This window comes from Bos indicus, chromosome 16 (assembly GCF_029378745.1).
Source record: "Bos indicus isolate NIAB-ARS_2022 breed Sahiwal x Tharparkar chromosome 16, NIAB-ARS_B.indTharparkar_mat_pri_1.0, whole genome shotgun sequence".
NCBI classification, from domain to species: Eukaryota; Metazoa; Chordata; class Mammalia; order Artiodactyla; family Bovidae; genus Bos; species Bos indicus.
In genome coordinates this window covers 59,760,779-59,904,957 of record NC_091775.1, presented here as the reverse complement: position 1 = coordinate 59,904,957, position 144,179 = coordinate 59,760,779, and the positions used below count along the sequence as shown (strand labels likewise).

At 40.5% G+C, this 144,179-nt stretch overlaps 1 non-coding gene across 1 annotated transcript; it reads right to left on the bottom strand.

Moving 5' to 3' along the window:
- Window positions 1-143,593: 143,593 nt before the first annotated feature.
- On the bottom strand, window positions 143,594-143,666 carry TRNAG-CCC (transfer RNA glycine (anticodon CCC)). Its single transcript has one exon. It is a non-coding gene; the product is annotated as a tRNA-Gly (tRNA).
- Window positions 143,667-144,179: the final 513 nt, after the last annotated feature.

Here is a 144,179-nt window from a genome sequence, read left to right as displayed (position 1 = left end):
AGATGATAAGGGAAGGGGAAGACCATGTACTCTCTCCTTTAATGTAACAATCTGTATGGGCTAAGTTCTGTCATGGTAACAAACTCCCCAAGGTCTTAGGAGCTAAACACAATCTAAGAAAAACCTCTCAAGTTACTAGTTCATCCTAGTTGGTAGGCAGGCTCTGGTCATCACTGCTGACATAGAAGCTACCATTTGAATGGTGCCAGCCACTGTGTTAGGGAGGAAGAAGAGCTCTGGAAGGTCTCACACTGACCATTTGCTATTCTGGCTGAGAATGACTCACGGTCTATAACTAGTCATATGGTCCTATCTTAACAAAAGGGTCAGGATGTGCAGCTCTACTGTGTGCCCCAAAGGGAAAAGAACCAGAAAATTCCACTGACAGCACTAGTCACCACCATGTTGGTCTCCATGGAATGTCGTCCAGTGGGTCTCTCTCTCCACTCACATATCCCCAGTCTCCTGCTCTCATAGGCAGTTGGGAGGTAGGGGTGGCACACAGGCGGATGAGGCCATGGCTAAGGCAGGCTGATTCTTATTCCACCTATTGTCATATACACATTTATGGGCATATGAATGACACCTGCTATAGCAAGTAAAGTTCAAGACTACTTGTAGGGATGGAAAACCTTGGGTTTGTAGATTCACCCCAACACAGGGCTATTTGAATACAGCCCCTCTGTTATACATTATAGTTATTTGAAGAACATTGTATGAAAAACTATGTGGCAGAGACTAAATGGATGAGCTTCAGTGTAGACAAGATCTGGTTTATACACGTTAAGACCCAGGTACGTTCCATATGCTTCCCTGGTGGCTCAGTGGTAAAGAATCCACCTGCCAATGCAGGAGACACGGGTTCAATCCCTGGGTCAGGAAGATCCTCTGGAGAAGGAAATGGCAACTCACTTCAGTGTTCTTGCCTGGGAAATCCCATGGACAAAAGAACCTGGCAATTTCAGTTCATGGGGTCACAGAGAGTCAGACATGATTTAGTGACATGTTATTTAGTCGGACATGACTAAATAACAAAATGTTCCATATAAGCTAAGAGTCGATGTGAATCCAAGGGCTGTGTTAGAACGATAAAACTTGGTGAAATGGTAGTTTAAGAAAGCTGAAATTCTTTATACTTTACAAACACCTGACTGGTAAATAGTATGATTGCAGTGTCTAGACTTGTGACAGGGATTTCTATTGAGAAAAGTGGATAAGAGCAAAAGGTAGCAAGCAACGACTGAAAAATCCTTAAGCCTTTCAAAGTTTTACCACCTGAACATGGTGCTTTTGCAGCTTTTAATTTGTTGTTGTTAACATAGAGCCATTATGTCACTTCTCCCTGCCAGGCATCTCCTTATCTTTTGATATCTTTGTTCCAGGATGTTTTCTGTGTAAAAAATGGGCCCATTTCTTGAATCTCCCCAAACCAGTGTAGCCCACAGTCATTTCTCCCCTGTTTGAACCACTGCCATCAGACTCACTGCCACACAGCTGTTCCTTCTCTGAGCCCCAGTGGCTGAACTGGGTGGTAATTCGAGAGCAGGGGCGCACACTGTGGTTGAAACCCTACCTTATAAGGACCTCACTGATGTTAGAACAAGTGAAGGACAAAAGAGGCTCTATTAGAGGTGTTTGGGAGGTAACAGGATTGTGTGAAGGACCGTTGTTCTGCTCTCTTAGGCATATTTTTACTATAAATGAGACATTTCAGTAACATTTTCATTTTTGGTTGTAGAGGGAGAATGATATGTTGAATTTGGAATCTGGGTCTTAGACACATGGATTTCAGCTTCTGGGCTGCACAAGTCAGCTCGGGAAAGATAGGTGTGGGGGAGGAGAAACTGAACAAGCCTTAATCCCTTCCAATTCCTACATTACAGTGTTTCAGCAAATATTTTGCAAAAGGATTTTCTGGATGAACTTCAAACTGAAAGAGGTTCACTTTTGTGGCTCAGAGAGCTGTGCAAATGATTCTTTTTTCTTTAAAGGAAATGAACATTGTTTCAAGCTGACATTTAAACCTCTATTCTCTTACTAGTCTGTCACATTGCTTCATATGTTTTGGTCAGACACACTTCCCAGAAGAAAAGGATATTTATAGGATTGTAGGAATGTGGAGTCCTGGTTTTTGTCATTTTCTGCTTATATAAAAATTCTAATAATAGGGCTCAGAAGCCTCACCAGCTTCTGCCTCTCTTATGGATTTGGTAGCTCCCATGGAAATAGCAATTTAAAGGATGAATAGAGTTTCAATAAGAATAACTCTACCTAGAGATCTTTTCAACTCTGTCTCCTCTTTTTGCCTGGAGTCTGAGACACTAAACCCAAGGGTTGTTTGAAAGAGTTTTGGATTTTTATTCCATTCTATTGCTCACAAAAATACATTGGCTTTTTTCAGGCTACATTGAGAAATTTTCAGGCTACATAGCCAGATTAAAAAAAAAAACTTTATTATTCTTATTGTTGTTTAAAAAATATTTTTGGCTGTGTCATGTGGAATCTTAGTTCCCTGACTAGGGACTGAACCACTGCCCCTGCATTGGAAATGCAAGAGTCTTAACCAGTGGACCACCAGGCAAGGCCCATAACCAGAGTTTTGGATCTGGTTGAAGAAGATCCAATATGAAGAAGTGCAGTCTTCATAATAAGGAGTCCTTTAGTGTACCTGTTATAATCTCAGGAGTCTAACTCAGTAGTCAGCAGACTACAGACTGTGGACTACATCAGCCCACCAACTTTTGGTGAATAAACCAGGAACATAGCCCTACTTGTTCTTTACATACTGCCTTCAGTTGCCTTCTTGCTATAATGGCAGAGTTGGATAGTTGCAACAGAAAATATTTTGGCTCAGAATCTTCAGGAGGAGACTGCTGAATTAATTATTCTCCTGACTTCATGAGTGTTATTACATGAGTCTGAGAAGGCCCCTCTTAGGTTTTACTTTATCCCCATCTCCAACCTCCATTCCCTTCTTTCCCAGAGGCAATTATCTCCCTTTAAAATGTGTATCATTCTGTTTAAGCATGTTCTTAGAAACTGTTTTTGTTTTGTGTGCATGTAGTCTTGGTTTTTGAAAAGCATGTATATTTTGTACTCTCATTTTATTTATGACTTTTCCACTATGCTGTAAGATCTCTTCTTGTTGGCGCGTGTATATGTATCTGTTGCCTCTAGCACACAGTGCGTATCTGCCGCATTTAACTTACTCCCTGACCCAGTGATGGACGACCAGGTTCAGGCCACTGTGCACAGCCTACTAGGTTGGCACCTGCACAACTCCACAGCTGCCACTGACATACCCTGCAAGTAGTTTACAGTGAACATCTTGAACATACCCTTTGGACCTGTGTGAAAATTCCTTTTAGCTATATAATCTAGGAACAGATTTGCCAGCTCATAAGGTATGTGCGCTTCGTTTTGTAAGTAATGCAAGACTGTTTCCCCTGAAAATACCACTGGTCTCTATTCCCCCCAGCAATATGAAGGAAGTCCAGTATACATGTATTCTCTGCCCCAATACCTGGCATCATCCAGTTTTCTAATGTTTGTCAGTCTAATTGGTATAGAGTGAAATCTCAGTGTTGTTTTAATTTGCCTGCTTCTGACTACTGATGAGGTGGAGTATCTCTTGATATGCTTCTCAGGTTTTTGATTTCCTCTTTTACAAATTGTCTGTTTATATTAGTTGCCCATTTTTCTAATGGAGATGCTCTCTTCTTGAATTTACTTTGCAGCTCTACTTTCTAGATATTAGTTCCTTAGAGTTTTAAGTATTGAGCATGTCTGTCTTCTAGCTTAGTTCCTGATGTCATTCAGTGCATGTGTTGCTATTTGGCAGAAACAAACACAATATTGTAAAGCAATTATCCTCCAATTAAAAATAAATAAATTTAAAAAAGAAATAATTTTGTTGCCATATAATTCATTGAGTTATTGTTTTAGGATTCAGACTTGGAAAGTTTATTTAGACAGTTCTATACTCTTACAGACCACCTGACCGGCCTCTTGAGAAACCTGTATGCAGGTCAGGAAGCAACAGTTAGAACTGGACATGGAACAACAGACTGGTTCCAAATAGGAAAAGGAGTACGTCCAGGCTGTATATTGTCACCTTGCTTATTTAACTTATATGCAGAGTACATCATGAGAAATTCTGGGCTGGAAGAAGCACAAGCTGGAATCAAGATTGCCAGGAAAAATATCAATAACCTCAGATATGCAGATGACATCACCCTTATGGCAGAAAGTGAAGAGGAATTCAAAAGCCTCTTGATGAAAGTGAAAGAGGAGAGGGAAAAAGTTGGCTTAAAGCTCAACATTCAGAAAACTAAGATCATGGCATCTGATCCCATCACTTCATGGGAAATAGATGGGGAAACAGTGGAAACAGTGGCTATTTTTTTGGGCTCCAAAATCACTGCAGATGGTGATTCCAGCCATGAAATTAAAAGACGCTTACTCTTTGGAAGGAAAGTTATGACCAATCTAGATGGCATATTGAAAAGCAGAGACATTACTTTGCCAACAAAGGTCCATCTAGTCAAGGCTGTGGTTTTTCCAGTAGCCATGTATGGATGTGAGAGTTGGACTGTGAAGAAAGCTGAGAGCCAAAGAATTGATGCTTTTGAACTGTGGTGTTGGAGAAGACTCTTGAGAGTCCCTTGGACTGCAAGGAGATCCAACCAGTCCATTCTAAAGGAGATCAGTCCTGGGTGTTCTTTGGAAGGACTGATGCTAAAGCTGAAACTCCAATACTTTGGCCACCTCATGCGAAGAGTTGACTCATTGGAAAAGACCCTGATGCTGGGAGGGATTGAGGGCAGGAGGAGAAGGGGACGACAGAGGCTGAGATGGCTGGATGGCATCACTGACTCGATGGACGTGAGTCTGAGTGAACTCCGGGAGTTGGTGATGGACAGGGAGGCCTGGCATGCTGCGATTCATGGGGTCGCAAAGAGTCGGACACGACTGAGTGACTGAACTGAACTGATACTCTTACATCATGAAACATTCTTCTGTATTTCTTCTATGTGATATTAATTAGGGATTCCATTTTATTTCTCTCTAGCAAATCAATTTCAGCCAAATGACTAATTCTTTCTTCACTGATTTATAGAACTATTTTAGTGTGTATAATGGCTTCCCCGGTGCCTCAGCAGTAAAGAATCTGCCTGCACGCAGGACACGTGGGTTTGATTCCTGGGAGATCCCCTGGAGAAGGAAATGGCAACCCACTTCAGTGTTCTTGCCTGGGAGATCCCATGCAGAGAGGAGCCTGGTGGACTACAGTCCATGGGGTCACAAAAGAGTTGGATACAACTTGGCAACTAAATAACAAAACATGGTCCTATGATGTCACAGATCTCTGAGTTTTCTCTTCAGTTCCTTGGTCTATTTACCTGTTTTTATTTTAATGCCAGAGTTATTAAAAAACTGTCATCTTACAATGATATTTTGCAGGACAAGTCCTTTCTATTTAGTCTTCTCTTTTAACAACAACTTGCACATTAATAGAGACAGTTTTCTTTATACATGTTGTTGTTCAGTTGCCAAGTTGTGTCTGACTTTTCATGACCCCATGGACTGCAGCATGCCAGGCTTCCCTGTCCCTCACCATCTCCAGGAGTTTGCCCAAGTTCATGTCCATTGAATCGGTGATGCCATCCAACACCTCATCCTCTGTCTCCCTATTCTTCTTCTACCTTCAACGTTTCCCAGCATCAGGGTCTTTTCCACTGATTCAGCTGTTCACATCAGGTGGCCAAAGTGTTGGAACTTCAGCATCAGTCCTTCCAAAGAGTATTCAGGGTTGATTTCCTTTAAGCTTAACTGGTTTGATCTCCTTGATTTCCAAGGCACTCTCAGTGTTGTCTCCAGCACCACAGTTCGAAAGCATCAATTCTGCACCGCACAGTCAAAGGCTTTAGTGTAGTCAATGAAACAGAGGTGGATGTTTTTCTGGCATTCCCTTGCTTTCTCTATGATCCAGTGAATTTTGGCAATTATCTCTGGTTCCTCTGCTTTTTCTAAACCCAGCTTGAACATCTGAGTTCTCAGTTCATGTAACGCTGCAGCCTAGCTTGGACAATTTTGAGCATAACCTTACTGGCATGGGAGATTAGTGCAGTTATTTGGTGGTTTGAACATTCTTTAGTATTGTCCTTCTTAGAAATTAGGGTATGTTTATTATGTTTCATGGAAATTTGAGTTAAGGTTTTATTTTGATTGCTTTAATTTAAATATTAATTTGGAAGTAATCCACATTTTAGGCTATTAAATCATCCTATCCAAGAGCATGGGATCTCTTCACTTATTTATTACATGCACATTATCCTCCTGTATGTCCTTTATTTGTATTTTATGTTATTTTTATAGAGGTCTTGTATGCTTAAAGCTCAACATTCAGAAAACTAAGATCATGGCATCTGGTCCCATCACTTCATGGGAAGTAGGTGGGGAAACAGTGGAAACAGTGTCAGACTTTATTTTTGGGGGGCTCCAAAATCTCTGCAGATGGTGATTGCAGCCATGAAATTAAAAGGCGCTTACTCCTTGGAAGAAAAGTTATGACCAACCTAGACAGCATATTCAAAAGCAGAGACATTATTTTGCCAAGAAAGGTCTGTCTAGTCAAGGCTATGGTTTTTTCAGTAGTCATGTATGGATGTGAGAGTTGGACTGTGAAGAAAGCTGAGCACCGAGGAATTGATGCTTTTCAACTGTGGTGTTGGAGAAGACTCTTGAGAGTCTCTTGGACTCCAACCAGTCCATTCTAAAGGAGACCAGTCCTGGGATTTCTTTGGAAGAACTGATGCTAAAGCTAAAAGTTTAGTACTTTGGCCACCTCATGGGAAGAGTTGACTCATTGGAAAAGACTCTGATGCTGGGAGGGTTTGGGGGCAGGAGAAGGGGACGACAGAGGATGAGATGGCTGGATGGCATCACTGACTTGATGGACATGAGTTTGAGTGAATTCCGGGAGTTGGTGATGGACAGGGAGGCCTGGCGTGCTGCGATTCATGGGGTCGCAAAGAGTCGGACACGACTGAGCGACTGAACTGAACTGCACTGTATACTTTCAGTGATGTTGACTTTTACTTTGTTGCTGTTGATATTGCAATCAGTATTTTTCACTCTTTAAAATGACATTTTCAGTTGGGTTATACTAGTCTAGGGACAGTGACTTTTGTAGGTTGATCTAGTATCTGGCAGCTGTTGATTGTGCTGATTTTTCTAGGTAGATTATCACATTTACGTAGAAGACAATTTACCATCTTCCAATCTTTACACCTATTATTTTCTTTCACTTTTTTTTTGCAACATTGACCTCTTATACTAAGTTAAATTAGTAGAGATGATAGAATACAGCACCATAGGAGTAATACCTTATCAACTGCTTTTTCTGAATCAATAGATATTATTATACAATTATTGTTCATTGATATTTTATAATTTATATATAGCTATATATACACTATGCTAAGTCACTTTAGTCGTGTCTGACTCTGTGTGACCCCATAGACGGCAGCCCACCAGGCTCTCCCGTCCCTGGGATTCTCCAGGCAAGAACACTGGAGTGGGTTGCCATTTCCTTCTCCAATGCATGAAAGTGAAAAGTGAAAGTGAAGTCGCTCAGTCGTGTCTGACTCTTAGCGACCCCATGGACTGTAGCCTACCAGGCTCCTCCGTCCATGGGATTTTCCAGGCAAGAATACTGGAGTGGGGTGCCATTGCCTTCTCCAATAGCTATATATATTTAACTACAATATAGTGGATTTACAATGTTAGTTTCAGGTATACAGCAGAGTAATTCAGTTATACATATCTATGTATTTTCAGATTCTTTTCATTACAAGTTATTATAAGTTGTTATAGGATATTGAATGTAGTTCCCTGTGCTAATCAGTAGGTTCTTGTTATTTATCTATTTTTATATAGTAGTGCGCATCTGTTAACTCAAACTCCTAGTTTATTTCCCCCTTTCCCCTTTGATAACCGTAATCTATGTCTGTGAGTCTATTTTATAAATAAGTTCATTTGCATCATTTTTAAAGATTCCACAAATAAGTAATACCATGTGATAATTGTGTTTCTCAGTCTGGCTTACTTTGCTTAGTATGGTAATTTCTGGGTCCATCCATGTTGCTGTACCTGTCATTATTTCATTCTTTTTTATGGCTGAGTAGTATTCTATTGTGTGTGTGTATATATAATACACTATATATATATATATATATATATATACACACACACACACACACACACACACACACACACACACACACACAAACACCACATCCTCTATGTCTTGGCGCTTGTAAATAGTGCTGCTATGAACATTGGGGTGCATGTATCTTTTTGAATTAGAGCTTTGGCATTTCCAGATACATGCCCTGGAGCGAGATTGCAAGATCATATGGTAACTCTATGCTTAGTTTTTAAGGGAACCTCCTTATTGTTGTTCTGTATTTTTCTTCATTTTGATCATGATAAATTATGTTGTTAGATTTTTGATGCATCCCTGGTTAATTTCACTTGAGCTTGATACACATAAATCATTGTTGATTCTGCTAGCTTCTATTTTATTTTGTATCTTTGTATTGAAATTTATAAGTGAAATGACTCTAGAATTGTCTTTGCTTATGTTTATCTAGTTTCAGAATCAAAATTACATTTTCTCATAAGATGAGCTAGGTGAAGTTTCCCTCTTTTGCTATTTTTTAGAAGCAGTGCTTAAAACTGGAATTCATCATCCCTTGAGAATTTTATAGAACTCTTCCATAAACTATCATGCTAGTTTTGGGATAGGAAAGTCATTGAATTTCTTTTATAGCTCTTAACTGGTTTCTTTAAGGTCCCCAAATCTTGTTGCTATAATTTTGACAGTTACAAATTTTTAGTCTTCTATTCATTTCATCAGTGTTTTCAAATATACTCACCAACAGCTGTTTCTTAATGTCTTCCTTCCTTACTCCCATCCATCCATCCTAATTTCATGAGGAGGGCATGCAACTTTCCTCTTTTTTCCCCTTGATCAGTATTGCAAGAGATTTATATTTTATTTTCCTTATGAGACAAGAAAATTGTCTTTCGAATGTGGTAATCTTTTGTTGTGTGTGTTCTCTATTTCTTTGATTTTTGCCCTATTATTATTTCCTTCGTTTTCATTTCCTTGGGTTTGCTCTAAGGCTCTTTCCCCAACTTATTTAGTTACATGCTTAGCTAATTTACTTCTAACTTTTCTTATTTCCTGATCATTTATTTAAACCTATAAATTTTTCTCTAAGCATGACCTTACTAGTGTCCTGCAGAATTTGACAAGTGGTATTTAAATTATCATTCAGTCCTGAATATTTCTAAATTTCCTTTACCACTTCCTGCTTAACTGAATAATTATTTGATAAAATGTGACTTCATGTATATAAAAATGTAAGTTATCCTTTTGCAGATAATTTCTGTTTCATTGTTGTTGAAGTCTGATATTGTTCTTCAGTAATATATTGAGATTACTTTAATGATCCGACACGTGGCCTATTTTTGTAACCAGGGTGTGATAAAAGCTATATTCTTTATTTATTGTTCCCATATATATTCTGTATATACTTAGTGTGTTCTCAGTTGCTAAGTTGTGTCTGACTCTTTGTGATCCCAGAGGCTGTAGCCCTCCAGGCTTCTCTGTGCATGGGATTTCCCGGGCAAGAATTTTTTTCTATCCCTGACTCTTCCCTCTAATAACACACAATACATCAGCATGCTCTTATGTTCTTATCTTTGTCTCCCTACCTTCTTGGCTGTTAATTAGGATTGACAACAGGTTTCTGTGATGTGTAAATATCCATCACAATTCAAGACACAAAATAAGTATCTGATGACATTGTTCCTTTTTCTCCTTTAAAGGAAGTTTGTTTCTTTTAAAAGAAAAAGTTTGTCTACTGTCATCCCCAAACTAATGTCATTAACAGAAAGTTTTTCTGCTAAAATAATCAGTATCAATTGATTCATTTATTGAACTCCTATAAGGTGTTATAGCACATAAAAAAGAAAATGACACATGTACATCTGAAGAAAAGTACCTCTATGCTGTTATTTAACTGTGACAGATAAAGAAGTTTGTGGCAGTCTATATGAATTGGATTGGGGCTTCCCAGGTGGTAACAGTGGTTAAAGAACCCATCTGCCAAGGCAGGAGAGGTAAGAGACACAGGTTCAATCCCTGGGTTGGGAAGATCCCCTGGAGGAGGGTATGGCAACACACTCCAGTATTCTTGCCTGGGAAATCCCATGGGCAGAGGAAACTGGTGGGCTACAGTCCATGGGGTCTCAAAGAGTCGGACACAGCTAAGTGACAGCATGCAGATGACTTGATATATGTAAAGTATGGGTATGAAGACATAGAAGACACAGACCGAGCTTTAATTCCTCTTTCTCTTGTCCATAGGGTCTTCCTTTGCTTACTCAACAACGGTCAGATAGAAATCTTTAAAATCCCTCATCATGACATCTAATTATGGTTGAGATTTAAAATCAAGTGACTGCTATCTATTTTAATAAATACATTTTCTGTGAAAGATGTCTAAGATAAGTTTATTCTTGTAGCCTCAGGATCCTGATAGATACAGGGATTATACACCACATATTGGGTTTTATAACTCAGACTCTTCTGGGATTTTTAACACAGGTTGGAACTGTCACTCATACTCAGTGGAGTAGCTCTCTGGAGTTTTTTAGTAACAAGGTGCTAATTTAGTAATAGCCCTGAGCATTTGTGAATATTCTGTTATAGATATTTTATAAGCATTAACCATTTAATCCTTTACAACTGGAAAGGTCGATGCATAATCCCAATAATTCACTTGGGGAAACTGAGGATCTTCAATAACTCACCAAAGTCAGGTAACTAGCACAGGACAGAGCTGGGGTTTGAACTTGTCTGTGCTGACTCTGGTGCTTTTCTTCCTTCCACTGTACCGCAGCTGCTCCAATATGACTTCAAACTGGAAAACTCCATACACACGTCTGAATCTCTTTCTTGTATTTCAACCTATTGTAAGGGGCTCACTTACACACCTTAACAAGCACACACATACATGGTTAAAAAGGATCAGCACCCATCAAAATCATTTCACTTGTGATCCGAAATCCTATTGAAACGCTGATCTCCTGAGAGAGGTAATGCTGGAGGGTTATGGCATTTCTTGGTTTCTTGATTACAGTAATTTGGCCTATATTTCCTTATTTGTTTTTCTTTCCCTAGTGCTCAGGTAGAGGACGGGGCTGGGGGTAGGAGCTAGGCAGGGGAGGCAGGTCTGGCTTTACTTTTATTGGCTCTGAGGACCATGAAAAGCTTAAGGGGAGCAGGCTTCCTTGCTAAAGTTTGTTCCCAGCACTGCCTCTCGGGAGGTGGTGGGTGGGATGCAGGGAGGCCTGGGTTTGGACAGCCTTGATGGGCAAGGAGAAGATGCTGGGGCAAATGATGAGAGAGGCCTCTCTGTTTCTGTTTATTATGAATAATTTCAAAAAGGTAAAGGCAAGAGACTGAGACTATAATGGTGAAAAGGAGATAGCACAGCCCGGAGCCCAGGCTCAGCTTCCCAGGGCGTCTTCATCTGTCCCAGGGAGGCTGGTGCCTGCTGTCACTGACTCTTGCTCCTGAAGCCAATCTCTCTCTTAGGAGGCTCCGAATCTCCCAAGAACCAAGGAGTGCAGTACATATTCCTGAAAGTCACAGTGACAGGTGGGAATGTAGCCAAATGCCCCACACCATCCATTTATCATTTCATGTAACGGGCTGCTGCTGTGCAAGGTTCCTGTGGGCCAACTCTTGCAGCCAGTTCCTTAGTATCCCCTCCTTCTTCAGGAAGCTGACAGTTTTACCTTGACCGACCTTGGGGTGGGGTTGTGAACAGTTTCCGAGAAGTGGATCAACTGTGTCAGAGACTCTGCCTAGTGTTTTATTTTGTGCTACACATACAGAATAAACTCATTTCATTTCCACGATAACTCTTTACTGAACGTTAGATATAATTTTCCCTATTTTACAAGAACTGAGGTCTAGGAAGTTAAGTGAGTTCCCTAAGACTCCTCAGGATGAGTAAGTAGTAAGAGTGGGATTCAAACTCATCTTTGGCTCCTTGTCTTCTTTCTGGTGACATGGATCTCTCTCAGCTGTGCTGTTCACCCCATTGAGAGGACAGCCCCTCCCTAGCCCTTTAGAAATGTGAACAATAATGATAATGATGAACAAGGATGGTGATCATCCCAGCAAGAATGAATAAACCTTCCATTGAAAGCTCTTGGAATTTGTTTGAATTTCCTCTTGTCAGAGTTATAGAAATTAATGAGCTGCTAGATCTGGACCTGGTGTGCCTTGATAAAAGGACTTATTTTTAGTGCTTTAGCATTTAAAAGGATCTGTTATAATTTCATGCTTATAATAACACTAAATAAGGGCCTGTATTTGTCTAGCATAATTGGAAGAAGCAAAGGAAAGGGGAAACAGTTACTTCCAAACAAATGGCATGACTGCTTCTTGCGAGAAATTGGAAGACAGAGAAACCCCCCAATGAAACAAACACCCGGGCTTTAATTATCCTCCATGGAGAGCATTTCCCACAGACCAGAGATGGCCTTTAGGAACACAAAGTCCCACCCAGCTAGGCTGGGAGTGTGTGGGTGGCTATGGGGGTTAGAAGGCGGGGCAGGGTTGTTTCAGTTAAGGAGTGATGCTGTCCATGAACAGCTTACTTGAGTTGCTTTAGGACCAGAGAGAAGGCACAGGAGTGCCGGTCCTTCCCTTTTTTTGACTGTCTCGGGGATGATTTATTGACCTGTCCTTTTGTCTTTAACCTCACTGTCTTTGAGGCCTCTGAGAACACGGTGGCTGAAATAAAGAAGGATGAGAGAGGGTTAAAGCCTAGGATGTAGTAAATGGACTACTCTCCCAGACTTCCAGATCAGCCCAGGGTCACTAAGTCTCATCCCTCCCTTGCTCTCTGCCCGGAACCCTTTTGTTGAGCACCCTCCTTACACGCAGCACCTGGGGCCCCGCCCCTCTCATGGCCACACCCCTTTCGTGGCCACACCCTCTCCCCATAATCTGCACCCAGTCCTTCATCTGCCAGTCTCTTTCTCCCACAGTAAAATTTTTTGCTCTCTTTGTGCATTTGCATTTCTGCTGACTGCTAAGATCAGTTTAATTTCATGGGTGTCATTTCCTTCAAGAAATCTCTCTCTGAGCAGCAGCCCATCGAATCCCCGATAAAACATATTTTCCTACGGTAATGATTTTATGGGCCCATAAGTCATGAATTTATTATGATCTCAGCTCCTGCTGCTGATTGCTGTAAAATGCAAAGTAATTAACAGCGAGCGGTAGCAGTTATTCCCACCTGGTAACGTGTTCCTTCGTTCACTGATGGGTTTGATTAAAGTAATGACTAAAGAGTAAAGCCCCGCTGTAAAATATTAGCATGATTAATACTGTATCCTAAATAAGAAACAAAACTAACGGGCACGGTCGGAGAAATTAAAAAAAAATGTATACACATAATCCTTCCTCTTCCACCCTCTCCCCCTCCCTTAAGCAATTGTTCTGGCTCATTTAGGGTAAGTCTTGCTTCCATTAAATAATGTATGGCTTCCAAGGCTAGGGGCTGGCTAACAGAGCATGTTGCACACTTTCCATAACATCTTAAGTGCTGGTGTTAATTTTTTCCCCTTTCCTCTTTGATGTGCAGAATGGAGATTAGATGGCAATGTACTTCGGACTACAGCCTAGATATCAGTGACAGGGTCCCTTTCATTTCTGTGTGGGGAATGGGTCTTCATGGGCCATCTGGGACAAGAGCAAAAGGAGCTTTGGTGACTTTGCTTCTCTCGTTGACTAGCTGGAGCCTGGAGAAAGCTCTGTGGGAGTTCAGGGAAAGTATTACTCGGGCGATCCCCAACCAGAGAGCTACAACTGAAGCTGATGACCTTCAACTTTACCTTTCGTAATGTTAGAAAAAACCTGTAGTGTTGGACTGTTCTGTGGAGAAACATATATGCCTCCTCGGTGCCTGAACACTTCATTGTCCTTATTCGTGGTGCTATAAAGAGGTACAACTTTCTTGAAGCCTCACTTTTCCTGAAGATGGAGTTGGAGGCCCTCTTCACTGTGGGGTTGGAGGCAGTTCTGTGTGTGGAACTCCAGAGCATCTATACCTCTCAACTCTGAGGAGAACTGCTGCTACTGCTAAGTCACTTCAGTCGTGTCCGACTCTGTGTGATCCCATAGACGGCAGCCCACCAGGCTCTCCTGTCCCTGGGGAGTTCTTGCCTGGGATTCTCCAGGCAAGAACACTGGAGTGGGTTGCCATTTCCTTCTTCAATGCATGAAAGTGAAAAGTGAAAGTGAAGTCGCTCAATGGTGTCCGACTCGTAGCGACCCCATGGACGCCCACCAGGCTCCTCCATCCATGGGAGTTTCCAGGCAAGAGTACTGGAGTGGGGTGCCATTGCCTTCTCTGCAACCAGGCACAGCCCTCCTGAAGTGGCTGTAGGCAGGTAGAGGTTGACCGGGGGCTGAGGGTGAGCTGGAGGAGATGGCCTGCTGAGAGAGGTCTTGGAGAAAGGGGAGAGATATGCTTTTGTCTTCCTCCAGTTGCTCTGAAATTAATTTCACACCTACCTCTGTGGGCTGGGGGAGAGAGAGACAGAGAAATATAGGAATATGTGTGCAGTAGGAGGACTCTCAAGCATTTGACCCAGGAAAAATTTAGGAGCGTCTTTCTTATGAGAGAATTGCTTGGCCAAGTGTTGAAAGACGGTCTATGGGAAGACAAGAGCCCACTTCTTTAACTCTTTGTGTGTGCATGCTAAGTCTCTTCAGTTGTGTCCAATTCTTTGCCTCCCCTATGGACTGTAGCCTGCCAGACTCCTCTGTCCATGGGGATTCTCCAGGCAAGAATACTGGAGTGGGTTGTCATGCCCTCCTCCAGGGGCTCTTCCCAACCCAGGGATCGAACCCATGTCTCTTATGTCTCCTCCATTGGCAGGTGGGTTCTTTACCACCTGGGAAGTCCCTGGATGCCTATTATATGCCAGCCACGGGACTATAGTCTCTGTCATTAAGAAACTCCCAGGTTAAAAACTCAACTAAGAGAGAAGATGATAAAGAAAACCTCATGGGCAAAAGCATGAGTAAAAGAAGAAATGGGGACCTTGGGACTCTTGGTCTTCATTGCCTTGTGTGTCTGAGGGGCTGGAGAGAGAAAGCCACACTGCTAGGTAGGAGACAGAGGTGGATGACATAGGTGGTCCACTTCGTGAATTTGGAAGGGAAAAGACCGTCTTTTATGGGAGCGGTGGGCATCCTTTTTCTGACCCATAGCCACAGACAGCATGGAGAATAGTGCCATCAGTTTACACCTCTCCTTGATTTAGGGAACTTTCTTGGTGGTTCAGATGGTAAAGAATCTGCCCCCAAAACAGGAGACCTGGTTTTCATCCCTGGGTCAGGAAGATCCCCTGGAGAAAGAAATGGCAGCCCATTCCAGTATTCTTGCCCGTGAAATCCCTTGGACAGAAGAGCCTGGAGGGCTACAGTCCATGGGGTCGCATAGAGTCGGACACAACTGAGTGACTTTCACTTCAGTTCGATCCTTGGTTTAGAAGAGCTCAAAGCACTTCAAAGTACAAGATCCTTGTTGGGGGAGAAGTGAAGGACAGATGTAAGTGGAGGCTTCTTAATGATTTGGGGCCCTAATTCTGAAGAAGGAAATGATTTGTTCAAAGCTGCTCTTAGTAAGGGGCTGGTGTGAGATCAGACCCCATGTCTTCCCCATTAACAAGTCATGCCTATTTGCTTAATGGATTATGCTTCAGATGCCAGGTTTCTGGAGGCCATGCTGACAGGCCACCCAACTGGGTTTGAGCAAACTACAAACAATGGCAATTTGCACAGCTCTGTTGTGAGTCCCTGGAATAATATCACATGGGCTGCCTGGGAAAGAATCTGACAGAAAGGCATCAGGTGGTTTTTTTTTTTTTTTTTTCTTTTTTTTTCCTGTACTAAAAACGACAGCTGCTTCCAAAGTGCAAGGTATTTTCCTAATCAAGGATGAAGCTGTGATGAGGTGAGGTTGGGGGTTAGGTGAGAGTAAATCGATCTCTAAAAATACTTTTTCCTCTTCTCTTCCCTTCTTAACAAATTAGGGAGAAACCCCTTGTTGCATGATATTTCAGAAATAATACAATAGACATGTGCCTTTCTGCCTTTACTCCTGGAGCCCTTGCTTCTCAGGGGTAAAGGAAGGAAGAGTTATGGGGATCGAGGTGCTGGCAACCAGGAAGATAAACGCAAAGCCCTCCCTCTCTCCACCGCTGAGCAGGTCAAAAAATGATTGCGTTGGGTGTGAAGGATTTATGTCTGCCGTGAGTCAGTCAGAGTGTCGGGGTAAATCAAGGCTGACATTTTTAGCATCTGGGGAAAAAAAAGCAATTGCATTTTATGTCTACATTTTGCTCAGCTAATCAAGGTGCGGAAGAGACAGTCTGCCTGGGGAAGCTTTTCCACTTTTTATTATTTAGGTAGGGTTTGGTTCGCCCCATAGAAACACGGAGCAAATCTATAAAGGCCTCAGTTTAGAGTCAGGAAGAAAGGAAAAGGCCCTCCCTGTCACATTTGATTTGGAGAGAGAAGTTGGCAAAATGTATCAACAGCTGAGGAAGGGGATTTGGGGAGGAGCTGGACATGGGGGGTTTCTGAGCAATCTTATGAACAAAGAAGTGAAGAGTCATCTTTGCAAAGAGTTTTTCTCTCACTGAGTCTCCAACAGGACCTAGGATATACTAGAACTTTTAGAAAACAACTAGCTTGATGTTTTTAACTAAATTAGCCAGCTGCTAATTGACCGTTTGTTAGTCCTTGAGCTGAAGCAACCAGCGAAATAACTAAGTAGATGAGATGGAGCTGTTAAAGCAGCTGATGTATATTGACATGGTTCAAAATCAAGCCACAGTTAATGTGTGCAAGGGGAAAAGAAAAGCGAACAAATTCACTAGTCATATTTCTTTTTAGCTTTCTGTTTTCAAGGCTAATTATTGGTTTATCTAAGTGCTTTGCCTTCATAAATGAGAATGTATTTGGATTTCAAAAATCTTCTATTTTGCACCAGGGACTAGATTCAGCAAATAGACTTTCATATGTTAGTGGATAGTAATCATGATAGCTAACTTTTCTTGAGAGGGAGAGGATTTCTTATTAAATCACCAATGCCTCAGGAGAGGGTTGCAATCTCTGTTTTACAGAAGGGGAAACTGAAGCTTAGAGAGGTTGACTCCTATATTTGAGGTTGTATCTGGCTCTTCCTAGCTGGTAATAACTAAAAAGTTCTTTGAACAAAGACAATTCTGCCTCCACAACCCTCATGCCTAACTTCTCTGTGGGCTGCATCAGAGTTGATCTCAGCAGAGATGCACAGTTACACTAATAATGTTAGAATCAAGAGCTTTTATGAAAACACACTTCATTAATAACTAGATTTTCCTTTTCATGGCCCTGAAAAAACTTGGGAACCAGCCACAGGTCCTGAAAGTGTGAGATGATGATGGTAATAGCTAAAATGTGTTACTTACGTGGGCTTCCCTGGTAGATAAGTGGTAAAGAATCTGCCAATGCGGGGGATGTGGGTTCAGTCCTTGGGCTGGGAAAATCCCCTGGAAAAGGAAATGGCAACCCATCCTGGTATTCTTGTCTGGAAATCCTTATGGACAGAGGGGCCTGATGGGCTACAGTCCATAGGGTCGCAAATAATCAAACATGACTTAGCAACTGAACAACAACAAATTGCTGACTTGTCATATGCCAGACACCATGTTAAGCTCCTTATACTTACTTACTCACAGTATCCATAGTCCTAAAAAATGAGCCAGTTAGGAACCCAAGCTTCAGATGAAGAAATGGAGGGCCCAAGAAATTCAGAAAATTTCCATGCTTTTAACTAAGAAGCCAGGATAAGAAGCCAAGAAAATGAGATGGTGTCAGAGCCCAGTACTGCTAGTAATGGCTTGGTCAGGCCAGGACGTGTTTGGGTGGGACAAGAGTATTGTAATAGTTTATTCATTACCTTCCTTCTTGTGTATATGTGTCCTCAAATGATTACTTTGTGGTGTCTGATTTAAGAGACTTCCAAGTTTTCTTACAAGCAATTAATACTCTTGGGACTTCTCTTGTGGCTCTTGTGGTAAAGAATCTGTCAGCAATGTGGGAGACCAGGGTTTGACCATTGGGTCAGGAAGATCATCTGGAGAAGGGAATGGCTACCTGCTCCAGTACACTGAGTTTTCTTGCAAACAATTAAAGCTCTTCCTCTATTAGCACATATTTAGTTTAGAAAGAAAGGGTCAATAAAACTGGAAGAAAAATAAGGAAAAAAAGTTGCCAACAAAAAGACAAAGAAGAAAATACTTGTCCATCCTAAAGGAAATCAGTCCTGAATATTCACTGGAAGGACTGATGCTGAAGCTGAAATCCAGTACTTTGGCCACCTGATCTGAAGAGCTGACTCATTTGAAAAGACCCGGATGCTGGTAAAGATTGAATGTGGAAAGAGAAGGGGACGACAAAGGATGAGATGGTTGGATGGCATCACCGACTCAACGGACATGAGTTTGAGGAAGCTCTGGGAGTTGGTGATGGACAGGGCGAACTGGCATGCTGCAGTCCATGGGGTCGCAAAGAGTAGGACACGACTGAGTGACTGAACTGAACTGAAGAATCTTTTATCTGAGATTTCAAGCACTGCTTCCCTTCTTAGGGCCCTAGGACCCCTCCCTAGATGTCCTAGAAGGGGGTACAGGGACCTTAAAGTTATCTTCAGTATATCAAAAAGTCAAACTAAAATTGATTTACAGATAATAAGGCATCTTAGTGTAAGTCAAACAGCACGTTCATGGAGTTATATTTGCTCAGTGAGGTAATGCTGATTACTGCATACTGATTGTTCTTTGATGAATAAAGATAGGGGAATATTCTTTAATAAATGCCATCAATTAGACAAAAAATATATTAAAAAATAAGAAACCTCATAAGGAAAAGAATAAAAGGTCTTTGGTGACAGAAAGCCTAGAAGCCCCTGATACGAAGAAGGTTATTTTTTCTTTTTGTTCTTTGTGGCTCGACTATTTGTTGGAAATGCTAGCAAAATAGTTTTCAAAGCCCAATGAGATAATTTATGTAAAGTGTTATGCAAATACTAGCTTTTTTGTTATTAATATTAACAGTAATAGTCATGATAATGATCTTGCTGTGGAGCAGGTGAAATCGCATCAAGAACCTTAATTTTAAAACTTTTCCTCAGTAGAGATTTGTTCTCTTCTGCACCAAACCTTGTGTTAGTGTAGGTGTACCCTGTATGGTGTGTGCTCCCGCGTGTGTCCACTGCATGTGTCACACTGTATGTGCATGTGCGGTGTGTACAAACACACATGCCATGGTTTTGTGAAAATACCGTAGCCCCCACCCGCTGTGTCTCGTTGAGCAGCTGCACATTACACAATTCTTTGCTCAGAAAACTTATTTGAAAGGGTGATGAAGCATTTGGGTTGTGCTGTGGGTTTTCACTCCCCAATTTTTGCCATTAATTAGACAAACCTCCCCACCAAATCCTCCTAAGGAGGCTGAAGGGTCTGGGAGAAGCTGGACCTGAGTATCTGGCCATCTTTATCTTGGGCCTGTGCCTCTGAACACAAGGTGGTTTGAATGTCACAATGAGGCTGTGAAATCGGTGTCTCAGGTACGCGTCCAACACATACCACTATGGACTTGACTTAATGCTTCCTTTTTAACTAGTTGTTTTGATGCGCTGTGGAGACAGTGTGAGTCACACTATTAATTGGGCAGAGATTAGCACATAATCAAATCATATCTGCTTAAAAAAATAGTCAGAGCCCTCTTTATTAAAATGGAATAAAGTGTAAATTGATCTATAGCAATTTGACTCTGCACTCCTGGTTAAGAAAAGGCTATTGAGTGGAATGAGATCGGTACCTACTCTAATCTTTGTTATCAATCTCTTGTTGGTCTGTCTCTGGACTTCTTTCATCTTACTTCAGAGAAAGCCTTGATAGTCTCCACATGGCTCTCTGAGGTTCAGTCTGTCCACACCTTCTCTGCCTGCCTCATCAGCTCCTTCTACTGCTGCCTCACTCCAGCTCCAATTGAGGCTCATATTTACCATCAGCAGGCAAAGGTGCCTCCTGAACACCCCAGTTTACTCTGCATGTCCACTTACTCTAGATCTCTCCTCTGCTTCTCTCTGTTTAAATTTAATTGTTAATTCTTGGCCACTCTGTGTGGGATCTTCGTTCCCAGACCAGGGATCAGGCCTGCATTGGAAGCAGGAAGTCTTAACCACTGGACCACCAGGGAAGTCCTTGCTTATCTCTTTGCATGAAGTTAGCTGTCCTCTTGATCTGGCGTGGGTACTACTGGTCTCTTTCCAGTATCTGAAGCCATAGGCCATCCCTCCCCATCACCTGCGTGCACACACGAGCAGGTGTGTTCTAACCTGTGAGGGCCCGCTTACCAAGCATTGTTGTTTCTTTTTTGTTCTTAAGCTCATTATTTATTACTCATCTTTACATAGACTAGGCCTCTTCAACGTCATTTTTCACAGTGTACCAAAGACTTTGCCAGGGACTTAATTCCACCCCCCGCCCCATCTTATTATTTCTATTATTTAGATTGACCAGTGTGGTCAAAGACAGTGTGTAGTGGTTTCTCACAAAGAGGAAGCGCTACCATGGTCTCCAGGGGCTACAGGTTCACTGGGTTAGGCATTGAGTTAATAGGGGATATGAGTTGATTTGAATTACTATTTTTCTTCACAGCAATCTCGGCAGCTTTAGGGAGCTGGAACATGGAATAAAATGGTGGCTGAAAAGACATTCCAAGTGACCACTGCTATCCACTTCACAGCATGGCAAAAGTGGGAAGGTTTTAGGCTTTTGAGTGTGACATGTATGCAAATCCCAACTCCTGTTATTTTGCCTATGTGACCTCTCAGTCTCAGTTTCCTAACCCATAAACTAGGAATGATGGTACCTTCCTCACAGGTGGTTGTTAGGGAAAAAATGAGACGATATATTTAAAACAGATCACAGAACACACTATAGGTCCACAAATGTCATGGGCTAAAGTACATTATCAGAGAGGTGGATATCCTTGAAGTGAAAGTGTTACTTTTACTCTCAGTCATGTCCAACTCTTTTTGACCCCATGAACTGTAGCCTACCAATTTCCTCTGTCCATGGAATTCTCCAGGCAAGAATACTGGAGTGGGTAGCCATTCCTTTCTCCAGGGGATCTTCCCAACCCAGGGATCAAACCTGGGTCTCCCGCATTGCAGGCAGATTCTTTACTGTCTGAACCACCGGGGAAGCCCCTGGGGGCAATGTAAAACTTAAATTATTAACACAGCCATTCCTCAAATGAATTCTGAACACTGAAAATAAATGAGCATAGAACTGCCAGAGATGAAGTTCCTAAGGAAAACATATCCTTTACTGCAAGCTGAGCCCTGCACTTCCTGGGATGCTTGGGGTATGTTGCCCGTTTGGTGGCAGGGAGGCAGAAGACGATGAGCTGTCTCAGCTCAGTTCTCAGCCTTAGGGCAGTGCCTTGGGTGGTAAAAAGATGCAACTCAAATCTTTAGAAATTGAGAGAAGGAACAGGAGAGAAGTCTCTACAAAGAACTGAGAGTCAGAAAGAGACTTAGGAGAGCCCCAGCAGGGTTACTTAAGAGAAAATCGGGTGCCAAGGTCTGAAGGTTGAAACATGGAGGGAAAAGGATGCAGACTTTGAGATGCTAGAAGAAAGATTCAAAATACCTGTACAAATTAGAATTCTGTTTGGATTTTGGTCTAAATCAATAAGGTAATATGGATACATGAAGATTCTTGAAATTCCAATGCCAGTTACAGAGGTATAGTGGTGTGTGTGTGTGTGTGTTTATATGCATGTGCACATACATGCAAAGGATGATCATCCTCCTCATAACAAACACTGGTTCCTTCAGGTGTGCCCTGGGTCCCATTTCTTTCTTGCTTCCATCTTCAGGTTTTTGGTTTTTTCCTCTCTCCAGCATCATCAGTTTTTCCTTTTCTTACTGCATTGTATGTATTTTCCAAGGTAAATCAAAATGAAGTCCTCTTTTGATTGCTTATTTTCTCTAACCAAAGCCTCAATTCTCTGCTATCCTTTAAGATCAGATTTCTTCTAAAAGTTGTTAAATTGTGTTTTAATTATGTCCATTCATTCTTCAGTTCCCTCCTCTATCCTGAAGGTGGCTCAAGGCACTGCCAGCTTATTCATTGTGCCATCCAAGGGTCAGCTTTTCAGTCTTCATCTTCATCAGTCTCCTAGCCACCTTATCCAGGGCTGGTCACACTCTTCTTGGCATAGTTCTCTCCTTCCTTCCATGACATGTTTCCTGGTTGTCCTTTCCCCCTCTAGTTCCTCCCTTCAGTATAGGCTCTCTGAGTGTGGTTATGCTCTAAGGCTTGGTTTTCCCTCTTCTCTCCATGTACTTATTTCCTATGTGATCTCTTCTATCCTTATAGCCCTAAATTTCCTCTATATGCTAATGAGATAAATAAATAAAAATATATTTATGTCTCCAGGCCAAAAATCTATTCTGAGACTCAGACTCATATATCTACCTGGCTACCTGACATCTCTACCTGGATGTCTCAGTTCAGTTCAGTCCCTCAGTTGTGTCCAACTCTTTGCAACCCCATGGACTGCAGCACGCCAGGCCTCCCTGTCCATTACCAACTCCCAGAGTTTACTCAAACTCATGTCCATTGAGTTGGTGATACCATCCAACCATCTCATCCTCTGTTGTTGCCTTCTCCTCCCACCTTCAATCTTTCCCAGCATCAGGGTCTTTTCAAATGAGTCAGCTCTCCACATCAGGTGGCCAAAGTATTGGAGTTTCAGCTTCAGCATCAGACCTTCCAATGAATATTCAGGACTGATTTCCTTTAGGATGGACTGGTTGGATCTCCTTGCAGTCCAAGGGACTCTCAAGAGTCTTATCCAACACCACAGTTCAAAAGCATCAATTCTTCAGCACTCAGCTTTCTTTATAGTCCAACTCTCACATACATACATGACTACTGGAAAAACCATAGCTTTGACTAGACAGACCTTTGTTGGCAAAGTAGTGTCTCGGCTTTTTAATATGCTGTCTAGGTTGGTCATAGCTTTTCTTCCAAGTAACAAGCGTCTTTTAATTTCATGGCTGCAGTCACCATCTGCAGTGATTTTGGAGCCCCCCAAAATAAAGTCTGTCACTGTTTCCACTGTTTCCCCATATCTCACAGACATCTCAAAAGAAAGATGTGAAAAATGGAATTTTGCATTTTCCTTGCACACCTGTTCCCTTTTTAGAATATCCTCTCCCCATAAATGATGCCACCATCAGTGTAATTGTTCAAGCCTACAGCCCTCAAATTATGAATAGGTACTGCCGTATCTATTGCATTCATTTGTTCAGTTAGCATTTACAGTTGATTCTCATTATTTGAGGCAGTTATGTGCTATGAAGTTGCTGAGAATACCAGTATAGTGAATGCTGAACCATTGCTCCTAGGGAGATTACAGGCTTAGGTTCCTCTAAGCATCTGGTCAAGCATTTTTGCCAACTGCTGAATACATTCCATGTGTGTTTCTGTTCACAGACAACTTCTTTTATGTATATTGTTGATTTGTCAACACTGTACTCACGGCCAACAGCACCATCACTCTTGCCTGAATGAAGTTTATCTGACACACGTATTTTCTCCATAAGGTATATGACAGCCTTCTTGCACTGAGGAACACTAGAACGCACTTGAGCAATATACTTGGGGACCATATTAAGCTCAAAAGTGCCAACAAAAAGCACACAAATGCAAGAAAGTGGCATAGAGTAGACAAGGAAAAAGATACCTCTGTACAGCATGAGAGCTGGAACAAGAGGGTGGAGCATTGCTTTATGGGCCATCAGCTAGGAACACACGCGTCAGGCAAATCAAAATTTTCACCTGTCTACAAATGTCTGTGAATGAGGGCAAAAGTGCCCCAAGTATCAATTTGGGCGTTTCATTTAGACAGTAGATGAATTTGCACATGTGGAATCTGTAAATAATGGAGTCCAGTATATTAATATTTATGTACTAGATGTACTATGATGTACTAGATGCTATGTTTTTGAAGATAGACTGCTAAGACCAAAACACGCATGGTCTCTTCCATGGAAGGTATTCATTCTGACTCTGGAGTATGTATTTTGAACCCATCTGCTTTTCTCCACTCCCTCCCTCAACTACTCTAGTTCTTACCACTGATATTTCTCATTTGGGCCATTACTTATTAAGTAACCTCCTTCAGTTTTGCCTCTTCCAATCCCTTCTCCCAGCATGACCAGAGTCGTCCTTTCAAACATGAATTATGCCACTGTTTGCATTTTATCCATTAATGACTTCCTACTCACCTATCTACTGAGGCAGCAGTCTAGCTTAGCTCTACAGTCTCATCTCGAACCATAGCCTCCCTTTACTCATGTTCCCACCACACTGACATCCTTTCGGATACTGTGTGGCCAGGTTCTTCCCTGCCTCTGAGATTCTGTCCATATCTTTCTCTGTCTGTGCCCAGATCACTCAGCACACTTTGGTTCATCCTCAGGTCGAATACTAACTCTCTCCTCGAAGAAAAACCTTCCTTGAACATAAGGTCTGCCTTGTTATTCTCCATACAGATATACCTTATATTTTTTTAAACTCCTTGTAACATATTTATATTTTTCTTTCTTACTAGTTTACTGCGTCATCCCTACTAAACTAATTCCATGAGTTCATATACTATCTTTGCTCTGCTTAGTACTCATTCCTTGTATCTAGCACAGTGCCTGATTATATTAATCACATAATCAGTATTATGAATGAATGAATTTAATGAATTACTAAATGAATAGCTTAGAGTGTCAAAGGACCACTGTATATAGGCTTGTACCAGCTGAGGTAGAGAAGCTCTGGTATTGTCTTCATCCAAATTTCTCTTGCTATTTCCAGTCCTCCTAGGCAGCTATATTCTATATTCTAATTCCTTACTTTGGATTTATAATTCAGCATTTTGTTAGCTCCAGTAGTCCATCCTCTAATAAGCAGAACCAGATATTTGCCATAGCAGCCTACCTTCTTGGAGCAGGTTCCCAGTGCTCACTGTATCACCATGGTCCTAGAGAGGATTCCTGGTGCTCTCCTAGACAATCAGTGCTGCTGTGGTCCTTGCATACTCACCAATGTATCTGGTTTACATTAGGTCCTCTCACAGGTGAGCAAGAGCTGTCAAGGTGACCAAATCTTCTGAACCATCACCTGAATCTAAACTGCCCTGTTGATCATCTGTGACCTTAAAATACTGTGAATTGCACAAAGGAGAACTGATGCCAAAGGTCAGAAATTTCAGAAAGTCCTCTTTGGACCCAATATAAGGAAGAACTTCTAAAGTTGGCTGATTGAGTAGGTAGTGAGCACTCAGTCCTTCAAGGTGCGGAATGAGGATGATTGTATCTGATGAGTCAATAATCTTAGAGACTTCAGATTCTGGTCTGTGGACCACCCATGCCAGAATCATCTGTGGATGGTTGCAGGGCAGTGGGGTTGAGTAGTGTCCGGGACAAGTTGCACATCCACGCATGGTGGCCCTGGTATGTTTGTTAATAATCATTTTCTGGACTCAACCCCAAACTTTGACATAGGTGCTCTGCAGGATGAAACATGGAGAGATCTCTGAAGCTTGAGCATTCTGGCCTAGATAGTCTCTAAGGCTATCTCCCACCTTCAGATTGTGGCCTTGTAATCTCATGTATTCAACATCCATTCAACAACTGTTGATGGAAAGCTTCTGAGTGTCGGTCACGGTTCTTGGCTTTAGATATTGTGATGATTAACTTTCTGTGTCAACCTGGTTAGGCTATGGTACCTAGTTATTTAATTAAACACTTATCTAGATGTTCCTGTGGATGTATTTTGTAGATGTGGTTAACATCTATAATCAGTTTAAGTAAAGATAATGTAGGTGGGCCTCATCTAATCAGTTAAAATCTTTAATTGCAAAATAGCCTTTTTGCAGAAGAAATTCTGCTTCAAGGCTAAAGACAAGAGACCAAAGACTTCAAGACAAAACCCTTGCTTGAGCGTCCAGTCTGCTGGTCTGCCTTACAGATTGTGGACTTTCCAGGCCTCACAACTGCATTGGCCAGTACCTTAAAATAAATCTCTCAAATATATGTCAGTTCAGTTTAGTCATTCAGTCGTGTCCGACTCTTTGTGACCCCATGAATCGTAGCTCGCCAGGCCTCCCTGTCCATCACCATCTCCCAGAGTTCACGCAAACTCACATCCATCGAGTCAGTGATGCCATCCAGCCATCTCATCCTCTGTCATCCCTTTCTCTTCCTGCCCCCAGTCCCTCCCAGCATCAAAGTCTTTTCCAATGAGTCAACTCTTCACATGAGGTGGCCAAAGTACTGGAGTTTCACCTTTAGCATCATTCCTTCCAAAGAACACCCAGGGCTGATCTCCTTCAGAGTGGAGTGGTTGGCTCTCCTTGCAGTCCAAGGGACTCTCAAGAGTCTTCTCCAACACCACAGTTCAAAAGCATTAAATATGTGTAGGGCTGGCCAAACTGTTTATTCGTTTTGTTCCATAAGATGGCTCTAGTAGTGCTTAGTTGTCTTTAACTTCATTCAAAACCATTTTGTTAGACTGTATTGTGACAGCTGTCCTATCAGCTTGCATTTTAAAAACCTTATCAAAGTTGGTGAAGTTTTGTGTAGCATTTTAATGAAGATGGAAGAAAAAAGTGACATTTTTAGCATTTATTACTTCAAGAAAGGTAAAATGCAACTGAAATGCCAAAAAAAAAAAAAAAACATGTGTAGTATATGGAGAATGTGCTGTGACTGATAGAATGTGTCAAAAAGTAGTTTGCAAAGTTTTGTGCTGGAGATTTCTTGCTGGATGTTGCTACAATGTTTGGGTAGACCAGTTGAAGTTGATAGTGATCAAATTGAGACATTAAGTGAGAACAATAAATCGTTAAACCTCTCGGGAGATAGCTGACATACTCAAAATATCCAAGTCAAGTACTGACAATCATTTGCACCAGCTGGGTTATATTCCTCACTTCATGTTTGGGTTCCACATCAGTCAGTCGTGTCTGACTCTTTGTGACCCCATGGACTGCAGCACACCAGGCCTCCCTGTCCATCACCAACTCCCGGGTTCCACATAAGTTAAGCTAAAAAAACCTTCTTGACCTTATTTCTACATATGATTATCTACTTAAATATAGTGAAAATGTTCCATTTAAAACAACTTAGGATGGGGAATGAAAAGCGAATACTGTACAATAATGTGGAATGGAAGAGATTGTGGGGCAAGCAACATAAAGCACCAGCAACCATGCCAAAGGCTGTTCTTCATCCAAAGAACGTGATATTGTGTATATGGTGGATTGGAAGGGAGTCGTCTATTATGAGCTCCTTTTGGAAAACCAAATGATTAATTCCAACAAGTATTGCTCCCAGTTAGACCAACTAAAAGCAGCACTTGACAAACATTCGGAAGATGCATAATCTTCCATCAGAATACTGCAAGACCACATTTTTCTTTCACCAGGCAAAAACTGTTGCAGTTTGGAAAAAAAAAAAAAAAAAAACAAACCCAAAAAACTGTTACAACTTGACTGGAAAGTTCTGATTCATCCTATGTATTCACCAGACACTGCACCTTCAAATTTCCATTTATTTAAATATTTATAAAATTCTCTTAATGGAAAAATATTTCAGTTCCCTAGAAGACTATAAAAAGCACCGGTAAGAGACTGTAAAAAGTACCTTTTGCTCAAAAAGATAAAGTTAGGGGAAGATGGAGTTATGCAGTTGCCTGAAAGGTGGCAGAAGGCAGTGGAACAAAATGGTAAATATGTTGTTCAATAAAGTTCTTGGTTAAAATATAAAATATATCTTTTAATTTTTACTTAAGACCCAAAGGAACTTTTTGGTTAACCCAAAACTTCACAATAAAAATGTATCTTCTTTCTATCTTTTTCTCTCTCTTTCTCTCTCTCTGTCTGCTTGATCCAGACATAGAGCAAAGAATGAAACAAAATCTTTTATCTCATCAAGCTTAAATATTAGGTTCCACAGAGGACTATTATGTTTTCAGTGGTTTAAAATTTATTTAAACTTCTTTATGAATCAGGATTTATGGAGAAGGAAATGGCAACCCACTCCAGTACTCTTGCCTGGAAAATCCCATGGATGGAGGAGCCTGGTAGGCTACCGTCCATGGGGTGGTGAAGAGTCGGACACGACCGAGTGACTTCACTTTCACTTTTCACTTTCATGCATTGGAGAAGGAAATGGCAATCCACTCCAGTGTTCTTGCCTGGAGAATCCCAGGGACGGGGGAGCCTGGTGGGCTGCCGTCTATTGGGTCGCACAGAGTTGGACATTACTGAAGTGACTTAGCAACAGCAGCAGCATGACTCAGCATATGGTCTATTTTGATAAACTTACCCCATGCTTGCAAAGACTATGTATTGTGATGTATTATGCAGCTGTAAGGTCAAGGAGGTTGAATGTCTGGTTTACATCATCTATGTCTCTCCTGATTTTTTGTCTAAGAGTTTTATTAATTGTTGAGAGATGTGTGTTAAACTCTCCTCTATGTAGTGGAATTGTCTATTTCTCCTTTAATTCTATACATTTTTGGGTTTTGTGTTTTGTAGCTCTGCTATTAGGCACATGCCACATTGATGATTGTGAAATCTTTTTGATGATACAAACAAATCACTCCATTTGTTATTTTGAAATGTCCTTTATCTTTAATGTTACTTTTTGTCTTGAAATCTATTTTATCACATACTAAAATAGCCACTCTGGACTTCTTTTTACTATTTGCTTGTATATTTTTTCCATCCATTTACTTTCAACCTATCTATAATATTTATTTCTGTTTCAAGTGGAGTCTCTTATAGACAGCATGTAGTTGAGTGTTGACTATTTTAATTATTCTTTCAATTTCTGACTTATATTGAAAGATTTAGTCCATTAAATTTAATGTAATTATTAATATTGTTTGGATTTGGGTCTGCCTTTTATTATTTGTCCTTTTCTACACTGTTTTTTATTCCTTTGTTTTAAGTTTTAGAATTCCATATTAACTTATCTACTAAACTCCATTTTAAGAACATTTTTTGTAGTGGTTCTAGGAACTATAATGTAAATTCTTAACTTTTCACAATTAAGTAAGAATTATTATTTTACCAATTCAAGTAAAGTGTGGAAAATTTGCAACAGTGTGGGTGCATTTACCTCCCACTACCATGCCTTTATGCTATAGTTGTCATATGTATTAAATCTATATAAACCCTAAAAGGCTGTGTTATAGTTATATGTCTGTATATTGTTTTTTAATTAAGAGGAAAATAGTATTTTATATATATATATATATATATATATATATAAATCAGTTCAGTTCAGTCACTCAGTCATGTCTGACTCTTTGGCACCCATGAATCGCAGCACACCAGGCCTCCCTGTCCATCACCAACTCCTGGAGTTCACTCAGACTCACGTCCATCGAGTCGGTGATGCCATCCAGCCATCTCAGCCTCTGTCGTCCCCTTCTCCTTCTGCCCTCAATCCCTCCCAGCATCAGAGTCTTTTCCAATGAGTCAACTCTTTGCATGAGGTGGCCAAAGTACTGGAGTTTCAGCTTTAGCATCATTCCTTCCAAAGAAATCCCAGGGCTGATCTCCTTCAGAATGGACTGGTTGGATCTCCTTGCAGTCCAAGGTTCTCTCAAGAGTCTTCTCCAACACCACAGTTCAAAAGCATCAATTCTTTGGTGCTCAGCTTTCTTCACAGTCCAACTCTCACATCCATACACGACCACTGGAAAAACCATAGGCTTGACTAGACGGACCTTTGGCAAAGTAATGTCTTTGCTTTTCAATATGCTATCTAGGTTGGTCATAACTTTTCTTCCAAGGAGTAAGCGTCTTTTAATTTCATGGCTGCAGTCACCATCTGCAGTGATTTTGAAGCCTCCAAAAATAAAGTCTGACACTGTTTCCCCATCTATTTCCCATGAAGGGATGGGACCGGATGCCATGATCTTCGTTTTCTGAATGTTGAGCTTTAAGCCAACTTTTTCACTCTCCTCTTTCACTTTCATCAAGAGGCTTTTGAGTTCCTCTTCACTTTCTGCCATAAGGGAGATGTCATCTGCATATCTGAGGTTATTGATATTTCTCCTGGCAATCTATATATATATTTGCTATTTCCAGTGTTGTTTATTCCCTCCTAAGGATCTATCTGTTATTACTTTAGACCAAAGAGTCTCCTTTACAATGTGTTATAGTGTAAATTTGCTGGTGATGAATCCTCATTAAAAAATAAAATCAGAAAATGCCTTAATTTTTGCCTCATTCTTGAAGTATAATTTTGCTCACCATGAAAGTCTAGGTTAACAGGCTTTCTTTTGGCACTCTAAAAATATTGTTTCATTATCTTTTGACTTTAAAGTTTTCAATAGGAAAGCTATGTAATTCTTATTTTTTGTTCTTTATGTAATATATTGTTTCTCTCTGTCTGCTTTCAAGGTTTTGCATTGGTTTTTACCATGTGATTTTGATATACATAGACATGGTTTTCTTTATAATTATTTTACTTAGGGTCTTGAGATTCTTAAATCTGTTTGTCATCAAATCTGGGTAAAATTTGGTCAGTATTTCTTCAAACATCATCTTTTGCCACACTATCTTACCCTTCTTACTCTGGCAATCCAATTATGTCCAATTATACATTAGATGTTCTGATGTTTTCCTCAGCTCTAATTTTTTATTGTTTCCCCCATACTCTTCAGATTAGATAATTTCTATTGCTCTATCTTCATGTTTCCTTTTCTCTGTAATCTCATTCTACTGTTAAACCCATTCTGTGAATTTTTAGATTTGAGAATCTGTTTTTTACCTGGTCCCAAATTTAAAATTAAAAAAAAAATTTCTCTGCTGAGATTTCCCTTCTCTTGTTCTTTGTGAGCATAGTTTACTTTATAACATTGAACATAGTTATAAAGCTCCTTAAAAATCCTTCTCTGAAATGGAATCCTTCTATTCTGTTGATGGTAATGTGAATTGGTGCAGCCACTATGGAAAACAGTATGGACTTTCATTAAAAAAACTAAAAGTAGGATTACTGTATGATCCAGTAACCCCATTCCTGGACATATAAATGGAAAAGATGAAATTTCTAATTTGAAGATACAGGTACCCCAATGTTCATAGCAGCACTATTTCTAATAGCCAAGGCATAGAAGTAACGTAAATGTCCACTGAAGATGAATGGATAAAGATGTGCTATCAGGGTGTGTGTGTGTGTGTGTGTGTGTGTGTGTGTGTACACATCATGAACTATTACTCAGCCATAAACAAGAGTGAAATAATGCCATTGCAGCAACATAGATGAACCTAGAGATGATCATATTAAGTGAACTAATCAAAGAAAATATATACTATACTATATGTGGAATCTAAAAAAAAAATGATACAAATGAATTCATTTACAAAAAAGAAACACACTCACAGATTTAGAAAATGAATTTATGGTTACCAAAGGGGAAAGGGGTGAGGAAGGATAAATTAGGAGTTTGGTATTAGCAGATACAAACTACTGTTAGAAAATGAATAAACAAGAAGGACCTATTGTTTGAAATGGAAAAGAATCCAAAAAAGAATATATATATATATATATATATATATATATATATATATATATATATGTTTGAATATGAAAAAGAATTCATGATATACACACACACATGTATCTGAGTCACTTTGCTATACACCAGAAAGTAACACAACATTGTAAATAAAATGTACGTCAACAAAAATAAATAAAATCCTTCTCTGCCAATACCAACATCTGTGCCAACGTGTTAATCTCTGATAACAACTTTTCTTGCTTTTCAAATTTTCATGGTCCCTAGAACATCAAATAATTTTTATTTTACCCTCAACATTGTGGCTTTTTTGTTGTGGACTCTCCAGATTCAGTTATATACCTCTTAAGAATGTTGACTTTTGTTTTGCCAGGCAATTAATTTGGCTGGATTTAAACTGAAAATTCTGTCTGTTGGCCAATTGTCAAGTCCAGTTTTTAACCTTAGCCGAACTGCTTTTGAGTCTGTCTGGTACTGCATAATTCTTTGGTGAGCCAGAGATTTTGGTAAGGTAGAGTGTCTGTACAAGATTTGGCACTCCATCTTTCTGGCCATTTTCTTTCTGAGATTCCCTCTTTCCAGTGGCTTTAGTTGCACCAAACTCTGTCTTCTGAGTCTTCAGACCAGAAACATTGTTTTTATGTTTTGATTGGTTTAAACTACCTTATATAATTCTGGCTCTTCTTCTTCTTTTTTTTTTTTTTTTAAATTATTGGAGTATAGTTGATTTGCAGTGTTGTGTTAGTTTCAGTCATCAGATCAGTCACTCAGTCGTGTCCGGCTCTTTGCGATCCCATGAATTGCAGCACACCAGGCCTCCCTGTCCATCACCAACTCCCAGAGTTCACTGAGACTCACGTCCATCGAGTCAGTGATGCCATCCAGCCATCTCATCCTCTGTCGTCCCCTTCTCCTCTTGCCCCCAATCCCTCCCAGCATCAGAGTCTTTTCCAATGAGTCAGCTCTTCACATGAGGTGGCCAAAGTACTGGAGTTTCAGCTTTAGCATCATTCCTTCCAAAGAACACCCAGGGCTGATCTCCTTCAGAATGGACTGGTTGGATCTCCTTGCAGTCCAAGGGACTCTCAAGAGTCTTCTCCAACACCACAGTTCAAAAGCATCAATTCTTCAGTGCTCAGCCTTCTTCACAGTCCAATTCTCACATTCATACATGACCACAGGAAAAACCATAGCCTTGACTAGATGGACCTTTGTTGGCAAAGTAATGTCTCTGCTTTTCAATATGCTATCTAGGTTGGTCATAACTTTCCTTCTAAGGAGTAAGTGGCTTTTAATTTCATGGCTGCAGTCACCATCTGCAGTGATTTTGGAGCCCAAGAAAATAGTCTGCCACTGTTTCCACTGTTTCCCCATCTATTTCCCATAAAGTGATGGGACCAGATGCCATGATCTTCGTTTTCTGAATGTTGAGCTTTAAGCCAACTTTTTCACTCCCCACTTTCACTTTCATCAAGAGGCTTTTTAGTTCCTCTTCATTTTCTGCCATAAGGGTGGTGTCAGTCATATAGCATGGTGATTTGGTTTTTTATATATATATATATATATATATATATTTGGTTGTATATATATATATGCACATGTGTGTGTGTATAGAAACACACATATACATATATATTCTTTTTCAGATTCTTTTCCTTTATAGTTTATTACAAGATATTAAGTATTATTCCCTGTGCTATACAGTAGGCCCTTGTTGGTTATCTGGTTTATAATAGTAGTGTGTATATGTTAATCCCAAAAGTCCTAATTTATCCCTCCCTCTGCCCTTTTCCCTTTGGTAACTATAAGTTTGTTTTCTATGTCTGTGGGTCTATTTTTGTTTCATAAATAAGTCATTTGTATAATTTTGCTTAGATTCCACATATAAGTAATATCATATGTTGCCTTTGTCTGGCTTATTTCACCTAGTACGATAATGTCTAGGTTCATCATGTTGTTGCAAATATTTCACTCTTTTTTATGTCTGAGTAATATTCCATTATATGTATGTACCACATCTTCTTGACTATTGTAAATATGTGCTGTAATGAATACTGGAATGCAAGTATTTTTCTGGATTATATTTTCTCTGGCTATATCTAGTTCATTTTTAAAGTTGTAAAAAAGGGAAACTCATTTCATGTAACTTCCTTCTTCAAAGTCTTGTTGTCCCTCTGAATCTGACTAGTCTAGTCTTCAGGTTATTATTATTTTTTTTTCTTTTTGGATTTTATCCAGAGTTTATAGTTGTTATCTGAGGGAAACTTGGTGTGATTGGCGCATAATGTTACCTGGCCATAGTGGAAGTAACACTGAAAATTACCTTGACTTTTGGACAGACATATCTCCGTGCCCTTGTGAAGTGTGTGCCTCTTAGAACAGATGGAAACAAAGAATGGAGCCAAAGTTATGGTGGGTCCATCTCAGAAGAACATCTTAGAGGCATTGTCTAGTAACACGTTGCTGACCTTGGTGTCAGATATTTAATGTAAATTAATGAAGAGGGAAGCATCTCTGCCATCTCTGTGTGGTAGTAGTTGAGGTTAGAAGAAAGAAAATGCTTGGGCTTGGTAGACAGAGTGACAAGGATCAACTCTGCATACAACTCACATGGTTTGTGACAGTGGGTCCAAGTTACCTAAAATTCCTCATTGGAAAAATAGATGTAATGATTCCTATCCTGCCCAGTTGGTTGTGTAGGTTCAACAGGATAAAGTGCTCAGGGGCCCACTGACAAGGTCCTCAAACCGTTTCCTCCTCTTTGAACTTTGGGAAATGGCCTGCCTTTGCCTTGAAGTACACGTCTCCTCGTGATCTTGGGGAGAATTGAAATTAGGTCTGCCTCCCAGGTATATATATACAAGGGATAGCAGGATTTCACTGGGTTCTAGAATGAATTTTTTTTTTTTAATTGTGCTGCTTTTAACTGTGTCTGACTCTTTGTGACCCCATGGACTGTAGCCCACAAGGCTCCCCTGTCGTTGGGATTTTGCAGGTAAGAATACTAGAATGGTTGCCATTTCCTCCTCCAGGGGATCTTCTTGATTCAGAGATAGAACCCACACCTCCCAGATCTCCTGCACTGGCAGGCGGATTCTTTACTACATTACAGAGAACCATACAGAAGATAAGCATTGTCTTTGAAGTCAGCGATCTGGTTTGAATCCCAGCTTTGTCAGTTCCACCCAATGTAATTTGGGCCAATTGATCTCTCTGAGCCTCAGTTGTTTAAAACATTCTTCATGGAGTTTTATGAAGGTTGTATGAGAGCACATACATAAGGCTCCTATATCATCCATCAGGGCCTTGTGCAGAGGAAGTATTCAGTAGATGTTAGTTATTGTCGTTATCACTGTTGTTTTCTAAAAATGGGGGCCAATGTAAAACCATTGGCTTATTTATTTATTTATCTTTGGCTGCACTGGGTCTTCATTGATGTGTGTGGGTTTCTCTAGCTTTGGTGAGTAGGGGCTACTCTCGAGTTGTGGTGTGTACAATTCTCATTGCCATAGATTTTCTTGTTGCAGAGCTTGGGCTCTAGGGAGTGCAGGCTTCCATAGTTGTGGCACACGGGCTCAGTAGTTGCAACTCCTGGGCCCTAGAGCACAGGCTCAGTAGTCGTGGCTCATGGGCTTAGATGCCGCAGAGCATCTCCCTGAACTAGGGATTGAACTCTGTCTCCTGCACTGGCAGGTGAATTCTTAACCACTGGAACACCAGGGAAGTCCAATTACTGGTTTTTAAAACTGGAAAAGAGTCACTGGGAAGAAAGAGGAGCCAAAGAGGGTAGTGGGTAAGTGCTGGAGCAAGTCTATTAAATATTTTTTATAAGCGGGGAGTGTGTTTTGACAGTTGGAGAAGGAAACGGCAACCCACTCCAGTATTCATGCCTGGAAAATCCCATGGACCGAGGAGTCTGGTGGGCTACAATCCATGGGGTCGCAAAGAGTCGGATATGACTGAGCGACTTCTGTGTGTGTGTGTGTGTGTGTATGTGTTTTGACAGTAAGGCTAAACTTCCCATGGGGAAAGATTAACATGGGAAAACTGGAGTTTTGCCCTTGGAACAAGTCAGGCCCACTGTGGGCCTCTGCCTCGAGGACTAAAGATGAGATTAAATATTTAATGTTCATTTGTAATTAGGTCCTTAGGGGTCCTATGGAGCGTTTCACTGACACAGACATTTTTATCTATTTACATTTCCAGTTGTATGGGTAAAAGCATTGATCTTACAGTCCAATGTACCTGTGTGGAATGATAGTTTATGAGCAAAATCATAGCTCAGTTATCCAGCATTTGCAGATTTAAGGGGTGGAGGGTGGCCATAGAATCCTAGAGGATCGGATTGTAGCCCTCACCTAGGACTGGGGTTGAAGGACGCAGAGCATATTTTCAGGTTGTTGAGGAAGTGGATAGCATGTGGAAGCAGAAGTCATCCACCTTATCTTGAACTCTATAAAACTCTCATTTGGATGAGCATCCCTCTAACTGCTCAATTACTATTTGCCATAGATCTCCTGTTTGCTTTCCAATACTGCAACTTCACATCATTCTCCACAATGTTCCTTAGATCTGCACCTAAATGCATATTCAGATTTACTGTTTCCTGAATTGTTTTGGTAAGAGAAACAGGAGTGGGGTCAGAAGAGTAAGATCACATCTAGAGGAGGAACCAACCCTGAGAGCTGGAGGAGACATTCAGAGGGCCAGGACGGCTCTGCATCCTCAGCAGGAGGAGCAAGGGACAGAGGCAGTGGTAGGTGAGCCCAGCGCAGCCTCCAGGGCCTGTGAGTGGGAGGAACCAGCCTTCAGCTGCCCCATCTTCCTAAGCAAGGGGAGTCACTGGCAAATATCAAGCCTGAAGGTAACAAGCTGGACTCATTAGCCTCAGTCAAATCACATGATTTGCTGATTTATTTGACTTATTTTAAAATATGTCTCCAGCTCTAGGGCCTCTGGATCTACTCCAAACCACTACCTGACATTTAATGGAAATCAGAGATTCTCTTTTCAAGGATACCAGGTCAGAAGGTTGGTCCTTAGGGGTCAAAGGGAGGAGAGGTCCTATGGTCCTTCAGATTGGAAATTGGGGATCAAACCATGAACTTACTGTGAGTCCTTGGGGAAAATTCCCTTTTCATGTCATGCCTCAGCTTTTCCGTTTTGTAATATTCTTCTTGGCACCCACCTGCTTGCAGATGAGGATGGGTGCAGGGTTTCTGGAAGATACCTGACCTCCCTACCTCCCTCCCTTTCTCCAGGTAACCAAGTTGGTAATAGAAAACTTTGGTCCCCACTCTGGGCTTTTGTCCCCTCTTATGTTTCCTGTCTTATCAAAGCGCCTCACCATTCCCTTAGTGAAAGCATCTTCTGAGGTCCCATCTCTCCCTTCTGGACCTCTGTCCTCAGTCACTCATTTACTCTTGTCAAGTCTACCTCATGTATATTTCTAAAATATATCTACTTCTCCAAAACTCTACGGCCATTCACTTGGTTCATACTAGAGTCATTTCTTGCTTCGGTGACAATAATCTTAATTCTTTCCCTTATTTCCAACCTTGTTCCCTGTACCCCTTACTCTCTCAACCCGAATGATCTTCTGAAATGTGAACTGCATCCTGTTGGTTCCTGCTTAAAACCTTTGAGTGGTACCCTGCTGTTGCCAGGTTAAGATCCCAACACTTTGGATTTTCAAAAAATTTTATCTTACATTGGACAACACATGCTTTATTGTGTTGGTTTCTTTCATACATCAGCATGAATTGGCTGTAGCTATACATGTGTCCCCTCCCTCTTGAACATCTTTCCTACCTCCTACCCCAACCCACCCCTCTAGGTTGTCACCGAGCACCAGGTTGAGCTCCCTGTGTTATACGCCAACTTTCCTCTATCTATTTTACATATCCACAGCTGGGAATTGTTTTTGCTTTGGCTCCATCCCTTCATTCTTTATGGAGTTATTTCTCCACTGATCTCCCGTAGCATATTGGGCCCCTACTGACCTGGGGAGTTCCCCTTTCAGTATCCTATCATTTTGCCTTTTCATACTGTTCATGGGGTTCTCAAGGTAAGAATACTGGTTTGCCATTCTCTTCTCCAGTGGACCACATTCTGTCAGATCTCTCCACCATGACCCGCCCATCATGGGTTGCCCCACGGGCATGGCTTAGTTTCATTGAGTTAAACAAGGCTGTGGTCCTAGTGTGATTAGATTGACTAGTTTTCTGTGAGTATGGTTTCAGTGTGTCTGCCCTCTGATGCCCTCTTGCAACACCTACCATCTTACTTGGGTTTCTCTTACCTTGGGCGTGGGGTATCTCTTCACGGCTGCTCCAGCAAAGTGCAGCTGCTGCTCCTTACCTTGGATGAGGGGTATCTCCTCACCGCCGCCCTTCCTGATCTTCAGCATGTGATAGCTCCTCTAGGCCCTCCTGTGCCCGCGCAGCCATGGCTCCTTGGACCTGGGGTTGGTCCTCCCGGCCGCAGCCCCTGGCCTCGGACACTGGGTATCTCCTCTAGGCTGCCCCCACTGACCTCGGACGCGGGGTAGCTCCTCTCAGCCGTTCCTGCGCCGTCATAGTCTGGCACTCTTGGCCGCTGTCCCTGACCTTGGATGCAGGGTAACTCCTCTTGGCCACCACCCTTCGGGCATGGGGTCCTCCCGGCTTCTGCCCCTGACCTCGGACGTGGGGTAGCTCCTCTCGGCCGCACTTAGCACGCTGGTCGCAGCATCCTGGAATGTGAAGTCAAGTGGCCCTTAGAAAACATCACTACGAACAAAGCTAGTGGAGGTGATAGAATTCCAGTTGAGCTATTCCAAATCCTGAAAGATGATGCTGTGAAAGTGCTGCAATATGCCAGCAAATTTGGAAAACTCAGCAGTGGACACAGGACTGGAAAAGGTCAGTTTTCATTCCAATCCCAAAGAAAGGCAATGCCAAAGAATGCTCAAACTACCACACAATTGCACTCATCTCACACGCTAGTAAAGTGATGCTTAAAATTCTCCAAGCCAGGCTTCAGCAATATGTGAACCGTGAACTTCCTGATGTTCAAGCTGGTTTTAGAAAAGGCAGAAGCACCAGAGATCAAATTGCCAACATCCGCTGGATCATGGAAAAAGCAAGAGAGTTCCAGAAAAACATCTATTTCTGCTTTATTGACTATGTCAAAGCCTTTGACTGTGTGGATCACAATAAACTGTGGAAAATTCTGAAAGAGATGGGAATACCAGACCTGCCTCTGATCTGCCTCTTGAGAAATTTGTATGCAGGTCAGGAAGCAACAGTTAGAACTGGACACGGAACAACAGACTGGTTCCAAACAGGAAAAGGAGTATGTCAGGCTGTATATTGTCACCCTGTTTATTTAACTTATATGCAGAGTACATCATGAGAAACGCTGGACTGGAGGAAACACAAGCTGGAATCAAGATTGCTGGGAGAAACATCAATAACCTCAGATATGCAGATGACACCACCCTTATGGCAGAAAGTGAAGAAGAACTCAAAAGCCTCTTGATGAAAGTGAAAGTAGAGAGTGAAAAAGTTGGCTTAAAGCTCAGCATTCAGAAAATGAAGATCATGGCATCCGGTCCCATCACTTCATGGGAAATAGATGGGGAAACAGTGGAAACAGTGTCAGACTTTATTTTTGGGGGCTCCAAAATCACTGCAGATGGTGACTGCAGCCATGAAATTAAAAGCCGCTTACTCCTTGGAAGAAAAGTTATGTCCAACCTAGATAGCATATTCAAAAGCAGAGATGTTACTTTGCCAACAAAGGTCCGTCTAGTCAAGGCTATGGTTTTTCCTGTGGCCATGTATGGATGTGAGGGTTGGACTGTGAAGAAGCTGAGCGCCTGAGAATTGATGCTTTTGAACTGTGGTGTTGGAGAAGACTCTTGAGAGTCCCTTGGACTGCAAGGAGATCCAACCAGTCCATTCTGAAGGAGATCAGCCCTGGGATTTCTTTAGAAGGAATGATGCTAAAGCTGAAACTCCAGTACTTTGGCCACCTCATGCAAAGAACTGACTCATTGGAAAAGACTCTGATGCTGGGAGGGATTGGGGGCAGGAGGATAAGGGGACGACAGAGGATGAGATGGCTGGATGGCATCACTGACTCGATGGACATGAGTCTCAGTGAACTCCGGGAGTTGGTGATGGACAGGGAGGCCTGGCATGCTGAGATTCATGGGGTCGCAAAGAGTTGGACACGACTGAGCGACTGATCTGATCTGATCTGATCTGATCTTACATATGGCAAGGCACATGTTTCAGTGCTCTTCTCTCAATTTGTCCCACTGTCTCCTGCCTCATTGCAAACACTTTGGATTTTAAAATCCCGAAGCGTTGGACCAGTCTCTGTTGATGCCCCTTTCTTGTTTCTTGATGTTCCCTCTGCCTCTGGGTACTCAACTCCTCTATCTCTCCCACTCCATTTTCCTTACTCTGCAGTTTCCCTTGTCTTACAGGTTTTACTTTTGGTATGACCTCCTCAGGGATGTCTTCCTTGAACTTTCAAAGCCTGGACACAGTGCCCCTCTCATGTGTGTTTATATCCTATGCTCCTCCTCTCATATAGCCCTTTATCATTACAGCAAGTTCTTTTGACTCATCTGAATTCTTCAACAAACCATGAGCCCTGTGAAGGCTGGGCCACACCAGCCTGGATTCACCTGCATATGTCCACCTCCTAACACCTGCCTGCCTCAGAACATATTTGTTAAATGAATAAATAGAAAGAGTTACTCAAATGTAAGTTCTGTTTTTTTGAGTGGAGGAAATTTGTTATTCATTTAAAGAAGAACCATGTAAGGACATTTTTATTCCAAAAGGTCATTGACCTTTCTCCAACACCTTGTGTACTTTTACAGGGATAGGAAGGAGATGAGATTGGTCATTTACCCCTGCAAATGTTGTCTGGAAGGTCTTCCTTGTAAGATTGGCTGCTAATTTGTGAGGGTCCAACCTTGCAGGCAGAAAATGGCTTTCAAGAAAATTCAAAGTCTTACAACTCTTCACTTGCTTATCTGGTAGGCCCAAGAGGAGAGAGTGTAGAAGAAATGGGCCCTCAGTGGGCAAGGTGACCTTTTAATGTCTCTGGGCCACTGAGTTCAGAAAGAGTCTGGCTGATCCTGCTTGCCCTGACAATAATGCACAGGGAGTGAGTGTTGAGCCTCAGAAGAAGCCAGCAGCTTGGTTCCCTCTGTTTCTGGATGATGAGGCTGGGCCCTCGGGCTTCTGACAGGCTGCCAGCATGGGTCTCATCCACAGTGTTTGATTGCTGCCCTGCTGCTGGGAGAACAGAAAACAGTGGCATGTCAGCATGGAGGAGAGGCCCACTGGGAAGACAGGATTGGAACAGAAATCGTTTTATTCTGTCACCTGATTTAAAATCAAGGGGACATGGTGAGATCACAGGAACTAGACTAAAGGAAATATCTCTGCCTCTGTTGTGTACTAGAGAGCTGGTATAACTGTGGCAACAATATTTTGGGTTTTTAATAGACCTTTCTTCCCTAGGGTGTGGGGTGCTTTATTGTCTATCAACAGACTTTGAGTTGAATGCGTTCTCCTAGGACCTCAGTTCTGATGACTGTAGCACTCATTTTTTAAGAATTATTACTATGGTGCCTGAAATATGAGTTGGGAAGTCATCTGTATTGATATGAACAGAGGGCTAGATAGGGGTGTGTGTGTGTGTGTGTGTTTTAAATTACACCATTAAATATTAGATGAAATAGGAGGGTGAGCAATGAATAGATGGGAGCTAAAGAGGAAACAATTTTGCACAAATCATTACAATTCAGTTGTGGCATTGCTTGCAAATCAACGCCAGATCAGGCTTCAAAAAAAGGGAATAATTAGGAGAGGAAGTTTCTCTTTTATGCACAAAGACACATTTCTTTTCAGAAGAAAATCTTCCCTTGTTCTTGAAAGCCATCACCAATCAGTAAATATGAAACATGTAAAATAGTTTCATATGAGGCCATCAAAATGACTGAACCTTTGTTTCTTGGTTCTTGGCACTGACGAAATTGTCTCTACTTTGTGGTTGTTCAGTTGCTAAGTCACATCTGACTGTTTGCAACTCCACAAACTGCAGCACGACAGGCTTCCCTGTCCTTCACTATCTTCCAGAGTTTGCTCAAACTCATGTCCATTGAGTCCGTGTTGTTATCCAACCATCTCATCCTCTGTTGTCCCCTTCTTCTCTTTCCCTCAATCTTTCTCAGCATCAGGGTCTTTACCAATGGGTCTGTATCCCCATCAGGTGACCAAAGTATTGGAGCTTCAGCATCAGTTCTTCCAATGAACATTCAGGATTGATTTCCTTTAGGATTGACTGGTTGTTCTCCTTGCAGTCCAAGGGACTCAAGAGTCTTCTTCAGCACCACAGTTAGAAAACATTAGTTTTTGGCACTCAACCTTCTTTATGGTCCAACTCTCATGTCTATACATGACTGCTCAAAAAATCATAGCTTTGACTATATGGACCTTTGTCAGCAAAGTGAGGTCTCTGCTTTTTAATACACTGTCTAGGTTTGTCATAGCTTTCCTTCTAAGGAGCAAATGTCTTTTAATTTCATGGCTACAGTCACTGACTGCAGTGATTTTGGAGCCCAAGAAAAATTCTATCACTGTTTCCACTTTTTCCCCATCTATTTGCCATGAAGTGATGGGACCAGATGCCATGATCTTTGTTTTTTGAATGTTGAGTTTTAAGCCAGCTTTTTCACGCTCCTCTTTCACCCTCATCAAGAGGCTCTTTAGTTCCTCTTTGCTTTCTGCCATAAGGGTGGTGTTATCAGCATCCTGAGGCTGTCCATATTTCTCCTGGGAATCTTGATTCCAGCTTGTGATTCACCCAACCTAGCATTTCATATGATATATTCTTCATATAAGTTAAATAAGCAGGGTGACAATATACAGCCTTGACATATTACTTTCCCAATTTTGAACCAGTCTGTTGTTCCATGTCTGGTTCTAATTATTGCCTCTTGACCTGCATACAGGTTTCTCAGGAGACAGGTAAGGTGGTCTGGCATTCCCATATCTTTAAGAATTTTCCACAGTTTGTTGCTATCCACAGCAACAAAGGTCCGTCTAGTCAAGGCTATGGTTTTTTCAGTGGTCATGTGTGGATGTGAGAGTTGGACTATAAAGGAAGCTGAGCGCAGAAGAATTGATGCTTTTGAACTGTGGTGTTGGAGAAGACTCTTGAGAGTCCCTTGGACTGCAAGGAGATCCAACCAGTCCATTCTAAAGGAGATCAGTCCTGGGTGTTCATTGGAGGGACTGATGTTGAAGCTGAAACTCCAATACTTTGGCCACCTGATGTGGAGAGCTGACTCATTTGAAAAGACCCTTATGCTGGGAAAGATTGAGGGCAGGAGGAGAAGGGGACAACAGAGGATGAGATGGTTGGATGGCATCAACAACACAATAGACATGAGTTTGGGTGGACTCCGGAAGTTGGTGAGGGACAGGGAGGCCTGGTGTACTGCGGTTCATGGGGTTGCAAAGAGTTGGACATAACTGAGCGACTGAATTGAACAGTCAAAGGTTTTTGCATATTCAGTGAAGGAGAAGTAAACATTTTTCTGGAATTCTCTTGCCTTTCCTATGATTCAACGGATGTTGGCAATTTGATCTCTGATCCCTCTGCCTTTTCTAAATCCAGCCTGTACATCTTAAAATTCTCAGTTCTCATATTGTTGAAGCCTAGCTTGAAGGATTTTGAGCATTACCTTGCTAGCATGTGAAATGAACACAACTGTAGAGTAGTTTGAATATTCTTTTGCATTGTCCTTGTTTGGGCTTAGAATGAAAACTGATCTTTTTTTTTTTTTAATTTTAATAACTGACATGTTCAGTGCAGCATTTTAACAGCATCATCTTTTAGGATTTGAAATAGCTCAACTGGAATTCCATCACCTCCACTAGCTTTATTCATAGAAATGCTTCCTAAGGCCCACTTGACTTCACACTCCAGGATGTCTGGCTCTAGGTGAGTGACAACACCATCGTGGTTATCCGGGTTGTTAGGACCTTTTTTGTACAGCTCTTTTGTGTATTCTTGCCACTGCTGCTTAATCTCTTATGCTTCTGTTAGGTCCTCACTATTTCTGTCCTTTATTCACCAGGGAAGTCCTTGTCTCTACTTAGACTTCTGTATCTAGTGTGATTACAAGTAGTGGGAACCAAGGTAGAAAAAAAGGCAATAAGAATTCATAATGTTTCAGTGAAACTGTTTACTGTAGAAAACAGAAAACAATTAATGAAACAGTAAACCTAAATATATATTTATATGCAGAGCTAAGGAACATCCTTGAGAATGACTAAGTTGTAATACTGGAAGGCACATAGGTGATCTCCTTGATTGAGGAGAGAGAGAGCTGGGAGTACAGGGAGGCCAATGTGATTAGATTTTGCAGGACAGTGTTTTAAGGAGAGACTTGCATAGAGCACTTTGGAGATCTGCTTTGTGGAGCACTTTGGAGAATCTCTTTGTGTCTTCAGGTATTAATAGATACTGGTCAGCACATACTTTTAAGGAAACTACCTGAAGCTTAGAGAAGAATAACTTAAGAGGATTGGAGGGGACAGTATCCAAAACTCACACAAACTGGAAATATATTCAGCTCCCAATAGAGTGGAAAATCTCATAAGTCATGGGATATCAGTAAGAGAAGTCTGAAGGGTCCTGCTCCAGTAGTGGGTTGAAATTAGCACTAAACTAAGCACTGCTCTGGTTCTACCTAGCAAAATTTTATATATATATATATATATATATATATATATATATATACACACACACACACACATATATATATATACACACACATATACATATATACATATACACACACACATAAAAGACCAGAAAGAATCAAACTGTCTCCAAGTAAATCAATGGTGAAGCAGAACAAAACTCAAGAATATTAATAGAAGTACAACAATATCTAGCACCCAATAAGATAAAAACCGTAACTCTAGCACTCAATAAGAAATTAAACAGGTCTGCAAAGAAGAAAAGGTGATTTATAATCAGAAAAATCAGTCAAAACCAACTGAGAAATGGTATAGATGACAAAATTATTAGATAATACATTCTATATGCTCAAGCTAGAGACAAGATTGAGTGTATTAAGGATTGTATAATGGAAAATATAAAAAGAACTTCTAGAGATAAAAACCACAATTTCTGAGATTAAAAATACACTAATGGCAAATTAGATAATGCAAAAGAAAAGGTTACTGAACATGAAAAGACAGAGTAGAAACTATCCAAAATGAAACAGAAAAAAAAGACTGGAAAAAGTAATGGACAGAGCATCCATTAATGTGGTATACTTCCAATATCCTGGGATACACGTAATTGGAGTCTTTAAAAAGAGAACAAATCACCAAATAATCTGAAGGCTTAATGGCCAAAGTCTGTAAAACTTTGATGAAAACTATACACTCGTAATTCCAAGGCTCAACAAAAGCCCAATAAATGTCAAGAAAAATATACCAAAGCAGATTATAATCAAATTGTTCATAAATAAGTGATAAAAAGAAAAATCCTAACAGCAGCCAGAGAAAAAGATACCTTATGTGTAGGAACAAAGTTAAAAATGATAATAGATTTCTTACTAAGCAATACAAGAGGAAAGGCAAGCAGCATTTAAAGAACTGATGGAAAACAACTGTCAACTTATAATTTTATACCCAGAAAAAAAGTTTTAAAAGCTAATGTTAAATAAAGATTGGTCAGATATACTTAAACTGAAAAAACTGGCTACCAACATATTCTTATTACATTGAAGAAATTCTTCAGGCACAAGGGAAATGATACGATGGAAATGTGGATCTACACATAGGACTGAGGAGTATTGGACAAGGTCAATATGTGAATAAATGTAAGACTTTAAAAATTGTTTTAATTTATTTAAAAGAAAATGATTATTTAGAGCAAAAATAACAACGTTTGTTGGACTTTATACCATAAAGCAAAATGTATGACAATATTATAAAGACTAGGATAAAAATGAAATGTGGTTGTTAAGTTCCTTTACTATAGGTGAAGTGATATAATATTACTTGAAGATAAATGGTGATAAGTTAGAGATATATTTTACATGAACCTTAGAGTCACCACTGAAATAATACTGCAAATAATTCTAGCAATTATAGAAATCCAACAAGGCAGATTATATGAAATCATAAGGGATGCTCAACTAATCTCAAAGTAGGGGTGATGGATATTGTCTTGTTTGTATAAGGTACAAACAAGGCAAGATATATCAAATTATAGATTTTAATAAGTGCATTTTATGATAGTTTTATCCTAATAAAACTGTTAAAAAAGATAAGATGAATTTAATTACTTAATATATCTATAAATATTTATTTTTAAGTAATAAAGTATTACATAGTTCAGATGAAAGTTCTAGAAACAGCTACACCTACGTGATTTGGTGAGAGTAAATTAGAATTATAGAAGTTGTGGCATTTGCAAGAGTGAGAAAGTATCTTTGTTGTTTAGTTGCTCAGTTTTATCCTACTCTTTGTGACCCCATGGACTGTAGCACTAAAGTTCCCCTGTATATGGGATTTCCCAGACAAGAATACTGGAGTGGGTTGCCATTTCCTTCTCCCGGTGATGTCCCCAACCCAGGGATTGAATTGGATCAATCTCCCTGCATTGCAGACAGGTTCTTACCACTGTGCTACCAGAGAAGGCCTTCTAATTCTAGTTGTGGTTGTTAGGTTCTTTAACTATATATGATGTGGTATAATATTACTTGAAGATAGATGGTGATAAGTTAGAGATATATATTACATTAACCTTAGAAACCATCTAATTCTCCTTCCCTATTTCACTTATATAGAAATGAAGGTTGAGATACATAATATGAATTACTCCAACATATCACCAGTCATCCAGGATGAGAGTGAACAATAATAATAAGAAGAAAGAAGCCAGTCCTTCCTCAGTTTGTTTTCCTTTGACACTCCCCAGGTGTAGATCTCCATGGATTATAGGCAAAAGTGTATCATCCACCATTGTGTCCCAGGAGAGGGAGAGGACAGTGTTTTGACTAAAATGTTAGCAACTCAAGCTAAGAGTGGAACAGGACTAGAGCTCCTGGGACTAGCAACTGCTGCATTATATAGTTAAAGCCAGAAAAGCTGCCTTGTTAGTAGTAATCATGATCTTCTGGAATTCTTTAAGTAAGCAGTGGCTTCAAAGACCTAGGGTATTAAACTTCAAAAAAAAAAAAAAAAAGCACATTTAGAGAATTAATCTAATAAGTATGATGCAGAGGGAAGGAGGAAGAAGTATTAAAGTCTATAACTAGATGGCATTTTGAACATCTGAATAGACACTGTAATTAAAGCATAGTGGATTACAATTGCTTTGGAAAAGAAGATTGGAGATTGCTTGCTCTTTGCAAAGTGGATTTACAAAGGGTGGCTTAAAAACCTGTGAGCAAAGAAAAATCTGACTTGGAAAGGAAAGGGACAGGAGGGAATCAAATGAGGGTGTGCAACTCAAGTTAGGGCAGCCAAAGAGCAGGGTGAATTAATGTGAGCAAATGAGAATGAGAAAGGCTTTTCTGAATAACCAAGAAAAAAATGGAGGCAAGGGAAAAGAGAGGCTGGCTGATGAAGATGATTATAAGATTAAAAAGGACTTTGAAGGTTGCTGAGGTACCCCTACATTCCCCCTCATCCCCTCTGCCAACTCCGCTTTAGTAAGAGGAATGAAAATAAACTTGGACAATTAAAAGACAATGAGGACTCCCCTAAGGAAGCATTTGATAAAAAGCAGGGAAGGAAACATGTTACAACTTTAGCCTTCCATTTGGAAAGCGCCCTGCTAATCAAAACTGGAAGGCAGTTCAGGATGGAGCTCACCTTTAGAGAGTTTTTGGTGTTTGTGTAGAATTGAAATAAACTGAGAAAAATATCAACCTTTGGAAAAACTAGGAACATCTTTGTAACGTCTGCCAAACCTGATGTCAGTGTTTACAGAATAGTGGAATTGATTTGGACATTAAAAAAAAAAAAACTATAAACTTCTGAAGAATAAATGTTACTGTAGTTGTCAAATGGGACTTCCCTGGTGGCTCAGAGGGCAAAGTGTCTGCCTGCAATGCAGGAGACCTGGGTTTGATCCCTGGGTCAGGAAGATCCCCTGGAGAAGGAAATGGCAACCCACTCCAGTACTCTTGCCTGGAAATTCCCATGGACAGAGAAGCCTGATAGACTACAGTAATAGCCCATGTGTTTAGGTATTTAAATTAAGCAGGTCATGCTTTAACTCTTTTAATCAAAATTACAAAGGCATGGACTATACGGTGTGAAAAGGAGAAAATAAAGTGCTCAAAACCCCCTTTTCTAATAGAGCTGTGGAAATAAGTCCTGGTTGTCAATTTCTAGGCTTAGGGCTTTAACGAATTTGAACAATAAGCCCAAATCTTTCTCCACATGTTGAAACAATAGACATCTACCTGCTTCACTTGATATCAGGAAATCTATGAATCCTGTTCACTTGATGCGCTTGTCCTTTACATATCCCAGGAGTTTGGGATTCTCCAGGTATCGCCGTCATTGGATGAAAACATCCTTTCAGGCTAAACACAGTTATCTTACCTGGAGGAGGTAAAAATGCATTGTCCTTCAATACTACTTAATAGAGGGATTGATTTGGACTGATTATCTTAAAAAATAACCAAGATATAAAGGTTTAATGAAATAATAAGAGCTAACACTTATTGAGTGCCAGTTTCCATGCTACTTATTCACATAAGATTATCTCATTAATCTTCTGGCCAATCCCTTGAAAAAGGTACAATATATTAATAATCCCACTTTGCTGATAAGAAAACAAAGGCACCAAGAGATTTAGATAGTTGCCCAGGATCAAAGAGCTCATGAAGCGTGGAGCTACTGTTTAGAAGGGTGCAGGGGACAGGGTGCTATAGAGAAGAGAAGGGGGACTTGTCAATAGCAAGGGGATCCAAAAACCCCTTATCCCCCCACTTCTTATAAGAAGCATCCTCTGACTTTTTCACACTTTGGTTGATATCTTTATGCTCCCATTTTATGATTAGATTGTGTATACCTCAAATTCTGTGATTTTATAGTTGCATTAGAGAGTAGGGTCCTAGGAGGAAATATTAAGGATGTGTGAATATTGATGGGAGATGGGGAGAAAATTGAGAAAGCAATACAAGAGGGAATGCAAGTGAAACAATGGGAAAAACTGTGAAGTTCAGAGCAGCTCAAGGGCTTCTCTTGGTGGCCTCACTTCCTTACCCATTCTGGCAGTGAATTTTCTACTGCTAAGTGAAATCCTTTCTCAGAAACACAGGAAAGATCCTGTTATCACACACGTTTGCCTGAACCACACTAATGTATCATCTCCAAATCTCTGTGCATTTGTAAACCTTTTACCTTGCTGGGGCTCAGGGAGAAAGCAGATTGTGGATATCTGTGAAGTGGTCGCTCAGTTGTGTCAGACTCTTTGCGACCCCATGGACTGTAGCCTACCAGGCTCGTCTGTCCATGGGACTTTCCAGGCAACAGTACTGGAATGGATTGCCATTTCCTTCTCCAGGGGATCTTCCTGACCCAGGGATCGAACCCGGGTCTCCGGCATTGTAGACAGATGCTTTACCGTCTGAGCCACCAGGGAACAGAAGTTGTGGATATCTGTGTGAGGGCTGCAAATAGGTTGTGTGACCAAGACTGGGGACTAGGGATGGGGGCTATCAGTGAGTCAGGCATGAAGAGGAGGCTTGAAGGGTAGCCTGGAGGCTCATGTCCTCACTGCTTTTAGTAGCTTAGCCAGAAGCTGATGAGCTGAATTAGTTCCCTGGGAGGACTGATTGATAGCAGCAGCTGATCCCTTTAGTCCTAAAGTTCTTGTCAGGCAGTCAGCTAGATGTTCCTCAGCGCCCCTGCCTCTTCTACTTCGTATACAGTTTTTAATAGTTTGACTTTTTTAATTTAAATTTTAAAATTTGCATCCTCCTTAAAATTTTTTTTAATTAGAGTATAGTTGATTTACAATGGTGTGTTAGTTTCAGATGTACAACAAAGTGAATCAATTATATATATATACACACACATATATATATATAATATATATATTCCCTGGTGGCTCAGATGGTAAAGGGTCTGCCTGCAATGTGGGAGACCCAGGTTCAATCCCTGGGGCTGGGAAGATCCTCTGTAGAAGGACATGGCAACCCACTCCAGTATGGTTGCCTGGAAACCTCCACAGTCGGAGGAACAAGGTAGGCTACGGTCCATGAGGACACAAAGAGTCAGACATGACCAAGCGACTTCACTTTCTTCTTTTTAGATTCTTACCCATATAGGGCATTAGGTAGTATTGAGTAGAGGTCCCTGTGCTGTGCAGTATGTTCTTGTTGCGTGCCAAGTTGCTTCAGTCATGTCCGACTCTTTGTGACTCTGTGGACTGCAGCCTATCAGGCTCCTCTGTCCATGGGATTCTCCAGGCAAGAATGCTGGAGTGGGTTGCTGTGCCCTTCTCCAGGGGATCTTCCTGATCCAGGGATGGAACCTGCATTGGTTATGTCTAACCTCCATTGACAGGTGGGTTCTTTACCACTAGCACTGCCTTGGAAGCCCATGTTCTTATTAGTTAGCTATTTTTCTTTGGCTGTGCTACATGGCAAGTGGGTTCTTAATTCTCTGATCAGAGATGGCACCCATGCTCCCTGCAGTGGAAGTTCAGAGTGTTAAGCACTGGACCACCAAGGACATCCCTATTTTATATTTAGTTATATATATATACACATATACATGTCAATCCCAATCTCCAAATTTATCCCTCCCCACTTATCCTTGGTAATCGTATTTGTTTTCTACATCTATGACTATACCTCTTTTATATTATGTAAATAAATTCATTTATACATTTTTTCGATTACACATATAAGTGATATCATGTATTTGTCTTTCTGTGTCTGACTTACTTCACTCAGTATGACAATCTCCAAGTCCATCTATGTTGCTGCAAATGGCATTATTTTGCTCTTTTTTATGACTAAGTAATATTCCATTGAATATATGTACCACATCTTCTTTTTAAAAATTTTTTTTTAATATTTAATTTTTTAATCTTGGATGGCAAGGCTTTTATAAGAAGATACAGTGGAAACAATTTAAAATTGAGTACAATTTATTTTTCAATTCTGTACAATAAAAATGTCATACACAAAGCAAGAATCCAAATTGTGTTCAGGAAATAATATTTTCTTTTTTTTTTCTTTTTTAACTTTACAATATTGTATTCATTTTGCCATATATCAACATGAATCTGCCAAAGGTATACACATGTTCCCCATCCTGAACCCTCCTCCCTCCCCATACCATCCCTCTGGGTCGTCACAGTGCACCAGCCCCAAGCATCCAGTATCATGCATCGAACCTGGACTGGCGACTCGTTTCATATATGATATTATACATGTTTCAATGCCGTTCTCCCAAATCATCCCACCCTCTCCCTCTCCCACAGAGTTCAAAAGGCTGTTCTATACATCAGTGTCTCTTTTGCTGTCTCGTATACAGGGTTTTTGTTACCATCTTTCTAAATTCCATATATATGCGTTAGTACACTGTATTGGTGTTTTTCTTTCTGGCTTACTTCACTCTGTATAATAGGCTCCAGTTTCATCCACCTCATTAGAACTGATTCAAATGTATTCTTTTTAATGGCTGAGTAATACTCCATTGTGTATATGTACCACGGCTTTCTTATCCATTCATCTGCTGATGGACATCTAGGTTGCTTCCATGTCCTGGCTATTATAAACAGTGCTGCGACGAACAGTGGGGTACACGTGTCTCTTTCCCTTCTGGTTTCCTCAGTGTGTATGCCCAGGAGTGGGATTGCTGGGTCATAAGGCAGTTCTATTTCCATTTTTTTAGGAATCTCCACACTGTTCTCCATAGTGGCTGTACTAGTTTGCATTCCCACCAACAGTGTAAGAGGGTTCCCTTTTCTCCACACCCTCTCCAGGATTTATTGCTTGTAGACTTTTGGATCGCAGCCATTCTGACTGGCATGAAATGGTACCTCATAGTGGTTTTGATTTGCATTTCTCTGATAATGAGTGATGTTGAGCATCTTTTCATGTGTGTGTTAGCCATCTGTATGTCTTCTTTGGAGAAATGTCTATTTAGTTCTTTGGCCCATTTTTTGATTGGGTCATTTATTTTTCTGGAGTTGAGCTCTAGGAGTTGCTTGTGTATTTTTGAGATTAGTTGTTTGTCAGTTGCTTCATTTGCTATTATTTTCTCCCATTCTGAAGGCTGTCTTTTCACCTTGCTTATAGTTTCCTTTGTTGTGCAGAAGCTTTTAAGTTTAATTAGGTCACATTTGTTTATTTTTGCTTTTATTTCCAATATTCTGGGAGGTGGGTCATAGAGGATCCTGCTGTGATGTACGTCAGAGAGCGTTTTGCCTATGTTCTCCTCTAGGAGTTTTATAGTTTCTGGTCTTCCATTTAGATCTTTAATCCATTTTGAGTTTATTTTTGTGTATGTTGTTAGAAAGTGTTCTAGTTTCATTCTTTTACAAGTGGTTGACCAGTTTTCCCAGCACCACTTGTTAAAGAGATTGTCTTTTCTCCATTGTCTATTCTTGCCTCCTTTCTCAAAGATAAGGGGTGTCCATAGGTGCGTGGATTTATCTCTGGGCTTTCTATTTTGTTCCATTGATCTATATTTCTGTCTTTGTGCCAGTACCATACTGTCTTGATGAATGTGGCTTTGTAGTAGAGCCTGAAGTCAGGCAGGTTGATTCTTCCAGTTCCATTCTTCTTTCTCAAGATTGCCTTGGCTATTCAAGGTTTTTTGTATTTCCATACAAATTGTGAAATTATTTGTTCTAGCTCTGTGAAGAATACCATTGGTAGCTTGATAGGGATTGCATTGAATCTATAAATTGCTTTGGGTAGTATACTCATTTTCACTATATTGATTCTTCCAATCCATGAACATGGTATATTTCTCCATCTATTAGTGTCCTCTTTGATTTCTTTCACCAGTGTTTTATAGTTTTCTATATATAGGTCTTTAGTTTCTTTAGGTAGATATATTCCTAAGTATTTTATTCTTTTTGTTGCAATGGTGAATGGAATTGTTTTCTCAATTTCTCTTTCTAATTTCTCATTAGCTCGGGGGTTGTGTAACTAGTTAGCATGCCAGAGACTCGTTCATTATTGGAATTAACCAGACAAATCACTCCATCAACTAAGAACGGCCATGCACCACCACCCATGGAATCATGTACCACATCTTCTTTATCCATTCCTCTTTTGAAGAACATTTAGGCTGCTTACATGTCCTAGCTATTGTAAATAGTGTTGCCATGAACATTGGGGAGCATTTATCTTTTTATTAACTTTTTCTTTTTTATTGGTGTATAATTGCTTTACAATGTTGTTTTAGTTTCTGCTATATAACAAAGTGAGTCAGGTATATGTATACATATCTGAGCTGTCTGTACTATATAGCAGCTTCCCATTAGCTATCTATTTTACACATGGTAGTGCAGCAGCAGCAGCAGTGTATATATGTCAGTCTTACTCCATGGAAGGACTGATGCTGAAGTTCCAATACTTTGGCCACCTGATGTAAACAGCCAACTCATTAGAAAGGACCCTGATGCTGGGAAAGATTGAAGGCAAAAGGAGAAGGCGGCAGACGATGAGATGGTTAGATAGCACCACCAACTCAGTAAACATGAATCTGAACAAATTCTGGGAGATAGTGAAGAACTGGAAAGCCTGATGTCCTGCAGTCCATGGAATTGCAAAGAGTCAGACATGGCTTAGTGACTGAACAACAACAAATATTTCAATCTTACTTTCCCAGTTTGTTCCACTCTCCCCTTCCCCTGCTGTGCCCACATGTCTGTTCTCTACATCTGCATCTCTATTCCTGCCCTACAGATAGGTTCATCTGTACCATTTCTCTAGATTTAACATTTATGCATTAATATATCATATTTGTTTTTCTCTTTATGACTTCACTCTGTATGATAGACTCTAGTTCCATCCACCTCACTGCAAATGATCCCATTTAGCTCCTTTTATGTCTGAGTAATATTTCATTGTTTATATGTACCATGTCTTTATCCATTAACCCGTCGACAGACATTCAGGTTGCTTCCATATCCTGGTAATTGTAAATAGCACTGCAATGAACATTGGGGTACATGTGTCTTTTTGAATTATGGTTTTCTCAGGGTTTATGCCCAGTAGTGAGATTTCTGGGTCATATGGTGTTCTATTTTTACTTTTTAAAGGAATCTCCATAATGTGCATGCATGCTCAGTCATGTCTGACTCCTTGTGACCCCATGGACTGTAGCCTGCCAGGCTCTTCTATCCATGGGATTATCTGGGCAAGAATACTTTAGTTGGTTGCTATTCCCTTGTCCAGGGGGATCTTTCTGACCCAGGGATTGAACCCATGTCTCCTGAATTGGCAGGCAAATTCTTTACCACTTAGCCATCTGGGAAGCCCACTGTTCTCCATAAAGGCTGTACCAATTTACATTCCCACCAACAGTGTAAAGATGATTCCTTTTTCTCCAAATTCTCTCTAGTATTTATTGTTTGTAGATTTTTTGATAGCCATTCTGACTGGTGTGAGGTGATAGCTCATTGTCATTTTGATTTGCATTTCTCTAATAATTAATGATGTTGAGCATCTTTTCATGTGCCTTTTGGCCATTTGTATGTCTTGGAAGAAATGTCTATTTAGATCTTTCCATTTTTGATTGGGTTGTTTGTTTGATATTGAGCTGTATGAGCTGTTTGTATATTTTGAAGGTGAATCTCTCATTGGTTGCTTCGTTTGCAAATATTTTCTCCCATTCTGAGAATCATCTTTTCATCTTGTTTATGGTTTCCTTTTTCCTTTACTGTGCAAAAGCTTTTCAGTTTAGTTAGGTCCCATTTATTTATTTTGTTTTTATTTTCATTACTCTGGTTCAGTTCAGTTCAGTCACTCAGTCATGTCCAGCTCTTTGCAACCACATGGACTGCAGCATGCCAGGCCTTCCTGTCCACCACCAACTCCCAGAGTTTACTCAAACTCATGTCCATTGAGTTGGTGATGCCATTCTGCCATCTCATCCTCTGTCATCTCCTTCTCCTCCCGCCTTCAATCTTGCCCAGCATCAGGGTCTTTTCATTACTCTAGGAGGTGGGTCAAAAAAGATCTTGCTGTGATTTATGTCAAAGAGTATTTTGCCTATGTTGTCCTCTAAAAGTTTTATAGTCTCTGGCTTACATGTAAGCCTTTAATCCAGTATGAGCGTATTTTTGTGTATGGTGTTAGGGAGTGTTCTAATTTCATTCTTTTATATGTAGCTATCCAGTTTTCCCAACACCACATAATGAGGAGACTGGCTTTTCCCCATTGTATGTTCTTGCCTCCTTTGTCATAGATTGGGTGACCATGGGTTTATCTCTGGGCTTCCTATCCTGTTTCATTTATCTGCATTTCCATTTTTGTGTCAGTATAATACTGTTTTGATTACTTTGTAGCTTTGTAATATAGTCTGAATTTAGGGAGCCTGATTCCTGCACTTCTAATTCTTTTTCAAAATTGTTCTGGCTATTTGAGGTCTTTTGTGTTTTCATATAAATTATAAATTTTTTTATTTTAATTCTTTGAAAAGATACCATTGGTAATTTAATAGGAATTGCATTGAATCTGTAGATTTCTCTGAATAGTATGTTCATTTTCACAGTAATCAATAATACTGATTAGTCCAATCCAAGAACATGGTATATCTCTTCATCTGTTTGTGCTATTTTTGATTTTTATCAGTGTCTTATAGTTTTCTGAGTACAGATATTTTGCCTCCTTAGGTAGGTTTATTCCTATATATTATATATATACACACACACAGACATATATGTGTGTGTGTGTGTGTGTGTGTATATATATATATATATATATATATATATATATATATTTCCCGCCCCCCCATGGTAAATAGGGTTGTTCCTTAATTTCTTTCTTTGTTAGTATATGGGAAAGCAAGAGATTTCTGTGTGTTAATTTTGTATCCTGAAACTTTGAGCTCTAGTAGTTTTCTGGTAGCATCTTTAGTGTTTTCTACATATCATATTATGTCATCTGCAAACCATGACAGTTTTCTTTTCCAGTTTGTATTCTTTTTATTTCATTTTCTTCTCTGATTGGTATGGCTAGAGCTTCCAAAACTATTTTGAATAATAATGGCAAATGTGAGCATTCTTGTTATGTTCCTGATCTTAGAGGAAATGCTTTCAGTTTTTCACTATTGAGAATGATGTTTGCTATGAGTTTGTCTTCAGTTCAGTTCAGTCACTCAGTCGTGTCTGACTCTTTGTCACCCCATGAATCACAGCACGCCAGGCCTCCCTGTCCATCACCAACTCCCGGAGTTCACTCAGACTCATGTCCATCGAGTCAGTGATGCCATCCAGCCATCTCATCCTCTGTCGTCCCCTTCTCCTCCTGCCCCCAATCCCTCCCAGCATCAGAGTCTTTTCCAATGAGTCAACTCTTTGCATGAGGTGGCCAAAGTACTGGAGTTTCAGCTTTAGCATCATTCCTTCCAAAGAAATCCCAGGACCAATCTCCTTCAGAATGGACTGGTTGGATCTCCTTGCAGTCCAAGGGACTCTCAAGAGTCTTCTCCAACACCACAGTTCAAAAGCATCAATTCTCAGGCACTCAGCCTTCACAGTCCAACTCTCACATCCATACATGACCACAGGAAAAACCATAGCCTTGACTAGATGAACCTTTGTTGGCAAAGTAATGTCTCTGCTTTTGAGTATGCTATCTAGATTGGTCATAACTTTCCTTCTGAGCAGTAAGCGTCTTTTAATTTCATGGCTGCAGTCACCATCTGCAGTGATTTTGGAGCCCAGAAAAATAAAGTCTGACATTTTCCCCACTGTTTCCCCATCTATTTCTCAGGAAGTGATGGGACTGGATGCCATGATCTTCATTTTCTAAATGTTGAGCTTTAAGCCAACTTTTTCACTCTCCACTTTCACCTTCATCAAGAGGCTTCATCAAGAGTTCTTCTTCACTTTCAGCCATAAGGGTGGTGTCATCTGCATATCTGAGGTTATTGATATTTCTCCCAGCAATCTTGATTCCAGCTTGTGTTTCTTCCAGTCCAGCGTTTCTCATGATGTACTCTGCATATAAGTTAAATAAGCAGGGTGACAATATACAGCCTTGACGTACTCCTTTTCCTATTTGGAACCAGTCTGTTGTTCCATGTCCAGTTCTAACTGTTGCTTCCTGACCTGCATACAGATTTCTCAAGAGGCAGGTCAGGTGGTCTGGGATTCCCATCTCTTTCAGAATTTTCCACAGTTTACTGTGATCCACACAGTCAAAGGCTTTGGCATAGTCAATAAAGCAGAAATAGATGTTTTTCTGGAACTCTCTTGCTTTTTCCATGATCCAGCGGATGTTGGCAATTTGATCTCTGGTTCCCCTGCCTTTTCTAAAACCAGCTTGAACATCAGGAAGTTCACGGTTCACATATTGCTGAAGCCTGGCTTGGAGAACTTTCAGCATTACTTTATTAGCATGTGAGTTTGTCTTATATGGCCTTTATTATGTTGAAGTAGGTTCTTTTTATGTTCTCTTTCTGAAGAAATTTTATCATACACTTGATCATGGTGTATGATCTTTTTAATGTGTTGTTGGATTTTGTTTGCTAGTATTTTGTGTAGGATTTTTGCCTCTATGTTGATGTTGGCTTGTGATTTTCTTTTTAAAAATATCTTTGCTTTTGGTATCTGGGTGATAGTTGCCTAAAGAATGAGCTTGGGAGTGTTCCTTCCTCTTCAAGTTTTTGGAAGGATAGGTGTTAGTTCTTCTCTAAATATTTCTAGAATGTGCCTATGAAGCCATCTAGTCCTAGATTTCTGTTTGTTGGAAGATTCTTAATCACAGTTTCAATTTCATTACTTGTGATTGGTCTATTCATATTTTCTGTTTCTTCTTTGCTCAGTCTTGGAAGTTTGTACCTTTCCAAGAATTTGTCTATTTTATTGTCATATAATTGCTTTTCAGATCAGTCGCTCAGTCGTGTCCGACTCTTTGTGACCCCATGAATCGCAGCACGCCAGGCCTCCCTGTCCATCACCAACTCCCAGAGTTCACTGAGACTCACATCCATCGAGTCAATGATGCCATCCAGCCATCTCATCCTCTTTCATCCCCTTCTCCTCTTGCCCCCAATCCCTCCCAGCATCAGAATCTTTTCCAGTGAGTCAACTCTTCGCATGAGGTGGCCAAAGTACTGGAGTTTCAGCTTTAGCATCATTCCTTCCAAAGAACACCCAGGACCGATCTCCTAAAGAATGGACTGGTTGGATCTCCTTGCAGTCCAAGGGACTCTCAAGAGTCTTCTCCAACACCACAGTACAAAAGCATCAATTCTTTGCTGCTCAGCCTTCTTCACAGTCCAACTCTCACATCCATACATGACCACAGGAAAAACCATAGCCTTGACTAGACGGATCTTTGTTGGCAAAGTAATGTCTGTGCTTTTGAATATGCTTTTAGCAGTCTCTTATGATCCTTTGTACTTCTGTGGTATCAGTCATAACTTCTTTTTCATTTCTAATTTCCTTGGTTTGAGTTCTCCCTCTTTTTCTTTTCTTGATGAGTCTGGATAAATGTTTATCAATTTTGTTTAACTTCTCAAAGAAGCATCTTTTAGTTCCATTGATCTTTGCCATTGTTTTCTTCACTTCTATTTCACTTCCTTCTGATCTTAAAAATTTCTCTCCTTCTACTAACTTTGAGTTTTGTTTGTTCTTTCTGTAGTTGCTTTAGCCATTTTATACACAGTTTTAGAACCTTATGGGAATGAGTTCTTCATATTGGAGCCCTTTCTATGGTGTACTAAGTTATATTCCACTCAGAAAACACTTCCTATTATGGGAAAATGATGGAAATCCGTGCACTTGGCTGTTTTCCCAATGAGCTTCTTGAAAGAAATACTTTGTGTGGCACAAGTGGTGGTTCTTCTATGCCCTTTGCATGCCTGGACAATGATGAACCAGGTGAGCAGTGCTGGGAGGGTACCCATGGAAATAAAAGCGTGGAGTGTGCAGTGGAGAGGGTGCTCAGGCACGATTTGAGGGCGCCTTCAGTCATATCTATAGGCGCAGGGCTCAGTCCTGATTTCTGAGAGGTAGCTGGATGATTTCCAGGAGAAATGATCACTGAGTAACCAGGAAGTAGAACCCAAGCCAATGCTAGGATAATAGGAGTCTAGAAACCCAAGTTAAAGCACACGGCAACAGGAATTTGCAAACAGAAGTAAGCAGGTGGGATGCACACAGTGCTTGAGTCAAGAAGAAACTCGAATAGCAAACAATCCCTAGTGTGTGATACCTGTGCACAGACCTGGGCAAAAAGAGCTGACAGTGTACAGGGCAGTTTCCAACATGGGAAGCCAAGGATCTTTGGTCAGGGCTTGAGTCTATTTACAGAATGTGGGGCAAGGGATAAGGAAATGCATGTTTGCACAAGGTATCAAAATAGTGTGAACCCAGGGTCAGGCTGAACTTGCCAAGAAGGCCAGAAAAGAGGTCAGCTCTTGTGGTGGTCTGGGCAGAGCCTGCATCATCTAGACAGGACTCAGACCCACAAAAGAGGGTCCCAGGAACAGAGAGCAGGATATGGTGTTATCTGAGGTCAGCTAAAGGAGGATTGACAGCTCAGCAAACTTTCGAGAAGATAAAGAGGTTCTAGCGAGATGAATCATAAAATACCCAGGAGAGCATTAGAGGCGCTTGGCTCAGACAGAGTCCCCTGCCCCATGAGATCTTTTCTTCTGAACAGTTTCTAGAAACCCAATTGCCCCTTCCTCAGGGTTTAGCCCAGAGGCACTAGAGGATCTCTTCTGGCTTGGGAAGCTCTGTGTCTCTTGGGGAGGAGAAAGGAGGCATTCTCCCCATTTGCCTTGGTATATTGGAATCTGAATTTGGAGGGAAGTCGTGGTCTTTGAGTGAAGTTCTGTTGGGGTGCTTATTTCTGAACCTTTTGGGGTTGGATGCTGCAAGAGTGATGATCATCCTGCAGCAGCTTATCTTCCCAGTCTGAATCTTCTTTAATATTCAGTTCCTTTCACTTTTCTGTGAAGAGGTAGAGATCCAGTCATGTAAGCCCTGAGGAAAAAAATAACATTAGTTTACTGATTTATTGACTCCTTTGCTCATTCATCCAGTGAAGGCTTATTAAAAACATACGAAGCATGGTGCTCTGGATACAATGGCAAACTTGTTACATGTAACCTCTGCCCTCCAAGCTCCCAAGCCCTTTCTTGGAGGACTTTCTTACCCACCAAGAAAGCAAGATAGAGAAGTAAACAACAATCGTGACTATGTAATCAGTGGGATATGACACATGAGTGCAGTGGTGCTGCAGGCAAGAGGCATCTAAGTTTGACCTGGAAGGTCAGGGAAGGTTCTAGGAGATGGTTAGTCTTGGTTTCTGAAACCCTCCTTAGTGACTGCACTTCCTCACACATCCTGGTACTGAATTCTCTACCCCTTTCTACATGAAACTCACCCCATAAACAGGCAAGACTGTTGTCATTATACACATTTACCTGAAACACACTAACGTATTATTTCTAAGGCCCTGTACATTTGTAAACCTTTTATCTCTATTTGTGGAATGAAAGATTACTTTCTGTTCAAAGGAATTTCAGCCTTCGGCAAATGGATATAATGGGTACTATTTCTACATTTTTAAAAAATTGTGAGCAGGCCAGTATACTGCTAAGAAAGTAAGCACATGGATTTAATCAGACCAATTTTCTTCTATGTACTCTAATATGCCATTGAAATTAAAATTCCAAACTGGAAAAAATATTTGCAGCACATGTGATACATAAAAGAATTCTCTCCTCAATGCATAAAGACTATTTAAAAACCATTAAGGAAAAAGACAAACAGCCATCTAGAAATATGGGCAGAGGACTTGAAAAGACAGTGTAGTTCTGTTAATTTACAGTCCTTTTCCTTGCAGAACTCTAGTACATGAAGAAAGCTCAGAATTGTTCCGGTAAATTTACAAGAAAGTTAATCTGACACATTAGAGTGATAGACATATTATTATTGTGTTGCATGATAATTAGACTTAATTTGCATAAAGGCTGTAATTAGTATTACTCTTAGCTAGCCAAAGCTTCAGTTCTTTCTCTCACTTTTAAAGTTTCTTGGTAACTATAATTATTGTCAAAGATGTCGATTTTCCCTCAGCACACTCATGTTCTCTCTCTCTCTCTCTCACATATGCACACACAAGGTCTTGCACAGGCAGGGAAAGTAGTAAGTATCCTAGATCATGTTCTGTGTCTCTACCTGCTCTTCCTCGGCTGAAGCTCCCTCTGTGATGCCCCTAGGCACTCCTCTGTCTCCGGAGCCAATATTTGTTGGGCAATAACAAATTTCGAGCTCATTCTCCCTTCCCACATTCACAGGGGTCCCTTTTCAAGGCAGAGAACTCTGCACTGAGGGAGTGGCCTGTCTTCTAGAGGGAAAGGGGCAGCAGGGTGTAGGGCTGGGAGATGAACTTGGGGAGGGAGCACAGACAGGTCAGTGATGGTGGCTCAGGGGAAGTAAGAGGAAAGAGACAGAAAGACTGTGCAGTCCCAGGCCCTGGAAAGAAGCTGGGAAGACCAAAGGAGGGAAGACGGCTCAGATATCTCTGGCTCCAGGCCCAGGGGCCACAGTGCAAGAAACCAGCTATTTCAAGACCTTTCCCTTCACAACCACTGCAGAAAATAGCATTTTAGGGAGCAGCCTAGATATGTGCCATGAGGACAGCCAAGTGAGCAGGAGAACAGAGAAGTCACGGAGTGAGTGCTCCTTGACGTGGGCCATCTTCTCTGAGTTCTGTCTGTCCTTCTGTTCTTGACGCAGCATCTGTTCTGGCCCCTCCCCAAGACTGGGCATGGTTTTTAGGAGCCTGGGGAGGCTCCCTTTCATCTCTAACCTGCACACTGCTTAGTTGGTGCATGAAATTCCTTGCATGGGAGATAAAACCCTTAATTCCCACAATTAAAGATAAGAGTCTTAAAATTACCTAGGGAAACTAATGCATTATCATGAAGGTGGTTTTGTCAAATTGTAAAAGACTTAAAAGGTCATATATCCTGTTCTGTTTTGATGGGAGCAATGAGAAGAACCAAGAGATCAAGACTGGGCTGACTATGTTGGAAAGAACCACCTCAGCTTGACTGATACCTGGAATCTTGATGACCTTTCATGAAATATCTTTTAGAAATGAAACTGCACAAAGCCTAGTGTTTCTCTGGCTCATATTATAGAAATGATGCAATGAGCCCGAGCCAGAGCACTGGGTGAGGAGAGGTGGAGATGGCAGGTGACAGACAGACTATACTTTCTAATAACAAGCATTTGTCCCCACCTGAGCCTCCCAGTTTTCGCAGGGTCCATTTGCTCTTTCCAGGGCAACTGGAAACTCTGAAGGTCAGAAGTTTGCAAGGTTGTGAGACCTGGTTCTCCTGATTTTTGGTCCTTCCCCCAGTACAGTTCTTCGCTTTCTCTGAAGACAGCTGGGAGGGAGTAAACAAAGAGGTCTTGGAGTGAGCAACCAGCTGCCAGATACAATGACCAAGATGAGTTTTGCTCAGACTTGTGTTTTCATCCATAGAGCCTCTCTTTATCTTATGGTCCACTCTGGATGTTTCATAGTTCTAGAGCTATGCAGGGACTGACCGGCTGTTTGTGTGTGTGTGAGGACATGCCATTCTGTTATTTCAGTCTATACAATAGTTTGTATCAACATTATTAAGTAGAACTGACCAGACCCAAGAAACAGGAATTGGAAGGTTGAAGAGGTTAATGAGAGAGTCATAAAGAAGCTGGTAGACTCTAGGCAAACATTACTTCACACTGAGGTTGTTTAGAAATTTGGGACTTACGTGAGTCCCCGGAGGGAAAAGGGGATATTACATACACAGATATTTTATTTATTGTCTTCTCCCCAAACAGCAAGTAATAAACAGATGAAACCACAGGGTTATAGAATTGTATTACCTTTTGGCTCTGACCAAGTAGAACTTTAATTTTCCAGCTGGCGATAACAGACAGCTCCTATTACTCTGAGGCAGGGGAAGGGCTACTGCAAGAGCTTCCCATAAGGGGATTTGTTCTGGGCTTTAGTGGCTCCTGGAGGGAAGTGCACAGGAGGCTGGATGATCCTGGGAAGAGTGTCATGGATTAGGGTAATCTCCCTTCACAGCAGGCCAGTCAGATGTACGGTGATTCACGAACTGAGTTTTCTGAATTCCGGTAGTAGATCATGGTTTATTTTCCCTGCCCAGCTGCTTTTCACACCAGTCTCTAACTTCACATTAAAAGTTCAAAAGGCCAGTAGGTCAGTGCTGGAATCTTCCTAGCATTCATATTCTTCAGGATCTGGGGGTCAACCATTCCTAGCTGTTTGAAAAAGGATACTAATGATTAGTACATATGAATAAATCAGTTAGATTAAAGCATGCTGCAGTTATAGACAACCTCAAATCTCATTAGCAACAGAAGTTTATTTTTGCTTCTGTAAAATCTGCGAGTCTAAGCCACTATCCAGGAAACTATTCCCATTTGTCCATCCATCCATCCAAGCTGTTCCCATCTTTAGGCCCCTATCATGTCAACCCATGATCTCTAAACTGTCCACCAAAAGGAAAGAGGGAAGCTGGAGGATTTGAGACTTTTTTTTTATTCTGAGTCACTTACCATATGATATGATCTTGTAAACTTAAACGTGGCTGAAATGTATAATCTCCCATGTGCCTAGGAAGGAAAAGATAACTGCATATTGGCGAGAATTGGTGCCATCTACCCTAACATCCTTCCCATGTGTCATACTTTTGAAAATGAATGATGTGGCCGTCCATGTTATTATCAGTGTTTCAGAGCAAACATTGGGTTTCAGAAAAGTTAAGGACTTGCCAACATTCAAGACAGGTCTGCTCGACTGTCATAGAGAGGTTATATGTTTGTTTGATTTTTACCTTGGGTACAAAGGGTTGTTTTCATTATATACATTATTATCATCAATCCAAACCAAGTTTTAATGGTTTCATTTATGTATGTATTCCCTTTTATTTCCTTTACTCAGGCCCAACTATTCCCTTAGGGAATTATTCAAATCTATTCATAGATATGTATTTTTATATTTATATACTTTCTGTGTTCTTGTAAAATGTGTGTTCCTTTGAATGGTCTATGTGCTTTCAACCCTGGCATACCATCTCTCAAAAAGTGCATTAATGATCTCTGGCAAGACCTTATAAGCATAGTGACAGGGAGAGGGAAATAATTATTGGGTATATGTAGCCAATTTATACAGTCCAGGCAGAAATCCTTCATTTTCCCTGCGGTAGTCTCTGTTGTGTGTGTGTTTGTTTCCCTTTTAATAATGTACACAATTGCCCCTATGTTTTGCCTCTGCTAGTCATATTTAACCTTTGATAAGGTAGTAAAGAATCCACCTGTCAATGCAGGAGACATAAGAGACATGGTTTCGATCCCTGGGTTGGGAAGATCCCTTGGAGGAGGGCATGGCAACCCACTCCAGTATTCTTGCCTGGAAAGTACCATGCACAGAGGAGCCTGGAAGGCTGTAATCCATGGGGCCGCAAAGAGTTGGACATCTCTGAGTACAAGGCAGTTAATGAGTGTCTCCAGGTCTCAGTTGTACCATCTATGATTTGAAGCCAAGGAGAGTTTCCCTGTACACCCAAAGGATGTCTTGATGTTTAATTCAGAAAGCAATCTGAAAAGGAAATCACCAGGGTTTCCTTGGAGGCTAGAGCTTTGCAGATAAAGGTATCCCCCACTTTTGCAGTTCTTTTTATGCCATTCTTTGCTTTTATGAAGGAGCTCCATTAGGACCAGTTTTCATTAACAGAAAGAAATCCAAAGAGGATTTTCACTTTTATGAAAAAAGATGAAAAAGCAAAAATAGTGTTCAAGGCTTGTTTTTCAGCGAGCTGTTATAGGCAAGGTGCACCCCAAGCATAGAGAGTGGCTCCACCAAGCTCCTTTGCCAGGAACTACATTCAGCATGTCAACATCAAGATGTCAAGCTTTTTAAATCTTATTTATTTATTTATATTGAAATATAGCTGATTTACAAGGTTGATTCCTGTTTTACATCAAAGTGATTTGGTTTTATATACACACACACACACACACACACACACACACACACACAATTCTTTTTAAAATATTCTTTTCCATTATGTTTTATCATAGGATTTCTTTTAATTGGGGGATAGTTGCTTTACACTGTTGTGTTAGTTTCTGCTGTACAACAATGTGAATCAGCTATAAGTATACACATATTGCCAAACTTTAAACTGTGTCTGTGAGCATCTGTGCTTCATCTCAGTTTCTTCTGTGTATCCCTTAATAAGATGTGTCCTAAGGTAATTACTTTGTTTTACACCATTTTGACTTAACGAAAACTTTCACAGGAACACTCTACTTTTGAATAGTGGGGATAAGTGTGTAAACTCTTACCATCCTTAACTTCCTTGTGACAGGTTTATAGCCTGTTGGACTCACTTGGTACCTGTCACTTACCTTCTTCTTAATCCCTTACAGAGCTTTATCTGTTGTGCATCTCAGGATCAAAGGAATATACAGAAAATTGAGCTCATGGGGGATGGTGCTGACAACACACTGCTTTCTCTAAGGCACAATAGATGCTAGGCTGCCTTCTGCAGTAACAGGAGGTATTTTAAGAGAGGTTGAAATCTGGTCTACTTGTGGTTACTCAGTTTACACTGCTGCTGCTGCTGCTAAGTCACTTCAGTCATGTTCGACTCTGTGTGACCCCATAGACGGCAGCCCACCAGGCACCGCCGTCCCTGGGATTCTCCAGGCAAGAACACTGGAGTGGGTTGCCATTTCCTTCTCCAATGCATGAAAGTGAAAAGTGAAAGGGAAGTGGCTCAGTCGTGTCTGACTCTTAGCGACCCCATGGACTGCAGCCTACCAGGCTCCTCTGTCCATGGGATTCTCCAGGCAAGAGTACTGGAGTGGGTTGCTATTGCCTTCTCCACAGTCTACACTAACTAGCCTCAAATATATTAAGAAATGTGAATACTTTCCTTGGGATAGAGGAACATGTCTTTATTTATCTGTCTTTTCTAACTACTGGCTTTCTGGTCCAAATTTTCTACAATGACATCCTCCATTATTCCCAGTTGGCTCATTTTTTTCCCCTTAATCCTTTGTGCTACCTCACATTTTGTATGTTTGTTTATTATTTACCGTCTTCACCTCACTCAACAACATAGACAACTGGAATATAAGCTTCATGAGAGCAGGAACTCTGTTGTATTTACTGTTCCTTTCTCAGTGCCCAGGTGGTTCCAGGAATGTAGCAGGACACATTTGTTGAATGAATGGCCCATATGTACTCTTGAACACTGCCTTTTCTATGTATCTGTACCACAAATGTGTGTCTCTGAGCTGTGTATACAGTGATAAGAGTGTATATTTAAAAGTAACACCTAGTACTTTGCCATAAGTTTCAGTGTAGTTAGGAGGCAAGGTTAAGTTGTGTGAGATGAAATACCACAGCTCTCTTGAGTGATTCTAATTATACTCATTGTACTGCATCTTCTAAGCTCCTCTTGGGCAGGACTTGTGGGCAGGCAGTTTTTCTTTATTCCCTTTCTTAAATTGAGACTCTTTGCTCTAAAAGTTAACAGCTGTGGTATTTCACCTCCGAGTTGTCTGGTGCTCAGTCATGTGTTAGCTTATCCATATCCATTTGGTATATCTGTCTTGGAGACTAGCTCCTTCTCAGCCTGCCCTTTAACCCTGTGAAGTCATTTTAATCTGAGATGCTCTGCAGATGAAAGTTATATTGCACATGCCATATAAATTAATATTATGATGCTGAGACCGTTCCATTTGTCTAGAGATTTTCAATGATTTACTTTTTATAGGTAAAGTTGTATTCAACTCTTAACAATGAAACATAAAACTGTTACAATTGTAATGAAACTTATAAAAGCACAGAGGATAAAGTGAAGTCACTCAATCCTGTCTGACTCTCTGCGACCTCATGGACTGTAGCCTACCAAGCTCCTCCATGGGATTTTCCGGGCAAGAATACTGGAGTGGGTTGCCATTGCCTTCTCCAGGGGATCTTCCCAATCCAGGGATTGAAGCTGGGTCTCCTGCATTGCAGGCAGACGCTTTACTCTCTGAGCCAATAAAAGTCTCAGGTAAAATGTCCCTTAGGGGAATGATGATACCTCTGAGGACAAATTGAGGAAAGCTTTAGTCAGTCATTCACAAAGATGCCCTCAGTATATTTAGGATGATCCCAGACCAGGGCCCTGAACCAGTCTTGTTTATAACTGGCTCGAAGCCTCTAATCAACATCAAAATTAGAAACTCCAAGTGTTTACAGAATCTGAAAAGTGTCCTTAAAGAAAGGTGAACTTATTTTTAACCCTTCTGGAGCAGGTTGGCTATAGTAAGGAATTGATGGAAGGATTATATTAGACTCATTTTAGGAGATTTTTATAAAAGAAACCATTTTTAAAGGGATAGCAGTAGGAAACTCACATGTGATGATGCAGTACCTTGAAGCTAGCAGCAGAGGGGCTTCAGTACCACCCCTCCGTCTGCAGGAGTTGGGGGAACAAGTGGTTCCTGGAGCCCTGGGACAAACAAGGTTTCTGGAGGGCTTTTGACTATAGCTGAGATCTCTGAAAACACAGCCTATAGCAGTCTATAGCAACACAGTCTATAGCAACACAGTCTATAGCAACACAGTCTATAGTAACGCTTCAGGAGGGAAACGGGGAATTCTTTCCTCCCTCTATTCTTTTGTCATTGTTCCTGTTGGGCCAGATTCAACTGGAAGCCACAGGACAAGGGGACTCAGGTAATCTGTGCAGGTTAGACTTGTGGGGAACAGAGCTGTGTGGTACATAATCAAGATCAGATCAGCAAGGGTGGAAAGGCTTCCTTTATGGGAAGGAAAATAGCCATGGGGAAAAGGTCAATGCCAGGATTTCGGCCATCATAGCAGTGGAGATGATAGCTCTCAGCTCAAGTACCGTGAAAATCCTGGCAATGCACAAGTCCACTGGAAGCTCTTCTTAGGCAAAAGCCAACCACATGGTTTTTGCTTCCTTCTCGGTTTTCTGAAAGTGTCAGGGTATGGCAGAAGGGAACGGGAAAGAGAAGTAAGAGTCCTGGAAAGTTGGGCTTCAAACCTAAGGAGAAGGCTTTTGATATTGTAATAATTATTCATGTACAAATTTCACCATTAAATTACCTCTTTTACTTTCCCTTTAGACTTTACGATTTCAAAGCTTTATTTTATAATTTAGGGTAAAGGTGGGACATGTTTCAGGATCTAGGCAGGTATTTATAATGCTACCAACATGAAGCAACATTTGCTGAAGTAGTCTTCATCAGCCTCTCCTGAAAAGCTGTGCTCATCTTGCTAGCCTCTCAGAAAGGATTTAGAGTGATGAGAATAAGCAGAAGTGGCTGAGACTAGCCTTGACAAAGAAAGTGGTTTGGGACCAGAGAACTGATGCTGAAGCTGAAACTTCAACACTTTGGCCACCTGATGCGAAGAACTGACTCATTTGAAAAGATCCTGATGCTGGGAAAGATTGAAGGCAGGAAGAGAAGGGGATGACAGAGGATGAGAGGGTTGGATGGCATCACTGACTCGAGGGACATGAGTTTGGGTAACTCCCGGAGTTGGCGATGGACATGGAGGCCTGGCATGTTGCAGTCTATGGGATCGCAAAGAGTTGGACACAGTCGTCTGAACTGAAGTTTGAACCATAAATCAAAGCTATAGTTTTTCAACCTTTTTTTTTTTCCACACACAGTTGATTTTGCCTTGCATGTTTAACTTCTCAGCTTTATCTCTTCACTGTTTTTCTATCTTAAGAATGCTGTCTAACAAAGGTACTTAAGGATTCTAAATTAAGAAATTTGTTGATGAGTGTTAACGTAATCATACCTTTCCATTTATGGTAAGTTTTTATTGGTCCACATAAAGTTATTTATTTTTAATTTCCTCCTACCCTATTTCCTTCTCCATTCTCATAGGTAGCCATTCTAATGTGCATCTTTTGGTTGGATGTCTCTTAAAATGTGTATTATTACTTTGTACACATATATTTTAAACTTACATAAATGGTATTATGTTGTATATGTAGATGCACTGCGTTTGCAGATCCATTGATGTTATATACATACATATATATATATATATGTGTATAAACACTATTGCTTCTAACTTATTGCATGAAATGCATTCATCTGGGCAAAGAATATCATACTAATGATATTCAGTTCAGTTCAGTAGCTCAGTCGTGTCCGACTCTTTGTGACCCCATCAATCGCAGCACGCCAGGCCTCCCTGTCCATCACCAACTCCCAGAGTTCACTCAAACTCACGTCCATCAAGTCGGTGATGCCATCCAGCCATCTCATCCTCTGTCGTCCCCTTCTCCTCCTGCCCCCGATCCATCCCAGCATGAGTCTTTTCCAATGAGTCAACTCTTCGCATGAGGTGGCCAAAGTACTGGAGTTTCAGCTTTAGCATCATTCCTTCCAAAGAACACCCAGGACCTATCTCCTATAGAATGGACTGGTTGGATCTCCTTGCAGTCCAAGGGACTCTCAAGAGTCTTCTCCAACACCACAGTTCAAAAGCATCAGTTCTTCGGTGCTCAGCCTTCTTCACAGTCCAACTCTCACATCCATACATGACCACTGGTAAAACCATAGCCTTAACTAGACGGACATTTGTTGGCAAAGTAATGTCTCTGCTTTTGAATACGCTGGTCATAACTTTCCTTCCAAGGAGTAAGCGTCTTTTAATTTCATGGCTGCAGTCACCATCTGCAGTGATTCTGGAACCAAAAAACATAAAGTCTGCCACTGTTTCCACTGTTTCCCCGTCTATTTCCCATGAAGTGGTGGGACCAGATGCCATAATCTTAGTTTTCTGAATGTTGAGCTTTAAGCCAACTTTTTCACTCCCCTCTTTCACTTTCATCAAGAGGCTTTTGAGTTCCTCTTCACTTTCTGCCATAAGGGTGGTGTCATCTGCATATCTGAGGTTAAATTGATATTTCTCCCAGCAATCTTGATTCCAGCTTGTGCTTCTTCCAGCCCAGTGTTTCTCATGATGTACTCTGCATAGAAGTTAAATAAGCAGGGTGACAATATACAGCCTTGATGTACTCCTTTTCCTATTTGAAACCAGTCTGTTGTTCCATGTCCAGTTCTAACTGTTTCCTGACCTGCATATAGGTTTCTCAAGAGGCAGGTCAGGTGGTCTGGTATTCCCATCTCTTGAAGAATTTTCCACACTTTATTGAGATCCACAGAGTCAAAGGCTTTGGCATAGTCAATAAAGCAGAAATAGATGTTTTTCTGGAACTCTCTTCCTTTCTCAATGATCCAGTGGGTGTTGGCAATTTGATCTCTGGTTCCTCTTCCTTTTCTAAAACCAGCTTGAACATCTGGAAGTTCACGGTTCACGTATTGCTGAGGCCTGGCTTGGAGAATTTTGAGCATTTCTTTACTAGCATATGAGATAAGTGCAATTGTGCAGTAGTTTGAGCATTCTTTGGCATTGCCTTTCTTTGGGATTGGAATGAAAACTGACATTTTAAATTGAAGTAAGTAGGGAAAACCACTAGACCATTCAGGTAAGACCTAAATCAAATCCCTTATGATTATACAGTGGAAGTGAGAAATAGATTTAAGGGACTAGATCTGATAGATAGAGTGCCTGATGAACTATGGACAGAGGTTCATGACATTCTACAGGAGACAGGGATGAAGACCATCCCCATGGAAAAGAAATGCAAAAAAGCAAAATGGCTGTCTGGCTACAAATAGCTGTGAAAAGACGAGAAGCGAAAAGCAAAGGAGAAAAGGAAAGATATAAGTATCTGAATGCAGAGTTCCAAAGAATAGCAAGAAGAGATAAGAAAGCCTTCCTCATTGATGCAAAGAAATAGAGGAAAACAACAGAATGGGAAAGACTAGAGATCTCTTCAAGAAAATTAGAGATACCAAGGGAACATTTCATGCAAAGATGGGCTCGATAAAGAACAGAAATGGTATGGACCTAACAGAACTAGAAGATATTAAGAAGAGGTGGCAAGAATACACAGAAGAACTATACAAAAAAGATCTTCACAACCCAGGTGATCAGGTCCCTAGAGCCAGACATCCTGGAATGTGAAGTCAAGTGTGCCTTAGAAAGCATCACTACAAAAAACAAACAAACAAACAAACAAAACAAACAAAGCATCACTACAAACAAAGCTAGTGGAGGTGATGGAATTCCAGTTGAGCTATTTCAAATCCTGAAAGATGATGCTGTGAAAGTGCTGCACTCAATATGCCAGCAAATTTGGAAAACTCAGCAGTGGCCACAGGACTGGAAAAGGTCAGTTTTCATTCCAATACCAAAGAAAGGCAATGATATTAGCCCTTTAATAAATAAATATCATACTACAGTTTACATATCCTCTGTCCCATTGATGGGCACTTGGATGACTTTCAATTGCTTACCATCTCAAGCCATGCTTTCCTGAATGATCTTGCACAGGGATCATTCTACTATTCTATAATTAAATGATTATAACCATTAATTTATGGCTTTCTGATTGCTACAATTTTGAGCATGCCTTCGTATATTTGGTGGTCACTTAGGTTTTCCTCTGAGAATTGTGATTCGTATCCTTTGCCATTTGCAAATTGATCTTCCTGTGTGTGTATGTTTGTGTGTATTTTAATGTCTTAACGTATTTTAAGTTGCAGAAGTTCCTTATCTATTCCAGATGGAATTTTTTGGAGGGGTTTGAACTGTTGTATGTATATTCTCCTAGTCTGTTATCTCATTATTACCCTTTGTTGAATAGAAAGAAGTTTAATTTCATGTCAGACTTTTTTTTGTCATGATTTGTGCTTTGTAGGTTTTAAGAAATCTTTCTTTACACTTAGTCTATCTACATAGATATTCTATAGTTTTTTAACTTTTATAAAAAGTTTATATTGAAATCTTTAATCCATCTACTTTGCAGTTCTGTATGAGATATTAATTAGAGATCCAGTTCTAGTTTTCTCTGTGTAACGAGTTAGTCGCCCAAATCTCATTCAATAAGAAAGCATTCTTTCTACTTTCATTTGGGTTGCCATCTTGATCACACATTAAGTTCTCACACATGCATGGCTCCTGTCTCTCAACTACCATTGTTTTTTATGGAACGATGCCTTTCCATTGCCCATATTTTGTTCTTGTGCCAGTATCACTTCGTTTTTATTGTTATGGTTTTATGACTATTTTTACTATCTGATAGAATAACTTTCTCCTTCTTGTCTTCTTTTTTTCAGGGTTGCTTTAAATATTTGTGCACCTTTAACTTTTCATATAAGATTTCAAATGTTTATAGAGCTTCTCAAAATTCCAGCTGATATTTTGAATGAGATTATATTGAATTTATAGATTAATATGGGGGAGAACTGACATCTTTATGAATTAAAATTCTATGGATTTTTATTATTGATCTTGTAACCTCCAAACTTGCTGAATTCTTTTTCATCTGTATGAAAATTGTGAGTTTTTATCTCTTTTTCAGAATATCTTATTTCTCTTATTTCTTCATTTTATTCCTTATTGTGTTGGCTAGGACTTCTAGTATTATGTTAAAAAGTTGTAGTGCTAACAGTGACTTCCTTTTTTTGCTCCCAATTTTATAGCAAAAATACTTAAAATTCTCTATTAAATGGAATGTTGCTATAGGTTATTATATTACTGTTAAAATTTGAAATTGGCTGGATTACTTTTTGATAAGAATATTTTAAAGAATTTATCATAATGGAGATCAAATACTATTTCTACATCAATTGAGAGAATCATATTTTTATGTTTAAGTTTATTACTGCTGTGAATTACATTTATAGACTTCTATGCTTTTTTTTTTCTTTCCAGTTTTATCAAGATATAATTGACACACAGCACTATGTAAGTTTCAGGTAAATGCATAATGATTTGATTTACATGTGTTCATGGAAGTAAAATCATTACCCATTATTGTGTGAAATCATTAGCATAATAATGGGTATTGGGGAAGGAAATGGCAACCCACTCCAGTTTTCTTGCCTGGAGAATCCCAGGGACAGGGAAGCCTGGTGGGCTGCCCTCTCTGGGGTCGCACAGAGTTGGACACGACTGAAGCGACTTACAGCAGCAGCAGCAAGGAGCATCTATCATCTCATATAGACACAAAATAAAGAAAAGGAAAACATGCTTTTTCCTTGTGAAGAGAAATCTTAAGATTTGCTCTCTTACTTTCTTATGTAACACAGCAGTGTTATATTTATCATGTTGTACATTATATCCCCGACACTTATTTATCTAATTGAAAGTTTGTACCTTTTGACCACCTTCATCAAGTCTCCCTCCCTGACTTACGACATGGCGATTTGGTATTTCTATATGTTACATTTTTCTGATTATATACATTTCTCTGATTTTTGAAACCACTGTTTTAATAGTGAAATGACCTACATATAATCATTTTCTTTATTTTTTATGCAAAATTAAAAATAACAGTTGAGAGAATAGTATAACTACCTCTTACATACACATCACCAAACTTCAGTAATTATTAACTCATAGTCTATGCCCTGTCTTCACATCCCTCAAACTGATCATTTCAAGAAAATTCCAGACATTTTATTATTTCATTAAAATATACTTCATTAAAATATTTTTCAAAGAAAAGATCTTTAAAACTGCATAATCACTGTCATCATGATGCATTTATTTTTTAATCATTTTGCTAAAATTTTAGATTTTTCTTCTACATTTCATATTAACTTTAATTTCTTACTATCTTAATTTAGTTTTAAAGAAAATATTGATTATTATTGCCTCATGAAATTATCCTGATGATTTTTGCTTTTCCTCTTCCTCTTGAAAAATTGGTACAATTTAAAAAATAGCTAATTCTTATAATTTTGGTAGAATTCATCTCTAAAACAGTCTGAATATGGGAGTATAATTTTAATTGAAAGGGAGGTTTTTAGCTTCAACTTTGCCTTTTAAAAGTATTTATTTGCCTATTTCTTTTTTTCTTCTTGAACTAATTTTGGCATATCACATTGTCTATTTATTCTAGGTCTCAAAGTTATTAATATGTAGGTGCTCACAATATCATTTAAATCTGCTATATTTGTAGTTGTTTGCTATTGCCCCCTGTGTTTATTTGTATAGTTCCTTTTTGTCTTTAATCTGTATTACTGGTCTCTTGCCTGTGATCTTTTCAAAGAACCAGTTTGAACAATGAACATTATATATTACCAAGATATTAAAAAACTATTGAAGTATAGTTCATGTACAGTATTATGTTAGGTTCAGGTATACAACATATTGGTTTGACACTTAAATCCAATGCAAAATGATCACCTTAAGTCTAGTAAACATTTGTCACCATGCAAAGTTCTTGCAGTATTATTTATATATTCCTTATGCTGTATATTACCTGCCCATGTACCTCTTAATTCTCTCCACCTATTTCACCCAATTCTTGACCCTTCTCCCACCCCCTTACAACTACCAGCCTGTTCTCTACATCTATGAGTATGTTTTGCTTTATTTGCTTATTTGATATCGTTTTTTAGATTCCACATATAAGTGAAATCATATGGTATTTGTCTTCTCTATCTGACTTATTTCACTTAGCATAATACTGTTTAGATTTGTCCAAGATGTCCCGAATGACAAGCTTTCATTTTTAATGGCTGAGTAATATTCCATTCTGTTTAGATACATACATTTTCTTTATCCATTTGCCTATTGATGGACAATTTCCACAATATGGATATTGTAAATGCTACAATAAACATAAGAGTGCATATGTATGAATTATTTTTGTTTTCTTTGGGTAAATACTCAGAAGTGGAATTTCTGGATTGTATGGTAGTTCTTGTTTTAATTTTTTGAGGAACCTCCATAGGGTTTTCCATAGTGGCTCTACCAATTTGCATTACCATTAGCAATGCATGATGGTTCCCTTTTCTCCACATCTTCACCAACACCTGTTATTTATTGTGTTTTTGATGATAGTTGTTCTAAGAGGTTTTAGGCACTATATCATTGTGGTTTCGATTTGTGTTTCCTTGATGATTAGCACTGGGGCGTCTCTTCATTTGCCTCTGTTGGCCCTCCATATCTCTTCTGAAGACGGATGGGATGGGGAGGGAGGTGGAAGAGGGGTTCAGGATGGGGAACACATGTACACCCGTAGTGGATTCATGTCAATGTATGGCAAAACCGATACAATATTGTAAAGTACTTAGCCTCCAATTAAAATAAATAAATTTATATTAAAAAATTTAAAAAAAGAAATGAAGAGCATGGGGAAAAAAAACAAGTTCTCAAGTCTTTTTTCTTTTAATTGGATTCCCTTTTTTATATTGAGTTGTTTGAGTTCTTTATTTTGCACATTAACCTCTTATCTGATATGTCATTGGCAAATATCTTCTCCTGTTCAGTAGGTTGTCTTTTCATTTTGTTGATGGTTTATTTTCACTGTGCAAAAGACTTTTAGGTTGTCCCATTTGTTTGTTTTTGTTTTGTTGTCCTTGCCTAAAGAGACAAATCCAAAAAAATATATTGATAAGATTGATAAAAAGTTTACTTCCCTTTTCTTCTAGGAGTTCTATGGAGTCAAGTATAATATATAATAAGTTTTGAGTTTATTTTTGTATATGGTATAAGAAAGTTTTCCAGTTTCCTTCTTTTGCATGCAGCTATCCAGTTTTCTTCACACCATTTATTGAACAGGCTGTCTTTTATCCATTGTATATTGTTGCTCCTGTGTCAGATTAATTGACCATAAGTGCATGGGTTTATTTCTGGACTCTCTATTCTGTTACATTGATTTGCTTTTGTGCCAGTAATATATTGCTTTGAAAATTATAGCTTTGTAGTATGGTTTGAAATCAGGAATGTGATATTGTCAGCTTCATTCTTTCTCAAGATTTCTTTGCCTATTTGGTCTTTTGTGATTCCTTGCAAACTATAGGAATATTTCTTCTAGTTCTTGGTATACTTGTGTTCCTTTCTTTTTTTTTTTGTATATCTATTACAGATTTTTGATTTGTGGTTACTGTGGAGTTCATATAAAGCTTCCCAGGTGGGAAGCTAGAGGTAGCTTTACCAGGTGGTGCTAGAGGTAAAGAGCCCACCTGCCAATTCAGGAGATATAAGAGATGCTGGTTCATTCCCTGGGTCAGTAAGATCCCCTGGAGGAGGAAATGGCAACCCACTCCAGTATTCTTGCCTGGAGAATCCTGTGGACAGAGGAGCCTGGAAGGCTACAGTCCATGGGGTTGCAGAGAGTTGGACATGACTGAAGTAACTGAGAACACATGGGATTTATATATGTTGATCTATAACAATATTTATTTATTTTAGGCCATAGTAGTTATTTAATTTCAAGCACATTCTAAAAGACCTATTTCTGTTTAAGTTCCCATTCTGTTCCTCCATTCTTGAGTTTGGTGAGTACTTTTATGAACATTACTTTGAACTCTTCATCTGGAAGATTGCTTATCTCTGGTTCATTTAGTTCTTTTTCTGAACTTTTGTCTTGTGTGAGAAATAGATTTAAGTGACTAGATCTGATAGAGTGCCTGATGACTTATGGATGGAGGTTTGTGACATTGTACAGGAGACGGGGATCAAGACCGTCCCCAAGAAAAAGAAATGCAAAAAGGTAAAATGGCTGTCTAAGGAGGCCTTACAAATAGCTGTGAAAAGAAGAGAAGTGAAAAGCAAAGGAGAAAAGGAAAGATATACCCATTTGAATGCAGAGTTCCAAAGAATAGCAAGGAGAGATAAGAAAGCCTTTCTCAGTGATCAGTGCAAAGAAACAGAGGAAAACAACAGAATGGGAAAGACTAGAAATCTCTTCAAGAAAATTAGAGATACCAAGGAAACATTTTATGCAAAGACGGGCTCAATAAAGGACAGAAATTGTATGAACCTAACAGAAGCAGAAGATATTAAGAAGAGGTGGCAAGAATACACAGAAGAACTATACAAAGAAGATCTTCACGACCCAGATAATCATGATAGTGTGATCACTCACCTAGAGCCAGACATCCTGGAATGTGAAGTCAAGTGTGCCTTAGGAAGCATCACTATGAACAAAGCTAGTGGAGGTGATGGAATTCCAGTTGAGCTATTTCAAATCCTACAAGATGATGCTGTGAAGGTGCTGCACTCAATATGCCAGCAAATCTGGAAAACTCAGCAGTGGCCACAGGACTGGAAAAGGTCAGTTTTCATTCCAATCCCAAAGAAAGGCAATGCCAAAGAATGCTCAAACTACCTCACAATTGCACTCATCTCACACGCTAGTAAAGTAGTGCTCAAAATTCTTCAAGCCAGGCTTCAACAATATGTGAACTGTGAACTTCCAGATGTTCAAACTGGATTTAGAAAAGGCAGAGGAACTAGAGATCAAATTACCAACATCTGATGGATCATCGTGGAGAAGGCAATGGCACCCCACTCCAGTACTCTTGCCTGGAAAATCCCATGGATGAAGGAGCCTGGTAGGCTGCAGTCCATGGGGTCACTAAGAGTTGGACATGACTGAGCCACTTAACTTTCAACTTTTCACTTCCATGCATTGGAGAAGGAAATAGCAACTCACTCCAGTGTTCTTGCCTGGAGAATCCCAGGGATGGGGGAGCCTGGTGGGCTGCCATCTGTGGGGTCGCACAGAGTCAGACATGACTGAAGTGACTTAGCAGCAGCAGGAGCAGCAGCTGGATCATCGAAAAAGGAAGAGAGTTCCAGAAAAACATCTATTTCTGCCTTATTGACTATTCCAAAGCCTTTGACTGTGTGGATCACAATAAACTGTGGAAAATTCTTCAAGAGATGGGAATATCAGACCACCTGACCTGCCTCTTGAGAAATCTGTATGCAGGTCAGGAAGTAACAGTTAGAACTGGACATTGAACAACAGACTGATTCCAAATAGGAAAAAGAGTACATTAAGGCTGTATATTGTCACCCTGCTTATTTAAGTTATATGCAGAGTATATCATGCAAAATGCTGGGCTAGATGAAGCACAAGTGGAATCAAGATTGCCGGGAGAAATATTAATAACCTCAGATGATACCACCCTTATGGAAGAAAGTGAAGAAGAACCAAAGAGAGTCTTGATGAAAGTGAAAAAGGAGAGTGTAAAAGTTGGCTTAAAGCTCAACTTCAGAAAACTAAGATCATGGCATCAGGTCCCATCACTTCATGGCAAATAGGTGGGGAATCAGTGGAAATAGTGGCTGACTTTATTTTTAGGGGCTCCAAAATCACTGCAGATGGTGACTGCAGCCATGAAATTAAAAGATGCTTGCTCCTTGGAAGGAAAGTTATGACAAACCTGCTGCTGCTACTGCTGCTAAGTCACTTCAGTCGTGTCCGACTCTGTGCGACCCCATAGATGGCAGCCCACCAGGCTCCCTCGTCCCTGGGATTCTCCAGGCGAGAACACTAGAGTGGGTTGCCATTTCCTTCTCCAGTGCATGAAAGTGAAAAGTGAAAGTGAAGTCTCTCAGTCATGTCCGACTCCTAGCGGCCCCATGGACTGCAGCCCACCAGGTCCCTCCATCCATGGGATTTTCCAGGCAAGAGTACTGGAGTGGGGTGCCATTGCTTTCTCCAATGACCAACCTAGACACCATCAAAAAGCAGAGACATTACTTTGCCAACAGAGGTCCATCTAATCAAGGCTGTGGTTTTTCCAGTAGTCATGTATGGATGTGAGAGTTGTACTATAAAGAAAGCTGAGCACCACAGAATTGATGCTTTTGAACTGTGGTGTTGGAGAAGACTCTTGAGAGTCCTTTGGACAGCAAGAAGGAGATCCAATCAGTCCATCCTAAAGGAGATCAGTCCTGAGTGTTCATTGGAGGGACTGATGTTGAAGCTGAAACTCTAATACTTTGGCCACCTGATGTGAAGAACTGCCTCATTTAAAAAGAACCTGATGTTGGGAAAATTGAAGGCAGGAGAGGGGGACCACAGCGGATGAGATGGTTGGATGGCATCACCGACTCAATGGACATGAGTTTGGGTAAACTCCAGGAGTTGGTGATGGACAGGGAGGCCTGGCGTGCTACAGTCCATGGGGTTGCAAAGAGTTGGACACGACTGAGCGACTCAACTGAACTGAACTGTCCTGTTCTTTTACTTTGAATATTTTCTTTTGTCTCTGCATTTTGCCTGATTTTCTGTGTTGTGTTTATGTATTAGGTAGATTAGGTACATTTCCTGGTCTTATAGGAGTAGCTTTATGTAGAAGGTATGCTATAGAGTCCAGCAGTGTAGTCTTCCCTGGCCATCAGAGCCAAGTGTTCCAGAAATGTCCCCTCTGTGGGCTTCCACCTGTTGCTGCTGAGCTGCAGTTGCTGTAGGCATGTCAGTATGCTAGGCCTGGACCTTGTGCTGCTGGCCATAAGTCCTGGTTCTGACTACTTGGGGTGCTCTGGTGCACTAGTTCGGTCACTGGGACAGGAGCTTCTTTGGAGTGACTGTGGTGCCAGCCGAGGGCACTTGCCTGAGTGATGAGTGGGGCATTGCTTTGGAGAGGCCCTGGTTCCAACTGAGGGCATCTGCCAGTGTGGTGGAGTGGAAGACCTCTTTGGAGGAGTGCCAGCTAGGGCAGGTCCCCCAAGGTGGGGACTATTGTGCTAGTTAGGTAGATGGGGAGAATAAACAATGGCACCTTTCGGTGCTGGGTCAGCTAGGTAGAAGGTGAGCAAAAGTAACTGTCCCTGCCAGGGCCTCTGAACCTGAAGAAAGTTCCAGCAGATCTGCCTTGCTGGCACATGCCCTAAAATTATTAACTTTCTTCGCATATGACAAAGGCACTTTTCAAACTGATGCCTCTGTGATGAGACTTGAAGTGAGGGACTTTTTGTGTGTGCCCTTTAAGAAAAGAGTCTCAATTTCCTACAGCCCTTTCCCAGACATAAGCCTGGTTAGTATTCAAAGCTAGATGTTATGGGGGCTGGCCTCCCCAGTACAGGCCCTCTGGGCTGGGAGCCTGATGTAGGCTTCGGGCTTTCTGCTCCTCGGAGAGCACCTCTGTGGCTGTGGTACTCCTCCCACCTGTGGACTGCTCAGTTGAGGGTATGAAACTAGCCAGACTGCAACTGCCCTCCCCTCTGTTTCAATGTGGACTTTCCTTTTCACTTTTAGATGTGAAAATCTTTTCTTCTAGTCTGTGGGTCATTCTCAGAGATGGTTGCTCTGTGTGTGGTAGTTCCGGTGTGTCCATGAGAATAGAGAAGCCACGATCTTTCTGCTCTGGCCTTTTGTCCTCCTCCCTGATATATTGAGCTATGTTTATTTTGTCTATCTCCTACAGCATGTCAATTTTTTTTTTCTTATTTGAATATCCTGAAAGAGTGTTTAAGTTGGGGTTTTTTGCATACGAAACCTCCCGAGGTCTTATATAGTCGTAAAGCGTTTTGTTGTGCCCTCATATTTGAATGATACCTTTCTAGATTTGAAAGTGTTTTCCTTTCAGTGCTTAAAAATTATGCTCTGTCTTCATAAAATATTCCATTTTCATCTGTTTTCAGTGTTCTTGGAAATTCTAGTATTAGCCTGATTTTGCGTATTTAGAATGACTTTTACCTTCCATTTAATATATTTTTCTTTGCTTTAATATTCTTTAATATAAAGTGACTAGGTATGAGTTTTTTTTTCCTTAGCTGTTCTATTTGGTTCTCTAAGAGTCCTTTCGTTCTGAAGAATTCTATCATTCATGAAACCTGGAATATTTATCTTCATTATTTCTTTAAGTAGTTTCTCCTTTCCATTTCTCCACCCTGTTCCTCTGAGATCCTATTATCCTTCATATTTCTCAGCTTTAAATTTTTTCTCTATATTTTCTGTCTGTCCTTAAAGAATATTTATATGGACCTTTTTAAAGTCTTTATTGAACTTGTTACAATATTGTTTCTGTTTTATGTATTGATTTTTTGACTGTGAGACATGTGGGATCTTAGTTCTCTGACGAGGGATCAAACCCACACCCTCTGCACTGAAAGGCAAAGTCTTAACCTCTGGATCTCCAGGGAAGTCCCACTACTCTTTCCTATTGCTTTTAGGAAATATTTCTCATTGTGATCCTCCAATTCAGTATTTCTTTCTTTAGCTTGATTCCATCCTATTATTTATTTCATTTCAGCTATATGTTTTGCATCATATCTTTCTTGGTTGCTTTTAAGATTTCCTACTCTTGCTTTATTGGTCTCTCCCCACATCCCCTTAAGCATTAGAGTAATGTTATGGTCTTCTACTTGTTCAAAAGATTCTGCTTCAGATAGTGTATGCTGTCTGTTTTTGTCTTTCTTTACTGGATCTTGGCTATTCAGCTGTGTAAGCTCATGCTCTACTGTGGATATCAGCTATGTTTGTTGGGAAAGGCAAAATATTAGATTCTAGTCTCCATCTGGTTAGACATGTTTAAAATAATGAGATATGTGGAGCCCCAGGGCATGATACCGTAGGAGCCATAATGCTCTTTGTGTCGTTCTCTTCCACTGACTCTCCCCTGGGCAGAGTTTCTCCTCTAAAATGAATTACTGGGGAGATGCAGAACTGAGCTGAGTCAGTCTCCATTCCACAGTTTGTAATTCTCGCAGGCATGGGAGTCTGGAGGAGGAGTGGGGATCAGGATACTGAAGGGCAGGGCTGCTGCTCATAATTAAGCAGGTGGCCTCGACTATAGGAGGCTTCCCTGGTGGCTCTGACGGTAAAGCATCTGCCTGCAACGTGGGAGACCCGGGTTTGATCCCTGGGTTGGGAAGATCCTCTGGAGAAGGGAAATGGCAACCCACCCCAATACCCTTGCCTGGAAAATCCCATGGACAGAGGAGCCTTGTATGCTACAGTCCACGGGGTCACAAAGAGTCAGACACGACTGAGCGACTTCACTTTCCTTCTTTCCTTTTTCCCCACTATAGGAGAGAGGGGACAGGCACTGCCATACACCTTCTCTCCCAGGCTGTTTACCCTGCTATGAGGCCTGCCCATCTGGAGGCAGGAGTGCCTTTTCCTAATGCACACAGTGTTACCACATGTTCTATCAGTGGCCTTTCAAGAGTTCCTGGTCAGCTGCCCCTGCTTTCAGCGTCTCCTCACCCCAGTATCCACCTGCACTTCCTTGACTTTACTGCCAACACCAGTGATCTGGTATCTGTAAAAGGATTTATGCAAGGAGGTAGTTGGTGAGAATTGTCTCTAAACAATGAAGGGTAGAAGTCAAGAGCAGTAGTAAAAAGCTTTTCTCCAATATACCTTCTCACTGCTACCTCTCATAGCCTTTTGTCTTTAATTGTAATATACTCCTCATGTATAGTTCAGAAGAGCTTCCCAGGTGCTTCTGGTGGTAAAGAACCCGCCTGCTAATGCAGGAGACATAAGAGATGTGGGTTCGATCCCTGAATTGGGAAGATCCCCTGGAGGAGGACATGGCAACCCACTCCAATATTCTTGCTTGGAGAATCCCATGGATAGAGGAGCCTGGCAGGCTACAGTCCATAGAGTCGCAAAGAGTCAGACATGATTGAGGTGACTTAGCATGTGCACACACCAGTTCAAAACATCCTTCAGTCTCCTATGAGAGTTACATGCTTTTTATTAGCTCCAAATATTCATATTTCCCTCCTACTTCTTCATATACTCCAGGGCTGAATTTGAAGGAGGAGTCAGCAGGTACTAACTCTTCATTTTCATTAGATCTGGAAGCTTAAATGTATATCTTTAAAAATATTACTTTACTTGTCTTTTATTTTGGAAATAATTGTTTTGACCTATTTCTTGAAGACCTTTAAGGCGAATGAAAGAGAACTTGGGTGTCCCCAAATGAGGGTGGGTTGCTACATTATCAGAGTTCTCCAAAGAAATAGAAGTAGATATTTATAGAAAAGGTTTATTGTGAGGAATTGGCTCATGCGATTATGGAGGCTGAGAAGTCCTACCATCTGCTCTTTGCAAGCTAGAGACCCAGGAAACTTGGGGTGTAATTCCTATCTAAGCCTGATAACCTGACCACTGAGGGAACCACTGTGCAAACCCCAGTGCAAGGACAGGAAAAGACTGATGTTTCAGCTTAAGCAAGCACACAGGAAGGAAAAGGAGTAAACTCCTCCTTCTTTCCCCTTTTTGTTTTATCCAGACCCTGAACAGATTGGGTAAAGCCCACCCTCACCAGGGAGGGCCATTTATTTTACTGAGCCCATCAACTCAAATCCTAATCTCATCCAGAGTCACACTCACAGACACACACACCCAGAAATAATATTCAATTTGGGTGCCCCTTGGTCCAATCAAATTTACACATAAAATTAATCACCATAGTTGGGAATCATAGATGAAAGTCAGGTAAAGAAGAAAAGACAGCACTGCCCAGAAGACAAGACTCAGAAGACCATGACTGCATCCTTATTCAATCAGTTACCTTCTCTATCCTCAAGTTTCCTTGCCTGTAAATTGGGAATAAGAATAAATGTTCCGTTTTCATCCCAGGGTTATTTTGCTGCTCAGTAGGATAATATCTGTGGAAGGCACTCTACATGCCACTACCGAGGGAAAGCAGCACTGTTTAGCATGAACCAAAGAGCATTTGAAATGATATTAACTCTCGGGGGACAGGATGTTCTTTGGCTGGGAAGGTGGTAATCCCTCCCCTCTGCGACCTCAGTGAATTTCAGACAGATCTTCAAAGCAGATCAGGTCTCTGCAGCCCAGAGTGGTGAAAATAGTCCAAGTTCTCTGACCTCTCTAAGCTGGGGAAGGTTGGCATCAAGGACAAAAGCTTTCAATTGCATTGAACATGGCCTGGACAGGTTCCAAGTGGGTAATTACTTTATGCTTACTTACAATTTCCCCTTCAGCTTAGAAGGGCTAGAGCATCCCTCATTTCCTAGACTAGCAGGGCCGTTCAGTGTTGCTAGGCATATGTTGAACAGCTGCCCCAGTCACCTACCTCAGCAGCCACCGTATTTTAGTAATGAAGTCAGGGCTCAAATTGGGCAAGATGGTAACACATTTCTTTGATTAGTGTGTAGGACAAATGTGGCCTCTCTTTGAACAGAAGGGGAGGGCATTTGATTATGTTTTTTTTCTCACTTGCATCAGAAGCAGGAATAAACTGAGCAGGTTCTCTATGAGCCAGCTTTGAGAGGTTCTCTGAGATGAATCTTATTAAGAAAAATAGATTAATTTTATCGTCAATAGTTACATCAGACTCTTCAATTATGAAAAATACATGCTCATGAAAAGTAGGATGGCAGCAAAATTTCATCTAAGGAACTGCATGCTCTGAACATCTTGTTTTAAAACTGAGAATGTTTGTGGGCAAAGAAATATTTCCAGTCTATAGGGTGAAGGCAGGATCTAGGCAATGAGGGATTTCATGTAACTGCAGATCAGAAACTTGAGTGTTCTTTGATGTGCTGATCCATTTGCCTCTCTCCCACCCTTCATTTTTCCCATTGTCTAATTAGCATAGTGATTTGGGTCTAGGCCCTTAACTTTTCTGAGCAGCAGGTACTTTTATCCACAAAATAGGGGTAATAGTGGTGCCTGTCTCCTTGAACTCTTGTAAGGAACAAAGGAGGTAATATACTTGGCATATAGAAAGAGCTCAGTAATTGTTAGTCATTATCACTATTGTTGTTATTATCTCTCAGGTCTTAGTTTAAATATCCCTTTTTTTGTTAACAATAATTTCCATCCCTATTTTAAGACTAGGTTAGGTAAATGACTTGGTGCTTCCATAGAACAGCTTACAACATTATTATAAAGTAATTAGCCTCCAATTAAAATAAATAAATTTTTTTAAAAAAGAAATTCCAAAAAAAAAAAAAGAAATTCCATTGTTTTGAGTACATACCAGCTTTTCTACACTATTTGAGCTGTTTTCCATGTATGCATTATTAATTATCCCACTTTACAAATAAAGAAATTTAGAGAATTCATGTAGCTGACAAGGGTGAGATTTGAACGTAGATATTTAAACTCCAAAGTTCATATTCTTAATGATAACACATCATGTTTTATGGTGATTATTCATGTAATTTTCCTTGCTAGACAATGAACTCTGTATGTTCCCAGACCCTCAATCTTTTTGAAGCTCCCCTAATTTACACGTGGTCTCACCCTCTCCAAAACCCATTGATGCGAGCAGCTTTCTTAGCTTGTGACTCCTTGGCTTCACCTCAGCTAGAAACATCCTTCTCTGTGTTCTTGACTTTGAGTCTAATGTCTACTATTTCAGGATCAGTTACATCAGTATTGCCCTTGCTCTCATCCTTCTGACCACCACACTATGTTTCAGTTAGGGGTTTTGGTTGCATGTGAGAGAAACTGTCTCTGGTAGTTACAAGCAGAAAGGACTTACATTGGAAGAACATAAAGTGCTCAGAGCGTTGATGAGATCAGGACTAGGCTTAGAAAATTCGAAGGAGTCAAGGCCCTTATCAGAGCCTCTACCCTTCCTGGCTCCTTGTCTTATTTGTTCAGGATTCAAAGTCCTGGAGTCTGGATAGCTGAGCACAAGGTCAGTGCCCACTTCCTAGAATGGCAAGATGTGGGAGGATCCAGGATCTGGCTCCTCTTAGCTTCTGTAATAGCAGATGTAGGAAGGCACTGTGAATCGCCTGTGCTTGACCATAAACACACAGGTGGAAGGATATTTCCTCACAAGGAAAGATAATGAACAGTTGATAACAAAAAAATTACATTTGTCTACTGCACACTTGAATGGTTAGCTCTGGTCATCCTGCCAAGCTATTTCCCAATGCCAATTTCAAAATTCAAAAAGTCTCTCCAAAATATAGCCCAGGTCCACTAATATACTGCATGACCTCACCTAAGAAACTTCTTGTGCTGAATCCTTTATGTCCTCCTGATTCCTACACCATATACTCCTATGGAGGTATCTTCAGGCTTGGCACAGGCCTTAAAAACTGGGGACAGACCAAGACTGCTTCATGGATAGTCACAGTCATCCCATCTTATTTACAGCATAATGTCCTGGCTCTGGGCAAGCATATTTCCCCAGGTGACTCCTTTGAAATATCTTTCCAGGCCTGCTCTTGTGTTCCAGACCCTTGGCCATATAAATGCATGTACCTCCCTTTCAACTCCTGCTCTGTATTTCAATTTTAAAATGGACTGATTTTCATGTCTCTCATTGCTATAGCCTACAGTTCCTATAGGCTATATATAGGATGTGCACCTAATTTTGGCCAGTGGCTTTCACTTCTGCATAGCTTGTGCTGGTTATGTCCACTCCCCTGGCTTTATGGTTCTAGGTCTAGTTCATGAATCTTGTATGCGACCTCACCCTGGCCAATAGGTCTTCTGGGATGCTGTATCCAAACCCATCTGCACCATATCATGAGCTTTTACATGGTCACCTCTGGTTCAGTCCTTCTATGTCCAGAACTCGTGTTAATAGTGGTAGGAGAAATTAATGTAATCTGACCTTTGCGACTAGTTAGAAGAGAGGCCCAAAATTTGTCACATTTTAAAATTCTAGTCCTTTACCTCTCAGTCTCATATTCTAATAAATGGCCACTCTACCTTTTCCTCATGAACTAATTGTCAAAGCGAATCTCAATTCTAGTGTAAAGCCTTAGACTTCCTCCCTTTGTGGGCTTCCCTGGTATCTCAGTTGGTAAAGAATCTACCTGCAATGAAGGAGACCACGGTTTGATTTCTGGGTCGTGAAGATTCCCTGGAGAAGGGATAGGCTACTCACTCCATTATTCTTGGACTTCCCTGGTGGCTCAGCTGGTAAAGAATCCACCTGCAATGTGGGAGACCTGGGTTCAATCCCTGGGTTGGGAAGATCCCCTGGAGAAGGGAAAGGCTACTCACTCCAGTATTCTGGCCTGGAGAATTCCGTAACTGTACAGGACTGTAGTCTTTCCTCTGTACCAGTCTTGCTTTGGTAATACCTCAGTGCTCTAGTCTGTTGCAGGATTTTAATGTGTCTTATGCTAGAGTCCTGACACTGACGTTGAACCCTGCTGGTTGTGACACATCTCTCTGGTGCCATCTGCTTGTTTATTGATGCTAAAGGCCAAGGACACCTTTAAAATGCACTAAAAAGAAAGTGACTACAATTGTGGACAGCTTGATAGAATGTAGCCAAACAGCCTTGGATGTTGTGAAATAGTAGAGTTTCCTGAATTGCACTGGTTGGAATTCTGATTGATACTTATCTTTCCTCTGTTTGCTTCTGAGCTCCTGTGTCAGTCTTCACTACTCAGTTTGGTCTTTACCTTTTTGAACAGGTATGTGATCTCTCTTTTTTGATCTCCTGTGTCCTAGGATCTGACGCAACACTTCTCTGGGTTTCATTTCCCTTCCTTTCTCCACTACTCTGCTATAGGATGCACTTGAGCATGACTTTGCCTTTCCTGAAAGTGGTCTACACCAGCCTGCCTGGAAGAAAGCAGCCTCATCACAGTGGAAGGTCTTATGTCAGGTGTTCCTCATACATCTGCTCTGTTTGCTGAATATAAGACATTTGACAGAGACCACGTTCTCAGAAAGGCTGCTTCTGCATATGAGCTCTTCTACACCCTCTTCAGGAGAAGGCAATGGCACCCCAATCCAGTACTCTTGCCTGGAAAATCCCATGGATGGAGGAGCCTGGTAGGCTGCAGTCCACGGGGTCGCTAAGAGTCGGCCATGACTGAGTGACTTCACTTTCACACCTTCTTCAGCTTCCCTGGTGGCTCAGTGGTTAAGAATCCACCTGCAATGCAGGAGATACAGGTTTGATCCCAGGGTCAGGAAGATCCCCTGGAGGAGGGTGTGGCTACTCACTCCAGTATTCTTGCCTGGAAAATCGCATGGAGAGAGGAGTCTGGTGGGCTACAGCCCATAGGGTTGCAAAGAAGTTGGACATGACCGAAGCAACTGAGCATGTATGCATACACACCCCATCCACTGTCCTTAAGTTTCCCTCATTAACAGTCCTCTTGCCCTTTCATCAAATGGTCTTGCTTTGTGCATTTCTGGGGCTATGGAAACCATCTGGCACGTTCTTCTCCTCCACCTGCTTCCTCAGAGTCTCTGCCCTCCTTCTCCTATCTTGGAGAAGGAGGTGTCTCTCTTTCCTAGGCTTACCCCTGGCCCCAGGAGGTAGAGTTGGTCCCTGTCTCCTCTTTCAGAATGATGTTCTCTCAGGTGTTCTGCCTTCCCTGGGTATTTGAAAACTGTTCCTCTCTGTGGGATCCTTCCCATCTGCCTTTAAAGCAGCTTGATCGATTGCCTCCAAAGAATGGTCCTCTGTTCTCTTCTTGCCAAACTTCTTGAATATGTGAGTGCCACCCACGGACTGGGCTTCTTCACTATTTCACTCCAAATGCCCTGCAATCTGGCTTCTATTGTCACTAAATTCTGGAGATCCTCTCTCAAAGTTTACTGTTAACCTCTTAATTGCCAAACATAAAGGCTTGTTCTCAGATTTTGTGTCCTTCGTTCTATCAGCCACTTTGCAGTGTTAAAATATTTGATCTTACCTTTCATGATTGAAATTTCCTTTTCTATATTACCATCTTTTTCATTGACTATTTGAATGTTATTTAGCTTTTCCTATGTGTTTCTCTGTTCTTACCAGCTAGATGTAAATTCCTTGAGGCTGGGAGCTGTGCATTTATAAACATTGTTTCACAATGCTATGTGCCTAATAGGTGTTATGACAAATACTTTTTAAGTGAAGAAATAGAACTATTCAGAGTGAATTATTCATTCGGTCATTTATTCATTTAAGAACAAATGCTTCTTATGTACCCCAATATACGATTATTATAGTCTGTGAAACAGTGATTCATAAGACTTGCTTGGGTTTCCCTGGTGGCTCAGCGGTAAACAATCTGCCTGCAGTGCAGGAGATGCAGAAGACACGGGTTCGATCCCTGGGTCAGAAAGATCTCTTGGAGGGGGAAATGGAAACCCACTCCAGTATTCTTGCCTGGAGAATCCCATGGACAGAGGAGCCTGGCGGACTACAGTCCATAGGGTCGCAAAGAGACTCGACGGAAGCGATTGAGTGAGTGGAGACACACTTAGTTCCTGCTTTCAGAGACCTTATAGTCCAGTGAGGAATGTATACGTGATAATATACACTCATAGTACAAAACGATAAATACCACGATGAGGAGACATTTAACTGGGGGTGGAGGGGATCAGGGAAGGTTTTCTGGGAGAAATAATATTTAAACGAAGTGGTAGCAAGGTAAAAAGAGGAAAGAGGAAGCGTGAGTTCCTAGCAAAGGGAGTAGTGTCTTCAGAGGCTACACAGTGTGGCACTTTTGAGGAACTGACTGAAAAACTGTCAGAGACGTGAATATGGTGAAAAAGGGAGATGGGGCAAACAAGCAGGTGGGCTGTGCCTAACGCAGAACAGGCATTTCACCCCTTCCCATTTCTAAGCAATTCCCTGTTTACTATGTAATCCTCACAGCCTTTGAGTGGTAGGTGGCAGCTGTCTTACAGAGGGAGAAAGTGAGTTTTGTAAAATTGAAACTCACTAAGTCAATAGTAAGCCTGAAAATATCATCACTTCTTGATGCAGCTTCCTTTTTGAAAACAGTAATTTTATTGGAGTGTAGTTGATTTGCAATGTGTTTGTTTTAAGCGTACACCGAAGTGATTCAGTTACGCATATTCATATATTCATTCTTTTCAAGATTCTTTTCTCATATAGGTTATCACAGAATATTGGGTAGAGTTTCCTGTGCTATACGGTAGGTTCTTGTCGGTCATCTATTTTATAAGAAGTAGTGTGTGTGTGTTCGGGCTTCCCTGATGGCTCAGACGGTAAAGCGTCTGCCTGCAATGCGGGAGACCTGGGTTCCATCCCTGGGTCAGGAAGATCCCCTGGAGAAGGAAATGGCAACCCACTCCAGTATTCTTGCCTGGAAAATCCCATGGACGGAGGAGCCTGGTGGGCTACAGTCCATGGGATCGCAAAGAATTGGACACGACTGAGCAACTTCACTTCACTTCACTTCTTCAGTGTGTGTGTTCATCCCTAGCTTCTGATTTATCCCTCTCTGTGACATTTCCCCGTTCATAATCATGTTTGTTTCCAGACTGTAAGCCTGCTTCTGTTTTATAAATAAGTTCACTTGTAGATTCCACATATGAGTGATATCATACTATATTTGTCTTTCTCTGTCTGACTTACTTTACTTAGTATGATCATCTCTAGTTCCATCCATGTTCAGATACAGCTTCCTTTTTCATTGACTATCTAAGCACCCAGAACAGACTGAGGAAAATATAAACTGTAATTTTAAAAAAACCCATCAGAGAGCTGAAGATGAAAAGAAACCTTAAGGAGTTATATTTGAGGAGAAAGGAGACACATGGCTGTGTTCATCACTGGAAGAACAGTGGGAAAGGGAAGAATCCACCACAGACAAGGGTAAAGAAAACTCAAGCTAACTGTTAATGAATTTGAATGACTGCGTGGGTGCTGGTGGGATGGTATCCTTAATCACAGAGCATGTTGGTACCCACCTGCCAACTCTGTTCTGAGTCTTCACCTAGGACACAGGGAAAGATGTCAAAGGCGGGGGATCAGGCAAAGGTGCTAAGAGAAAGTCCCCTGAGAAATATAGGGTCTGCCTAAATGAAAGGCAGGGATATTCTCAAATACAATATAGTTGCTGATGAGGGGTGGTGGAAAGCGAATAAACTGAACACATCCTGTACCCACGCTGGGCCTTTCCTGAGTGCAAGGCAGTATCTCACTGAAGGCTGGCATTAGGGCAGAAGAATTTATGAAACTTCTTCTAAGGCCCACTAAATCTCTCATGGCTCTTGACCAAATGCATGGAAGGCTGGGGAAAGAGAAGCAAAATTGGAAAAAACCTCTCCTAGACACTTCAGGTCTTTACTAAATCCATTGCTACAGCCCTCCAGAAACTGGGGACAGAGCATCAGTACAGGTAGTTCTCCTGAGCTAAGACAGTCAGAACTAGGGCTGAAAAGTCAGAACTGATCACTCCCCAGTGACCCCTAAAGCTCATAGTCAGGCTGCAGGGCAGAGATCTTTCATGGTCCAGAAAGTTAGGAACTGGGAGACAAAGCATAATTTTTTTTTTTTTTTTGAAGCCTCCCTGGTGCTCAGATCCTATGTTATGCTAAAGGAAAATTCTAATCCTATCCCCAAAATATTTAAATACAGTTGTAAACTGAATATAATTAAAGATACAACATAGGCCAGTTTAATACAGATTAGATGGAAACACATCTTTACCATAGTGGACTGACAGAAAAAGGGATGTACTGTTTTTTGAGTAAATATTTACTTTTCAGTCTAATTTTTAAAAAGTACACAATGTCTGACATAGGAAAAATTATGACAATGAAAGAAGCACAAATGTAATACATAATAAAGAATAAATAAAAATAGACCCTCAGATAGCCAGAATGTTGAAATGGTCAGATGAGGAACTTTAGAATGACTATAATAGATACATTAAAGGACACTGTGAAAAGTGAACAACACACACGACTACGTGGGGAATTCAAGGAGCAATGGTATTTGTTTTTTTTTTTTTTAAAGAAAAAAGTGGACATGCTAGAAAAAATATATACAATGATGAGCTTATTCAATCTTCATTTTAGTTATCTATTGCTGCTTAGTAAGGTTCACAAGCAGAGGATTTAAAGAGTTAAAACTTATTTTTCCTTTCTGCTATCTGGGCTGGGCTCAGTTGAATAGTTCTGTTTCAAGTGGAGTCTGCTGGGCTTTGAATGTTCAAAATGGCTTCCTTACTCCTATATTTGGTGCTCAAAACTGCAGTGCTTTCACCAGTGTGGTTTGCCAGAAAAGTTGGAGGTTGACTGATCTTTCTTTCATTCTATGGGCACTCTCCAAATTGCTAACCTAGGCTTCTTCACAGAGTAATGATCTTAGGGTAGTCGGGTTTTTAACCTATGGTGTCTGATTTCCAACAAAGAAGTGGAAACTGAAAGTTCTCTAAAGATATGGACTCATAAATCCTAGACCATAATTTCTCTTTTTATTTTCTTCTTTTCCTCTTTTCTTTGGCCATGATGTGTGACTTGAGGGGTATTAATTCCGCAACCAGGGATTGAGTCTCTTGACAGTGAATGCATGAAGTCCTAACCATTGAAATGCCAGAGAATTCCCTAGACCATAATTTTCAATGCATTGTATTTTTCAAAGTAAGTCACAAGTTCAGCCTAGATATCACCACTGAGTATGTGGAATAGTATATATGTGCAGGAGAAGAAGAATTGATGGTGGCAATCTTGGAGACTACACCCCTCTTCCCCCTGGCCACCACAATTCACATCCATCCCATGTGAAAACTACACCACACACCCCCACCATGGTCACCAAAGTCTTTTTAATTATGGCATCATGTGCAACTCTTGCATCTCAAGACCCACATCAAGTTGAGATGTGGATGAAGCTTCTCAAGTGCATCTCTTCTCAGTCTGAAGAGAAGGTTACTCCCCCGCCCCACAGCCATCCAGTGTAAAACAATGAGACAGTGATAGAACAGCTCCAGTAGTTGCTGCTGCTGCTAAGTCGCTTCAGTCGTGTCCGACTCTGTGCGACCCCAGACGGCAGTCTATCAGGCTGTCCCATCCCTGGGATTCTCCAGGCAAGAACACTGGAGTGGGTTGCCATTTCCTTCTCCAATGCATGGAGGTGAAAAGTGAAAGTGAAGTCGCTCAGTCATATCCGACTCTTAGCAACCCCATGGACTGCAGCCCACCAGGCTCCTCCACTCATGGCATTTTCCAGGCAAGAGGACTGGAGTGGAGTGCCATTGCCTTCTCCGAGCTCCAGTAGTTACTCCCATTTAAAGAGGAAAATGGAAAGGACATAGCAGTCAATGGTCCACAGTCATTCTAAAATACAGTTGGCCATATATCCAAGTACTACCAATTCTGAGGAAGTATGGAACATTCCATGATTTATCCCAATTCTCCTTTTTGAGATTAATTCTTTGGAGATTTTGACTATGTTGTTTGGGATCTGGGCTATGATCTCTGAGGTATTCTTAGGAAATGGTCTTATTTTTAACTGAATTTTTTTTCTTAGCCTTCTTTATGCCCATGGAAGTTTTATGAGCTCTCTCTCTGCATTTTAGTTAAAACTTGTGGTGCTTTTATTAGGAAAGTTATCTTAAAAACTTTATAAGTTTTCTATGAAGCATACTGGGGGTTACATTTTACAAAGCCACACCTGCAAATCTCTTTGAGATAGGCCTCTTTCCACTTTTAGCTGCTTTTGTACAATGCCTGAAAGATCCTTAGAAGATTTTATGTTTAGCTAAAGGTGTCTATGAGACACCATCATAAATCTTTCTGAAGTCTTAAAAGAAGTCTTGTAACCATGTTCTTAATTTGATCTTTAACTTGAGCCTACATTGTACTGTCAGTGCCCTGAATTTGGTCTTTGCTATAACCCTAATATTCTTTTTTTTAATTTAAGTATAGTTTCTGTACAATATTACATGTTACAGATGTATAATATAGTGATTCATGATTTTTAAAGGTTATACTCCACTGATTGTTAAAAAGCATTAGCTATATTCCCTGTGTTCTACAATAAGTGCTTGTAGGTTTTTTTTTTTTGTTTTTTTTTTTTTTTTAAATATATACCTAAAGGAGGGCAAAGGCTAATAGAGTTTTGCCAAGAGAATGCACTGGTCATAGTGAACACCTTCTTCCCACAACACAAAAGAAGACTCTATACATGGACATCACCAGATGGTCAATACCGATATCAGATTGATTGTATTTTCGCAGCCAAAGATGGAAAAGCTCTATACAGTCAGCAAAAACAAGACCAGGAGCTGACTATGGCTCAGATCATGAACTCCTTATTGCCAAATTCAGACTTAAATTGAAAAAAGTAGGGAAAAACACTAGACCATTCAGGTATGACCTAAAACAAATCCCTTATGATTATACAGTGGAAGTGAGAAGATTCAAGGGATTAGATCTGATAGACAGAGTGCCTGGTGAACTATGGATGGAGGTTCAAGATATTGTACAGGAGACAGGGATCAAGACCATACCCAAGAAAAAGAAATGCAAAAAAGCAAAATGGCTGTCTGAGGAGGTCTTACAAAGAGCTGTGAAAAGAATGGAAGTGAAAAGCAAAGGAGAAAAGGAAAAATATAAGCATCTGAATGCAGAGTTCCAAAGAATAGCAAGGAGAGATAAGAAAGCCTTTCTTAGTGATCAGAGCAAAGAAATAGAGGGAAACAATATAATGGGAAAGACTAGAGATTTCTTGAAGGAAATTAGAGATACCAAGGGAACATTTAATGCAAAGATGGGCACAGTAAAGGACAGGAATGGTATGGACCTAACAGAAGCAGAAGATATTAAGAAGAGGTGGCAGGAATACACAGAAGAACTGTACAAAAAAGATCTTCACAACCCAGATAATCACGATGGTGTGATCACTGACCTAGAGCCAGACATCCTGGAATGTGAAGTCAAGTGTGCCTTAGAAAGCATCACTACAAACAAAGCTAGTGGAGGTGATGGAATTCCAATTGAGCTATTTCAAATCCCAAAAAGATGATTCTGTGAAGGTGCTGCACTCAATATGCCAGCAAATTTGGAAAACTCAGCAGTGGCCACAGGACTAAAAAAGATCAATGTTCATTCTAATCCCAAAGAAAGGCAATGCCAAAGAATTCTCAAACTACGGCACAACGGCACTCATCTCACACGCTAGTAAAGTAATGCTCAAAGTTCTCCAAGCCAGGCTTCAGCAATATGTGAACCATGAACTTCCTGATGTTCAAGCTGGTTTTAGAAAAGGCAGAGGAACCAGAGATCAAATTGCCAACATCTGCTGGATCATGGAAAAAGCAAGAGAGTTCCAGAAAAACATCTATTTCTGCTTTCTTGACTATGCCAAAGCCTTTGACTGTGTGGATCACAATAAACTGTGGGAAATTCTTCAAGAGATGGGAATCCCAGACCACCTGACCTGCCTCTTGAGAAACCTATATGCAGGTCAGGAAGCAACAATTAGAACTGGACATGGAACAACAGACTGGTTCCAAATAAGGAAAGGAGTACATCAAGGCTGTATATTGTCACCCTGTTTATTTAACTTATATGCAGAGTACATCATGAGAAACGCTGGACTGGAAGAAACACAAGCTGGAATCAAGATTGCCGGGAGATATGTCAATAACCTCAGATATGCAGATGACATCACCCTTATGGCAGAAAATGAAGAGGAACTAAAAAGCCTCTTGATGAAAGTGAAAGAGGAGAGTGAAAAAGTTGACTTAAAGCTCAACATTCAGAAAACGAAGATCATGGCATCTGGTCCCACCACTTCATGGGAAATAGATGCAGAAACAGTGGAAACAGTGTCAGACTTTATTTTTTGGGGCTCCAAAATCACTGCAGATGGTGACTGCAGCCATGAAATTAGAAGATGCTTACTCCTTGGAAGGAAAGTTATGACCGACCTAGATAGCATATTGAAAAGCAGAGACATTACTTTGCCAACAAAGGTCTGTCTAGTCAAGGCTATGGTTTTTCCTGTGGTCATGTATGGATGTGAGAGTTGGACTGTGAAGAAGGCTGAGCGTTGAAGAATTGATGCTTTTCAACTGTGGTGTTGGAGAAGGCTCTTGAGAGTCCCTTGGACTGCAAGGAGATCCAACCAGTCCATTCTGAAGGAGATCAGCCCTGGGATTTCTTTGGAAGGAATGATGCTAAAGCTGAAACTCCAGTACTTTGGCCACCTCATGTGAAGAGTTGACTCATTGGAAAAGACTTTGATGCTGGGAGGGATTGGGGGCAGGAGGAGAAGGGGACGACAGAGGATGAGATAGATGGCTGGATGGCATCACTGACTCCATGGACGTGAGTCTGAGTGAAGTCCGGGAGTTGGTGATGGACAGGGAGGCCTGGCATGCTGCGATTCATGGGGTCGCAAAGAGTTGGACACAATTGAGCAACTGAACTGAACTGAATGAATATATGTGGAATTTAGAAAGATGGTAAAAATGACCCTATATGTGAGACAGCAAAAGAGACACAAATGTATAGAACAGTCTTTTGGACTCTGTGGGAGAAGGCGAGGGTGGGATGATTTGAGAGAATATCACTGACACATGTATATTATCATGTGAAACATATCACCAGTGCAGGTTTGATTCATGAGATAGGGTACTCAGGCCTGGTGTACTGGGACAACCCAGAGGGATGAGATGGGGAGGAAGGTGGGAGGGGGGTTCAGGATGGGGAACATATGTACACCCATTGCTGATTCATGCCAATGTATGGCAACAACCACTACAAGATTGTAAAGTAATTAGCCTCCAATTAAAATACATAAATTTTAAAAAATAAAAATGAAAAAAATAAAATAAATGTCCATCCACAGAGAAAGAAAGTATAGAGGAAATACAGAATGTTTATACACACATACACACAGATTGGAATACTAATCAGCTATTAAGAAAAAAACAATTTTGCCATTTGCAACAAGGTAGATGGACTTGGATGGTCCTAAAAGCGAAAGTGCTAGTCGCTCAGTCATGTCTGACTCTGTACAGCCACATGGACCATAGGCCACCAGGCTCCCCCGTCCCTGGGACTCTCCAGGCAAGAATTCTGAAGTGGGTTGCCACTTCCTTCTCCAGGGAATCTTCCCAACCCAGGGATCGAACCTGAATCTCTTTATGTCTCCTACATTGCAGGAATATTCCTTACCATCTGAGCCACCAGAGAAGCCCCGCACAGCATTATGGTCCTTGAAATAAGTCAGGCAGAGAAAGACAAACATTGTACGGTATCACTTACATGTGGAATCTAAAAACGACAGCAAAGTAGTGACTGTAACAGAAAGGAAGCAGACTCAAAGGAAGAACAAACTAGTGTTTACCAGTGGGGATAGGAAACAGAGGCAATATACGAGTAGGGGAATAAGAGCTACAAACTATTCAGTTCAGTTGAGTCGCTAGTCGTGTCCGACACTTTGTGACCCCGTGGACTGCAGCACGAGAGGCTTCCCTGTCCATCAACAACTCCAAGAGTTTACTCAAACTCATGCCCATTGAGTCAGTGATGCCATCCAACCACTTCATCCTCCATCGTCCCCTTCTCCTCCCACCTTCAATCTTTCCAAGCATCACAGTCTTTTCAAACGAGTCAGTTTTTCTCATCAGATGGCCAAAGTATTGGAGTTTCAGCTTCAATATCAGTCCTTCCAATGAATATTCAGGACTGATTTCCTTTAGAATGGACTGGTTGGATCTCTGTGCAGTCTAAGAGATTCTCAAGAGTCTTCTTCAACACCACAGTTCAAAGCATCAATTCTTCAGCACTCAACTTTCTTTATAGTCCAACTCTCACATCCATACGTGACTACTGGAAAAAACATAGCTTTGACTAGACAGATCTTTGTTGGCAAAGTAATGTCTCTGCTTTTTAATATGTTGTCTAGGTTGGTCATAGCTTATCTTCCAAGGAGTAAGCGTCTTTTAATTTCATGGGTACAGTCACCATCTGCAGTGATTTTGGAGCCACAAAATACAAATTCTGCCACTGTTTCAACTGTTTCCCCATCTATTTGCCATGAAGTGATGGGACCAGATGCCATGATCTTAATTTTCTGAATGTTAAGTTTTAAACCAACTTTTTCACTATCCTCTTTCACTTTCAACAAAAGGCTCTTAAGTTCTTCTCTTTCTGCCATAAGGGTGGTGTCATTTGCATATCTGAGGTTACTGATATTTCTCCAAGTAATCTTGATTCCACTTGTGCTTCCTCCAGCCCAGCATTTCTGATGATAACTTATATACTCTGCATATAAGTTAAATAAGCAGGGTGACAATATACAGCCTTGATGTATTCCTTTTCCTATTTGGAACCAGTCTGTTGTTCCGTGTTCAGTTCTAACTGTTGCTTCTTGACCTGCATACAGATCTCTCAGGAGGCAGGTCAGTTCAGTTCAGTTCAGTCGCTCAGTCATGTCTGACTCCTTGTGACCCCATAAATTGCAGCATGCCAGGCCTCCCTATCCATCACAAACTCGCGGAGTTCACTCAGATGACCATCAAGTCAGTGATGCCATCCAGCCATCTCAGCCTCTGTTGTCCCCTTCTCCTCCTGCCCCTAATCCCTCCCAGCATCAGAGTCTTTTGCAATGAGTCAACTCTTCTCATGAGGTGGCCAAAGTACTAGAGTTTCAGCTTTAGCATCATTCCTTCTAAAGAAATCCCAGGGCTGATCTCCTTCAGAATGGACTGGTTGGATCTCCTTGCAGTCCAAGGGACTCTGAAGAGCCTTCTCCAACACCACAGTTGAAAAGCATCAATTCTTCAACGCTCAGCCTTCTTCACAGTCCAACTCTCACATCCATACATAACCACAGGAAAAACCATAGCCTTGACTAGACAGACCTTTGTTGGCAATGTCTCTGCTTTTGAATATGCTATCTAGGTTGGACATAACTATCCTTCCAAGGAGTAAGCATCTTCTAATTTCATGGCTGCAGTCACCATCTGCAGTGATTTTGGAGCCCCAAAAAATAAAGTCTGACACTGTTTCCACTGTTTCTGCATCTATTTCCCATGAAGTGGTGGGACCAGATGCCATGATCTTCGTTTTCTGAATGTTGAGCTTTAAGCCAACTTTTTCACTCTCCACTTTCACTTTCATCAAGAGGCTTTTTAGTTCCTCTTCACTTTCTGCCATAAGGGTGGTGTCATCTGCATATCTGAGGCTATTGATATTTCTCCCAGCAATCTTGATTCCAGCTTGTGCTTCTTCCAGTCCAGCGTTTCTCATGATGTACTCTGCATATAAGTTAAATAAGCAGAGTGACAATATACAGCCTTGACGTACTCCTTTTCCTATTTGGAACCAGTCTGTTGTTCCATGTCCAGTTCTAATTGTTGCTTCCTGACCTGCATACAGATATCTCAAGAGGCAGGTCAGGTGGTCTGGGATTCCCATCTCTTGAAGAATTTCCCACAGTTTATTGTGATCCACACAGTCAAAGGCTTTGGCATAGTCAAGAAAGCAGAAATAGATGTTTTTCTGGAACTCTTTTGCTTTTTCCATGATCCAGCAGATGTTGGCAATTTGATCTCTGGTTCCTCTGCCTTTTCTAAAACCAGCTTGAACATCAGGAAGTTCACGGTTAACATATTGCTGAAGCCTGGCTTGGAGAACTTTGAGCATTACTTTACTAGCATGTGAGATGAGTGCAGTTGTGTGGTAGTTTGAGAATTCTTTGACATTGCCTTTCTTTGGGATTAGAATGAACATTGATCTTTTTTAGTCCTGTGGCCACTGCTGAGTTTTCCAAATTTGCTGTCATATTGAGTGCAGCACTTTCACACCATCATCTTTTAGGATTTTAAATAGCTCAACTGGAATTCCATCACCTCCACTAGCTTTGTTTGTAGTGATGCTTTCTAAGGCAGACTTGACTTCACATTCCAGGATGTCTGGCTCTAGGTCAGTTATCACATCATTGTGATTATCTGGGTCATGAAGATCTTTTTTGTACAGTTCTTCTGTGTATTCTTGCCACCTCTTCTTAATATCTTCTGCTTCTGTTAGGTCCATACCATTTCTGTCCTTTATTGAGCCCATCTGCATGAAATGTTCCCTTGGTATCTCTAATTTTCTTGAAGAGATCTCTAGTCTTTCCCATTCTGTTGTTTTCCTCTATTTCTTTGCATTGATTGCTGAAGAAGGCTTTCTTATCTCTCCTTGCTATTCTTTGGAACTCTGCATTCAGATGCTTATATCTTTCCTTTTCTCCTTTGCTTTTTGCTTGTCTTCTTTTCACAGCTATTTGCAAGGCCTCCCTAGACAGCCATTTTGCTTTTTGCATTTCTTTTCCATGGGGATGGTCTTGATCCCTGTCTCCTTACAATGTCATGAACCTCATTCCATAGTTCATCAGGCACTTTATCTATCAGATCTAGGCCCTTACATCTATTTCTCACTTCCACTATATAATGATAAGGGATTTGATTTAGGTCATACCTGAATGGTCTAGTGGTTTTCCCTACTTTCTTCAATATAAGTGTGAATTTGGTAATAAGGGGTTCATGATCTGAGCCACAGTCAGCTCTTGGTCTTGTTTTTGTTGGCTGTATAGAGCTTCTCCATCTTTGGCTGCAAAGAATGTAATCAATCTGATTTCGGTGTTGACCATCTGGTGATGTCCATGTAGAGAGTCCTCTCTTGTGTTGTTGGAAGAGGGTGTTTGCTATGACCAGTGCATTTTCTTGGCAAAACTCTATTGGTCTTTGCCCTGCTTCATTCCGTATTCCAAGGCCAAATTTGCCTGTTACTCCAGGTGTTTCTTGACTTCCTACTTTTGCATTCCAGTCCCCTATAATGAAAAGGACATCTTTTTTGGGTGTTAGTTCTAAAAGGTCTTGTAGGTCTTCATAGAACCGTTCAGCTTCTTCAGCGTTACTGGTTGGGGCATAGACTTGGATTACTGTGATATTGAATGGTTTGGCTTGGAAACAAACACATCATTCTGTCATTTTTGAGATTGCATCCAAGTACTGCATTTCGGACTCTCTTGTTGACCATGATGGCTACTCCATTTCTTCTGAGGGATTCCTGCCCGCAGTACTAGATATAATGGTCATCTGATTTAAATTCACCCATTCCAGTCCATTTGAGTTCGCTGATTCCTAGAATGTCGACATTCACTCTCACCATCTCTTGTTTGACCACTTCCAATTTGCCTTGGTTCATGGACCTGACATTCCAGGTTCCTATGCAATATTGCTATTTACAGCATCGGACCTTGCTTCTATCACCAGTCACATCCACAACTGGGTGTTGTTTTTGCTTTGGCTCCATCCCTTCCTTCTTTCTGGAGTTATTTCTCCACTGATCTCCAGTAGCATATTGGGCACCTACTGACCTGGGGAGTTCCTCTTTCAGTATCCTATCATTTTGCCTCTTCATACTGTTCATGGGGTTCTCATGTGTTAGTATATGTATCAGTGTTTTTCTTTCTGACTTACTTCATTCTGTATAATAGGCTCCAGTTTCATCCACCTCATTAGAACTGATTCAAATGTATTCTTTTTAATGGCTGAGTAATACTCCATTGGGCATATGTACCACAGCTTTCTTATCCATTCATCTGCTGATGGACATCTAGGTTGCTTCCATGTCCTGGCTATTATAAACAGTGCTGCAATGAACATTGGGGTACTAGCGTCTCTTTCAATTCTGGTGTCCTTGGTGTGTATGTCCAACAGTGGGATTGCTGGGTCATAAGGCAGTTTTATTTCCAGTTTTATTAAGGAATCTCCACGCTGTTCTCTGTAGTGGCTGTACTAGTTTGCATTCTGTGGATGGACATTTAGATTGCTTTCATTTCTTGGCAACTGTAAATAAGGCTGCTATAAACATTGGGTCACATGTTATTTTCAAATTAGTTTTTTTTTTTTTTCTTCCCAGAAAAGACCTGCTGGACCATGTGGTAGTTTTATGTTTAGTTTTCTGAGAATCCATACCATTTTCCATAGTGGCTGCATTAATTTACATTTCCACCAACAGTGGAAAAGTTTCCCTTTTCTCCACATCTTTGCCAATACTTGTTATTTCTGTTTCTTTCTGATCATAGCTATTCTGACAGGTGTGTGGTGATAGTTCATTGTGGTTCTGGTGACCACATCAGACATTTCCCTGATGATTAATGATGTTAAATGTCTTTTTGTGTGCCTGTTGACCACCTGTATGTCTTTAGAGAAATGTCTATTCACTTCTTATGCCCATTTTTTTAAACTGGGTTGTTTGTTTCTTGTTGTTGAATTGTATGAGCTGTTCCTATATGCTTTGCATTAATCCCTATTGGTCATATCACTTGCAAATATTTTTCTCTCATTCAGTAGTTTTTCTTTTCATTTTGTTTTATGATTACCTTTGCTGTGCAAAAGTTTTTAAGATTAATTAGGTACCATTTGTTTATTTTTTGGTTTTATTTACTTTAGGAGATGATCCAAGAAAAGTTGCTGTGATTTATGTCAAACAGTGTTCTGCCTATGTTTTCCTCTAAGAATATTATAACATCTGGTCTTATATTTAGGACTTTAATACATTTTGAGCTTATTTTAGTATACGGTGTTAGAGCATGTTCTAATTTCATTCTTTTACATATAGCTGTCCAGTTTTCCCAGCACCATGTATTGAAGAGACTTTCTTTTTTCCACTGTATATAATAGCCTCATTTGTCATAGATGAATTGATCATAAGTGCTTGGGTTTATGGGCTTTCTATCCTGTTTTGTTGGTATTTGTATCAGTTTTTGTACTTGTACCATACACTTTTGATGACTGTAGCTTTGTAATGTAGCCTAAAGCCTGTGCATATAATCCCTCCAGCTCTGTTTTTCTTTCTCAAGATTGTTTGGCTACTTGGGCAGTAATAAAGGACTTATATGACAAACTCACAGCTAACATCATACTCAACAATGAAAAGCTGAAAGCATTTCTTCTAGGGTTGAGAATAGGACAAGGATCCCACAGTTACCACTTTTTTTTTCAGCATAATTTTGGAAGTCATAAGCCACAACAATTAGAGAAGAAAAAAAATTCAAATTGGAAAAGTAAAACTGTCACTGTTTACAGATGACATGATACTATGCATAGAAAATCCTAAAGATGCTACCATGAAACTGCTAGAGCTCATCAATGACTTTGGTAAAGTTGCAGAATACAAAATTATTACACAGAAGTCTCTTGCTTTCCTATACTCCAGCAAAAGAAGAACAGAAAGAAATTAAAGAAACAATTTCACGTATCATCACATCAAAAAGAATACCTAGGAATAAAGTTATCTAAGGAGGAAAAAGACTTGTACTTGGATAAATACAAGACACTGATGAAAGAAACTGAAGACAACACAAACAGAAAGATATACTGTGTTCTTGGATTGGAAAAATCAATATTGTTAAACATGACCATACTACCCAAGGCAATCTACAAATTCAGTTCCATCTCTGTCAAAATACCAATGACATTTTTCACAGAACTAGAAATAATTTAAAAATTTTTATGGAAACAGAAAAAAAAAAGCCAACCCCAAATAGTTATGATCCTAGTCTTGCTTTTTTAAAACAAACAAACAAACAAAAAAAAAACTGCCAGCTGGAAAATCTCAAAATTAAAGGAGCACCAGTAGGGTAAATATCAGGCTTCCCTGGCTGCTCAGTGGTAAAGAATCTGCTTGCCAGAGCAGGAGATGTGGGTTTGATCCCTGGGTTAGGAAGATCACCTGGAGAAGGAAATGGCAACCCACTCCAGTATTCTTGCCTGGGAAATCCCATGGGCAGAGGAGTCTGGTGGGCTACAGTCCATGGAATCATGAAAGATTAGAACATGACTTAGCACCTAAACAATATCTCTGTTAATTGAATAATCTCTGTTAATAATGTAAATATCTGTTAATTGAAATGACCCAGGAGCAACAATAACACAGCATCTCTGAGCACTCCAGTATCCAGTCTGTGTTCTTTAAATACTATTCTCAACTTAAAGGAAGGAGAACTTTGTAGAGAAATGGTTGGTTTAAAGTTTAGAGCAATAAATGTGCAAGATGATTTTGAGCGTTATGTGTGCCAGAAAACTGGTAAGCTATTGAAGACTGATGAGTCGTGTTGAGAATATGGAGAAATTGGAGCCCTTATATATTGCTGGTGGGCATGTAAAAATGGCTCAACTGCTGTGAAAAACAATTTGGCAGCTCCTCAAAAAGTTAAATACAGAATTACCATGTAACCCAGGCATTCCACTCCTTGTTATATATGTTCAAAAGAATTGAAACAAGGGACTCAAACAGATATGTGTATGTCAGTGTTCATTGCAGCGGTATTCACAATAGTCAATAGGTGGAAACAATGAAGTGTACATTGACAGATGAATGGATAAACTGTGGTGTATACATACAGTAAAATATTATTCAGTCATAAAAAGGAGTGAACATAGGTGAAACATAGATCAATATTGAAAACATTATGTTAAGTGAATTAAACCAAACACAAAAGGACAAATGTTTTTGATTTCACTTATATGAAATATCTAGAACTGACAAGTTCATACTGACATAAATAGATTTTAGTCCAGAAGCTGGGAGTGGAGATAGGGAATTATTGTTTAGTGTTAATTAATGTTTAATTCTGTTTGGAGTAGTGAAAATGTTTTGGAAAGAGTGGTGATGGTTGCACAATACTGAAGTAGAATTAATACTACTGATTTGTACACTTAAAATGATTCAAGTGACAAATTTTATGCATACATTTTACCACAGTAAAAAGTATATTAAAAAAACCTAATGGTCATGTCAAAAGAACAATGAAGCCAACTCAAGGGTACTCCCAATTGGCTTATTCTTTACTGTCTGAGCCATCAGGGAAGCCTAAAAATACTGGAGTGGGTAGCCTGTGTCTTCTTCACTGGATCTTCCCAACTCAGGAATTGAACCAGCATTGCAGGAAGATTCTTTACCAGTTGAGCTACCAGGGAAGCCCAATTAATTGGGCCAAGTTTATCATTTAAAAAAAAAAAAACACACTACGTTTTAGTTGAAACACATGAAACATATAAAAACTCATGACTTTAATGTTAAAAAAATAAAATTGGTCACTACTATGTCTTTCTAAGACATAACTTATTACTCTGAAGATTATCAAAGAATGGGAAAGAATTAAGCAATTATCTTGCCTTTCCTACAGGAACTGTATTTAGGGATATCACTGGCTGATAAGGACAGATTCTTCTTTACAAAATTCCCATTAATAGATGGGAATTACAAGGAGTAATGGGATTGAAAATTCCCATTCTCAACTGCTAATGATACAACAGATCATCCGCTGGTCAAGTGGTACATAATTTTTAGGTGAAAAAGAAGGGTGATATAATGGAGGGGTTCTCTGTTCCCACTGGAAGTCTTATCATCACGAAAGATAAGACTCCAAACATCATGTACCTTATGACATGATGTAGGAAGAACTATACAGCACATTCTATGAATGATTTTCACTTAAAGAAAATCTGAATTTGATCCTAATCAAATCTCCAGCTTTAACCTTTAGTTTATGGGAAACTTGAGAATAGAAGAACAAGTTCAATAACACTATGAGGAAGTGATTAGCCAAATTTGGAATACAGGATGTTTTAGCAAACAGAGGGCTCAGTTTTACTAACTTTTCTGGGAAAAAGGATGAGAGTGAGGAAAGGAAAGGAGCAGTTTATGGAATAAAATCTAACAATCAAGAGCACTGTGTGGAGCTTGTATAGATCCTGAATAGAAAAACCAATTATAATTTGACATTTTTGAGATAATCAGGGAAATTTGAATATGTTCTCATTATTTGATGGTAATAATAAACACTTGTTAATTTCTGTTAGGCTTTCTAATGCCATAGTGGTCATACACACATAGATAAATGGGTAATGGCAACCCTAGGGACTGTAGTCCTCCAGGCTCCTCTGTCCACGGAATTTTCCAGGCCAGAATACTGGAGTGGGTTGCTGTGCCCTCCTCCAGGGGCTCTTTCTGAGCTAGGGATTGAACCTGTGTCTCTTATGTCTCCTGCATTGGCAGGTGGGTTCTTGACCACTAGTGCCACCTGGGAAGCTCCTTATCAGTTAGAGATCCATAATAAAGAATTTTTAAATAGAGTGAGATGATATTTAGGTTTTGCTTTAAAAAATTCCAGGAAAAACAAAAGCAACATATTTGGGGAGATAATGAGGCAAGACTGGTAGAAGGTTGATGATGATTGAAGAATGGTTTGTTCATCAAGGTTCATTGGTTATTCTACTTTTGTGTGTGTTTATACATAATAAAAAGTTACATTTGCTTTTCCTGAAGAGGAAAATTACAATCCAAAAATGAAGAGTAGGACTTTACTCTCACTTTGCCTAGATTTAAAGACATAGTAAAAGTAATTTGGAGAGGCATCAGCACATGCCATGGCAGGAAGGAACTGTGACACATGGAGGCTGCTTGGGAACACAGAAATATTTTGAGTGGCAGCTTTGAGGAGCTGAGATCGAATTGAATTAAAAGACATGGCCTACATACGGTTGGATCATATCGATGAGGGACTTTCTGTTCCTTTTGTACTTCTGGCCTGCCAGTCCCCTCTTTGTGCCAGCAGCTCTGTCTCTCACAAGCTGGGGGCCGATTCTTCATTCAGTGAGTTAATTTTAAATGAAATGAAAACCCAAGTCATAACGTTGGGTTCACTACACAGGCAACAGGCACTGTCTGCCTCATTAATGATTAACACGGCAGCTGGTAATGTCTTGCAGCTGGTTGACCAGTTTAATGATGCCATATTTGGCTACATCCTCCTGATCTGACCAATGCAGGGATCAGCTTTGCTCACAGTGGATCAAGGTTGGTGCTGGGTAGACACCTTGTCCATCACTCCACATGGATTATCAAGAAGAAGGAAAAGTGTTTCCCCCACTGTGACCAATGCAGGTGCAAAGGCTCTGGTGCTTTTTGCTGAGTTAGATGCAAAGAATGGAGGACCTAGAATACATTGATCTCATGTGGGAAGCCACAAAATGTTAGCTATCCTGAGAGGCAAGGCTGCATCTCAGAAAGGATTAAGGGGCCACTGTTACTAGAGGCTAGCTCAAGGAGGCGGTCTTGGAGGTCCCAGATAACTAAGGAAAGCATTAAGGACTTGTTCTACCAAGAGGTGCATATAGGGTCCAGAATTGAAGGTTAAAGAGCACTTCAGGGCAGGTAAAAGTTTTGAAACCTAGGCTCGAGTAACCTGCCAAAAAGATATAACCTTCACAGCTTTGTGATATGAATATCAAAATTATTCCACTTATATTTCTGCAAAGACATGGATCTGAGAAAACCTCACCCCAGAAATGTGAGTGAGGAAATGCCTGCTTTTGACTGTTGTGGCCAACATGGGGAGGCAGGCAGAATGGAATGAAATGAACATGCAGGCTTTGAAGTCAACAGCCTGAAGTTTCAGTCATTCTATTTATACTAATATGACTTTGGACAATATTCTTAACCTCCTCATGTATATTATATAAATATGATAAGTAGTAGTATTAATAATGGAATATCTCAGATACTAACTTTGTTTTTTCTTTGTCAGGTATAGTTTTATGCATACCTCATCTCTTATTTACTTGGGAGAAAAATTCCTGTGGCACGGATGATGTTATCTTGATATATTATGGGTGAGGAATCTGAGGCTCAGGATCCACCGTGATCATTGGCCCAAAGTAGCAGAGTTGAAACTAAGCCAGTTCTGCCTTCTGAACTTCTTACTGCCTACTCTGCCACAGTTTAACAATTCCTTAACCTCTCCTAGTCTCAACTTACTATTTGCTCTAGAATCTTTGATGATCTTGAACAGGCTCCCCCCACCGCCAACCCCACCACACTCAGACTGCTTTGCAGAGCAATTCATAATATACGACAGCATAAACTGACTTATTAGAGAAGGTACCACACCACTGAGAACAGAACTCCAACTCTGAGGCCATCTCTGTTTCGGCTGCTTAACTTTCTTAAGGCTCTTGATTAAGATGCTGTTGATATTCTGGGCTGTGAAGGCTGATTCTGAGTTAAGTCCTTGTACACTTAGTTTGCTTTTCCCTGATGCGTGTTGTGACTGTTTTCTGTGCCCATTCTGTGACTTATGCTTTTTATTTTTCAGCATTAGAGGTTGAAGGACACCACAGGAGTGTGGAGGTTTAGGAATTACACCATCTCCCAGCCTTCTGTTCACACAGGCACTCCGGCACGTGCACACAGGCATATGCAAGCCTCTGAGTGCTCGTGTTGGAATGAAGCCTCCACGGTGCCAGAATAGACACTATTTCACTTGGAAGAAGTGTTTTATTTCTACCCTTCTCAAACCTTGTCAGGGTAAGAAAAACGGAAGCTGTGACTTTTCAATGCCATCTGGTAAGTTAGATTGAGCATCAGCATCGGGGTGCGTGTCTGTTGTGCTGAAACAGGCTTCTCTAGGATTGAATAGCTGACGTTCTCTAAGAGATCTCAAGGGAAAGAGGCATTTCTGAGGCCTGCCTCACTGAGAAGAGTGTAAGGAATTAGAGACCCTTCCCCCTCAACCATCACTGTCACCTTTTGGATGTGCTCCTCCTAGGGAGTCACGTACGTGCTCAGTCCCAGAACACCTGCCCGAGGTCCTGGCAAAGCCCCGGCTCAGTTAATGAGGAGTTTAATGATCTCTGTGCATGCCAACCTGGAGCTATAACATATAACTCCTTTCTATCCAACCCCAGGCAGTTTTCCTCCATTTTCATCGTTGCATTAGTAGAACACAGCTAATTGTAAGTCCCTGCAATGAAAGTCATTATCAAAGTGAAAATTGAGGATGAGGAGAGCCTTCCTGTTGGCTTCCTCTGGCAGAGCTGAAGCCTCCGTCTATAGCAGTCAGTGCTGAATGATGAAATGACCAAGTCCCCAGCCCAGGCGGAGACAGGAGTATCTGCCAGTGGGCTTGGAGACATGGCAGTGCATGGTCACTTGACTAGTCCAAGTGGGGCTGGAAAAGAAGGCAGAGGCTGTGTCAGGCCAGGCCTCCCTCTCCATCACTGTTCCTTGACATGTTTGTGTTACTCTGGAAACTTCTACTCAGCTGTTCTTCGGTGTCCTTCCTCCAGTCCTGGCATGGGCCAGTGCCACAAGCCTAGAAATTCTGCTTGTGATGCCCTGACACTCAGCCTATTGGCAGAGGCTGAGCCCGGGACCTAATCCATCCCTGTTGAGAGAGAGACTTTTGAGAGCATGGTGCTTTTGTGATAAGTGGTAGACTGAACTGCATTTCCCAGACTTCCCTTTCCTCTATGTTTCCTGTTGGATATGCCACAAGAGAGATTCCTGTATGGAAAGTGGAGGGTGTAAGTGAAGGAGCAGCCATTTGTGGCTCACACACCTTGTCACTGATTTACTGATTCACCTCATCAGCATGAAACAGCATTTTGGCCTTCAGTTGTCCTGCCTTCTTCTAGATCTATTGGTTTTACTGTTAGGCAAGATTCATGTTTTTAGCTCCATGACAGAGGGCCTTGGCTTCTGCAGGACAGTCACACCACCAAGGCCAGAGGGAAGAACTCATGCGCATTTCACTCCATTTTGGTGAGTTTGTGGGCTTCTATTTGTTCTTCCTTTCCCTTTCTTTCTGCCTGTCTGCCCCATGGACTCCTAGCTCCAACAGCAGCTATATAGATAATTAGAAGAAACCTGCTTAACCAGGTTTCACAGTTGCATGAAGTCAAATCCCAATAAGTCTGTTTGCCTGCCTGCCTGTCAATGATCCTAGTGGTTCTGCTACTTTGACTGTTTGAAATAGAGATGAGAGCCCTATGAATCTCCTAAAGCTGAATTCCCTTAAGAATGCTGCCTGCAGACTTGAAGACTTGAAGTGTGCCTCATGGCTAGGCACACTCAAACATATTTTTCCATTTTCAGTTCTGGGAAATGGCCCCCTTCCCTTACAGGTGCCACATGTATAGAAAGTCATATTGGCCACATGAGTAGGTGTATTCATGTTGCAAAGGCCTCTTCTAGCTACCTTTAAGTGTCTCCTCTACTGCATATGTTTTCCTCCTTCGAATCCTCATCTACACTTGAATCTTCGGGAAATTTGAAACTGTCTCGTCCTGAGTCATCCTAAGCCTAATAGACCAACTTCTCTGTAGGAGCCAGGAGGGTAGGAGACTTCAAGGAAAGGGCCCTGCAGGGAAGTCAGGTCAGCAGTCCCTGATTACAGCCCCTCCAGTGAGGGCAGACAGATGAAGGAAGAAGCATAATTTGTTTTTTCTGACTGTAGTGTGGGAGCATCGTCTTCCTGTCGCTCAGTCAAAGATCAGAGAATACTCCAAACAGGAAGCCAGCTTGGCCAGCTGTTACTCCTGCCCCCTGCTGACTGCTGGTAGCTGGCTGGGAGCTGAAACCTGACACTCCCTTCTCTAATCCCAGGCAGCAGAAACCTGGCCCTTCCTACTCCCACCACAAAAGACACGCCTGGAAACCCTGGTACCTCTGACTAATCTACCCCGAGTCTCTTGTCATAGGATGCTTAGTGTGTATTACATTTTGAGGTTTGATGGGTAGGTCAATGCCTCTTGATAATTTCTCAGTACAAAATAATGACAGCTTGAATGAAATCCAAACATTACTATTTATTTTCCATATAATGCCTATTTCCCCTAATATATTACTTATTTATTGTTTTACACCAGCTCGTTACTTCCCCTAGTTGAAACTGGTAGCAAAAGCAGAAGGGGTGAAATACCACCAAGGGGGCTATTCCTTCCCTGTTCATAGCAGGTGGCTCCATTAGGCTTTTCCTCAGAGCCACATCCAGGTGTATCAAATTAGTTAAAAGGGCCATGGGTTCATTTGCTTGTGATCTGCATATGGTTTCTGAATACCTAGACAAACAGTGTCTGCCTGGCATGTTCCAGGCAATTTCAAATTTAAATTGTGTTGCTACTTCTTCAGTTTTTCCTTTTTCATCCTTTTCTTCTGTTTCCTACCTGTTTGTTGTTCAGTCTCAAAGTTGTGTCCGACTCTTTGTGACCTCATGGACTGCAGCCCACCAGGCTCCTCTCTCGTCCACTGTCTCCAGGAGTTTGCTCAAATTCACGTCCATTGAGCTTGTGATGCTATCTAGCCACCTCATCCTCTGCTGCCGTCTTCTCTTTTTGCCCTCAGGGTCTTTTCCAATGGGTCAGCTCTCTGTATCAGGTGTCCAAAGTATCAGCATTCATCCTTCTGATAAGTATTCAGGGTTGATCTCCTTTAGGGTTGACTGATTTGATCTCCTTGCAGTCAAGGGACTATCAAGAGTCTTCTCCAAAACCAGTTCAATAGCTTTAATTCTTCGGCACTCCGAAGAATTAAATTCTTCTTTAATTAAATTAAATTATTCTTTATGGTCCAACTCCCACATCTGTACATGCCTACTGGAAAAACCATAGCTTTGACTATATGCGTGTTTGTCAGCAAAGTGATGTCTCTGCTTTTTAATATGCTGACTAGTTTTGCCATAGCTTTCCTTCCAAGGGGCAAATGTCCTTTAAATTTCATGGCTGTAGTCACCATCCGCAGGGATTTTGGAGCCCAAGAAAATAAAATCTGTCACTGCTTCCACATTTTCCCCTCCTATTTGCCGTGAAGTGATGGGACTAGATGCTATGATCTTAGTTTTTTTTTTTTAATGTTGAGTTTCAAGCCAGCTTTTCTATGATATCTGGCTTCATACCAGAATGCATATAATCATATACATGGAAGAACGTTTAAGAGGTGGAGGAAAGAGGAGAGAGCTATGTGGGAAGAATTTCTGTGCTGCTGGGCCAAGGGGTCTGTTAATTAGAAGCCTTAGGGTGAGAAGGGAATTTTGAGATACAAGGAGCCTATTCTTAAAGGGTTTTCCCATCTAAAAGATCAAAATGATGAAAGTGGTGTTGCTGCTGCTGCTGATACTGGTGACAGTAGTAACTAATCATTTAAGTCTAACATGCCATGAAGTTTCCCTATGGTTTCTCCAGGCTCAAGAGCCACCCATTCAAGAGCCACCCATTTGATTTCTACATTAGTGTACATGCTGGTATAAGTCACTGATCCAAAACCTTTGTGGCAAAATCAGTGAAGTCTATTGGTGTTGAGTATCGCTAAGTGAACCAACATTCTACATCCAAAGGACTCCTCTCCTAGTATCCTTTAAGGAAAAGCCAGTCACCTCCCCCAACTCCCACCACCCCCACTCACCTGTCCTTATTTTTCCATTCATTCTTTCTTGCTGTCACTGGATTCAGGGTCTATTAGGAGGTTTATTTTCCTTGCCAACAGCCTGCAGGCTTAAAAATATAAGCTCAATCTTTCCTTTGGCTGAGTTAAGAGAACATCTGATTTCCTTAGGGACTCGATACCATTTTCTCTAACTTTCCCTGTCTTTTCCCTCTCTCTACCTGTCTTTTTTACATCTGTCTTTCCACTCCCCGTCTGTACTCTGCAGAGAATCACACAAAGCTTAGTCCTAGCATAAAGGCGGTGGTGGCGGCAGCAGAGGGCGGGCAGTGGGAAGCAGTGCGTGTCACTGAGGAAGCTGGAGCCATGTAATGATGGGCACAGAGTCCTGCAATGACACACTCGGTAAAACCTGCCCTGCTGTAGCTGGATTCCATGCCAGGAGGATTAAGCGGGTTTTGTTAAGACCCTTAAAGAAGTAGTGAGTGGCAGCTGTTTACTGGGGCTGTAGGAGATTTGTCAGAGTAAAGTGAAACTAGGCAGCTGCCCTGGTCAGAGGGAGGAGAAGGCTTTTATCCAGATCTGCAGTAAGGCCTGAAGCATGGAGGGACATGAAAGCCAGGATGTCAGGGTGCAATGGGATCCACTGGCCTGCCTTTCAGCACCAGAGCGAAGCAGGCCTTATAGCAGACCCCAGCGAGTATGCAAAACAGCCTTTTTGTTGTGTTTCCTTCTTTTCTCTCCAAGGAGCTCAAAGGGTTTTTTACCTCCCACGGTTTCAATTGATCTGGTATTTTATCCCATACCTTGTGCTGAGAATGAGTGTGGTAGATGCCAGACATTCTGGATCATGATCAAAAAGCCCGTGTTTAATCCCCGTGAATTCATCGCTTATCCAGGCCAAGCCTAGGGTCTCTTAGAGGAGTAGACGTGACTGGCAATCTCAGTTTATTGATGTGCAAAATCACCAATGGGCAAAAGGGGTATTTGCAGAGCTTCTCACTAGGTGGCTCAGGTGGTAAAGAATCTGCCTGCAAAGCAGGAGACCTGGGTTCAATCCCTGGGTCAGGGAGACTCCCTAGAGAAGGGAATGGCTTCCCACTTCAGTATTCTTGCCTGGAGAATTCCATGGACAGAGGAGCCTGGCAGGCTACAGCCTATGGTCGCAAAGAGTCAGACGTGACTGAGTAACTAACACTTTCACCAGTAGAGGCTTCTTCTATGGCATGGGGAGAGACCTGTTATACAGTCCCATGATTATGCATTTTGCATAGTAAAATTTTTTTAACCACAGTTGGTTAAGATCATTCTCTTTTATCTTCAGCTTCCACAGTATCTTACTTCCCTTTGTGTTGGGAGATGTTGAAATGCCTTGGGCAATTTGGAACCCAGCTAAGGAGAAGAAATGAGACATGTAGTCTGGGTATAGTGACTTTATTAATATAGGTCACTGTCCTTTCCATGCACAGTTAAGTTATTGCCAGCTGCCCCAATGTAGGAATGGCTTCTGGGAATATTTCTACACCCTAGTGTGCCCCCAAATCAGCGTCCAAAGTTGTAGGGCTGGAAGTTATAACAGGAGGGTGTGCTGTGATGGCTGCTACTGGATGGATGTGGCTAGTAGGGGAGAAACGAGATATGAGATATACGGAGTTACAAGCTTTCCAATAAAAAATTCTTAAATCATACAGCTCACATGAGAGAAACTTGACGGGAACTCTCCCAGATTTGTCAACAACTCTAAAAATTTACATGTCATTGCTAATTACAAGTTATGAAGTCAAAAGAAACTTCTCTAAATTATCAATGATAAAAAACAAATGCTAATCAATTATGTAGAGGAAAGACTAAATTATGTTTCTATTCTCTCTATTGAAACTGTTATAACTGATGTCTGAGGAGGTGGTTATGCATTTAATAATGTATGGGAAATGAAGCAATGGAGAGATTTGTCAGACAATTAATAAAAGTACTAAGTTATTTTTAAAAGTTAAAAAACTGGTGTTTGTGATACATGTCAGCTTTTTAAAAATATGTAATTTATTGTGATGTATTTTCTCATTCTAAACAAACATTCACTTTTCCACTTAAGTTTGAATTTGTCAACTTGTATTCTTTTCTGAGAGAGCGATTCCTAAATTATATAAGCTTAAGGCTACAAATCCTGAATCTACCCCTGGGTGTTTGACTTGCCTCTGGGAATCCAGGTTCCTGGTAGCTCTTGCTTTTCTGCTATCTGCCTATTAAGCTGGAGCTTAAGCTACAGGCAGATCCAATGAATGAATCCTCCCAATCACTTGTTAAACTTGCATGCATAGAACTAATGTGCCCTGGACTGCCCTGCCTTTCTTAAGACTATGTTTTTCTCCAGGGTTACAACCTGTGAGACTTAATGGAAAGATCCCTGATTGTAGTTGAAAGTTGGACATGATCTAATTGTGTGAATTTGGTCAAGCCAGCACATCTTTTTGGAACCCCAATTTCCTCATGTCTCATCTGAGCATAACTATGATGGCCTACTCTCTGCCACGGGGTTATGGCAGGTACTATTGGGATTAAAGGAGAAGTGAAAGTTGTCTGAAAAGTACAGAGTGCTTTGCAAACAAAAGGGGTTATGTTTTATTTATAAAGCCAAAGCAACCATCTTTCAAACCCGAGCCTTTAGGTACTTACACTTGCTTTCCGTGTGAGTCAGAATTTTCTACATTTGTCTTTCTGACAATCACAACCACTTTGTGTGCAAAAACCCTTGGTACTTTGACTGTAGCACATGTGATGGGGCAGGCAACCATATCTCTTAGATGTCAGAGGTTATTAGAGGATCTGGAATATAAGAGGGGGCTTAATTCAACCCACATTTTCAGGAGCTGCTCCTTTGAGGTGACTTCCTCCTCTGTGCACAGAATCCTCTGATGCTTCTAATTTACTTGAAAGCATCTTGTCTCTCCTTAGAAATGTCACCTAGCCCTTTTCCAAGTGCATTTCCAGGCAATCAGGATCAATATATCACTTAGGTTAACCATATAAGATAGCAATTGACAGCGCAAATGAGCTTACACTTTGACCCTCAGCATCAGTTCTGATATTAGGAGCTGCTAAAACCCATTCATATCTATGAGCAGAGATCAATGACCTAGAAAGACAATGTCTTGAGAACAGGTATAGCCTAGAGTAGAGTTTATCACAGCTGGCCTCTAGGTTCAAGCTAGTCAGAGGCCTCAGAATTCAAAGTCAATTCCAATTAAATAGTTACTTGCTGGGTCCTGTTTTGTTCCAGACATTGTGTTGCCATGAGATATAAGGAAGATCAAGCTTGTGCCTTCCCATAATGAGCTTACAGTATAGTAGGGGGTTAACACGCACGCACAATGTGCTCGTGTCTGTTGGACTAGGGCTGTAACAGCAGCAGAAAAAATAAAAACTTCCAAGATCCGACAAAGGAGAGATAATATCCTATCTATTTGGCCTTCATTTTTCTTTATTTGAACAGTGGGACAAGCCTGAGTAAAAATAGACTTAGCTTGAGAAATTGCAAAGTTAACCCTTTCACCAGCTTAGTCCAGAAACAACACTTATCAAGCACTTCTTTCCTATAATATATTAATCACGGCACTGGGTCCTGCTTAAATTAAAGAATATTCACTCTCTTATGAATAGAAAGATCCCTGGTTTTCTAAGGTTGTGCACAAGAATTTGACTGAACTATAAAAGGGCACTAGGGAACTTTTTTGGGTGATGGGAATGTTCTAAAACTAGATTGTAGAGCTGGTTGCCTAAGTCTTTAATTTTAATAAAATCATGGGAATGTACAATTAAAAAAAGAATATTCACTCTCTGACTTCAAGAAGAATATGGTCTGATACTATGATCTTTTATTCACAAAGACAGTACTGGGGGCTGTCAGGAGTAGGACGTGTGTTGTAATAGGGAGCATTTGTACTCATCAATGGCCACTTTCCCATCCATTTCTTGGTGGCCCCTTACTCTTGGCTGCAGGACAGCAAAACAACTTTACGGGGTGTGTCTGTGGACATAGACCACTGGGACCTGGCTCCCATGGGGACTAAACACACAATCTTGGCTTCATTTGTTGTGGCCCAGCCACCTGTCCAACCACAGCTTCCTGTAGTGTTCTGCCATTTTGGGGGCTTTTGTCCTTACAAGTTGAGGGGTGGCAGTAAACACCCATAGATGTAGAGGGAAGAATCATGGACTTGGAGTTCAGAGACCTAGGTTCTAATCCCATCTCAGCCTGTTCCTGCCCTCCCTTGACTCTGCCTACATACTTTCAGTCCAGTCGGTATGTGTGTTTCTGGATGTTATTACCTTTACCTGCAGGTTGAAGGCTGAGAGCTCTCTTGGAATGAGTCAATCCCAAGAGTTCTTGTGAACCTGGGACAGGGGGCCTCACTAGGGGTTCTTTTCTTGTTCCGAGGGCTGAGCCTCCTCTATTCTCCTTCCTGTTTGGCTCTGCTCCCTCAGGGTTTATTCTTGTAAATCTCCTCTTAGATGCCTGATCACCTGGCCCTCTGGCAGCTCCAGTGGCTCTCATTATTATTTATGTGGACATTGTGCCCTGCTAGGATCCTGGTTTCCCTGGTACCTGGATTTTCTGTGAATTTATGCTTTCAGGCAACTCTTTCCATGTGAAACATGGAATGAGATAAACATCCTGAGAGAGAAAATCCTGGAACTTACAGAGACCAAGGGGCACTAGATTTGTTGTTCGGTCAGTAAGTTGTGTCTGACTCTGCAGCACCATGGACTGTAGCACGCCAGACTCCTCTGTCTTCCAGTATGTCCTGGAGTTTGCTCTAATTCATGTCCATTGAGTTGGTGATACTATCTAGCCATCTCATTCTCTGTCATCTCCTTTTCCTTTTGCCTTCACTCTTTTGAACATCAGGGTCTTTTCCCGTGAGTCAGCTCTTCGTACCAGGTGGCCGAAGTATTGGAGCTACAACTTCAGCATCAGTCCTTCCAATGAATATTTATGGTTGATTTCCTTTAGGATTGACTGGTTTGATCTCCTTGCTGTCCAAGGGACTCTCAAGTCTTCTCCAACACCACAGTTCAAAAGCATCAGTTTTTCAGCACCCGGTCTTCTTTATGGTCCAGCTCTCATATCTGTACATAACTACAGGAAAAACCATAGCTTTGACTATGTGGGCCTTTGTCAGTGAAGTGATGCCTCCATTTTTGAATATGCTGTCTAAGTTGGTCATAGCTTTCCTTCCAAGGGGCAAGCGTCTTTTAATTTCACGGCTGCAGTCACCATTTGCAGTGATATTGGAGCCCAAGAAAATAAGATCTGTCACTGCTCCCACTTTTCCCTTCTATTTGCTATAAGGTGATGGGACTAGATCCCATGATCTTAGTTTTTTGAATGCTGAGTTTTTTTTTTTACTTTGTAAATTTTTATTTGTCTTTTTTTTTTTTTTTTTTTTATTCCTTTATTTCTCATGTGTTCCCCATCCTGAACCCTCCTCCCTCCTCCCTCGAATGCTGAGTTTTAAGCCATCTTTTTAACTCTCTTCTTTCACCTTCATCAAGAGGCTCTTTAGTTCCTCTTCACTTTCTGCCATTAGAGTGGTATCATCTGCATATCTGAGGTTGTTGATATTTCTCCCAGTAATCTTGATTCCAGCTTGTGATTCATCCAGCCTGCCATTTCACATTTCACATTCAGGAAAGTTAAATAAGCAGGGTGACAAGATACAACCTTGATGTACTCCTTTCCTTGTTTTGAACCAGTCCGTTATTCAATGTTCAGTTCTAACTGTGGCTTCATGACTTGCATACAGGTTTCTCAGGAGACAGGTAAGGTGTTCTGGTACTCTCATCTCTTTAAGAATTTTCCACAGTTTTTTTGTGATTCACACAGTCAAAGGCTCTAGCATAGTCAATGAAGCTGAAGTAGATGTTTTTCTAGAACTCCCTTGCTTTCTCCACGATCCAACAAATGTTGGCAATTTGATCTCTGGTTCCTCTGCCTCTTTGAAATCTGACTTGTACATGTGGAAGTTCTTGATTCAAGCTAGCTAAAGCCTAGCTTGAAGGATTTTGAGCATAACCTTGCTAGCATGTGAAATGAGCACAATTCTATGGTAATTTGAACATTCTTTGGCATTTCCCTTTTTTGGGGATGGGAATGAAAACTGACCTTTTCCAGTCCTGTGGCCACTGCTGAATTTTCCAAATTTGCTGGCATATTGAGTGCAGCACTTTCACAGCAGCATCTTCTAGAATTTTAAATAGCTCAGCTGGAATTCAGTCATCTCCAGTAGTTTTATTGATAAATACTAGAATAGGTACTAGTTAAAGGATCTAAGGAGTGGAAAACCCTTAGCATATTCTTTCGAGCAGTATAATCTCAATAAATCCTGTAATTCTTTTTATAATTACTTTTGGTTGCGCTGGGTCTCGCTGCTGTGCGTGGGCTTTCTTTAGCTGTGCAGAGCTGGGGCTCTCTTCCTTGTGGTGCACATGCATCTCGTTGCGGTGGCTCCTCTTGTTGCAGAGCACGGGCACATAGGATTCTGTAGTTGCAGCGTGCAGGTTAAGTAGTTGCGGCTCATGTGTTCAGTTGCTCCAAGGCATACAAAATCTTCCCAGATCAGGGATCGAACCTGTGTCCCCTGCCTTGGCAGGCAGACTCCTGTCTACTGCACCACCAGGGAAGTCCCTATTATTATTATTACTAGTAGCAATAATCATTCTGTTATTTGATTATTATTATTATCATTAGTTAACATTTACTATCCTGTCTTCACTCTGAAAGAGAAAGGGACCCCCAGCAGTGCTCTTTGAATTTCAACATGCAAACAAATCTCTTATCTTGTTAAAATAAAGATTTTCTTCAGAAGTTCTGAATAAATAACAAGTCTTCAGATGATGCTGGTGTTCCTGGTCCATGGACCACAGTTTCAAAACCCTTGGGGCAGGAGAAAAGGGCAGGAGACTGAAGGTGGGGGTTGGAGGAAAGAATAGAATTAGGGTGTTTGATCTCTGAGTACCTCTGAAGTCAAGAGCATCAGTGGGAGACAAGGCTGCTGGAGGCTTTGTAATTCCCCATTTTCATAATTTTTATAATTATGGTTAGATGATTGCTTTCCTGTGGAGATAGCAGAACAAATTATTAAATGAAAAAGGTGTGAGAACTTGTTTTTGCATCATATCCTGAGATGGGTCAAGAAGAGACTACCTGCTACCTAGCAGTCAGCACTAGGGAAGAGGACCCTTCGTCTTGCTTTGGGTGAGTCATGGCAGATTTATGGAAAGAGAAAGGGAAAGGTTGTGGGAAGCCTAGGACAGCAGTGACCCTCTACAGGTCACATTTTGTGTGACTTGTAGTTCATTCCTTTGAACTGCTGTTTCCCCTAATTTAGTAGATTAGAAACTTATTAGGGAAGATGAACTCCAAGCAGAAATAGTTTCTGTTTCCTATTAGTGCTTTCTTAATAGTAATGCCAATTGCAATATTAGAGCTTGGTTAGGCCCAGATATTATTTAATCTGCACAACAATTTTAAGAAATAGGTGCTGCTTAATTCTAAGACCCTTTTCACCCTCTAACATCCTTTATGTTTTGACTATTTTATTCATTGTCTCTTCCAACTAGGCTGCACTCTTCATGCAACTTTGTTCATTTCTCCCCCACCCTGAGAATAGCATCTCACACATAGAAGTTGCTCAGTATGGGCATGGCGCTAGTGGTAAACAGCCCACCTGCCAATACAAGAGACATAAGAGACATGGGTTAGATCCCTGGTTTGGGACAATCCCCTGGAGGAGGGCATTACAACCCATCCCAGTATTCTTGCCTGGAAAATCCCAAGGACAGAGAAGCCTGGCAGGCTGCAGTCCATAGGGTTGCATGACTGAAGTGACTTAGCATGCATGCACACATGCATTTGCCAAACAAATGAGTACATAGACAAAAAGATCAAGAATTAGTAAGGTCAAATAATTTGCCCTAGGTTACCCGGATGGTAAGTGCTATAATCAAAATCCAAATTCTGTGCACCTGGCTTTAAAGCTCTTCCTCACCTTGTTGTGCATGCTCCCTCTTATTTTTGCTGCACCCTAAACCCATTGCTGGCTCCCCAGGTGGCTTGGTGGTTAAGAATTCATCTGCAATGCAGGAGAGGCAAGAGATGCGGGTTCAATCCCTGGGTCAGGAAGAACCCCTGGAGAAGGAAAGGCAACCCACTCCAGTATTCTTGCCTGGAAAACCCCATGGCAGAGGGGCCTTGTGGGCTACAGTCCATGGGGTCACAAAGGAGTCCTATAGGACTTAGCGACCAAACAACAAAAACAAAGCCCATTGCTATAGGCTTAGGTAGAGCATGTTTCCATTCTGTTGAGTCTTTGGCTGGTGAGGACAAAGTGCTGTGGGTACCACCTGGGTACTTGCATGTTAGTTATCTATGATCTCTGGGAGGTCACAGGAGAGCTGACTGATGAGCTGGCTCCAAGGCATCCCATGTCATCTGCCCTCCCATATAAGTCAGGTGGAGATGCTTCTAGAGATCACTCACCCCAATATGCCTGGGTCAGCAGGCCAGCTTAGAGTGAAGTTTTCTGTACAATGCCCATATATATTTCTTTATGAGGATTGTCACCTACCGAGCCCCAGGAGAGGATTGTTTTATTTATTGTTGTTTTTGGCTCCCAAGGAAAACCTTGTAAGGTACATGTTTGAGTTGGAGGATCTGGGATCTCCAGGGGAAACAGTACAGCAAGGCTCCCAAGCTGCAGACTCCATGGGCAGAGAGCCTCCTATTTTCCCTATTAGAGACAGCAGTGGGTGCTGACAACAGTCCTTCTGATGACCAATATACACTGCCTTAAAATACCATCAGAGACTCAGGATGGCAGCTTTGGCAGAACAGAGAAAAAGAAAGTCAACTGGTTTTCTAAAGATAAGTTCTTGAGTCAGAATTAGCATCTCTGAATCTCCTGACATAAAGATGAGATGTACACCCAGAGCTAGGTGACCCTTATTGAGTGAGGCAGTCACATCCTGCCACACCACAACCTTGGACCAAGGGTGCAGAAGATTGACACTGATTGATCCCCACCCAACCTCATAGGTGTAAAGTGCAAGTGATTACACCTGCCGCTTAACACATTCCCAAATGTCCTTGAACATAACCAGGCCCAATGGGCATGAGGCCAGAAATGAGATTCAAGTTGAAAATAAAATGTGCTTCCTTTCCTGAGATAGTTATTACCAGGAAAAGACAGAAGAAAGGGATATTATTTTATGCCAGCAAACTGAAACTTCTCAGTTCTGGTTATTTTAAATAGCTTATTCTGAGATGGAAGCCACGATTCATGCAAAGTGAACATCAGAGGATTACCTAGACTTTCATCATGTAATCAAGACAGGATCTCTTCTAATTGGTTCACTGTGTATCTACAGTGGCCCCAAATGAAATGCTCAATTTTTAATGGCTTTATCCAATGAAAAATAAGATCTGTTGTTCCTATTATGTCACTTAAAAGCCTTTCAAATTATCCTTGTGAGAAATTTTTGTGTCTAACTGGCTTTATGAATCTCGAGGAAGGACTTCCATATTCCTGTAACCCAGTCTAAAATGGAGTTTCCTGTGGCTTAATTGATGAAGGGGTTAATTTTTAGGGGCCTTCTATAATAAATTATAAATAAGGAAGCATGAGCAAGCAAACAAATCCTCTCAGATTTAGGATGATCAGTGACTCATACCTTCCCTTCAGCTCATGAGTTCATTTTGTAACAAAGAATTGAGGAATTTTCTGCTTGAGGTACATACATCACAGCAATCTCCAAACCCAAATGAGGCCCCAGCTCCATCAGGAATAACAAATGTCCAAGCTGTTTCAGACTATAATTTATTTCTGTTCCAGGAGTTCATCACATGATCTGCCACCACGGCTCATTTTCTGAAAATAATTTCTCTAGATGTCCATGGGTTTCTAGCTCTCATCAAACAGAGCAGTAAAGAATAGTCATCACCTTACATATTTTATCCCACTGTCCACAAATCTCTCCAGGTCTCCACAAACAAAGCAGAGTGTAAAATGCAGAATACAATTGCTCATCAGTACATGGGCATGTCTCCAAGTGCATTATAGAAACTGTGGACAAAGGAGGAAATTGTCTGCTTGGGACTTTTAGCCAGTGGCCCTGATTTTACCCTTGAGTGCATGCTCTGTCCCTCATTTGTGTCCAACTCATTGTGACGCCATGGACTGTAGTCTGCCAGGCTCCTCAGTCTATGGGATTTCCTAGGCAAGAATACTGGAGAGGGTTGCCATTTCCTCCTCCAGATTTTACCCTTGCCTCCCTCTAAACTAAATGGGCTCCTGGCTACTGAGATTCCCATCATAGATGATCTAATGCAGTTTGCTCTAAAATCAATCTGGTATCTGTCTCCGTTGTCTTAGGAAATATCATAACTGGAAACAAAGCAAGCAAGAGTCAGGTTTCAGGCCAGAAGTAGGAAGTAGAGTTTAGACCTTCCAAGAAGAGCATGCCCAATACCATCTCCATATCTGTTTGCTTTAGAGCCATTAGTATTTGTGGTCAGTAGCAAAGTTACAGAAAAGAGATATAAGGCCAGGAATTCAGGGGTATCATGGCTTGAGTCAAGATTATATCTTTTCTTACAATTACATTCAGATAAATACTATGTTAGGAAAAGGTAGAGGGGAAAATTACAGCGAACAATTCACTGCAAGTAGCATTAAATTCAATAAAGCAAGTCCCATGAAAGATTCCAGTCGGATGCTGCTTTTATGTTTTGAGGAAGTAAATCAAATACAGCCAGGAAATACTAGGGAAATAACTATAATAATTATCTGGGAATTTGTTCAGCCAGGGTAAATCACTCACCTACTTCCTGCTGTACCATTTCTTTTCCCATTTCAAGCCAGTTATATACTATAAATAGAGTGACCATTGACTTTTTTGACTGCCTCCCCTCTCCTTTCAGCACCACTCCATTCTTCCACCGCACCTCTCCATCAGCAGGAGAATTTAATCATTGCCTGTATTCAGTAATTGTTTCTTAGTCTTACCATCATCCCCAAAGAGCTCACTGTTTTGTTATCATGAGTACCCAACTCTCTCCAGCATTTGACTATACAGCTGGCCCTTGAGCAGTGGAGGCGTGTCAGGGGCCCCAACCCTCTGAAATCCACATATATCTTTACATTTGACCCTTGTACCCACATTTTTGCACATGTGGATTCAACCAATCAACTGCAGTTGGTGTAGTGCTGTAGGATGTATTTATTTTTTAAAAAAATTCTGAATATAAGTAGACCTGCACGGTTCAAACCTATGTTGTTTTAAGGGTCAACTATGTCATAATCATCTTTGCAGCCCTGTGCCCAGCACCCTACTGGTCATATAGCAGGGCTTCATTTCAGTTATTGAATGAAAAAAGATTTGGAATAAAGAAGAAAATCCCATTTTCTCATATTTTGTGGGCTTACCTGGTGGCTCAGTTGTAAAGAATCTGCCTGCCAATGCAGGAGACCTGGGTTCGATCCCTGGGTCAGGAAGATCCCCTGGAGAAGGAAATGGCAACTCACTCCAGTATTCTTGCCTGGGAAATCCCGCAGACAGAGGAGTGTGATGGGCTACAATCCATGGGATCGCAAAGAGTTGGACGTAACTTAGTGACTAAACAACAAGAACAATACATGTGTATATGTAATATCTGAGCTATCTTTAATAAATTGAAATATATAAGAATCATTGTCTACACATCATACATAGGGCTCTTGGTTTGTTCTTGATTCTAAACTTGTTGCATTTAGACACAGTTTTAAACATTAAAAAATATTTTCTCATACCATGTTAGAAATACATGAATCAAAATGGAATTAAACTCAACAAAAAACAACCTTCCATCTGAAACAGTCAAACTCATAGAAGCAGAGTAGAATGATGGCTGCCAGGGCTTGGGAGAAAACAGGGAAATTTTGGCCAAAAGTATAACAAACTTTCAGTTACAAGATGAGTATGTTTTGAGGATCTAATGTATAGCATGATGATGATAGTTAACAATACAGAATTACATACTTGAAAGTTGCTAAGAGAATAGATCGAAAGTGTTCTCACCACACATACACACATACACATACACCAAGGTAAATATGTGAGGTGGTGGAAGTGTTAACCAACATGACTGTGTTAATCCTTTTGCAATATATAGAATATATATATATATATAAACAAGTCACACATTATACCCCTTAAACACACATACTGTGTTATATGTCAATTATATCTCCATAAGACTAGAAGTAAAAGAAAAAAATAAAACAGTCTTCCATCTGAAAGTAAAGTATTGTTTTTTTTTTTTCTCTTCGAGTTGCATTGTCTCTTTTGAAGATATTTGAAATACCCTCTTGCATCCTAGAATGGGCCATTTGCTAAATAATGCCCTTTGCTGACAAATTCTAACTTTTCCTTTGAAAAGTATTGCATTTCCTTTCTGTCAGACGCTTCTGTGAAATTCTAAAAGTTCTAAAAATGTGCGAGATTAGTCATATCTTGTAACTGTCAGTAAGTGAGGAACTGTGGAAATTATTTGAATAACTAATTTGCACAACCAGTTGAGGCAAAGGGATTTATCTTCTGCCCAATTATCTACCAGTTTGCCCTAGTTCTTTTTGCATGAAGCCCTAACCTTGGTTGTCTAGAGGATCTCACATCTTCTTCCATGAAGGTCAGTACATTTTTTCATCATTGCTGTCTCTTAAGTCTCCTCGGGTCTCTTTTCTTTTTTTTCTGTTACTTCAGCTGCCCTAGAATAAAAAAAACAAATCCTTCCATCTTCCCTCTCTTTGACACAGTGGATCTGTTGTCTCCTGCTGCATATCTCTGAAATTAAGAGGTTATAAATGTACCTCTAAGTGGTAACTCCCGTGTTTCTATGATGAGTGGCAAATTAATTTCTTATCTGGTGGTATTGAACTATCCTTTTCTCCACATGCCAGACCTCAAAAAGCACCTCTAATTCTCCAGATTGCCATGCTGCTAAGTTACCTTTGCCTTTCCCTTTCTTCCTTTATTTCTCTTTTTCTTCCCCTGACTTTGTGGTTGACCTTGAACAGAATGCTTTCTTGAGCATCTCTGGGTACATCGTGTGGCTTGCCATTGCTCATTGGATGACTTGACATCCCTAGTTCTTTTTCCATTATTCCTGCCCCTTTCTTATACCCAATATATAAAATATTCTTTTGGCTTTGTTCTTGAAATGAATGAGGTAGATTGCATGTTAAGAATGGGTACTGACACATATGATTAGCTCTGGGGAGATTGCTTTAGTTATGAACAGTACTGATCCTCCTTCCTACTGTGTGACTGCGGGAGACTTTTGAACCTTATCCTTGGTCTATAAGGGTCTCTGTTGAGCCTCAGGAAGCTGTAGGTGGTGGTAGTAACAGAAAGTACAAGGGTAGAGACAGGGAATGAAGCCATACCAGGTGTTATACTTCCTACATAATAATCCAAGGCAATTTATCCCAATTATTTTATCGACTCTTATGTCCTTTAGAATATATCCAAATCTCCCCCCCCCCTTTTTTGCCTAAAACAATAATACAATTATAACTAATATTGATGATGCTTTGCAGTTTTCAGTGCAGGTCCAGAGATTCTACTTCATATGATTTTCAAAACAGCTCTGTAAGGTAGGCAAGGCTGGTAATATTTATTATTACCATGTGCACACTTCCTTGATCATGCTTTTGCTTTGTATATTGATATAGAACATGGACATCAAATGAACTCCGAGCTAGTTTTACATCCTGCTCCACAGGTAGGAAAACTGAAGCCCAGAGAGAGATGAAGTGATTTGCCTAAGGTCCATGGGTAAAAGTTAAAAGAAGTCAGGTCTTCAGTCCATATTGTCTTAACGCTTAAAAAATAGATTATTTTGAAATAAACATAGATTCACAAGAACTTGTTAGAAATAATACAGAGAGATCTGTACTACCCTGCACTCAGTTTTTCTCAGTGGTAGCATCTTCCAAAACTGTAGTACAATGTCACAACCAGGATATTGACAGCGGTTCAATCAAGATACAGAGCATGTCCATCACCACAAGGATCAGACTCACCTTCTGCTTCTACCCTGTCTTTAACTTCTGACAACCATTAATTGGTTCTCCACTTTTATTATTTTGTCATTTCATGAATATTATATGACAGAGTCATATAGTGTATAATCTTTAGGTATTGGTTTTTTTCACTTGGCGTAATCCTCTGAAGATACATTCTGGTGGATGCATGTACCAGTAAGTTTTTTCCTCTTTTCATTGTTGAGTAGCATTTCATGATACACTATACCTCCACAGTTTGTTTAACCATTGATCCACTGAAGGATAGCTGAGTTGTGTATAGTTTAGGATATCACAGAAAAAAAGCTGCTGTAAACATTCCATAGGTTTTTGTGTGAACGTCAGTTTTTGTTCTGCAGTTTCTGGGCTGTATGGTAGTTGCATATTTTTAGCTTTTTAAAGGAAGGGCCAAACTATTTTCCAGAGTGGATGTACCATCTTATTAATACATTCCCATCAATAATGCATGAATGATTCAGTTTTCCCACATCTTTGCAACCTTTTGTGTTGTGACTATTATTGGATTGTAGTCATTCTAATAGATATGTAATGATGTCGCTGTGATTTAAATATGCATTTCTCTAATGACTAATAATGTTGAACATCTTTTCATTTGCTTATTTGTCATCTGTATATCTGCATTAACAAAATGTCTCTTTATGACTTTTGCCTATTACTTAACTGCATTCCTTTTTTAAATGTGTGTTTTTTCCAATGTGTGTTTTTTCCTTCCTTCCTTCATTCTTTCCTTTCTTCTTTTGAACTGAGAGTACTTTATATATTGGATGTGTGATTTGCACATATTTTCTTCCAGTCTGTAACTTATCTTTTCATCTTTTTAACAAGATCTTTTGCAGAGCACAATTTTAAAATTTTGATGAAGTTCAATTTATCCATTTCCTTTTATGTATTATGTTTTTTGGTGTCAAGGTCTAAGAAAACTTTGTCTAAACCCCTAGGTTCTGAAGATTTTCCTATGTTGTTTTCCAAAAACTTAATAGTTATAGAAGGAGTAAGACCTATGTTGATATTCTTTTTTTCTTTTTGTTATGCCATTGGCTGTGCAATTGATTCAGTGCCATTTATTGAAGAACTTTCTTTCCTTCATTGGATTATTTTTGCATCTTTGTCAAAAATTAGTCTGGCTTATTTATGTGAATCTGTCTATTCTGTTCTATTGATCTGTCAGTTTCTCCACCATCACACAGTATTAATTATTGTGTTATATACTAAGACTAATTACTAGTACTAAGGCTAATTACTAATACTAAGTTATATACTAAGACTAATTACTAATACTAAGTTATATACTAAGACTAATTACTAATACTAAGACTAATTACTAATACTAAGACTAATTACTAATATATACTAAGTACTAATTACTGTGTTATGTACTAAGAATCAAATAGAATGATTCCTCTCACTTTATTCTTACTCAGAATTGTTTTTAGCTATTCTAGTTCCTTAACTTTTACTTGTAACTTTTTGTATCTATAAAGTATTTTTGAAGATTTTATAGAAAATGTATTAAACTTTTTTTTATCAATTTGGGGAAAATCAGCATCTTTACTATAGAGGTTATTACAATTCATTATCATGGTATTTCTCCTTACTTATTTAGATCTTCTTTGATTTCTTTCATCAGCATTTTGAGGTTTTTACATACAAATTTTGTTTTGTTAGTATTTTTTGTTATTGTAAATGGTGTTGTTTATATTTTGGTATCCACATGTTCATTGCTAGTACATAGAAATATAATTGATTTTTTTATGTTTATCCATATAATCCAACCTTGATGAATCAACTATTAGTTCTATGAAATAAAACTTTTTTTGGGGGGTATATTCCTTGGGAATTTCTGTAAATAGTCACAACACCTAAAATTAGACAGTTTATTTCTTCCTTCCAGTCAGGATGTGTTTAACTCCTTTTCTTGCCTTATTGCACTGGCTAGAGTCTCTCAAAACATGTTGAATAAGAATGATGAGAGTCAAAATTCGTTGGACATAGTTAAAGCATTGCTGAGAAGGGAGATTTATAATGCTAAATGCATACATGAGAAAAAGTCTCAAATCAGTTATCTAAACTCCTCAAGAGTAAGGAAAAAAGAAACCACTGAAACTCAAAGCAAAACAGAAAGGAAATAATAAAGACAAAAGCAGAAATCAGTGAAATGAAAAACAGAAAACAAATAAGCCAGAAACTTTTTATTTGAGAATATGAATAACTGATACATCTCTAGCAATATTGTAAAGGAAAAAACCATAGAAGGCACAAAATTACTAATATCAAGAATGAAATAATTCTAAACACTATCTCCAGAAAATATGAGACAGAAACACTTTAAAATTAATTTGTAAAACCTATTATTACACTAATAATAGGGCTCCCTTGTGGCTTCAGCTTCAGCATCCCTGGGTTGGGAAGATCCAGTGGTTTCAGCTTCAGCATCAGTCCTTCCAATGAGTATTCAGGGTTGATGTCCCTTAAGATTGTCTGGTTTGATATCCTTGCTGTCCAAGGGACTTTCAAGAGTCTTCTCCACCACCACAGTTTGAAGGCATCAATTCTTTGGTGTTCTGCCCTCTTTACCGTCCAGTTCTGTCAACTGTATGTGACCACAGCCTTGACTATGGAAGACCATAGCCTTGACTATACAGACCTTTGTCAACAGAGTAATGTCTTTGCTTTTCAACACACTGTCTAGGTTTTTCATTGCTTTCCTGCCAAGAAGCAATCATCTAATTTAATGGCTGCAGTCCACTGCAGTCACCATTAGCAGTGATTTTAGAGCCCAAGAAGAGGAAATCTGTCACTATTTCCACCTTTTCCCTTTCTATTTGCCATGAAGTAATGGGTCTAGTCAAGGCTATGGTTTTCCAGTGGTCAGGTATGGATGTGAGAGTTGGACTGTGAAGAAAGCTGAGTGCCGAAGAATTGATGCTTTTGAACTGTGGTGTTAGAGAAGACTCCTGAGAGTCCCTTGGACTGCAAGGAGATCCAACCAGTCCATTCTAAAGGAGATCAGCCCTGGGATTTCTTTGGAAGGAATGATGCTAAAGCTGAAACTCCAATACTTTGGCCACCTCATGCGAAGAGTTGACTCATTGGAAAAGACTCTGATGCTGGGAGGGATTGAGGGCAGGAGGAGAAGGGGACGACAGAGGATGAGATGGCTGGATGGCATCACTGACTCGATGGATGTGAGTCTGAGTGAACTCCGGGAGTTGGTGTTGGACAGGGAGGCCTGGCGTGCTGCGATTCATGGGGTTGCAAAGAGTCGGACATGACTGAGTGACTGATCTGAACTGAACTGAATGGGGCTGGATGCCATGATCTTAGTTTTTTTTGATATTTAGTTTTAAGCTGGATCTTTCACTCTCCTCCTTCACCCTCATCAAGAGGCTCTTTAGTTCCTCTTTGCTTTCTGCCATTAGAGTGGTATCATCCACATATCTGAGATTGTTGTTTCTCAGCGGATGTTTTTCCCACCTATCTATTTTTGCTTATCCTGTATTCCTTCCTGATATTTCAAAATTCTTTTCTTGTCGTTTCTTTTCTGTTTAGAGAACTTCTTTAGCTATTGCTTTTAGGGTAGATGTGCTGGTGACAAAATTTTCCTGCATCTGAAAATGCTACTATTTTTCCTTTATTCTAGATTAATGGCTCTGTTTTTTCAGCAGTTGAGAGATATTGTGCCACTTTCTTCTTACCTCCATAGGTTTTGAAAATATATATACTATCATATATAGGTTTTTCTACCTATAGGCGAGGTGCCATTATCCTCTGGCTGCTCTCAAGATTATTTCTTAGTCTCTGGTTTTAAAAATATGACTCTGCCATGTCTTAGTATAGATTTCTTTAGGTTCATTCTTTTGGGGATCTATTCAGATTCTTTATCATTGTAGTGAACGAGATACATGTAGCATAAACTTTGCTGTTTTAACCATTTTTCAGTATAAAATTTAGTGGCGTTAATTACATTCACAGTGCTGTATGACCATAATTGCTACCTATTTCCAAACTTTTTATCATCCCAAACATAAACTCTGAATTCACTTAAGCAATAATTTCTTTTCCCTTCCTTCTAGCCTTTAATAGCCTCTAATCTACTCTTGGTTACTATGAATTTGTCTATTCTAGATGCTTCATCTAAGTGGAATTGTACAGTGTTTGTTCTTCTATGTCTGGTTTAGTTCACTTACCACAATGTTTTCAAGGCTCATCCATGTTGCAGAGTATCAGAACTACATTCAGTTTGGAAGACTGAATAATGTTCTAAGTAAAGTGAAAGAGTTAATTGCTCAGTTATGTCCAACTCTTTGGGACTCCATGGACTGTAGCCCACCAGGCTCCTCTGTCAATGGAATTCTCTGGGGAAGAATACTGGAATGCATATTCCTACTCCAGGGGATCTTCCTGACCCAGGGATCAAATCCCAGCCTCTTGCATTACAGGGAGATTCTTTACCATCTCTGCCAATATTCTGCTGTATGACTGCCCTACATTTTGTTTAGCCATTTATCTGTTGATAGACACTTGGATTATGAACAGGTCTGCTACAAACATTGGTGTACACATACCTGCTCATGTTCCTGCTCTCAGTTCTTTTGGGTATAAACCTAGAAGTGGAATTTCAGGGTCATATGGTAATTCTGTGTTTAAGTTTTTAAAGAGTCACCAAACTGTATTCCACAATGAGTACTCCACTTTAAATCCACATAGAGTGTATATGAGGAGAAGGCAATGGCACCCCACTCCAGTACTCTTGCCTGGAAAATCCCATGGACGGAGGAGCCTGGTAGGCTGCAGTCCATGGGGTCGCTAAGAGTCAGACACGACTGAGCGACTTCACTTTCACTTTTCACTTTCAAGTATTGGAGAAGGAAATGGCAACCCACTCCAGTGTTCTTGCCTGGAGAATCCCAGGGATGGGGGGGCCTGGTGGGCTGCCGTCTATGGGGTCACACAGAGTCGGACACGACTGAAGTGACTTAGCAGAGTGTATATGAGGGTTCCATTTCCCAACCTCCTCACAACACTTATTTTTCATTTTATTTATGTTATAGACATCATGGTAGGTATGAAATAGTGTGGTTTTGATATGTGTTTCCCTAAAAACTGATTATGTTGAACATCTTTTCATGTGTTTATTAGACATTTGTACATCTTTGAAGAAATGTCTATGCAAATACTTATGTCCTTTTAAAAATTAGAATGTCTTTTTTTTGTTGTTGTTGAGTTGTAGGAGTTCTTTATTCTGGATAGTAAAGTCTTATCAGAGGTATGATTTGCTAATATTTTATCTCATTATTTAATAGGATTCTTTTTAAAAATTTTAATAGGGCTTCTTTTTAGAATAGATATAGACTCATAGAAAAATTAAGAAGGTCCAGAAATTTCCCATATACCTGCTATCCCTACATGTGCATAGGCCTCCTTCATTATCAACATCTCTCTGTAGATTGGTACCTTTGTTACAGTTGATTTACCTACTTTGACACATCAAGGGTTTATAGTTTACATTAAAGGTTCGCTTTTGGTGTTGTACAGTCTATGGGTTTGGACAAATGTGTAATGAAACATATCCACCACTATAGTAGCACACAGAGGAGTTTCACTGCCCCCAAAACCCTCTGTGCTCTACCTATTCACACTTCTGTTCCCCCTAGTCCTTCAGAACCATTCATTGATCTTTTTACTTCTTCCATAGGTTTGTCTTTCCTAAAATGTAATATAGATGGAATTGTATAGTATATAAGCTTTTCAGATTGGCTTCTTTCATTTACTAAACTGAAGTATAGCTGATTTACAAAGTTGTGTTAGCTTCAGGTATTCAGAAAAGTGATTCAGTTGTGTGTGTGTGTGTGTGTATATGTGTGTGTGTATGTATATGTGTGTGTGTGTATATATATATGTATATGTGTGTATGTATATGTGTGTGTGTGTATATGTATGTATATGTGTGTGTGTGTGTGTGTGTGTGTGTGTGTGTGTGTATCTGTGTGTGTATGGGGACTTCCCAGGTGGTGCAGTGGTAAAAAATTCACCTGTCAAGACAGGAGACTCAGGAGACACGAGTTAGATCCCTGGGTTGGGAAAGTCCCCTGGAGTAGGAAATGGCAACCCACTCCATTATTCTTGCCTGGGAAATTTCATGGACAGAGGAGCCTGGTTGGCTATAGTCCACTGGGTTACAAAGAGTTTGACACGACTGAGCATGCATGCGTGTACATATGTGTCTGTCTATATACATACATACATGCATGCGTGCATGTGTGCTCAGTCATTTCAGTTGTGTCTAACTCTTTGCCACCCTATGGACTGTAGCCTGCCAGGCTCCTCTGTCTATGGGATTGTCCAGGCAAGAATACTGGAGTGGGTAGCCATGCCCTCCTCCAGGGAATCTTCCTGATGCAGGGATCAAACCAGTGTCCCCTGCATTGCAGGTGAATTCTTTACCACTGAGGCCCCTGGGAAGCCCTACACATGTACATATATTCATGTTATTTTTCAAGTTCTTTTCCATTATAGATTATTGTGATAGTGAATATAGTTCTCTGTGCTATACAGTACACCTTTGTTGTTTATCTGTTTTGTATATAGTAGTCTGTATCTATTAATCACAACTCCTAATTTATCATTCCCTCTCTCTCTTTCCCCTTGGGTAGTCATAAGTTTGTCTTCTATGTCTGTGAGTCTATTTCTGTTTTGTAAATAAGTTCAGCTGTATTATCTTTAAGCATTCCAAGTATAAGTGATATCATATATTTGTTTTTCTGTCTTCATTAGTTTGATAATCTCTGGATCCATCCATGTTGCTGCAAATGGTTTATGGCTGAGTAATATTCCATTGTGTATATATACCACACCTTCTTTATCCATTCATCTCTTCATGGATGTTTAGGTTGGTTCCATGTCTTGGCTATTGTAAATAGTGCTCCTATGAACATTGGAGTGTGTTTCTTTTTAAATTAGAATTTTCATCTGTTCCAGATATGTGCATAAAAGTTGGATTGATGGATCACATGGTAGCTCTATTTTTAGTTTTTTAAAGGAAATACCATACTGTTTTTCCACCAACAGTATATAAGTGTTCCCTTTTATCCACAACTGCTCTAGCGTTTATTATTTGTAGATTTTTAATGATGGCCATTCTGATGCATGAGATAATACATCATTGCAGTTTTCATTTGCATTTCTCTAAGTACTGATATTGAGCATCTTTTCATGTGCCTGTTTCTATCTATATATCGTCTTTAGAGAAATGTGTATTCAAATCTTTTGCCCATTTTTTTTATTGGGTTATTTGGGGTTTTTTGATACTAAGTTTTATGAGCTATGTGTATGTTTTATAAATTAAACCCTTGTCTGTCACATCAATTGCAAATATTTTCTCCCATTCTGTAGATTGTCTTTTTGTTCTACTTATGATTTCCTTTGTTGGAGAAAAGACAGTCTCTTCAATAAGTAGAGCTCTGGACACTCACATGTACAAGAATGAAATTAGAACATTCTCTAACACCATATGCACAAATAAACTCACAATGGGTTAGGTTAAAGACCTAAAGGTGTGACTAGATACTGTAAAACTTATAAAGGAAAACCTAGGCAGAACATTATTTGACATAAATAACAGCAATATTTCTTTGACTCCACCTCCTAGAGTAATAAAAATAAGCAAATGGGACCTGATTAAGCTTTAAAGTTTTTACACAGCAAAATGGGATAAAACATTTGCAAACAAAGTGACCAACAAGGGATTAATCTCCAAACTATACAAACAGTTCATGCAGCTCAACATAAAAGCAAACAGTCAAATCAGAAAATGGACAAAAGTTCTAAATAGACATTTCATCTAAAGATGACATACAGATGGTAAACACACACACACACACACACATGAAAAGATGCTCAACATCACTAACTATTAGAGAAATGCATATCAAACTACAATGAGGTAGATCATCACACCATTCAGAATGGTCATCATAAAAAGTCATAAACATAAACAACAAACGCTGGAGAGAGTGAAGAGAGAAGAGATCCCTCCTACACTGTTGGTGGGAGTGTATATTGGTAAAGCCACTATGCAGAGCAATATGGAGGTTCCAAAAAATATATATATAGAACTGCTATATGATTCACCAATCCCACTCAGTTCAGTTGCTCAGTCATGTCCAACTCTTTGCAACTCCATGGACTGCAGCACACCAGGCTTCCCTGTCCATCACCAACTTCAGGAGCTTACTCAAACACATGTCCATTAGTCAGTGATGCCATCCAACCATCTCATCCTCTGTTGTCTCCTTCTCCTCCCGCCTTCAATCTTTCCCAGCAACAGGGTCTTTTCCAATGAGTCGGTTCTTCACATCAGGTGGCCAGAGTATTGGAGTTTCAGTTTCAACATCAGTTCTTCCAATGAATATTCATGACTGATTTCCTTTAGGATGGACTGGTTGGATCTCCTTGCAGTCCTCTCAAGAGTCTTCCCTAACACCACAGTTCAAAAGCAACAATTCTTTGGCGCTCAGCTTTCTTTATAATCCAACTCTCACATCCATACATGACTACTGGAAAAACCATAGCTTTAACTAGACGGACCTTTGTTGGCAAAGTAATGTCTCTGCTTTTGAATATGCTGCCTAGGTTGATCATAGTTTTCCTTCCACGGAGCAAGTGTCTTTTTAATTTTATGGCTACAGTCACCATCTGCAAGTGATTTTGGAGCCCCCCCAAAATAAAGTCTGTCACTGTTTCCATTATTTCCTCATCTGTTTGCTATGAAGTGATGGGACTGGATGCCATGATCTTAGTTTTCTGAATGTTGAGTTTTAAGCCAACTTTTTCACTTTTATCTTTCACTTTCAGCAAGAGGCTCTTTAGTTCTTCTTTGCTTTCTTCAAGAAGAAAGGGTGGTGTCATCTGCATATCTGAGGTTACTGAGATTTCATGATGTCCAATAAAGGACAGAAATGGTATGGACCTAACAGAAGCAGAAGATGTTAAGAAGAGGTGGCAAGAATACACAGAAGAACTATACAAAAACGATCTTCATAACCGTGATAACCAAGCTGGTGTGATCACTCACCTAGAGCCAGATATCCTGGAATGCAAAGTCAAGTGGGCATTAGGAAACATCGCTGTGAACAAAGCTAGGGGAGGTGATGGAATTCCAGTTGAGCTATTTCAAATCCTGAAAGATGATGCTGTGAAAGTGCTGCACTCAATATGCCAGCAAATTTGGAAAACTCAGCAGTGGCCACAGGACTGGAAAAGGTCAGTGTTCATTCCAATCCCAAAGAAAGGCAATGGCAAAGAATTGCCTTTGCCAAAATTGTTTAAATTGCCAAAAATGTTCAAACTACTGCACAATTGCACTCATCTCACACGCTAGTAAAGTAATGCTCAAAATTCTCCAAGCCAGGCTTCAATAGTATGTGAACTGAGAACTTCCAGATGTTCAAATTAGATTTAGAAAATGCAGAGGAACCAGAGATCAAATCGCCAATATCTGTTGGATCGTCAAAAAAGCAAGAGAGTTCCAGAAAAACATCTACTTCTGCTTTATTAACTATCCCAAAGCCTTTGACAGTGTGCATCACCACAAACCGTGGAAAATCCTTCAGGAGATGGGAGTACCAGACCACCTGACCTGGCTCCTGAGAAATCTGTATGCAGGTCAGGAAGCAGCAGTTAGAACCGGACATGGAACAACAGACTGGTTCCAAATCAGGAAGGAGTATGTCAAGGCTGTATATTGTCATCCGGCTTATTTAACTTATATGCAGAGCAATCCCACTGCCAGATATGTATTCTGCAAAAAGCCTGTTTCAAAAAGATACACGCACCCAGTGTTCATGGCAGGACTATTTACACTAGCCAAGACATGGAAGCAACCTAAATGCCCATCAACAGATGAGTGGATAAAGAAGAAATTTACATTTGTACAAGGAATATTACTCAGCTATAAAAAAGAATGAAATAATGCCATTTGTAGCAACATGGATGGACCTAGAGATTATCATACGAAGTGGAATAAGTCAGAAAAAGACAAATATCATATGATATCCCTTATATGTGGAATCTAAAAACATGGTATAAATGAACTTATTTACAAAATAGGAACAGACTCACAGACAACAAACTTACGATTATCAAAGGGGAAAGGTGAGGGGAAGGAATAAATTACGAGGTTTGCATTAGCATAAGCATATGTTCCAGTTCACTGATTCCTTCCTTCTGACTCATTCATTCTGCTGTTGAATTTTAAATTTGGTGACTGTATTTTTCATTTCTAAAATTTCCTGTTGGTTCTTCCTTATATTGTCTATTTATTTTCCATTTGTTTCTGTTTTTGTATGGATTTTATATTTTTTTCATTTATTTCAAGTGTGCTTGTACTTGGTAATTGAGGCATGTTTATGATTACTGCTTTAAAATATTTGTCAGATAATAATTCTAAGATTTCTGTCATTTCTCCAACAGGCCTACCGCAGTGGAGAAGTGGAAATTTGTTTTGGTAGTACTGGGTGGAGATGGATGTCCAGGCTCCTCAGAGTGTCTCTGATAACATTATAGACAGGGGTGAGAGGAACTCTTTACCATCCAACGGAGATGGAATTTCAGCTCCCTACTCATCCTTCTCTGACATCAGCATACTGGGTGGTTAGAACGTCTCATTATAGCCTCATCTAGGCTTTCCACTTGAACTTGGCTGACATGGGTAGGGATGGGAGCCACAGTTTACCTGTTGTGTTTGGCATAGAATGTTTATTGTCTATAACATATCTTTGTAGGCTTCCCCTTTATTTTTTCTTTGTTTAGAGAGAGTTGACTTCTGTACTTGTTGGCATTTCTAGGTTGCCAGCTTCTTCAGTTCCAAGTCTGAGACATGTGAGGCCAAAAGAAAAGCCACAAATTCAGCAGTACATCATTCCTTGGGTCCTCTAGTCCCTAGATTGTCTGACTTCTCTGCCTTAGCCTTTCAGAGTCTTCTTATGTTTATTTAAATATAATTCTTAGAGTTTTTAGTTTTACTTGGTAGGAGGAATAGGAGAAGGACATTGTTCTCTCTTACTAGAACTGTACATACACTTTTAACAGAATTTCAGTCTCCCATATCAAGTGTGAACTTCATTTACTGCTTTTCCAGACTAGTAGCTCCTTATTAAAAGTCTGGCTCCGTGTTTTTAAAACAATAGGCTGTGACTCATTAGTGAGTCATAAAATCCACTTTATGGGTCATAACTAGCATTCAAAAATGAAATATAATAGTGTGAAAATCAAGTACATAGTAAGGGCAAGAATTGTTGCATAACATTTTTAATAGTCTCCGTGTGTGTGTGTGTGTGTGAATGTGTGCATGCACACATATGTCTGAATACTGGGTTGCAAAGTTAAATGCATTTTTTAAACTGTGAATTACAGTCAACATAGTCTGAAAATCACTCACTTACATAGGGGAAGAATGGTGAGAGAGAGAAGGCAAGACTCATTCAAGCTTAGATGAAACCCCTGCCACCGAAAGGCATTAGTTGACTTAGGGTATTGTATGTTAGCTAGTTTCGCAGATTGGTCTAAAGAGTCATGTTTAGTCCATTGCTTTTTAAAAATGCTTTTATATCCCCCCAGAATCACTTGCCTGTAGGTTGAAAGGGAGAGACCTCACTATCACAACTGGCCCTAAACCTGAGACTTTCATTCCAACTGTTGAGCTTAGAAGCAAGTAGATTCTTATAAGGAATGTTTGGAGGCAATTCCATTGTATTCCAGACATAGATTCCTCCAGGAAAATTCTCTTAGGAATAAAAATTAAATTAGTGCCATCCTCACCTCCGCCCCCAATGCATTTCTGAGTTAAAAGCAAGCTTTTACTCAGTACATTTTGTGCTCTTTTGATATCGAGTGAGGAAGAAGCAGTAGTGGGTGACAGGAAGCCAGACTCTGGTGGGGAGTCCATAGGACTATTCCTTGGTGGAGAAGGTAAAAATAAAATGTTTCAAATATTGTAAAGCAATTATCCTCCAATAATGAGAGAGAGAGAGAAGAAATTAGCTGCAAGTTGAACTATAGGACCTGTATTACTAATGGATAAGACAAGGAGGTAGTAAATTAATCAAGTAAATCTTAAATGGCCAGAACACCTTAAATTGCCATGGAGTTCTTCATATTACTTCAACTTAGGAGACTCTGTGTAAATCACTAATTCTTGTGATCTCATTATAGATGGATTGTGTGTGTCTTGGAGATTCTGATAATGAATTTTGATGGTCTATTTTGGGCCCAGCTCAGTGATAGACACTTTCACATGGGTACTCTATTGACTTCTTAGAATAACCCTGTGGACAAGTAGTATGAGCCCCAGTTCACAGATGAGGATGATGAAGCTTATAGAAGGTAAGTGATTTGTCCCAAATTATAGAGTTGGCAAGTGGCAGAGTCAGAATTTAGACTCAGGTAAGCTGAGTAGTTTCCATATGCCTCCCACTTCACTACAACTGCTTTTGTGAAATGAGGCCATGAGAGAATACAGTTAACCTCTATGAAAATTAAGAGGCTCAAATATTTTTTTAAAAAGTTCTGTTGTTATACTATTATTTTTACAGCTTATTTTTAATTTTTGACCATGCTGGGTCTTCATTGCTTTCTGTGCACGGGCTTTCTCTAGTTGCAGTAAGTGCGGTTGTTGCCCTTCCTTGCAGTGCTCGGGTTTCTCCTTGCTCTGGCTCCTCTTGCTGTGGATCATAGGCTCTGGGTCCGCAGGCTTCAGTAGCTGTGGCACTCTGGTTTAGTTGCTCCTTAGCATGTGCAGTCCTGGACCAGGAATCAAACCTCTGTCTCCTGCATTGGCAAGCAGATCCTTAACCACTGTGCCACCAGAGAAGTCCGAAAGTTCTGCTCTTTTAAAGTTCTGCTATATTTTAAAGTTCTGGTAAAAAGCAACCCACTGTTGCTATTTAGATCTGTGAAAAGATTTCATGATATAGGACTTTTTCTGCAACTTTACTGTTTAAAGAAAATGTGTCTTCTTTCCTGGGCTTCTTCAGTGGCTCAGCAGTAAAGAATCCACCAGCAGTGCAGGAGCTTCAGGAAATACAGGTTTGATCCCTGGGTTGGGAAGATCCCCTGGAATAGGGCATGGCAATCCACTCCAGTATTCTTTCTTGCCTGGAGAATCCCATGGAAAGAGGAGCCTAGTGGGCTGCAATCCATAGGTCCCAAAGAGTTGGACACAATTGTGAAGCAACTTAATACGCATGAATACATCTTCTTCCCTAAAAATATTTTACTGGTTAAAAAAGGATCATAGTGAAATCTACCAAAGCATAAAACAAAATGTGAAATACGGCAGGAGGCATAAGCTGTTTCACCAAACACTGAATGGTATGTTTTCAGAAATGGCTGTAAATTAAATAAAGCAGCAGCATTAGAAACTGTTTAAGCCCTTAACAAATATTTGGGATAGTGATGCTGTTAGAGAAACTTACTGCCAATGATTTAAAAAAAAAAAAAAAACAACCAGCAGAGATAATAAACCCTGGTTAATAAACCCTGTTATTTTATCAGTGAAGTAGAAAAAATACTTTCAGTACTTTCAGCAAGAGATTCATGATGCAGGAGGTGTTCCAGAGACCCTTTCTGCAGCATCTGCACTAGGTGAGTGAGTGACTGACTGACTGAAAGTTGCTCAGTTGTGTCTGATTCTTTGCGACACCGTGGACTGTAGCCCACCAGGCTCCTCTGTCCACAGAATTCTTCAGGCAAGAATACTGGAGTAGGTTGCCACTTTGCTCTTCAGGGGATCTTCCCAACACAGGGATCAAACCCGATCTCCTGCATGGTAGACAGGAAATTCTTTACCCCCATCTGAGCCACCAGGGGGACCACCAGGTGGCATGGTCTAAACCCAAACATCAGCTGAAAGCAACCAAATAAATTACAAACAGGCATCCGAACAACCCCTAACCCAGCATCAGAAATAGCAAATTGGTTCCTGAGTAGATTAATAGGGACAGTATTAGGGGGAAAGTGCAGTCTAAGCAATACAGGTACAAACCTTAATAATTGACTCTATGCTGGCTCTGAGTAGCTGCAAAGGATTCTTTGGGGACAGTATTTTAAAAGGCAACACAATTGCCTGAATCAGCTAGACTGGCTCTCTTAGCTGAGTTGGAGGGTTCTGGAAAGATTTGACTGTATGAATAAGATGCTTTATTCCTGGGCAGAGGTTTAATTAAAAAAGAAAAAAAAATCATATGTTGAGGCCTTAGGTAGGCAAAATGTCTTTTAAAAAATATTCCAGTGACACCTGGATCATTACAGCAAAGAAGAATTTAGAATTTAATTACCTACAGGGTGTTTACATATGTTATCATCAGGAGCTTAGAGAGCAAATTAAGATAGACCTAGGCACTTTTTATTTAACCTGCAGTCAGTCTTGTCTTTCCTGTTCCTCAGATGCAAATACAGTATCATTAAAGAGGTGACTCAATTTCCATAGATGTATTCCTGAAAACCAGATGTGCTGTGAGCAAACCAAATTGTTGGGAATCAAATTATGTTTTATATACTAAGGGAACTTGTTATTTAAGCATCTGTGATGTTTGTTATGGCTTAAAGGATTGGCATTTATAGGCCAAATGGTTACCTCTGCTAAGATGGTGTGTCTATGTTGTAGTCAGGGTCATGTTAGGCTATGCTGTAGGGAAAAAATATATATATGTGTCAGTGACTTAATACAGTGATTTATTTCTTGTTTTTTGTCAGAATCTGATGCAGGTTTGGACAGCCCTCTGGTGTTCTTGTCTTCCAGGGACCTAGTGACTCAGGGACTCAGAGTATTCCCTTTTTGCATTTCTAGTATTTCAGTGTCATATGACCCCAAACGACACACAGAAGCAGTAAAGGTAGTATGTGAGTGCCCCAGAAGTTGAAAATGGTTTGTTGACCACAGTCTGCCACCCTGGTGTTTATTTCTGTGTGATTATCTTTGTGGGTTTTAGAAGCATTGATGAGACTCTGCTACAGTGAAGTGATTTTCAGAGCCCTTGGTATATTACACATTTAATAATGCTTTTTGTATACAAATATAGCTTATCATTAAAGTAATGATAAAGGCATCTCTTAAAAAGGATACACTGGCCATCAGATTCAGGAACCAGAGGAAGAAAAGACATCCATGGGAAATTATCACAGACCCTGAAAATGGGTCTTCGCACAACAAAGAACACTTTGTGTTACATCATTGGTTCTACAGTTCATGCTTTCAAGTTCTCTTTGCCTTGACTTTATGGTAATTTCCTGGATGTCGTCTCAGACGGCTCCCCTGACTTTGGTCCTTCTGTTTTCTTGTGTTTCGCCTACGTGTTCCTGACTTGGTCTGCAACCTCAACCTGCAGCCCTGATCCTTGCCTTCATTCTAAATCTTCGTTGGTAGCTTGCTTATGTGGCCTTCCCAGTATCTAACCACTCTCCGTATTCTGCCCATATTATTGCTTCTATGTAACTCATGCTACTGTATTTCCTAAAGCCTGCTCAGGGATACTACTCTGGCATTCACCCCCTCTCTGCCCTATCATTGTTCTTCCCCCATTCTACTGAATATTCCCTACTAAATATTCCTTTCTCTATTGCGTTCAAACAGTCTATTGTTTCTCCCACCCTGAAAGAAAGAAAACCTCTCTTGACCTTAATTCCCATTCCAGTTAACTCTATTATCTCCTTCTCTTTACTTCAAAATGCCTTAAATTTCTTTAATTGCTTTAATTTCTCTCCTCCACCCTCACTTGAATCTACTCCAATTAAGCCTTCACCAGCACTACTCTTCTGAAACTGCATTTGTCAAGGTCACCCTTGAGTTCCATGTTGCTAAATCCAGTGGTTATTCTCGGTCTTCATCTTACTTAAAATCTCAACAGCACTTGACACACAGCTGTTCACTCTCTTCTGTGTGAAAATTTTTTTCTTCTTTGCTTCCATAATACTACTCTTGCCTGGTTTTCCTCCTACCTTTTAAAATGCTTCTTCTAAATCTTTTTTCCCCCTGTTTTCTCATTTCCTCATCTCCTAAATATTAGAGTACCCCAGTGCCCTGCTCTTGGACCTCTTTTTTTTTTTTTCTCTATCTATAATTCCTCTGTAGGTGATCTGATCTGGATTCATGGTTTTAAGTAGCATCTCTGTGCTGATATTATTCAAATTAATATCTCCAGTCTGGATGTCTTCCCTGATTCTGAACCTTTGTCACTTGATGGGCATCATCTCTTGGATGTCTAATAGGACCTGGAAACTTTAACATTTCCAAAGCTAAGTTCTAGGTTTTTCTCTAGATGAGCTTTTCTTATATGTTTCTCCATTTCAGTTAGTATAACTTCAGTCCTTAAATTGCTAGGATAAAAATGCATTGACCTCAGCCTTAACTCTTCTGTTTCTCTGACAACCTTTATTGATCCGTCAGAAAATCCTGACAAATTCTTCTAATTTGACCATTGCTTCTCACCTGATTATGTCTCACCTGTGTTACAGTAATTTCCCAATCAGTGTCTTGCTTCTGTCTTTGTCCCCCTTGGCTCCCGCAAACCTATCTTATCACAGCAACCAGAGGGATCCTCTAAAGATATGTTAGATCATATCAGTCTTCTTATCACTCTCATCTGAGTCTCATCTCATCAGCCTAAAACCCAAAGTTCTCACACTTACCTACAAGGCTCTATGGGGCCTGGCTCCTGGTTGTGTTCCTTCTTCGCCCTGCTCTTCCCGCTTCAGCCACATTGCCTCACTGCTGCTCTTGGACGGTCTAGGCAGCCTTCCTCTTTTCATCCTTGACCTTGCTGTTTCCGTTCCCTGGCATTCTAGCTTCCTAGAATGGCTCACTTGCTCATGTCCTTAAGATTTGCACTCTGCTGCACCATTTCTGGGAAACCTTACCTCATCATTTATCTAAAAGTTGCAGCCATTTCCCCTGATATTTTCTACTCCATCTGCCAAGATTTATTTTTCCTTCTGCTATTGTCATTTTTCAACCTACCTAATTTTCAAACTTATTTTGTCTTTTTATTTTATCTTCCCCATTAGCATATAAGCTCCCTGAGGGCCATATATTTGACTGGTTGATTAACATTGTATCTCTTGTGACTCAAACAATGACTGACATATAGTAAATGTTCAAGAAACACTTGTTGAATGAAAGAACAGATCAATGATAGGATTGTGTTCTCAAAGTTAATTTAAAATTCTGCTATGTAGAACACTGTTTACATTTCCTCACAGAGACAGTACTATTCATGGTAGATAAGTCCTGAAATACTTGCTTAAAATCTAAATTCTACAATATGCCCCAAACTTAGGGCATCAGTTGAGTTATCATACAATGTTCCCAGGTCTCCCACATTGTAGGCAGATTCTTTACCAGCTAAGCCACAAGGGAAGCTCCAAAATACTGGAGTGGGTAGCCTATCCCTTCTCCAGTGGATCTTCCCAACTCAGGAATTGAACTGGGGTCTCTTGCATTGCAGGCACATTCTTTACCAACTGAGATATCAGGAAAGCCCCAAATAATTACTTATTTGGCTGTGCCAGTTTTTAGTTGCAGCATTCACTATTTAGTTCCCTGACCAGGGATCGAACCTGGGCCCTCTGCATTGGGAATGTGGAGTCTTAGCCACTGGACCACCAGGGAAATCTCAAAAGTGAAAGTTGCTCAGTTGTGTCTAACTCTTTGTGGCTCCATGGACTATACAGTCCATGGAATTCTCCAGGCCAGAATTCTGGAGTGGGTAGCCTTTCTCGTCTCCATGGGGTCTTCCTAACCAAGGGGTTGAACCCAGGTTTCCCGCATTGCAGGTGGATTCTTTACCAGCTGAGCCACCAGGGAAGCCTGATGTCCCCTAGCTATCTACTTTCAGTAAGACACAGTTGATCACAATATAACTTTGTGAGGATTCTAAAAGGGGGATTAGAGAGTCCAGTGGGAAAACTCAGAAAAAGGAGCTATGGTTTTGGAATTTGAGTTAATTTCACAGAAGAAATTGTATTTGCATTAGGTCTCTAAAAATGAAATGGAAGTTTGCCACAGAGAGAAAAGGAAAGAAATGTTAATAGGCAGAAGGACTAGCATATCAGAAGATGTAAGTGTAAAGTAATATGGTTTGTTTGTGGAAAGAAGAACAATTTTTATGTGACTGGAATATTG